The 144,179-nt window shown below is 37.7% G+C and overlaps 1 protein-coding gene across 1 annotated transcript; it reads right to left on the bottom strand.

The window, feature by feature from the left end:
* Nucleotides 1-77,691: 77,691 nt before the first annotated feature.
* On the bottom strand, nucleotides 77,692-137,384 carry BICC1 (BicC family RNA binding protein 1). The gene is made up of 15 exons (XM_053692237.1): nucleotides 137,196-137,384; nucleotides 124,160-124,411; nucleotides 117,510-117,641; nucleotides 116,305-116,488; nucleotides 114,707-114,868; nucleotides 105,202-105,398; nucleotides 95,854-95,992; nucleotides 94,578-94,734; nucleotides 94,329-94,494; nucleotides 91,159-91,198; nucleotides 90,469-90,623; nucleotides 85,518-85,671; nucleotides 83,914-84,074; nucleotides 82,075-82,174; nucleotides 77,692-80,064 (listed from the first exon to the last, which is right to left on the bottom strand). The coding sequence occupies exons 1-15, from the start codon at nucleotides 137,367-137,369 to the stop codon at nucleotides 79,934-79,936; spliced, it is 2,304 nt and encodes a 767-aa protein (XP_053548212.1). The 5' UTR covers nucleotides 137,370-137,384; the 3' UTR covers nucleotides 77,692-79,933.
* Nucleotides 137,385-144,179: the final 6,795 nt, after the last annotated feature.

Below are 144,179 nucleotides of genomic sequence, written 5' to 3'. Positions count from 1 at the left end.
CCAGAAATGAAGTTAATTCCTTACCTAGGGAACAACTTTTGCAGGATAAGAGGGTCCCAAAAAGGGAATCACGAAGTAACAAATTAACTTTTGTGACTGACTATTCAGCCCAGTATGATGAAATCTGTGAAGTGGTCCGGAAACATTTCAGATTGTTGGTAGCAGATGATGCCCTTGCGGAGACAGTTAAGGAGGGTTGTAGATTTTCCTATAGTGAGACTAAACAGCCAGTCCCCCTAAGAGCATCATCGTCATCATGGCTCAGACATAAAGGTACATAAAAATGCGGCTATTCACAGTGTAAGGCATGTGAGCAGGTTCAAGTGGGAACCTCATTTTCTTCAGTGGTGACAGGGGAAACCTTTGAGATTTCCTCTTGTTTGAACTGTAGATCAACATACTGTATTTATTTGCTCTGGTGCTCAACCTGTAAATTACAGTATATAGGTTTGACCACCAGAGATGTCCGCTCAAGGATACGAGAACTCCTATCCACTATTCGGATTGGTAAGAGTACTACACCCTTGGTATCTCATTTTGTACAACAACATCATAAGGACAGCAGATCCCTAAAGTGGACAATCATTGAAAAGGTGTTACTTCAAAAAAGAGGAGGGGACCGTTTCAAGGCCTTAGCAAGACAGGAAATGTACTGAATCTTCAGGCTCCAGACTAAAAAACCTCTGGGCCTGAACTCTGAGTACGAATTCATTAATTATTGGACTTAGTTGACAATGACATATAGTTGAGCTTATTTTCTCGATTTTAAATTCAACCTGCGAGATTAATACATTTGAGAGTAAGGGGCCTCTATAAGTCAATTCAATTTAATGTATATATATATATATATATATATATATATATATATATATATATAAGCTTCTCTACCCATAACTTGCAGTTGGATAGCTGTTTTTTTTTTTTTAACATTAGTCCCTCAGTTTCCTCAATGTTTGATACGCCCACTTCATCTCAATGTCTATCTATTTACTAGATCTTTTCCCTAAACTATTCACCCTCTGCATATTGATTGATTAATATATGTGCATTAGATGAAAAAGCATACTTTAAAGGATAACCGTATTTTTATTAATAACATAGTTAGATTTTCAGTATTAATACAAGAACCTGATGGAATAGCAATATTCGTAAGTGCGTTTTAATATGATAGATTTTGAATATCTTTAATAAAAGATGAAGTTGTATATAAAAGAATTACATTGGGAGATTCAATCAATGTGGAATATTTCTAGCTTTGTTTATGCTATTTGACAACTTGTAAAAATGTTTTTTCATGTACAGCAGCTGGTGGATGGGCTTTGAATGATAACATTGTTATGATGCTAATATTTATTTAATTAATTTAGGTCTTTTTTTAATATAACATATTGGAGTTTTAATGTATATTAGATTTAATTTAGAGTTAAGTTTGATATAATACAGATGATAAGAAATTATGTACAAATATGATTTGCATTTAGGCACAATATGTCTCTCTATGCTTAGGCAAAACCTCTGTTTCTTTAAATTTCAATCAGTAGCTCTACCAATGAGGGTGGAGCATCGGGTATAAATGGTTGCACATTGTTGGAGTTTTTTATGGACTATGAATACGGCTCTCCTAGCCGAAACGCGTTAGTCTGTGTACAGGGGGGGGTTTATCCCTTCTCTCTATGTTTAATTTTAACTAAGTTAATAAAGTTTATTTTTTTTAAAATAAGGTGTTCAGCTGAATTTTTTCTTTTTCTTTTTAGTGTAGTAGACAACCCAAAGTATTGATCTAGGCCCATTTTGGTATATTTCATGCCACCATTTCACCGCCAAATGCGATCAAATTAAAAAAAAAAAAAAACACGTTACATTTTTCACAATTTTAGGTTTCTCACTGAAATTATTTACTAACAGCTTGTGCAATTATGGCACAAATGGTTGCAAATGCTTCTCTGGGATCCCCTTTGTTCAGAAATAGCAGACATATATGACTTTGGCATTGCTTTCTGGTAATTAGAAGGCCGCTAAATGCTGCTGCGCATGACACATGTATTATGGCTAGCAGTGAAGGGGTTAATTAGGTAGTTTGTAGGGAGCTTGCAGGGTTAATTTTAGCTTTAGTGTAGAGATCAGCCTCCCACCTGACACATCAGACCCCCTGATCCCTCCCAAACAGCTCCCTTCCCTCCCCCACGCCACAATTGTCCCCACCATCTTAAGTACTGGCAGAAAGTCTGCCAGTACTAAAATAAAAGTTTTTTTTTTTTTTTAGCATATTTACATATGCTGCAGTGTAGGATCCACCCTTAGACCCAACCTCCCTGATACCCCCAAAACAGCTCTCTAACCCTCCCCATCTGCCTTATTTTGACAAAAAAAAGGGCTTTTTTTGTTTTTTTCTGTAGTGTAGCTTTCCCCCCCCCCACAGACAAACCCCCACCACCTCACTGATCGTTTTTTTTTTTTTTTTTTAACTTAGATTGCCTTTTTTTAAACATTTTCTATAACAGCTTTTTCTGTAGTGTAGCGGTTCCCACCCGCTCCCTCCCCATGCATGCGCCCGCCCCCACCCTCTTGTGCATGCGCACGCGTCCGTGCGTGCCCCCCGGTCATCCCTGCCCACGATCCCGCCCCCCTCCAAATGACCAGGGCCATCGATGGCCGCCACCCGTCTCCCAAGTCTGCTCCACCCACCAACGAGGAAAGCCACCACTCTCCGGTGCAGAGAGGGCCAGAGGGTGGCTCTCTCTGCATCGGATGGCTACCAAAGGTTATTGCAGGATGCCTCCATATCGAGGCATCACTGCAATAACCGGAAATCAGCTGGAAGCGAGCAGGATCACTTCCAGCTGCTTTCCACACCGAGGACGTGCAGGGTACGTCCTCAGGCGTTAACTGCCTTTTTTTTTAGGACGTACCCTGCACGTCCTTGGTCGTTAAGGGGTTAAGGCTAACGCAAGACTCGTAATCTAGCAGAGAGTTTTTAAAATAGTCAATGAGTAATAATAGCTGTCTGATCTTTGCGGCCGAACTGTGATTAAAAAGGAACTCAGCCTCATCTTTATGTATAATCTCTGCTAGCCCTTCCTGGAGTCTTTTAGCCAAGATGGAAGTAAATAGCTTGTAATCGGTATTTAGGAGGGCAATTGGCCTGTAAGATTCTTTTTTGCAAGGATCCTTCCCTGACTTAAGTATAAGGATTATCTTAGATGCTGCAAAGTTAAGAGGGATCTGAGAATCCTCGATATAGTAGAGGTTAAATATTTTTGTTAAATCAGGTTTTTATATATTTCATTTGGAAGAGCATCCGGACTTGGGGCTTTATCCGAATTTAGTGACTGAATGGCTTGCTTTACTTCCAGTTCAGAAATAGGGGAGTTTAATTTAAGATTAAATTCAGAACTGCTACTTGGGAAAGTGATACCCTCCCAAAATTTTTCACACGCTCCTATTCCCGAGGAAGTGGAAGAGTAAATTAATTTGTAATACTGGTAAAAGGATTCAGAAATGTCTTTAGGTGAAGTGAGTTGATTCCCTTTATCCTGTATAAATTAGATTACCGAAGATTGTTTATAGTTTTTCACTTGTTTTGATAGTAACTTGCCCGATTTATTGCCGTATTTATATAATCTTGCTTGATATCTTAGTTCTGCTTGTGATGTTTGGGATGTTAGAAGAGTATCGCGTTCACTCTTTGCCCCAATGTATCTTTTCCAATTATCATTTGAGGGGGAGCTTAAATATCTTTTATAAGCATTTATTACGGCTGCTGATACTTCCCTTTCTTTCAGTCTAGATTCCCTCTTAAATCTGGCCACATAAGCAATGATTTCTCCTCTTAAAACTGCATTTGCAGTTTCCCAAACTGTCGAAAAACTGGCAACTGAACAAATATTGAGTTGAAAATATTCATCCAATTTAGTTTTTAGCCAATTTCTAAAATTGAGATTTTTATTCAAATATTTTGGATAACAAAAGTGTGGCGCTTGATCATAGGCATTTACGCAGGGGATATCTAACATTATTGGAGCATGATCCGAGATACAAATTTCAGATATTGAAGCTTTTGCCCCGATCTTATAGAGACTATTACTTGTCAGCATGAGGTCAATCCTTGAAAATGATTTGAAGACTTTGGAATAGCAGGTTTAGTTTCTAACATCCGGATTCTGTGCTCTCCATATGTCTCTGACTGCAAGATTATGTGAAATGGAGTTAAACAATTTCGCTTCCAGATTATCTTTTTTTGTTTTCCCTTGAAGAGCGCCTGGCCTTAACCTATCCAAAGGATAGCGAGGAGACATATTAAAATCACCCGCTAAAATCAAATGCCCCTCTGCCACCTGTAGAATTTAGGCTTGGAGAGAGTCCCAATAATTTGAGTCAATTATGTTAGGTGCATAGAGATTACAAATGGTATATATTGAATTTGCAATCCTCAGTTTAAGAATTAAATATCTGCTCTCTGGGTCTGCTATTGTTAGTAAGGTGATATAGGTTAGCTTTTTCCCCAAAAGAATTGCTACTCCTATTTTCCTATTTATAGATGGAGTGAAAAAAACCTTGGTTACCCAGGAGGATTTTAGTTTCATAGATTCTTCAGTATTTAAGTGTGTTTCTTGTAAAAAAGCAATAGACGTATTAAGTTTCTGAAGGTGTGTTAAAATTGTTTTACGTTTTATGGGTGAGGCAATGCCCCTACATTCCATGAAGTGGGTCTAATGTATTTATTCATTAACCTTTATTCGGATCTAGAGGGGAGGCGAGAGGAAGAAGGGGGAACCACAGAAAAAAATAATAAAAAAATACAATAATTCAACCTTTATCATCTTGCCACAGATTGGGGAGAGTTCCCTTCGCCTCGAGGAAGTTTCGATGGAGAAATCTTAAAAGATCAAGATTTTGGTATCATTATAAAGTATGGGTTGATTTTTGCGATAATATTGCAAAAACAACACTTTATCCTGATAATTCAAGAATCTCACGATAATCGGTCTAGGTTTAGCGAGGTTTCTCGAGTTGTCCAGCGGTCTCCCCAATCTGTGGACTCTCTCAATGACAAAAGGTGACTGAGATGGAGGAATATTTAATAAATGTGGCAAGATATGGGTCATAAGTTTAATAAGATCTTGCTGACTGGATTCTGGGAATCCAATAACTCTAAGGTTATTCCTTCTTGACCTGTTTTCAAGATCATCTAGTTTAGTCTGAATTTGAATTAACTCATTCTGATTACCCTCGATTTTTGGTATATAGGAATTTGTCACATCTTCTAAGTCTGAAATTCTCTGTTCGGCTTCCTGAAGCCTTTTATAGAAGTGTCTAACTTCTGTTGTTAGCGTTAAGATGTCTTGCTTTTTAATAAATCAAATTTGGGGGTTATAGCTTCTAGAATACTAGAAACTAAAGATTGTGATTCCTGGACATTCATAAGGTTTTGGGTATTTGTTGAGATAGTTTCGGGATGAACTTCTACCAGGGTCTCAGTAGAATTCTTGTTCCTGCGATCCCTGTGATTAGTTTCCATGCCTGGATTAGATTTGGACGTGAAGGACGGTGAGGTGATGAATTTGTCCATAAAGGTAGTGCAAATACAAAATTTGTGATAGAGCAGGTAGCTCCAAGTGCGCAAAATTTCAAAAGTGGAGTAAAGGGAAGTGCAGGACATGAAAAAGAAGGGGGAGAGAAAAAAAAAGAGAGTATATCTATTCACACAGTGAAATAATGGTGATTGAGTGTTTTATTGTGAAAAGAAAGACCAGAATATGGCAATTAATAAACACAGGTTATAAGTACCGAATAGAACCCAGAGCACTGACCTTATATTTTTTGCCAACAATTTTCAACGTTTCTGAGTTGTTGAGATTCCTCTAACTTATTAAAGAATTTTTCAATGAGAGAATTCCAACCATAGACTATATTTTAAAACACTGCTTAAAAGCAGAAATATAGGAGTAAATAATTTATTATGTTTCAGATTAAGCTTATATGTTATGTGGTAGTATGTTAGTTTAAGCAGAGATTATAGACCTTATCGACCTCTGTTCCACAGAGTAAAGTTGCTTAACACAAAAACCTACAGGAAAAGGAAAAATAAACTTCTACCTAAAACATATTGTATGTGGCGGACTAATCAAAACATTATCAGAAACCTACTATAAACATAATCAGTCGTAAGTGTTGATTTGAAGGACTTTAGAAGCTGTTTTCCCTCAAAGATTCTATAGTTATGTTGAGATTTTGTTACATTTTCTTAATGCAATGGAATCCTCCAGGGAGATTCTGATATTTGATACTCATCAAAAACCACTCCCTTAGTTACTTTGTAGTACTATTTTCAGTTTGTTTTTTGTACTACCTTAAGTACTCATGTGCAACAGATGCTGAATCAGATTATATTTACCAATGCAGATAAATGTACTGCCAACATTGAGAGACTCACAATTATAAACCCTGTAGCTGAGTAATATGCGTATACGTTTTTCCAGAAAGAAACCTCAGAGGTACCTTCTGGGTTAAGAGATACAAGTGCTTCCCATGATGTTATATAGCTAAGGTTACATCTATATAAAAAAAGACAGATATTTTTAAGAGCAGAGGCAGTAATTCAAAAAAGAATAAGAACATTAGGCTAATCATATTAAGAAGTTTAAGTAAGCTTGTGTTAATAAGTCAGTTAGATTTCTTCTAATTGCCAGAATTATCGGTATGCTCCGGTGGGGGGGTTAAGCTTAAATTAATAATTCTTCCTGATTTACGGCAACATAGTGCAGAGTTGAGTCTAATCCTGTAGTAAGTCCAATATAGAAAAGATAGTAATTGGTCCCGGTACAAGCAGGTTTAAACAGTTTCTTACGGGATGACTCTTCGGCAAAATATTAGTTTCAACTTCCACAGTATAACCTCCAGATTCTTTTTCAGTTATATGGGTTTATCTGTGTTAGGTTACAATGAGCAGAGCCAGACTCGCTAACCGCCCCATGGTTCTAAAGGGAGATTGTTTCCAAACTTTGATGGAACTAAATCATTTAAGATAAAACATAGTTGCAATTGCACCCCCACATATGTTGTTTACCTTCTAAAGAGTAAGTGCAATCTTATTTAGCATACAAAGAGAGAATCACTCTGAAATACCTGGCAATTCTCCTCTGAACAAGGAACATGACAACCCCAGACAATTGTTTTGGTCTCCTATGGGCCTCGTCAGGGAGGTGCAGCCACATTCTTCTAAGCACACTGGGCAAGGAGTCCACGCCTGGTTTCCCCATCACCCATAGGGAGACTTCCCCAGGGTCATATTAATTTGTATACAAAGAGAGAAGCGCTCTACCAGGAACAAACAACAGCTCATCAGCTAGTTCTATGGAGATTTACCACCCAGGAGCAGCCTCTTTTTCGTATGCATTCTTATTTAGATTGGTCGTACTAAAAGGAAGGCTAGAACTAAATTCTACAAATATATTTATAACATTAGCCTAGGTTTAAAGAGGCATAGTGTGTTGTATCATTGTCAGAACATCCATGGTTGTGATCCGAGAGATCTAATGATTCAATTTATTGATTAGATCCCTCCTAATGATAGTAACAGACTATTAACATTACGCCAAAGGGAGACACTTTGGATTTACTCAAGTAATAGTTTACAGCCTAGGGGATTGAATTTAGATATAGATATAAATGCGATTTTTGGATCCCTTATATTAGATTGTATTCTTTATTTAATTTATTTTAGATTTTAAGAGTTCAGGTTTTAGTAGTCTGCCCTGAGCTCAATTTGTATATTTTGGTTATGAGTTTGTAGTTGTTATGTTATATGAAACAGGGATTGTTCTTCTTTTTAAGGAAAACAAATTTTAAGATTTTTTTGTTTTTTTATTTTGTTTTATCATTAATAGTCACAATACTATAGTATATAATGTTCACATCACCTATGATATTTATTTATTTTATTTATTTATAAAATATTTTACCAGGAAAATTTTTCTCGTTTTCAAGTATGTCCTGGGACCACAAAACATTGCATTGATACAATAAAATACAAAAACAATAATAATACACAATATATGCAAACATTTAACATAGAACTGGTAGGAAATATTTAATCAACCATTACATGTACATTCTGTTTTGAGATATGTAGAGATGGATCTCTTAAAGGATATTAGGCTTGGGGAAGTTTTTAAAGTGTGAGGGAGGTCGTTCCATAATTGTGGTGCTCTGTAGGAAAAGGAGGATCGAGCTGCTTTCTTTTTGTGTTGAGGCAAGCTAAATAATGTGCTGTTATTGGATCGGAGGTTATAGGAGGTGGGAATAGCAGGGCAGAGCATTCTGCTCAGGTAGGGTGGGAGCTTCCCAGAAAGGCTCTTAAACACAAGGCAGGAAAGATGGAGGGTGTGTCTGGATTCCAGCGACAGCCAGTTTAGTTCTTTTAGCATGTCACAATGGTGGGTCCTGTAGTTATATTGTAGCACAAAGCGGCAGAACGAGTTATACAACGTATTAAGTTTATTAAGATGAGTTTGCGGTGCAGGTGCATATACTATGTCCCCATAATCCATGATAGGCATCAACATTTGCTGTACAATCTTCTCCTTTACTGTAAGGCTGAGGCAGGATTTGTTTCTGTACAGGGCACCTAGTTTTGGATAAAGTTTAGATGCAAGTTTTTCTATGTGGAGGCCAAAAGATAGATTGGGGTCTAACAACATACCTAAGTATTTAAAAGAGTGGGCTGCGGTCAGCGTGCAATTGGATTTTGTTTTGATGCTAAGATGGGAATTTTGTAATTTGTGTAATTTAGGTCCCGTTCCAAAGATCATTGTGACAGTTTTGTCAGTGTTTAGGAAGAGTTTGTTTTTTGAGATCCACTTTTCTACCTCTGTGAACTGGTCTTGGAGCACTGCTTCAAGCTGCGACAGATTGGAATTGTTTGCATAGATTACTGTGTCATCTGAGTACATTTGTACAGTTGAGGATTTGCAGACATTAGGCAGATCATTTATAAATAATGTGAATAGTAGGGGGCCGAGAATGGAACCTTAGGGTACACCACACGTGACTGGGAGAGGGAGGGAGTTGCTGTCAGAAATGGAGACATATTGTGATCGATCCGATACATATGATCGAAACCAGGTTAACGGACAATCAGCAATACCAGAGTTTTTTAGTTTGAGCAGTAGTATGTTGTGGTCTACTGTGTCAAAGGCCTTTGCAAAATCAAGGAAAATAGCTACAGTTAGGTCTCCTTGTTCCATTCCAGTTTGGATGTCGTTGCAAACTTTTAGGAGGGCAGTTGTAGTGGAGTGATTCGGGCGAAAACCTGATTGATCAGGGGTCAGATAGTTATATTGTTGGTAATATTCACATAATTGCGTATGGACGCATTTTTCTAAGATTTTTGACAATACTGGGAGCAAAGATATAGGGCGATAATTAGAAACCAAGGTCAACTCCCCACTTTTATGGATAGGCACTACTCTTGCAGTTTTCCAAAGTTTGGGTATGTATCCAGACACCAAGGATTCGTTAATTAGGGTTGTGACCGGTTTAGCAATTGCCGGCGCACTGAGCTTCAACAGCATTGCTGGGATTTGAACAGGTCCAGACTGGTTTTTCATTTTTAGATTATTAAGGTGTTTCTTAACGCCATTGATGGGTACAGGTCTAAAAGTGAACTTCTCTATATTGGGTCTTTGCTGATTTAGTGGGGCCTGATCCACATTTGTAGTTTCAGGATGCGTGTCATTTATTAGTTTGTCAATCAGGGTGGTGGAGCATACGACAAAATAACTATTAAAGGCATTTGCTACTTCTAAGGGGAGTTGCAGGGTATGGTTGTCCACAGTGACAGTGGGGGATTGGGAGTGTATTGGAGGATTTTTTATTTATGAGATTCCAAAACTTTCTAGGGTTTAATATGTTATTGTTCAGATTTTCACCAAAATATTGGGCCTTGGCCAATTTTGTTTGTTTAGAGCATATATTTCGCCATTTTCTATATACACAGTGATCGTTCATAGAGCCTGTATGTTTGAATTTTGACCACAATGAATCCCGAAACTGGTACATTTGAATGAGGTCAGCTGTGATCCAATTCAGGTTTGCTCCATTTACTCTCATCTTACGCAGCGGGGCATGTAAATTCCAAACTTGTAGGAGTTCAGACTGAAAGAATTGAACTGCAGAGTCTAAATCAGGGATTAAGTTTAATCTGTGCCAGGGTAGGTTCTGGATGTCAATTAGAAAAGATTGAAGATTACATTTTTTGAAGGATCTGGTGATTTTAACCTTGGGAGAGGATTTAGTTGCCTTTATTTTGCGCATGCAGTACAATAAGCAGTGTTCACTGAAATTGTTAGGGAGAACACCTGCCTCCTGGATTTGGTCAGGAGACGTGGAGAGAATCCAGTCGAGCATGGTGTGATTATGGCTTTTGATGTTTATGCGAGTTGGGGAGGAGATTAATTGCATTAGCTGCAAAGATTTAAACAGTGAGCGACAACTATTATTTTTTGGATTCAGCCAATCAATATTAAAATCTCCAAAAACCAAAATTTAACTTTTTGGGTTTTGAGCTATAGTTTCACTAAGGAGATGTGCTATGTCAGAAATGGAATGCACAGGGGAGCTAGGTCGGTGGTAGATTCCTGCAACAATGATTGATTTACCGCACGGGATCTCAATTTTTCCAGAAAGGAAATCAATGGTGGCAGAAGAGCTATATTTTTGTAAGGGGGTGTAGTTTATGGAAATGTCAGCATAAATTACAATGCCGCCTCCTCTCTTTGCTCTATCATTTCTATGGCATGAATACCCATGAATTGCAATGGCAGAGTCAGGTATTTTTGCGGTTAGCCACGATTCAGAGATCACAATGATTTTGGGCTTGTAATGTGAACACCAAGCTTGCAGTGCATCGGTTTTTGGTAGTAAGCTGCGAATATTACAGTGCACAAAGGCGAGGCCTTTTTTAGCTGGAAGGCTAGGAATGGAATTTGTTGCTGGACCAGGGTTAGACTCTACATCATTTGCAAGGGCAAATAACATAAGGAAAAGGAATTTGGAAATCATTTTTGTTTGGCCATATTGTGAATGTGATACTTTATAATTTTGTGAGGTGGGGGTAGGAGGGTTATTTTTAATAACCCTCCACCAGCACTCAGCAGATAAGTTACAGCAACAGAGCAGGCCATGGTGTATGATAATGTGTTTTCCAGTTTGAGGTGTGTGTTTATGGTGGTAATGATAAATGATGAAAAAACCTGGGTGCTAAGGTTTTCTTAAAGGGTTTTTTATTTTTAAAAATATTTTTTTTTACTTTTTTTATTTATTTAAGATCCCCAAGACTTACACCGTTGGAAAGGTTAGGCGATTACCTTTCCAACGGTGGGTCTTGGGGGTCTGTAGCCACTTATATGCCTGAGATACAGGCTTCTAAGCAGCATGCCCCCTGATCCTATATTTAACATTGTTAATGTTAAATAAAGTTGCGCGGTGACGTCATCACGTTTATTGCGCGTGACGTCACCACGCAAAACGGAAGCCCCGGCGATGCCTTTCATTATGCAGCACCGATCGCCGGGGTAGGAGCGGGTGGGAGCCCCCAGATCTCCCTCATGTTGGGAGAGTGCTAGTGACGGGTCTGAGCCGTCATTAGCACCAGAGTGGGAAACTCTGTGACGGCTCAGAGCCGTTATTAGCACTCAAGGGGTTAAGCAAACACAGGGAAAGTTGAAAATTACAGAGATAAGACAGAGGTATTCATGCAGGGGAATAAACCATTAAACAAAGTACAAAAAAGATATATGGGCCTTAACTGGTTAAACTAACTTTTAACATAATGGTCAGACATAATGGTGACAAAATATGCATTTAAAATTATCAAAACAAAGCAAAAAAACAAAACAAAAACAATATATATAGCAATACTCACATCAGAAAATAACAGGGTAGGTAAAATAAAGTTCACCAGAGGGATATTAAATAGATTACCTTAGGGCATTTGATTCATTTGACATATTTCATTTATTTTATTATATTTCATGATTTTATTGTTTGACATTCTAATATGACGATATGTCTTTGTATTTGCATTTATATACATGATGATCTATTGGACTTGTAGCAACCCAATAGGAACAATCGCTTTAAAAATGGGGCATTCAGCGATCAAGATCCAGGCAAAACGTGTAGATCGCATTGGTCCGCGACCGGTTCCTGTGTAGATGACCTTCGGGTCTTCCTGACTCTCCTTTGCAGCAACACGTTGCAGGTGTTTGCAGTCCAATACGACCATATTCGGATGCAGAAGAGGAATGAGGGACATGTCCATGAAAAGGGACCAATAGAGTGGATTCATATTATACTGTTTTATATTGTATGAGCAAATAATCTAGTGTTAATAAATTCCTCTGGAATCGGAGATGCGCTGTCTTTTTTCTCTATCTCTATAATTAACAACTGTCTGTTACTAGTATAAGGTAACACAAGTCAGACATTAACAGCATCTTTCAAATTGTATTGATTACACAATCAGCTATCCCAATGTGTTTTTAACTTAGCTGAATGCTCATTTATGTGTGCAAATATAAAAATTAACACAGTGAATGTTAGCTTTATGTAACTTTAAACATTTACATGCTTTTTAATGAAAACAAATGTAAATGCAAATGTAAATGTTTTGCTAAAATTTGGTATTCAAGAAACAAATACCGAATAGTGCAGCCAATGAATATTCGGAGGAGACAAATTTCACTGAATATTCTATACAAAAATTTAAGATGAACTGAAAATGTCTTGGCTGCACAAGTCTTCTTAGCCAAACATCTTGACATATGCAATATCACTTTTAAAACCTTTTTATAGATTTATTTCAATAAATTTATATTTCTTTCATACAGGTGGTGAGAGTCTACAATCCACTACTTCTGGGAAGTACCTTTCTTGACCACTAGGAGGAGGCAAATATTCCCAAACCCCAAGAGCTCAAAAAAATCACTCTACCTTACCAGAAACTAGTCTTGCCTTTGGAGTCTATTTATTAATGTGCGAGCGGACATGATGTAGCATATCATGTCCGCCGCACATCGATAAATGCCGACAGAGTACGCTGTTGGCATTTATCATTTCACCAGCAGTGGGGTGGGCTGCTTTGTTTTAAAATGTCCAGGCCTATTTTAGTCCCAGTCTGGCCCTGTTGTAAAACAAGCAATGTTTAGCATACTCTCGATATCCATTGAATGGGAGCACTAAACATTCTCTGATTATTCATTTTTACCATAGACTTGTAATACCAGATTGCTCAATAATCCTAGCACAGTCCAGAGTTATTGATAACACACCCTATGCTATCATAAGAGCTCCACTTGTAATCTAAGCCTTAATGTTTTAAAGTGCTCCAGAATCTACTATTTAACCACAGGGAGATTTCATATGATAAACCAGAGTAAACACAGGGGGGTCTATTTATAATAAAAAAAAAATCAATTTGGCTCAAAATTATCAATTTGGCTCAACCAATAAGAAAGCCGGATTACCCTTTAAACAAGCCTAGTACTGCGATAGCTTCATCTTGAAAAAGCCCTGCAAAGGGAGAAACGCGTTGATGTGTATTGCTTGCAGTATTGACTATTCTTAACTTGTCTATGAACTTTTGCTTGTGACACAAGATTGCAGTGGTGTGTTGACAGCTCAATAGAGGTGTATTGGAAGCCTAGGAGCCAATAGAGTGAAACAAACACCTGGCATTTTGAATTGCATATAACTGTGGAATAGATTGCAGATAAGTTGTGCAGTAATCTGTCTGATCGATACAGACCATCTTTTTGGAACCTCACAGATTTTGCTGACACTTCAGGTATCCTGCATGCTGTGTGCACTTAAGAGCAGATACAATTTTGACATCGGAATCGGCAAGAAAGATTATTCAGCTGAGAGCACTGACCGGACCAATAGGATTCAAGTTACGAGACAGCTCCCACATACTGTGACGTCAAGCACTCACGCTAGTGTGTCTGAACGGAGGTGCTACTGCGGTTAGCTGCTAAGACTTGGATCACTATCCGGACAAGTAAGGTAGTAGACACTGGTTTACTTTGAACTTTTTCAGGAGCTCTCTCTTCATTGGTTTCTGGAACTTTATTTTTTATATATTTTATGTGGTGGCAACTTTTATAACGGAGACGTCCGTTTTTAAATGTTTTTACCTCTCTGGTTTTATGTTATGTATAGATATTTTTTGATTGTTGAAATAAATTTGGCATAGCCATTTATCATATTTTTGCTTTAATTGATTCCCAATATTGGGCTTTGGCATTATGTCTCTTTACTGACACAGGTGTAGCGCTCTTAATTTTCTCATCTATGGGGTCTATTTATATATGTGTGGACAGACATGATCCGCTATAGCAAACCATGTCCGCTGCACATCGATAAATGCCGACAGCATACACTGTCTGCATTTATCATTGCACCAGCAGTTCTTGTGAACTGTTGGTGCAATACCGCCCCCTGCAGATTCACGGCCGCTAGCAGGGGGTGTCAATCAGCCTGATCATACATGATCGTGCGGATTGCTATACGCCGCCTCTGAGGCGGCTTATAGCAATCCGCACGATTGCCCGCTAGCAGTGGTTGTCAACCAGCCCGATCGTACATGATTGTGCGGATTGCTATACGCCGCCTCAGAGGCGGCGTATGAGTTTAGAGGCATGCGGTCTTAAGACCACTGCTTCCTAACTCCTGTTTCCAACAAGGGGAACAGGGGCCATTCGGCCCTTGTTAAATAGACCCCAGGGTTTAGGACCTGTCCTTACATAGTCAGCTGCTTAGGATATTGGCAAGTATAGAGACCAGGAACCCAGGTAGCTGAGTGACTGAGATGAACCATCGTGTGTCTATAGCACTTATTGGTGCTCTCTATATAGTGACGTTTTTTGACAGACTGATGTCTGCGCTATGAGGCCCCATCTTGTTTAGTTTTTGTCATGTAAAATTTAAGATCAGAGGGGAGTCATCCTGGATTTAGGAGGAGCAGGTGTAGTTCAGGATTTCCAAGAAACCTTTGCACTTGTGTGTATTGATTTTAAATTGTTTATATTTATATATATTTATTATTTCTCTTTTTAACGCCATACGATTTTATGATTTTAAGAATTCAAGTTTTTATTAGAGGGTTATTATTCTATAGAAGCAGAGAGATAGAGAAACAGAAAGGTAGGCCAGTGGAGACATTTTCCACACACACACACGCAAACACATATGCACCAACCATTGAGGTGGTACATTTTGGAAACTGGTGATAAAAACATTAATCTCCATTAAAGTCTATGGAGAATTTATCATCAGTTTACAAATGTTACCATCTCAATGGAAACTATGCCATAGTATACATTTGTTACAAAAATAATATCTAGTTAATCTTTAATATAGTATCACAATTAATAGTTGTTAAAACTTTAGCTAAAAGGTTTAAAAACAGATGATCCAGGGTTTACCCATTTCCTTCAAAATCTATTGCAAATCTTTAATGAAGAATAAATTAAACTCATGGGAATGGATACACATCTAAAATACAGTAATTATTATAAAGTACCATTGTAAATGATTATATGAACTCAACAGTGCATGTTGGTTCACCTGTGTTAAAACATGGTGCCTATAATATGGATGTTCAGAGAAGTACACTGACAAGACCCAAAAAAATGACCCAAAAAATAGAGTGACCATATTGACGCTATAAAACAGGACACTTATGAAAAATACATATGTCAGGGTTGTTTAAAGAAATGTTTTGAATAATGTTCCATATGTATTTTTCATATGTGTCCTGTTTTAAAGCGGCAATATGGCCACTCTACCCAAACAAAATGATGGGATCAGGGTCTAATTGTCAAAAAAACACTTATAATAAGTCTGAAACCATAATAAAGTAAAACATAAATAATAATGTAATTTAAATCAGAAAATGAATAATCATATTCATTTACTGGCAAAAGATACTATGGCAGTCAGGGCACCTTTTGTGATGTCACCTCACCTTTACATCACTCATTATAAAGTGTTGCTCTGTATGTTATTACAATGCCAGCAGCCATTATGACATAATAAAGGCTTGTATAGAATGCCAGCGATTGGTAGCCTCTGTGCCATTTCAACTGCAAGACGTGTATCGGCTGCAGCTGGAGAACTTGGAGGAGCCAAAGAGTTGATTTAGGATGAGTGAAAGAAGAAGGCAACGGCGTCAAAATAACCGTTTTGACCCATATGCTGCTAACAATGATCGTGAAAGAAATGACAGAGGTAGGTTACATCTTCTTGTGAGGTTACACACAATTTAAGAAAACAATTGCTCACAGAGAAAGCCCATACTTCTGTCATTAGCACTTGTTTCACAGTTTTGTGATATCATAATACATTTTATTTTAAAAATAAATGAACAAATATGAATTTATTAACTGATAGGTTTTTTTCTTAAAATCTGAGCGCCATAACATGAAGCCCCATTTAGAGGCATATTAAACAGTATTGTAGAGATAGTAGACTAAAATGCTTTATTATGTGTAGGTAAAAAACTTTGTATTATACTTAAATTATTCATTTTGTCCCCCTTTCCTGTAATTTAGCTCTAAAAATTGTTGGTTTTCTACATTTTCTTAAAAAGACTGTGCAAACAACATATGATTATTAAAGTAATTATCTAACTGAGATTCTACACAGTCTTGTTTGCACAGTATTTTTATTTCCTATTTTATATCTGTCTGTAACTGTCCTCAGCAGTTTAAGTTTAAATATGGTAATGCCCATGACTTTATAAAAACTAAAGTACCTAATAGAAATTAAAAAAAATTCTACAAATGGGGTAAATAGTAATATGAGTGTGAGAAGAGAAAACATTATGGAAAAGGGAGACAGAAAAAGTCTTGTAAGCCCTTGTAATGGCTTATTACTGTAAATTGTCATGTGAATTTGAAGAAATATATTCTATCCTAAAAATAGTCTATTATAAATTATTTTTGCTATTCATATAGCAGTGTAATTTATTAATTCATTATGGTGGTATTTTATTTTTTTTAGCAACATCTAGACAGAGGCGAAGGAACAGACATCGTAGAAACAGACCTCATAGACATCCCAGGAACAATCAGCCTGATGTTCCAGATAGGAGGGCAGTAGAGAGCCAACCACCAAGGCCTGAGGAACCCCACCATCATAACGATGATAACAATCCACCAGAGGCATGCTCCATCTGCCTTCTTGAATATGAAGACCAGGACTCTCTGACTACTCTACCGTGCCAGCATGCTTTCCACTCTGCGTGCATTAGTAGGTGGCGGCAAGAGAGCACCAGATGCCCCCTATGTAGAGCAGAAATGAATAACAATGATTCAGATACTGACAATCTACAAATAGTTGTTCCATTGGATGCAGCTTTTAGTATACGAATCCAGGTTCCATGGGGATACAGTGTACTAATAGAATTGCCAGGTCCCATTTATTTGTGGGTGTAGAGAACTGTACCATCACAGTCCTATTTTTCCATCTTCATATGAGACTTTACCATCTAATGTCCTATGTGTAAAGAAAAGAAGGAGAGGAGCGCAAACTCAAATGCAGAGTATAAATTATTTTAATACATCTACGCGCAAGACAAGTGGCAACTTACAGGAAAAAAATAAAAACAGCAATTGATACAATATATGTGGCATACACATATGACTTATCCCCACGGCATCTACTGCACAGGCAACTCCGGTTGGATAAGTATCCTTCTGATGTCCGGAACCATTCAGTAACGTGATCCTCAGAGAGAGTTCCCAACGTGTATGTGTCCGTGATCTCAGTACAGCAGCCGATGGGAGTCTCTATAGCACCAGTGTCTGATCTTACTACCAGTGTAAAGTGTTCAGACAAAATCCTCGGCGCACAAACCAAACCATTCCTTCCTGCAGTCCGGGAACGTTTGGCGGCTTCACAGGATCCAGTAGCTAGCTAGGTGGGCGGTCCTCTATGCGTTTCGTCCCATCACAGCGGGACTTTGTCAAGAGTAATTCACTCAAGAATCACCCGGCTCTTTAAAGGGAGTTTCAAATATACGCTCCCATATGTTAGACCAATAGGAATGTGTCTAGGACAAATACCGGAAGTTATGAAAAGAGCGAGGCAACATCCGATTCCTCTAGGACATAGAAGGGGTTAAACTTGCCAGAATATAACACCAATATGCCTTAGACTCCACCAGATCAAATTCACCTAATGTCCTATGTGCCACGCTTTACCATCAAAAATCCTATTTAACATCTTTATATGAGACTATACCATTAATTAAAGAGGACAATCTCTTCTTTGAAAATGTGGCGTCAACAACAAATACAATATACAGTCACCAATTTTGAATGACATTTTTTTTAATCTATAATTAAAATTAAATACATAAAAGAACAATTGATAATTTGTTTTGTGTTTTGCTTTCTCATTCTTCTTTCCTGGGGGCTAATTATATTATAATTTATAATATTGTCAAATTGAACACCCAATTGTTAATATTATAAGTATATACATTTAATTCCAGTATTAAATTAATGTTAAACTCTAACGGCTAGATTTAGAGTTTGGCGTCAGCCGTCAAAAGCAGCATCAAGGGGTCCTAACGCTGCTTTTTACCGCCCACTGGTATTTAGAGTCAGCCAGGAAAGGGTCTACCGCTCACTTTCTTTCCGTGACTCCAGGCTACCACAGATCCCCTTACGTCAATTGCGTATCCTATCTTTTCAATGGGATTTGCCTAACACTGGTATTTGGAGTCTTGGAACAAGTGAGCGGTAGACCCTCTACCGACAAGACTCCTACCGACAAAAAAAGTCAGTAGTTAAGAGCTTTATGGGCTAACGCGGGAATATAAATCTCTTAACTACTGTGCTACAAAGTACACTAACACCCATAAACTACCTATGTACCCCTAAACCGAGGCCCCCCCACATCACAAACACTATAATAAAAATGTTTAACCCCTAATCTGCCGACCGGACACCGCCGCCACCTACATTATCCCTATGAACCCCTAACCTACTGCCCCTAACATCGCCGACACCTATATTATATTTATTAACCCCTAATCTGCCCCCCCCAACGTTGCTGGTACCTAACTACAATTATTAACCCCTAATCTGCCGACCGGACCTCGCCGCCACTATAATAAATGTATTAACCCCTAAACCGCCGCACTCCCGCCTCGCAAACACTAGACTAAATTATATTAACCCCTAATCTGCCCTCCCTAACATCGCGGCCACCTTCCTACAATTATTAACCCCTAATCTCCCGCCCGCAACGTCGCCGCTACTATAATAAATGTATTAACCCCAAAACCTAAGTTTAACCCTAACACCCCCCTAACAAATATAATTTAATTAAACTAAATAATATTCCTATAATTAAATAAATTAATCCTATTTAAAACTAAATACTTAACTAGAAAATAAACCCTAATATAGCTACAATATAAATAATAATTACATTGTATATATTTTAGGATTTATATTTATTTTACAGGCAACTTTGTATTTATTTTAACTAGGTACAATAGCTATTAAATAGTTAATAACTATTTAATAGCTAACTAGTTAAAATCATTTCAAAATTACACTACACTATCATTAAATTAATTAAATAAATTACCTACAATTAGCTAAACTAAAATTCAATTAAATAAACTAATCTATAACACAAAAAAACAAACACTAAATTTAAAAAAAAAAAAAATTACAAGAACTTTAATCTAATTACACCTAATCTAAGCCCCCTAATAAAATAAAAAGCCCCCCAAAATAATAAAATTCCCTATCCTATTCTAAATTACAAAAGTAATCAGCTCTTTTACCAGCCCTTAAAAGGGCTTTTTGCGGGGCATTGCCCCAAAGTAATCAGCTCTTTTACCTGTAAAAGAAAATATAATACCCCCCAACATTACAACCCACCACCCACATACCCCTATTCTAACCCACCCAAACCCCCCTTAAAAAAATTCTATCACTAACCCCCTGAAGATCTCCCTACCTTGAGTCATCTTCACTCAGCCGAGCCGAAGTCTTCATCCAATCCGGGCGATGTGGACCTCCATCCAGGCGAAGTCTTTAGCCAAGCGGCAAAGAAGAGGTCCTCCATCCGGGCGATGTCTTCTTCCAAGCGGCATCTTCTATCTTCTGTCTTCCAGATCCATCTTCATCCCGCCGATGTGGAACATCCTCCTTCCCCGACGGACTAACGACGAATGAAGGTTCCTTTAAATGACGTCATCCAAGATGGCGTCCCTCGAATTCTGATTGGCTGATTGAATCAGCTAATCCGATTTTTCCTACCTTAATTCCGAGTGGCTGATAGAATCCTAACAGCCAATTGGAATTTGAGGGACGACTCAAGGTAGGGAGATCTTCAGGGGGTTAGTGATAGGATTTTTTTTAAGGGGGGTTTGGGTGGGTTAGAATAGGGGTATGTGGGTGGTAGGTTGTAATGTTGTGGGGGGTATTGTATTTTCTTTTACAGGTAAAAGAGCTAATTACTTTGGGGCAATGCCCCACAAAAAGCCCTTTTAAGGGCTGGTAAAAGAGCTGATTACTTTTGTAATTTAGAATAGGGTAGGGAATTTTATTATTTTGGGGGCCTTTTTAATTTATTAGGGGGTTTAGATTACATGTAATTAGATTAAAATTCTTGTAATATTTTTTTATTTTTTGTAATTTAGTGGGGGGGTTTTGTATTATAGATTAGTTTGTTTAATTGTATTTTAGTTTAGCTAATTGTAGGTAATTTATTTAATTAATTTAATGATAGTGTAGTGTTAGGTTTAATTGCAACTTAGGTTAGGATTTATTTTACATGTAATTTTGAAATTATTTTAACTAGGTAGCTATTAAATAGTTATTAACTATTTAATAGCTAATGTACCTTTTTAAAATAAATACAAAGTTGCCTGTAAAATAAATATAAATCCTAAAATAGATACAATGTAATTATTATTTATATTGTAGCTATATTAGGGTTTATTTTCTAGGTAAGTTTTTAATTTTAAATAGGATTAATTTATTTAATTATAGGAATATTATTTAGTTTAATTTAAATTATATTTATGTTAGGGGGGTGTTAGTGTTAGGGTTAGACTTAGGTTTAGGGGTTAATACATTTATTATAGTAGCGGCAACATTGCGGGCGGGAGATTAGGGGTTAATAATTGTAAGTAGGTGGCGGCGATATTAGGGAGGGCAGATTAGGGGTTAATACAATTTAATTTAGTGTTTGCGAGGCGGGAGTGCGGCGGTTTAGGGGTTAATACATTTATTATAGTGGCGGCAATGTCCAGGCGGCAGATTAGGGGTTAATACTTGTAGCTAGGTTGTGGCGACGTTGGGGAGGCAGATTAGGGATTAATAAATATAATGTAGGTGTCGGCGATGTTAGGAGCAGCAGATTAGGGGTTCATAGGGATAATGTAGGTGGCGGCGGTGTCTGGAGCAGCAGATTAGGGGTTAATAGTATAATGCAGGTTAATAAGTGTAAGGTTAGGGGTGTTTAGACTCGGGGTTCATGTTAGGGTGTTAGGTGCAGACTTAGAAAGTGTTTCCCCATAGGAAACAATGGGGCTGCGTTAGGAGCTTAACGCTGCTTTTTTGCAGGTGTTTTTTTTTTTCAGCCCAAACTGCCCCATTGTTTCCTATGGGGAAATCGTGCACAAGCATGTTTTGCCAGCTTACCGCTACCGTAAGCAACGCTGGTATTGAGGGTTGAAGTGGCGTTAAATTATGCTCAACGCTCACTTTTCTGAGCCTAACGCAGCCATTCAGACAACTCTAAATACCAGCGTTGTTTAAAGGGAGCGGTAAGAAAAAAAGCAGTGTTAGCTACGCGGATCTTTACCAACAAAACTCTAAAACTAGGCGTAAACATTTTTTTTTTTTTATTATTTATTTTTTATTGAGGTACTAAGGGTAGGCATACAAGCATCAAAAACAGACAAAAACATAATAGTACAGTATGTTACAACATTACCTGTCATATTAATATATAATGCCTATATAGAGGCTACCCTTCCCTAACAGATTTGAAAGGCCACTTATGGACCTTAGATGAAAAGTCAGATCTAAAAAACCAAGGGAAGGTGCATTATAATGAAGGGACCACTCATGGATCCCACTATGAATACCTCAGGTTTTACATAACTAGAAAAAACTTATTTTGTAGCATCAAGGGAATATTTTCAGGGAATAGCAGAAGATAAAATATTTAAACAAATAGGTAATTTTAGAATGTTTGATACAAGCTAAATAAAATAGTACTATCATACGCTGTAATATGGATTTTCTGCACTGACCAGCTTAGAGAGAGGGACAATCTCGGGATATTTTATGAGCTATTACATAACTAGAAGGTCTGTTATGACAAAAACAGTATCCTTAAAATTACTTATATGGACTGCTTCAGCTTAGACTAAGTAGCATTCCAAATGCTTTGGTTGTATGACTATACACATAGTGCACTGCCCCGGCCGCAGGCCATGCACCACTGCACAAAAAGTTTATAGAAACAGTAAGCCTAGCACTTAGATAGCATATGCCCTGAGGATAGTTCAGGCTAGGAAAATAAATGTACAGCACAGTACCTACTTTTGTAATCTTTCATGTAAAGCTGACCTATGTTAACTGCCATGGAAAAATGCAACTCGCTAAATGATGTTAAGAGACTCACTTTTCCTACTAATCCTATATGGGACTATGAAGAGCAAGTACAATTATGGAATGATGTAGGAATGTGCTGCTAATTTGGAATATGTAAGGAGGTCACAATATCAGTAAATACAAGTTATAAGGAGAATATGACTAATTAAGCATTCGAAAGTAAGGTAACCCAAGTTCATAGTACCCCTGGGAAATTCAAACAGTGCCACATACACATTATAAACATTAAAAAACATTAAGGGTAATAGCGAGGGAGCTAACAAACTAAAAAACTGTGAATACAAAGGTGATATGCAACGTAGGTCTGTTTAACCATATCAAGGGCCTAGCGCAATTGACTCCAGTGGGAGCCCCTCTGACGTAGTTGTTTTTGCTAATTGATCACCATACACATTAAAGGTTAATAGCAGAAAAGCTCTCAAACAAAGCTGTAAATACAAATACAATATTTAACGTGGGTCCACTTGAACACAACAGGGGATCAGTTTAACCAACTCCAGTACGTGACCCTTCCTTATAGTCTCCTTTACTGGATAATCGGCAGATAAGCCAAAGTCTAAGTCTCAAATAGGTGGTGGTAAAATGATAGCGTCCCTGCTTCTGGTTAATATCCCAAATAAACAGTCGCACTTCAAAGCGACAAGGGGTTTTCCAAGCATGTATAGTCACTGCGGAACTTTGTAATTGTGTCCATGAACTGCCGTAATCTCGAAATGACTGTTCCACAGGGACTCTCCTACTTGTGTGTTCCTCGGTAGGTAGGAAGACTGGTTGAGTCGCTGCTGTGTCTCCTTTGCTACACTCTGCGTCGGATGTGTAGCCGACTGTAAGCTGTGTGATTTCAACCTCTGCGGAGGTCCCATCTTTAGTCATAGGTCCTGCGGTGCTAAGTGGATTGTCCATTGCGATCAGGGTAGGTCTGCAGTGCTGGGGCCCCAGAGCACTATCACCCAAGTGCATCACCGAAACAGGCCTGGCTGGAATGGGTTGTTGAGGTATTGTGAGACCTCCGAGGCCGAATGAGACAGTCAGCTCTCCTTCTAAGGCCGCATGATGTTCCGAGAGAAGATTGCGCAGTGTCTGCAAAACTGCATTGGCGCTTGTCATGTCCATATTGATCTGTTGTGTAGATCGCTAGGTCAGTGCACTAGTTAGAATAATATGAGAGCACTCAAAGTGCTAACTAACGACAGGAGCTGGAAAGCAACCTGCCGGGGGGTTATTTCACACGGTCGATGGTATAGACTTCAATGTAGCTCTGGGCTCTGAAGCCAGCAGCGATCCTGGCCAAAATGGTCTCGCTGATTAGGCTTTCATTAGTAGATTTTAAGTATGCTAAACTTAATACTGGATGCTTCATATAGAGGACATTATCTAGTAAAAAGCACAGGAAAGCTGAAGCAGCTTGCAGAAGTGCGACCAGTCATGGCCGCCACCCGGAAGTTCCCCCCGGCGTAAACATTTTTAACATATATATGACAAAAATACTAAAGAAATATTTTTTACACAATTTAAGGTGCTGTATTTAATGCTCTTGTATTACAAGTTGAAAGTAAAAAGTTTTCTCTCTGAGCTAATTCGATGTAGACAAAAAACAAACTTAGAATATTGTGATTGCGTTAACGTACTCTTGCACAAATCTGATATATATTCTCAAGTGCTCTAACCTGATATTAAAATATGAATATTTCACATTCCAATGCTCTTCACATAGCAGAATATTTTTTAGTTATTCATAAATACACATTTCTACATATATCACCTGTTTTTGGTAAAATATATATCTATACCTATTAATATATATAGATAATTATATATAGGTATACAAGAATATCTATTTATAAATACATAGAATATATTCTGCTATGTACAGAAAATTGGAATGTAAAATATTTACAGTAAATACACAGCATAACAATGTATTAAATATGAATATTGCATAAATATGATTTTTCATGTTTTCATCTAATTGACTGCAAAGGGCTCCAATGCACTTATATATATATATGTCTATAAATGTATAGATGTGTATTTATGTGTTTATACATGTATAGTTATCTTTAAATACATATATGCACATATAAATACAAAAATACATATGTACAAACATATAAACATATGTGCGATAAAGTGTGACCGCACCACCCTTTCTAGTTAGTATGCTCAGGCACGGGATAAAGTCCGGTCACAGACTATATAATAATAATACAACATCAAAAAATCCCAGCCACTGAGTCTTAGAATCAAGAAGTTTTTATTCTTCAACAAAGGATATGATCGAATTGATCTTTCACAAAATGTAATCATAAGGTACCATCAGGTGTAGGTTCACTCAGATCCACACATACCCCATCCACCAAACACATCCGTATCCAACCCTTACCAGAAAAGAAAAAAACAAACGTCAAAATAAACATCAGAAGAATAAATGAAAAAAAACATAATTTATGTAAGAACTTACCTGATAAATTCATTTCTTTCATATTAGCAAGAGTCCATGAGCTAGTGACGTATGGGATATACATTCCTACCAGGAGGGGCAAAGTTTCCCAAACCTTAAAATGCCTATAAATACACCCCTCACCACACCCACAATTCAGTTTAACGAATAGCCAAGAAGTGGGGTGATAAGAAAAAAGTGCGAAAGCATATAAAATAAGGAATTGGAATAATTGTGCTTTATACAAAAAAATCATAACCACCACAAAAAAGGGCGGGCCTCATGGACTCTTGCTAATATGAAAGAAATGAATTTATCAGGTAAGTTCTTACATAAATTATGTTTTCTTTCATGTAATTAGCAAGAGTCCATGAGCTAGTGACGTATGGGATAATGACTACCCAAGATGTGGATCTTTCCACACAAGAGTCACTAGAGAGGGAGGGATAAAATAAAGACAGCCAATTCCTGCTGAAAATAATCCACACCCAAAATAAAGTTTAATGAAAAACATAAGCAGAAGATTCAAACTGAAACCGCTGCCTGAAGTACTTTTCTACCAAAAACTGCTTCAGAAGAAGAAAATACAACAAAATGGTAGAATTTGGTAAAAATATGCAAAGAGGACCAAGTTGCCGCTTTGCAAATCTGAACAACCGAAGCTTCATTCCTAAACGCCCAGGAAGTAGAAACTGACCTAGTAGAATGAGCTGTAATCCTATGAGGCGGAGTCTTACCCGACTCAACATAGGCAAGATGAATTAAAGATTTCAACCAAGATGCCAAAGAAATGGCAGAAGTTTTCTGGCCTTTCTAAAAACCGGAAAAGATAACAAATAAACTAGAAGTCTTTCGGAAAGACTTAGAAGCTTCAACATAATATCTCAAAGCTCTAATAACATCCAAAGAATGCAACGATTTCTCCTTAGAATTCTTAGGATTAAGACATAATGAAGGAACCACAATGTCTCTACTAATGTTGTTGGAATTCACAACTTTAGGTAAAAATTCAAAAGAAGTCCGCAACACCGCCTTATCCTGATGAAAAATCAGAAAAGGAGACTCACAAAAAAGAGCAGATAATTCAGAAAACTCTTCTGGCAGAAGAGATGGCCAAAAGGAACAAAACTTTCCAAGAAAGTAATTTAATATCCAATGAATGCATAGGTTCAAATGGAGGAGCTTGAAGAGCCCCCAGAACCAAATTCAAACTCCAAGGAAGAGAAATTGACTTAATGACAGGCTTTATACGAACCAAAGCTTGTACAAAACAATGAATATCAGGAAGAATAGCAATCTTTCTGTGAAAAAGAACAGAAGGAGCAGAGATTTGTCCTTTCAAGGAACTTGCGGACAAACCTTTATCTAAACCATCCTGAAGAAACTGTAATATTCTCGGAATTCTAAAAGAATGCCAAGAAAAATGATGAGAAAGACACCAAGAAATATAAGTCTTCCAGACTCTATAATATATCTCTCTGGATACAGATTGTAACATAGTATTAATCACAGAGTCAGAGAAACCTCTTTGACCAAGAATCAAGCGTTCAATCTCCATACCTTTAAATTTAAGGATTTCAGATCCTGATGGAAAAAAGGACCTTGAGACAAAAGGTCTGGTCTTAACGGAAGAGTCCACGGTTGGCAAGAGGCCATCCGGACAAGATCCGCATACCAAAACCTGTGAGGCCATGCCGGAGCTACCAGCAGAACAAACGAGCATTCCTTCAGAATCTTGGAGATTACTCTTGGAAGAAGAACTAGAGGCGGAAAGATATAGGCAGGATGATACTTCCAAGGAAGTGATAATGCATCCACTGCCTCCGCCTGAGGATCCCGGGATCTGGACAGATACCTGGGAAGTTTCTTGTTTAGATGAGAAGCCATCAGATCTATTTCTGGAAGTTCCCACATTTGAACAATCTGAAGAAATACCTCTGGGTGAAGAGACCATTCGCCCGGATGCAACGTTTGGCGACTGAGATAATCCGCTTTCCAATTGACCATACCTGGGATATGAACCGCAGAGATTAGACAGGAGCTGGATTCCGCCCAAACCAAAATTCGAGATACTTCTTTCATAGCCAGAGGACTGTGAGTCCCTCCTTGATGATTGATGTATGCCACAGTTGTGACATTGTCTATCTGAAAACAAATGAACAACTCTCTCTTCAGAAGAGGCCAAGACTGAAGAGCTCTGAAAATTGCACGGAGTTCCAAAATATTGATCGGAAATCTCACCTCCTGAGATTCCCAAACCCCTTGTGCCGTCAGATACCCCCACACAGCTCCCCAACCTGAAAGACTTGCATCTGTTGAGATTATAGTCCAGGTCGGAAGAACAAAGAAGCCCCCTGAACTAAACGATGGTGATCTGTCCACCATGTCAGAGAGTGTTGTAAAATCGGTTTAAAGATATTAATTAAGATATCTTTGAGTAATCCCTGCACCATTGGTTCAGCATACAGAACTGAAGAGGTCGCATGTGAAAACGAGCAAAGGAGATCGCATCTGATGCGGCAGTCCTAAGACCCAACATTTCCATGCATAAGGCTACCAAAGGGAATGATTGTGACTGAAGGTTTTGACAAGCTGATATCAATGTTAAACTTCTCTTGTCTGACAAGGACAGAGTCATAGACACTGAATTTATCTAGAAACCTAAAAAGGTTACCCTTGTCTGAGGAATCAATGAACTGATTGGTAAATTGATCCTCCAACCATGAACTTGAAGAAACAACACAAGTCGATTCGTATGAGATTCTTCGAAAAAGAGAAGACTGAGCAAGTACCAAGATATCGTCAAAATAAGGAAATACCAAAACCCTATTCTCTGATTACAGAAAGAAGGGCACCGAGAACCTTTGAAAAAAATTCTTGGAACTGAGGCTAGGCCAAACGGTAGAGCCACAAAACTGGTAATGCTTGTCTAAAAAGAGAATCTCAGACACTAAAAGTGATCTGGATGAATCGGAATATGCAGATACACATCCTGTAAAACTATTGTAGACATATAATGCTCTTGCTAAACAAAAGGCAGGATAGTCCTACAGTAACCATCTTGAATGTTGGTATCCTAACATAACGATTCAATAATGATAGATCCGGAACTGGTCTGAAGGAATTGACCTTCTTTGGTACAATGAAGAGATAAAATAAAACCCCAGCCCCTGTTCCAGAACTGGAACTGGCACAAATACTCCAGCCAACTCTAGATCTGAAACACATTTCAGAAATGCTGAGCCTTTGCTGTGTTAACTGGGACACGGGAAAGAAAAGAATCTCTTAGCAGGAGGCCTTAACTTGAAGCCAATTTTATACCTTTCTGAAAACAATGTTTCTGAAACCAGAGATTAAGAACGGAATTGATCCAAATTTCTTTGAAGAGAACATAATCTGCCCCATACCAGCTGAGCTGGAATAAGGGCCGCACCTTCATAGGTACTTAGGAGCTGGCTATAGGTTTCTATAAGGCTTGGATATATTCCAAACTGGAAATAGTTTCCAAACTGATAGCGCTCCTGAGGATGAAGGATCAGGCTTTTGTTCCTTGTGAGGAAAGGAACGAAAATGATTATTTACCCTGGAAAGAAAGCAAAGTTGACTTAGAAGACATGTCAGCATTCCAAGTTTAATCCATAAAGCTTTTCTAGCTAAAATAGCTAGAGACATATACCTGACATCAACTCTAATGATATCAAAAGATGGTATCACCAATAAAATTATTAGCATGTTATAGAATAATAATAATGCTATAAAATTATGATCTGTTACTTGTTGCGCTAAAGCTTCTAACCAAAAAGTTGAAGCTGCAGCAACATCCGCTAAAAATATAGCAGGTCTAAGAAGATTACCTGAACATAAGTAAGCTTTTCTTAGAAAGGATTCAATTTTCCTATCTAAAGGATCCTTAAATGAAGTACTATCTGCCGTAGGAATAGTAGTACATTAGCAGGAGTAGAGACAGCCCCATAACCTTAGGGATTTTTGTCCCAAAAAACTCTAATCTGTCAGATGGCACAGGATATAATTTGCTTAAACGTCTAGAAGGAGTAAAATAAATTACCCAAATTATTCCATTCCCTGGAAATTACTTCAGAAATAGCATCAGGGAGATAAAACACTTCTGGAATAACTACAGGAGATTTAAAAAACCTTATTTAAACGTTTACATTTAGTATCAAGAGGACCAGAATCCTCTATTTCTAATGCAAATAACACTTCTTTAAGTAAAGAACGAATAAATTCCATCTTGAACAAATACAAAGATTTATCAGCATCAACCTCTGAGACAGAAACCTCTGAACCAGAAGAACTATTATCAGTATCAGAATGATGATGTTCATTTAAAAATTCATCTGAAAAAAGAGAAGTTTTAAAAGACTTTTATGTATACTAGAAGGAGAAATAACAGACATACCCTTCTTAATGGATTTAAAAAAATAAAATCTCTTATGTTATCAGGAACACTCTGAAAATTAGATGTTGACGGAACAGCAACAGGTAATGTAACAGTACTAAAGGAAATTTTATCTGCATTAATAAGTTTGACATGACATGCAATACAAATAACAGCTGGAGAAACAGATACCAAAAAGTTTATAGCAGATACACTTAGCTTGGTAGCTCCAGCACTGTGCAGTGATTTTCCTGAAGTATCTTCTGACTCAGTTGCAACGTGGAACATCTTGCAATATGTAAAAGAAAAAAACAACATATAAAGCAAAATTGATCAAATTCCTTAAATGACAGTTTCAGGAATGGGAAAAAATGCCAAAGAACAAGCTTCTAGCAACCAGAAGCAATAAAAAATGAGACTTAAATAATGTGGAGACAAAAGTGACGCCCATATTTTTTCGCGCTAAATAAGACGCCCACATTATTTGGCGCCTAAATGCTTTTTGGCGCCAAAAATGACGCCACATCCGGAACGCCGACATTTTTGGCGCAAAATAACGTCAAAAAATGACGCAACTTCCGGCGACATGTATGACGCCGGAAACGGAAATAGAATTTTTGCGCCAAAAAAGTCCGCGCCAAGAATGACGCAATAAAATGAAGCATTTTCAGCCCCCGCGAGCCTAACAGCCCACAGGGAAAAAGTCAAATTTTAAGGTAAAGAATGTTAAATTAAAATGCATTATCCCAAATATGAAACTGACTGTCTGAAAAATAAGGAAAGTTGAACATTCTGAGTCAAGGCAAATAAATGTTTGAATACATATATTTAGAACTTTATAAACAAAGTGCCCAATCATAGCTAGGAGTGTCACAGAAAATAAGATTTACTTACCCCAGGACACTCATCTACATATAGCAGATAGCCAAACCAGTACTGAAACGAGAATCAGCAGAGGTAATGGTATATATAAGAGTATATCGTCGATCTGAAAAGGGAGGTAAGAGATGAATCTCTACGACCGATAACAGAGAACCTATGAAATAGACCCCTTAGAAGGAGATCACTGCATTCAAATAGGCAATACTCTCCTCACATCCCTCTGACATTTACTGCACGCTGAGAGGAAAACCGGGCTCCAACCTGCTGCGGAGCGCATATCAACGTAGAATCTAGCACAAACTTACTTCACCACCTCCATCGGAGGCAAAGTTTGTAAAACTGAATTGTGGGTGTGGTGAGGGGTGTATTTATAGGCATTTTAAGGTTTGGGAAACTTTGCCCCTCCTGGTAGGATTGTATATCCCATACGTCACTAGCTCATGGACTCTTGCTAATTACATGAAAGAAATGTATTATTACTCCCAGGGCGTCCCCAGGGAGTGAATTTAGACACCACCCACTAAGGACCTAATAGGATTGAGAACCATGAAGAGTGTCCACTGGATCCGTAACTCTGTAATATTATATGGACAAAAAGTGTCTCGTACTGTTGTGGAAACTCCTCAGACAAGAATGTCTCGTATGTTATAAAACTTCCAACTGTAACAATGTGTATCTGTTTGAAACCATCAGCAATTATCTTCTTGCTACTATGTGAAGGTGGTTACAGGAAACATAACTTGTTACAGTATTTGTAATCCATCACAGTGAATGCTGGTGACGACTATCGTGAAAAATCTTGTAATTATAAGAGTATTATGGTTCAAATGTCCCTTAAACCTGGTGTGCTACTGGCCATAAACTGTGTCGCGGGGAGCTGCAAACGTACTGTCGGCCCAAACATATAAACATATGTATATATACAAACATATACATCTTTAGACATGTATATGTATGTATCTCAACGTTAAAGCCCTTTGTCTACCTTTTTTTTCTAACACCTGGGAGCCCTTATAACTCTTTTGTGGAATTGTTTAAATATTTTTTATTAGATGCTTATTATGATGTTATTATGGTTTTATTATTTATTAGATGGTATTAGATGTTATTATGGTTTTATTATTTATTAGATGGTATTAGATGTTATTATGAGTGTAACTGTACTTTTTTGTTTTGTGAAACAGTTAACCAGAGCTCTGAGGATGTGGTAATCATTCTAGCGTAAATCACGATGGCACTCAGGCATTTTGCATTTACTTTCAACTTGTAATACGAGCGCTACAACTTATGCGCTCAAATACCCGCAATAAACCTCTTTTCTCTTGCGTGTAACTGTTAGTGCCCCACTCGTAATCTGTCCGTAAATAGTTAAAGGGATACGAAGCAGTGCTCCATTACTAGAAAAACATATGTTAAATCAAAGTAAACTTAAAAAGATTGTTTTAAAAAACAGAATGCAACTTGCTTGCATTTTTACTAAGGGCCAGAATAAAAATAAAGCTGTATTTAACTCGCTAACTCGCTAGAAATACGTTTTTTGAGCAAGTCGGGTAGTGCAAGTTGAAAGTAAACTGTTTTCACATGAGCGATAATCCGACATGAAAATATAAATATTTCACATTACATTGTTCTTCATATAGCATAATGTTTTATTTATTTATATATATATATATATATATATATATAAAGTTTTTTTTGTTTTATTTATATATAGGTATTAACTATAAATATATAGTATGTATATGTATATGAATATCTATTTATAAATAAATAGAACATGTTCTGCTATGTGCAGAACATTAGAATGTGAAATACAATTTAACTTTATTAACCCCTTAACGACGCTGGGTACGAGGACGTTGCTGCAGTCCTGGACTTCTCTCTGCTGCAATCTCGATAAAAATAGCGAGATTGCACTTTTTCTGCATGCCCCATGAGTAGATTAGCAGAGTTACCGATGTTGCCCTCTCTTCATCGGACAGCGGTGGTGCCGATCGTTGGTGGGTGGGAGCCATAGCAGGGAGGCGGGTGGGCGGCCCATCGCCAGTGCGCTTTTCAGATCTGTTAGCAAGTGTCTGTGAGCGTGCAAGGTGGCGGGGTTCGGGAGCATGCACGCATAGTCATCACTGATTGTTCACTGTTCAGCCAAAGGAGGGAGAGGAATTTTTTTTAAAGGTATCCGGGAGAGGGGGGGAAGCTACACTACAGAAAATAGGGGGTTTATATTTTTTTAGGAAAAAAAGGGCAAATTTGTTAGCAAACTGGGTACTGGCAGACGACTGCCAGTACCTAAGATGGCAGCCAATAGGTTGAGGGGGGAGCCTTAGAAGGCTGTTCGGGGGGGACCAGGGAGGTTGGGGGATAATGGGGGATCCTACACTTCGTATTAAATTAATTTATAAAAAAAACCTACTATTTTTATACTGGCATACTTTCTGCCACTACTTAAGATGGTGGTGACAATTGTGAGGTGGGGGAGGGAAGAGAGCTGTTTGAGAGGGGTCAAGGAAGGATCAGGGGGTGGGATGTGTCAGGTGGGAGGCTGATCTCTACACTAAAGCTAAAATTAACCCTACATGCTACCTAATTAACCCCTTCACTGTTGGGCATAATACAAGTATAGTGCGCAGCAGCAATTAGCGGCCTTCTAATTACCAAAAATCAATGCCAACGCCATGTATGTCTGCTATTTCTGAACAAAGGGGATCATAGGGAAGCATTTACAACTATTTGTGCCATAATTGCACAAGCTTTTAATAGAACACACAAGTGGCACACAAGATAGGTATCAATACCTTTTAATTCAGTGAGCAACGTTTCGGGGCTCCTGCCCCTTTATCAAGCACAAGCTGTTTGTAAATAATTCCAGTGAGAAACCTGAAGGTTGTGAAAAAGTCAACAATTTTTTTTATTTGATTGCATTTGGCGGTAAAATGGTGGCATGAAATATACCAAAATGGGCCTAGATCAATACTTTGGGTTGTCTACTAAACTACACTAAAGCTAAAATTAACCCTACAGGCTACCTAATTAACCCCTTTACTGCTGGGCATAATACAAGTGTGGTGCGCAGCGCCATTTAGCGGTCTTCTAATTACCAAAAAGTAAAGCCAAAGCCATAAATGTCTGCTATTTCTGAACAAAGGGGATACCAGAGAAGAATTTACAACCATTTTGCCATAATAGCACAAACTGTTTGTAAATAATTTCAGTGAGAAACCTAAAGTTTGTGAAAAAAGTTAGTTAAAAAGTTAACAATTTTTTTTATTTGATCGCATTTGGCGGTATAATGGTGGCATGAAATATACCAAAATGGCCCTAGATCAATACTTTGGGTTGTCTACTAAAAACAATATATACATGTCAAGGGATATTTTGGTTTTCCTGACAGATATCAGTGTTACAATGTAACTATCACTAATTTAAAATTTAAAAAAATGGTTTGGAAATAGCAAAGTGCTACTTGTACTTATATTATAGCCCTATAACTTGCAAAAAAAGCAAAGAAAATGTAAACATTGGGTAGTTCTAAACTCAGGACAAAATTTAGAAACTATTTAGCATGGTTGTTTTTTGGTGGTTGTAGATATGTAACAGATTTTGGGGGTCAAATTTAGAAAAAGTGTGTTTTTTAAAAAAAAATCATCATATTTTATAATTTTTTTAATCGTAAATTATAAGATATGACGAAAATAATGTAATCTTTAGAAAGTTCATTTAATGGCGAGAAAAACTGTATATAATATGTGTGGTTACTGTAAATGAGTAAGAGGAAAATTACACAATAACACAAACACCGCAGAAATGTAAAAATAGCCCTGGTCCTTAAAGGACCAGTCAACACAGTTGATTTGCATAATCAACAAATACAAGATAACAAGACAATGCCATAGCACTGAACTTCAAATGAACTGAAGATTTTTTTCCTGACAATTTTAAAAGTTATGTCTATTTCCACTCCCCCTGTACCTTGTGACAGCCCTCAGCCAATCACAAATGCATACACATACCATGTGACAGCCATCAGCCAATCACAAATGCATATACGCTTATTCTTGCACATGCTCAGTAGGAGCTGGTGACTCAAAAAAATTAAATATAAAAGACTGTGCACTTTTTTTAATGGAAGTAAATTGGAAAGTTGTTTAAAATTGCATGCTCTATCTGAATAATGAAAGTTTAATTTTGACTTGATTGTCCCTTTAAGGGTAAGAATTTGAAAAATGGTCTGGGGTCCTTAAGGGATTAAATATGAATATTGCTAAATATGCTTTTTCATCTTTTCATCTACTTAACTGCAAAAGGCTCCAATGCACTTAAATATATGTCTATATATGTGTACATACACATATAAATACACCGGTACACACACACATATATCTATACATAAATATACATATTTAGACGTATATATATATATATATATATATATATATATATATATATATATATATATATATATATATATTTTGCCTGTCTTTTTCCCCTATACCTGAGACCTCATATCTTTGAGCCTTTATAACTTTTTTGTGCAATATTTTTGTTAAGCATTTTTTATGTTTTGTGACACTTTTTTGTTTTGCAAGTTACCCAGAACTTAGAGGACGTGCTATCCTGGCACGCGTTAACTTCAATTGCGCTCAAGCGATCACGTTTACTTTCAATTTGCAATAGGAACAATAAACTTGATGCAAAAACACCCCCAATAAACCCCTTTTTGCTTACGTGTAACTGTGAGCGATCCACTCGTAATCTGGCCCTAAATGAGCACTTTGAAATTCTTCATGTAGCCACTGCCTACAGAAATTGTAGAACTTAGGTTCCATTGTCACATGATTTTTGCAGCTAAAGCCTCTACTGAACATGGGAAATGAGCTGATTGCAGCCAGATTAGATGTCTCCTAGCAAAACTGCAAACTGCTACGTTCCCTTCCTGTAGTCCTCTTATGGGGCTGTGTTAGGAAGTAATTGAAACTGCACAAATTAAGTTAAAAAAAAAAAAGAGCTGGTTATAAAAGCTCTGCATCTTAACACTGGGCATCTTGGAGTTTAAAGGGCCATAAAAGTTTAAAAAAATCACAATTTCTTAGCGGGGTTAAATCTATTATGACCCTTTAACCTCTTAACGATCACAACATACCCTGTACATCGCTGGTTGCAATAGGATTTTCTGCTATAAGAAACACTCCATCCCTCATGTAGGCTTCCTAAAATACTGAGGTCTCGCCGCTATTGAGAAAACAATCCCCATAGAAAGACCAGCGATGTACAGGGTACTTTGCTGGTTGTTAAGGGGTTAAATATTCTTCCACAATCCACACTCACAGATCAATGATATTGTTGTCTTCTTGACAAGGCTTATTGTGCACTTCATTTTAAGGAGTTGTATATTTTTGCAATAGTTGCATTGCTGTATATTATTTCTGAGGGCGTCTTTATATTTGGTTTATAACTTTTGAACTAACCCATAGAGCAAGGTAAAGCTAGCAAACAGCCAGTATCATTATTGATCTGTGAAAACACATTGCTTTGTACTTGTTTCAGTAGATAATTATCACAGTATAAGAGTTTAACACTACTATTATACATTGCTTCATATCTCTCAAATCACTCGCAGGGATAGGCAAGGTGTCAGTACACGGACACTGTTGTCCGTGACTAGCCCTTGCAGTGTCCGCCACAACCTTAGTATATATTTTCTTTCTGATTAAATAACAGGAATAAAAAAAATATGTAGTGTGAATAACGTTAGTGGCTTGTCAAGAGACTGCTAGCGATATTGGGTGATAAGTTATGGAATAAATAAAGCCTGAGTGAAATACTGGATGTGTATCTGCATCTGTATAATAACACCCAGCTCTATATAATGACACAGTAGTGACACTGGCACATGGGTATAGCCAGAGGAGGGCTGGTTATAGGATCAGTGGTATCTGCATCAGTATAATAACACCCAGCACTATACAATGACACAGTAGTGACACTAGCACATGGGTATAGCCAGACAAGGGCTGGTTATAGGGTCAGTGGTATCTGCATCAGTATAATAACACCAAGCACTATATAATGACACAGTAGTGACACTAGCACATGGGTATAGCCAGAGGAGGGCTGGTTATAGGATCAGTGGTATCTGCATCAGTATAATAACACCAAGCACTATATAATGACACAGTAGTGACACTGGCACATGGGTATAGCCAGAGGAGGGCTGGTTATAGGATCAGTGGTATCTGCATCAGTATAATAACACCAAGCACTATATAATGACACAGTAGTGACACTGGCACATGGGTATAGCCAGAGGAGGGCTGGTTATAGGGTCAGTGGTCAGTGGCGACTCTAGGAACAATATATAGGGGGCACATAAGATACCACAGTCAAAACTGGGGGGGCACTAATCATTTTCACCACTAAATCATACCACTGAAAAAAACTAAATAAGGGGATAGTAGCTGTAGTGAGAGGATAGAGGCTGTAGTGGGGTATATGGTCTGTAGTGAGGGGATAGGAGCTGTACTGGGGTATAGGGGCTGTTGTGATGGGATACAGTCTGTAGTGAGGGCATAGGAGCTGTATTAGGGGATAGGAGCTGTATTGGGGGATAGGAGCTGGGGTATAGGGTTTGTAGTGGGAGGATAGGGGATGTAGTGGGTGGATAGGGGTTTTAGTTGGGGATAGGGGTTGTAGTTGGGGGATAGGGGTTGTAGTTGGGGGATAGGGGCTGTAGTGGGGGGATAGGGGCTGTAATGAGGGGATAGGGGCTGTATTGGGGTACTAAAAAAACTAAACGAAAATGTATTCCCCTCTCCCTGAGTCTTACCTTATACCAGGGAGGGGGGAATCCTGAACCCTAGTGGTGGTGGTCCCGTGGGATTTGGAGCTTATCTGTCCACAATAAAGGGATCATCTATCTTTTTAATCAATAACATTTCTGGAGTAGACTGTCCCTTTAAAAATAAAGAATTTTAGTTCTGACAGAGCATGCATTAATGTACTACGAGTAATTAACTTTACATTGTTCTATTTGTATCCAGGAGCAGCAATGCACTACTGGAAGCTAACTGGTGATTGGAGGTCACACACACACATATGCCTCTTGTCATTGGCTCACCATATGTTTTTAGTTAAGTTCCAATAGTGTTTTGCTGCTCTGGAGATGACTATCAGTTTGACCCTTTTGCAGAGTTAAACAAATAGGTGTATACAAGCACCAGTGTAATAATTAAATGCTCTAACATACAGCATGCTCTTTTTGCACGTTCATTGTCCCTTTAATATAAGCATATAGTTTTTTGTTAAAGGGACATGAAACTGAAAAATGTTCCTTCGTGATTCAGATAGAGCATACAATTGTCATCACATTTACTTCATTCTCTTTGTATACTTTGTTTAAGGATGGGGCAATGCACTACTGGGAGGTAGCTGAATACATTAAGTGAGCCAATGACAAGAGACATATGTGCAGCCACCAATCAGCTGCTGCCTTCCAGTAGTGTATTGCTGCTCCTGCTCCTACCCACGTTTGCTGTTCAACAAAGGATTCCAAGAGAATTTAGCAAGTCATAATAATAATAGAAGTAAACTGGAAAGTTGCTTAACAATTATGTGTAAATCATGAAAGAAAAATTCTGGGTTTCATGTTCCTTTAATATGAAGTCATAAAGATAAATCAATATATCATATTTGCAGGAATTGCCGACTGTACTGAAAATTAACAGTTGTTTTTCTTATTTTTACCTTTATAGCTCTTGGAAATTATATATATATAGTTGTCATCTACTCTAGTGACCAATAGGGAGCACTGGCTTTTTATCCGTATAACAACATAGCTTCTACAATATTATCACCTCTGCTATATTTTATCCACTACCTATTTTCTAATATTACTGAATAAATAACATAGATTTGCTTGGTGGAAGTTGATCTTCGAGGGCCACAGTGAAACATGGTGATGGCAGCATCATGCTTTAAGGCTGTTTTTCTTCAGCTGGAACTGGGACCAGTCAATATTGGCACAAAACCTTCAGGCTTCTGCTAGAAAGCTGAACATGAAGAGGAACTTCATATTTGAGCATGACAACGACCCAAAGCATACATCCAAATCAACAAATGAATGGTTTCACCAGAAGAAGATTCAAGTTTTGGGATGGCCCAGCCAGAGCCCAGACCTGAATCCAATCGAAAATCTGTGCGGTGATCTTAAGAAGGTTGTGCACAGGAGATGCCCTCGCAATTTGACAGTTTGGCCTTTTTTTTAATTAACTCCCAACCCCTCATTTACACAAAAACAAAATACACAAAAAAGAAAAAAATTAACAAAAACAACATTTATGCTTACCTGATAAATTTCTTTCTTTTGCGATGTACTGAGTCCACGGATTCATCCTTACTTGTGGGATATTCTCCTTCCTAACAGGAAGTGGCAAAGAGAGCACCACAGCAGAGCTGCCTATATAGCTCACCCCTTAACTCCACCCCCCAGTCATTGGACACTGAAGTTTATAAACAAAAATACCATCTGTCTTGAATAGACAGGGCGGGCCGTGGACTCTGTACATCGCAAAAGAAAGAAATTTATCAGGTAAGCATTAATTTTGTTTTCTTTTGCATAATGTACCGAGTCCACGGATTCATCCTTACTTGTGGGATACCAATACCAAAGCTTTAGGACACGGATGAAGGGAGGGACAAGACAGAAACCTAAACAGAAGGTACCACTGCTTGCAAAACCTTTCTCCCAAAAATAGCCTCAGAAGAAGCAAAAGTATCAAATTTGTAAAATTTTGAAAAGGTATGAAGCGAAGACCAAGTCGCAGCCTTACAAATCTGTTCAACAGAAGCATCATTTTTAAAAGCCCATGTGGAAGCTACCGCTCTAGTAGAATGAGCTGTAATCCTTTCAGGAGGATGCTTTTCAGCCAAAAGGAAAGAAAAGTTGCAGTAGCCTTTTGACCCTTACGCTTTCCAGAATAGACAACAAACAAAGAAGAATTTTGACGAAAATCTTTGGTTGCCTGCAAGTAAAGTTTCAAAGCATGAACCACGTCCAAGTTGTGCAACAGACGTTCCTTCTTACAAGAAGGATTAAGACACAGAGAAGGAACAACAATTTCCTGATTGATATTCCTGTTAGTAACAACCTTAGGTAGGAACCCAGGCTTGGTACGTAAAACCACCTTATCAGCATGGAACACAAGATAAGGCAAGTCACATTGTAAAGCAGAAAGTTCAGAAACTCTTCAAGCTGAAGAGATAGCAACTAGGAACAAAACTTTCCAAGTTAAAAGCTTAATATCTATGGAATGCATGGGTTCAAACGGAACCCCCTTCAGAACTCTAAGAACTAAATTAAGACTCCATGGCGGAGCAACAGATTTAAACACAGGCTTAATTCTAGCTAAAGCCTAACAAAAAGCCTGAACGTCTGGAACATCTGCCAGACGTTTGTGCAACAAAATAGACAGAGCAGATATCTGTCCTTTTAAAGAACTAGCTGACAATTCTTTCTCCAATCCCTCTTGGAGAAAAGACAAAATCCTAGGAATCCTGATTTTACTCCAGGAGAAACCTTTGGATTCGCACCAAAAAAGATATTTACGCCATATCTTATGATAGATTTTCCTGGTAACAGGCTTACGAGCCTGAATCAAGGTATTTATGACTGACTCAGAAAAACCCCGCTTTGATAGAATCAAGTGTTCAATCTCCAAGCAGTCAGTTGCAGAGAAATTAGATTTGGATGCTTGAATGGACCTTGAATCAGAAGGTCCTGTCTCTGCGGCAGAGACCATGGTGGAAGAGATGACATGTCCACCAGGTCTGCATACCAAGTCCTGCGTGGCCACGCAGTCACTATCAAAATCACCAATGCTCTCTCCTGTTTGATTCTGGCAATCAGACGTGGAAGGAGAGGAAACGGTGGAAACACATAAGCCAGGTTGAACGACCAGGGTACTGCTAGAGCATCTATCAGTACTGCCTGAGGATCCCTTGACCTGGAGCCGTAACGAGGAAGTTTGGCGTTCTGACGAGACACCATCAGATCCAATTCTGGTGTGCCCAATCGCTGAACCAGTTGAGCAAACACCTTCGGATGGAGTTCCCACTCCCCCGGATGAAAAGTCTGACGACTTAGAAAGTCTGCCTCCCAGTTCTCTACACCTGGGATATAGATCGCTGACAGATGGCAAGAGTTAGCCTCTGCCCATTGGATTATCCTTGAGACCTCTATCATCGCTTAGGAACTCCTTGTTCCGCCCTGATGATTGATATAAGCCACAGTTGTGATGTTGTCCGACTGAAACCTGATGAATCTGACTGAAGCCAGCTGAGGCCATGCCTGGAGAGCATTGAAAATTGCTCTTAATTCCAGAATATTTATTGGTAGGAGAGCCTCCTCCCGAGTCCACAACCCCTGAGCCTTTAGGGAATTCCAGACTGCATCCCAGCCCAGAAGGCTGGCGTCTATCGTCACTATAACCCATTCTGGTCTATGGAAACACATTCCCTGGGACAGATGATCCTGTGACAACCACCAAAGAAGAGAGTCTCTGGTCTCTTGATCCAGATTTATCTGAGGAGATAAATCCACATAATCCCCATTCCACTGATTGAGCATGCATAGTTGCAGTGGTCTGAGATGCAAGCGAACAAATGGAACTATGTCCATTGCCGCTACCATCAGACTAATTACCTCCATACACTGAGCCACTGACGGCCGAGGAATGGAATGAAGAGCTCGGCAGGTGGACAAAATCTTTGATTTCCTGACCTCCGTCAGAAACATTTTCATGTCCACAGAGTCTATCAGAGTCCCTAGAATTAAAACTCTTGTAAGGGGGGAAAGAGAACTCTTTTTTACATTCACCTTCCACCCGTGAGATCTTAGAAAAGCCAACACTAAATCCGTGTGAGACCTGGCTAATTGGAAGGTTGACGCTTGAATCAGAATGTCATCCAGATAAGGTGCCACTGCTATGCCCCGTGGCCTTAGAACCACCAGAAGGGACCCTAGCACCTTCGTGAAGATATGTAGTGCCATGGCCAACCCGAAAGGAAGAGCCACAAACTGATAATGCTTGTCCAGAAAGGCGAACCTGAGGAACTGGTGATGATCTTTGTGGATAGGAATGTGTAGATACGCATCCTGTAAATACACAGTGGTCATATATTGACCCTCCTGGATCAATGGTAAGATATTCCGAATGGTCTCCATCTTGAAGGATGGGACTCTTAAGAACTGGTTTAAGATCTTGAGATCCAGAATTGGTCTGAATGTTCCCTCCTTTTTGGGAACAATAAACAGATTGGAGTAGAACCCCTGTCCTTGTTCTGCTTTTTGAACAGGGCAGATCACTCCCATGGTAAAAAAGTCTTCTACACAGCGCAAGAACGCCTCTCTTTTTGTCGGGTTTACAGACAATTGAGAAAGATGGAACCTCCCCCTTGGAGGGGAGTCCTTGAAATCTAGAAGGTATCCCTGGGTTACAATTTCTACTGCCCAGGAATCTTGAACGTCTCTTGCCCAGGCCTGAGCAAAGAGAGAGAGTCTGCCCCCTACTAGATCCGGTCCCGGATCGGGGGCTACCCCTTCATGCTGTCTTAGAGGCAGCTGCAGGCTTTTTGACCTGTTTACCCTTGTTCCAAGCCTGATTAGGTCTCCAGGTTGGCTTGGATTGAGCAAAGTTTCCCTCTTGCTTTGCAGCAGAGGAAGAGGAAGTGGGACCACTCCTGAAGTTTCGAAAGGAACGAAAATTATTTTGTTTGGTCCTTGTCTTATTTGACTTATCCTGAGGGAGGGAATGACCCTTCCCGCAAGTAATGTCAGAAATGATCTCTTTCAGTGCAGGCCCGAATAAGGTGTTACCTTTGAAAGGGATGGACAAAAGCTTAGATTTAGATGACACATCAGCTGACCAGGACTTAAGCCATAATGCTCTACGTGCTAAAATGGCAAAACCTGAATTCTTTGCCGCTAACTTAGCAAGATGAAAAGCGGCGTCTGTAATAAAAGAATTAGCCAACTTAAGAGCCTTAATTCTGTCCAAAATATCATCTAGTGGGGTCTTCATCTGAAGAGCCTCTTCCAGAGCCTCAAACCAAAAGGCAGCTGCAGTGGTTACAGGAACAATGCATGCTATAGGTTGAAGAAGAAAACCTTGATGAACAAAAATTTTCTTTAGGAGATCCTCTAATTTTTTATCCATAGGATCAATGAAAGCACAACTGTCTTCAATAGGTATAGTTGTACGCTTAGCCAGAGTAGAAATAGCTCCCTCCACCTTAGGGACCATCTGCCATGAGTCCTTTATGGTGTCAGAAATAGGGAACATTTTCTTAAAAACAGGAGGGGGAGCGAACGGAATACCTGGTCTATCCCATTCCTTAGTAACAATGTCCGAAATCCTCTTAGGGACCGGAAAAACATCAGTGTAAACAGGAACCTCTAAATATCCATTTTACACAATTTCTCTGGAACAACAATAGGGTCACAATCATCCAGAGTAGCTAAAACCTCCCTGAACAATAAGCGGAGGTGCTCTAGCTTAAATTTAAATGCCGTCATATCTGAATCTGTCTGAGGGAACTTCTTTCCTGAATCAGAAATCTCTCCCTCAGACAGCAAATCCCTCATCCCTACCTCAGAACATTGTGAGGGAATATCGGATACGGATACTAAAGCGTCAGAAGGCTCAGCATTTGTTCTTAACCCAGAGCTACTGCGCTTCCCTTGCAACCCAGGCAGTTTAGAAAAAAACCTCTGTGAGGGTAGTATTCATAACTGAAGCCATATCTTTCAAGGTGAAAGAATTAGAAGCACTAGAAGTACTTGGCGTCGCTTGTGCAGGCGTTACCGGTTGTGACACCTGGAGAGAACTAGATGGCAAAACCTGACTTCCTTCTGTCTGAGAATCATTTAATGCCAAATTTTTATAAGTCAAAATATGCTGTTTGCAATTTATAGACATATCAGTACAAGTGGGACACATTCTAATAGGGGGTTCCACAATGGCTTCTAAACAAATTGAACAATGAGTTTCCTCAGTGTCAGACATGTTTAACAGACTAGTAATAAAGCAAGCAAGCTTGGAAAACACTTTATTTAAATAAAAAAACACACTTTGCAAAAACTGTACTGTGCCTTTAAGAGAAAAAAAGGCATACACAAACTGCAAAACAGGGTAAAAATGCTTCAAATTTTCCAAAATGTTTACAGTGTACCCACTAAGCCTTAGAAAAATTGCACCACAAGTAAAGAAACAATAACCCCACAAATGACAAAACCGGATTGAAATTTGCCTCAAGCAAACGTTCCCATAAAAAAAAACGTTTCTCCCAGAACACACAAACGTTTGTCCCCTTCTTAACAAACAAACTAAGTGCCCCCCAAAAAATTAGCCCTTCATGCAAGCTAGTAAAACCTCATTCATACTAGGATTATTGCTTACCCTTCCCCTAATGGGGATACTGTCAGCCTTTCTGAGTTAACACAGTCTCTGCAGAAAATATGACTGAACATACCTCATTGCTGCATAGCAAGAAACCGTTCCTCACTCTGAAGTTTTCCTGTACTCCTCAGCTACTGTGGGAACAGCAGTGGACCTTAGTTACAAATGCTAAGATCATAATCCTCCAAGCAGAAATCTTCATCTATGTCCTGCCTGAGATTACAACACCGGTACCATTTAAAAATTGCAAACTCTTGATTGTCGTTAAAAATAAACTAACAGCTTAACACCTCTTTCCCTTTACCCTTCCTGCTTAGAGCCGGCAAAGAGAATGACTGGGGGGTGGAGTTAAGGGGGGAGCTATATAGGCAGCTCTGCTGTGGTGCTCTCTTTGCCACTTCCTGTTAGGAAGGAGAATATCCCACAATTAAGGATGAATCCGTGGACTCGGTACATCATGCAAAAGAAATTACAAAAAAAGAAAATAATCTGTTTTTAAGGGGGTAAAAATTAGTTTGTGAAGTTTCAGGCAGAGATTTAATAAAACTGGACCACTTCTGGGGGACGGAGCCTGGCTGCTGACATGAGAGCAGCGTAAACCCGGAGCTCTGAGCTGATAGCCCTAATATATTAGATTTATCCCACATTAAGGGTACATATTTATGCCAACAATGGATGCTATAAATTAGGCAAATTCAGCTGTATATGCTGCCTGCTTCATGTGTATGCGCGGCAAGTCAGAACAGGGATAAAGCAGCATCGGCAGCCTTACACTCATCCTCTTTCAGAGGACACAGCTGCAATAGACTGTACACCAAGAATATCCCAGGACATGTGGGACCAAGCGACATTGTGAGTGCAAGACTTGCAGAACCTAACAGTAGTGATCTCCACATAATCATTTTATAGCTAATACTTTGGGACCCATGCAAGTACCGGGAGTTACCGGATCTACATCCGCCGCCATCTTGGATCCATATGCGGCTGGCCCACGAGGCTACAACGGGCAGCAATGACGGCGATCTACACAAAATGATCAAGTAAGTGTGAGATCTATATGAGAGGCCTTCATATACCTCTACAGCTCACTCCAATATTTCAATAGCCGTGAGACTTACCACACCTACATGGGACACTGTTCATAACTCTGGCTGGCCCGCAAACAGACAAATGAAGCAGAGGGCTTTTAATATATGTGTTGGCCACAACTGAGAAAAGCATCATGACGATGCACCTTATAACTCCCAGTCCGGCAGCATATAAAAGTTAGGTTAAGACAGCTGCATAATTTCCTCTCTGCCTGGACACAGAAGCATAAAGTTCTGAACAGAGACCTCAATTTACTAATAACCTTCTTGTGCTGCGGATAAAGAGAAAGATGTGCTACTTTTTTGCATATTAACTCTGCTCCCCAAACACCTTATACAATAAAGGAGGTCTCCTACCGAAACTATCACCATTACTATACTGTGCAAAGTGTAGTAAGACTGTGAACACAGAGGACAGTTTATATCACTACTGTTTAATCTGAACCTACTATCATGGCTTCTAGACGACAACTAAAGCAGGACAAACCCTTGAAATCATCCTCAGGGAGATCTGCCACTATATCTTCATACATGCAGGTTCCAGAGGCATCTGAAACTCGCAATAAAAGGTCATCTTTGGATAGCCAGACTGACAGTCATCTAAATTTACAAGATGAAGAGACACCACTCACTACATCTATCCTACATGATTTGCCATCCAAACAGGACATTGCTGTCATTATTCGAACCTGCATTAGGGAGGAACTTGCAGGCATGAGGCAAGATATACAGACTCTAGGGTTCCAAGTAGAATCCTTAGAATCTAACCAGGATGAAATAAAAGAAGACGTACAGACCCTAACAGATCAAGTCTCCTCCCAGCAAGATACAATCATATTGTTGCAAGAAAAACTTGAGGATTTAGAAAATCGGAGTAGACGCAAGAACATAACAATCAGAGGGGTTCCTGAAGATATACTTCCTCGAGATTTTCCAGTTAACTTGCAATCTCTATTCCAACAGATCAAAGAATCCTCCTGTACCACAGATATTCAATGGGTGCGAGCCCACAGATCTCTTCGCCCTAACCTCCTGAATCTGCACCCCCAAGAGACATAATTATTCGATTTAAGAGCTTTTTGGAAAAAGAAATGCTACTGAACCAGTCAAGAAAACTACAACCAGTCAGATTCAGAGGAACTGTCTTACAATTTTACCAGGACCTAGCTTCTCAGATGCTACAACGCAGAAAAAATTTTTGTCCCCTAACTACATAACTCCGCAACAAGAAAATCCCTTATCGTTGGGGTTTTCCCACTCAAGTCTGGGTACTTAGAAACAACACTCGCTTGACATGCAGGTCCCCGGAGGCTACCATCCCCTTCTGCAAATCATTGGGGATAGACCCCCCGCCAGAAGCTGCGACACAGGACCAAAGTCCCACACCACAACCTGGAAATAAGAAGGTCTCGTCCACAATCTGGAACATTGTCAGCCACAAACAGACAAGGAAATCTACTATGTCACAGTCATCAAATGTTGTCTCCAAGACTCTTGTACAATCCACACAATGTGTGAACGCTAAAACATATAGAAACTCTACGCAATGATCCTGTCAGAAATCCACTTTTTCAAACAGATTAGGACTTGATAAGTATGCATAGCTGTTAGAGTATATTTTTGTCTTTTTGTATGATTGTGGCCAATGAGAAATAGTTTTTGTATAACCTAAGTTTATTTCGTTGCTAAAACAATAATTTTTGTCAAAATGTTACTTCACACTTAAACTGACATAATTAGATATATAGTAAATTTTAGTAAGGACTTTAGAAGGCCTAAATACAGGGTCTAATCGGGTTACTCATACACAATATTGACTGTTAACTTTATCAGTTATATTAGCTATTTACAGTTGCCGAGCCGATTACTATGCCGTAGATAACATATGGGAAAGATCATCTCATCTGATATAAGCAATCACCTAGGGCTAACTGCATTTTCCCCCCATGTTTTTTTGCTCTCAATAATGACCTATATTAGGAGAAGAGCTTATCGTTTGTTTTTTTAGATTAAATTGGTTTTATAGGGGGGGCGGAGCCAACTTCCATCATGGCTGGTCGCACTTAGTAGGAGCTCTCTGCTCAGTTTAGTTAAGGGGCACAGTTATTACTAGTTATTTTAATCTAAAAGCTATTTTTTCCTGCTAATATCACTCGGGTTTAATCTGAGGATCTGCACGCTAGTGCGATAACATCTCACAGCACCGGAGGACCGCAGCCGAAACAGAGGAGCTGTGCTTCATAGAGATCCCGCTGTCGCCAAGACCTTTGACTCTGGGACTAAGCCTGCCCTCTCCCTAACACTGCATTGGAGCACATTTGCACATCCAGGCACCCGGATCACCTATGACAGTTGTGGGGGCAGAGACGGGAGCCGTCTCTCAACTTTTACACAAGTGAGCCGGGGTGACAACGGGACTAGCAACACCGCCTCCCACCAAATAGAAGCCGATCTCATCAGAGGCGCCAGCTCCGGAGGGTCGGGGATCCGCTCCGGAGCCCTCACTACCGCATCGCCTTGGAGCCCAGCGGCAAGCGCTGCACAGTCAGACAGTTGGTGAGTGATAACAACCAGACCTTTTTACAGTGACTCACCCGCTTTGCTCTTTCACATCCAATCCAGCTCTGGAAGCCACATAGAAAGGCTGCACGAACACTATCATAACGCACTGGGCCACTGATCAGGGCCCAAATAAAGAGAAGTTCACCCTCCAAATTGGCGCGGGGACGCCATCTTTATTTACCCTACGCCATAGAGAAGCACCAAGACTCCCTGATTCTTAGCTCCCACAGCCACTGAATACCCCTGACGAGTACACAAATTGGACTTTTCTAAAGTCTCTAGCTAAAGTTTAGCCAGCTGTTGTTGTTAAGGGAGCGATCTCAGAAAGGCCTGCAGCTATACTCCCAAATCCACCAAGAACTGAATTTGTTAATCTGATGACTGCCTGATAGAGAAGCTGAGATACAAACATAGAATCAGACCCAGCTCACTAATTTGCAGGTCCTATGTTATTAAACCTGCCTGATTAAAACAAGCTATAACGCTACTGCAGCAAAAGACTGGAGCTGTAAGTGGGATCTAAGAACTTGCTTGCTAGCAGCCAGAGTTAACTGGGGAAGCCTGTTTTATACTTCTGGTCATTTTAGCATGAGGATCTTGCAACTGACCACGCCAACCTTTTGGCTTATTCTCAATCATTGGCAGAGCAAATGTCTGATCTAGAGTCTAAACTAGCAGACAACGAAGATAGATCTCGTCGCAACAACCTCAGGATCCGAGGTATCCCCGAAGATGTCCCTACATCAGACCTCCAACAATATTTGACTACTCTGTTTCAGGTCATCCTGGACTCTCCCACAGATCGAGATCTCTTGATGGACAGAGCACATAGGTCCACACGTCCTCGTAATTCAGTACCTGACACTCCTAGAGACGTCATTGTACGTCTAACATTACTACACAGCTAAAGAGAGAATCATGAGAGCCTCCTTTACCAACAGACCCCTCAAGGATCCATACAACAAATTACAGATTTTTCCAGATTTGTCTCCATACACCATGAACAAGAGGAGGTCTTTCCATCAGTTCACCCTAGCCCTCAGACAAAACAAGGTTAAGTACAGATGGGGATTTCCTGTCAAGCTACACGTGCAGCATCAAGATTCCTCCCATACAGTCTCTTCTCTTGAACAGGGAATGAAGCTCCTCAACACTTGGGGACTCACTGGTCCTACTGGTTTGCCTCCCAGGAAAAAAGGAAAAACGGGTGATCTGAACCCATCGGCATCAGAATGGCGCACCAGGGTACCCACGCCACCTCCCTAGGTTTTAGGTCTCTTCTGAGATTATTTTCGGAGGTGTCTTCTACTTTAAGCGCCTTTTGTGTGGCTCTTTGAGAGAGCATTTTCTCAAGAAACCCTCCTAACTTACTTCTCAAGGGATATTCCAGATGGGGGAGTGCACATGCGGGTACACATCTTACTCTTCTTTCACTCCCTCACCCTTGATCTGCTTGGCAAGACCCTTGCTTTGGAAACTCGATGGACAGGTAAGCCCTGAGCCCACATACGGGTACATACCTTACTCTATTTTTGGCTCATGGCTTCCTATTTCCTATTTGCTTACATTAGCTTGACAGAGGTTTCCTGTGACAAATATATAGTCCACAAGTTTGTTTATATGCTGTTAATTATCAGAAATGTTATTTACCTCTTATTGTTTTCCTCTATTAAGTTTCCATATGTAGCCCCTGCTCTAAGCCAAAGAATATTCTAAGTTCAATATATACAGGCCGGATACAGGCACTTTCCCTGTTATACTAGGTACCTTATCATGCCCTCTTTATTTTTAATCATAACTTTCTCCCACAAAAGGCCTAGTCCTTCCTCCCCCTACTGATTTATGCTCTTTGTTGCCCTCTTTCATCAGTACATTCTAATCCCTGACTATTAAGCCTAATTAAAGTGTACATGTGTTTACACACGGTTAACCATAAAGTCTTCAACAGTCACATTTGCTGATGTACATCTTACCTCACTGCTTGTAGTGCATTATGTGACCCTAGAATAATAACAAATTCTCCTTGTATTGTTTATACTCTACAATACCGTAATTCAGGAGCACTTTATGTGCCTAGTTTAATACTGTCTATGCAGTCCGTTAACATTTTCAGCTAGACTTTAAATATGATTGTACAGCTGTTTCTGATATGTCTAATTTGTTAAAAAAAAAATTGACAGGCTCCTCCTCTGATGAGCCTGAGGATATTGTAAACACCCATACCTAGAAGAAGGCACACTCTTAGTTTACGTTAGTCCCAACCTAGTACATATAATCCCACCTCTCAGTTGATATAGATGCTGCCGGGCTGTGCTAACTGGGAAGGCACGGCTCGACATAACTTGTCTGTTTAACAGAGGAAGATACCAACCCATACTTAATTATATTATAAGCTCCACTGCATTGATTAGAAGGCTCCGCCCCTCCATTCTCCCCTTTTCTATCTGAGCGGCTTTTTGCCCGCTGATATCCCCTCCCCCCCTACATATGTCGGCCCAAGAGTGGCCAACACACATACTAACTCTCCACAGACTGAAGCTCTGGCTCAGACATACTATGAAACGTGTTCCATTATTCTGTGGAGACCACTAGCCAATAATATAATATAAAATGAAGTTCTATTTTCTTTCACCTGCACTTTTGTTCAATAACATGTTACAATATGACTATATGTAACTCTCTTATTATATGTCAACACTGTTTAATCACCAAATTTAGATTACATACAATGTAAGACTCTTTGTGATGTAATATTGTTCTAAAAGGTGAATCTTGTTTGTTAATACTTATTTCAACTTCAATAAAAAAATTATTTGGAAAAAAATTGGTTTTATAGAATGTTTTATTCTTATTTGTTATGTTTTCAAAATGATGCAATTTCAGAATGTTTATCCCTGTTTTTAACTAAACAGAACACACTTGAGTATTGTACCAGCATATCTAAGCTTTCAGATATACCCTAAACTCTCATTTAATGTTCATGCCACGACGACATACTGATACCGCACCGCACTTGACCCTCCTGACTCAAAACGTTAAGGGATTTAACTCACCACAAAAAAGATCAAAAGCTTTATCTGACATAGGTAGACGTAATACTGATATACTTTTCCTTCAAGAAACGCATTTTAAGAGGGGTAATGAACCCAGATATTTTGGGAAAACCTTTAGTACACATTTTCATAGTTCACGCCTGAGTAAAAAAAATGGAGTGAGTATCCTAATAAATAATTCCACCCCATTTGTACTAGACCGAAAAGTAATGGACAAGGAGGGACGGTTTCTAGGATTGACTGGCCTTTTATATGGGAGACCGATCACGCTTGTTAACATATACGCCCCGAATACAAACCAATTACCCTTCTTCCGAAACATGTTTTAAAAATTACTAGACTTAGCTAAAGGCCCAATATTCCTGGCTGGGGACTTCAATGTCCCTTTACAACCTAAAATGGATAGCTCCAACCCTAATATTCACATATCCCATAGACTCACCAAAACTTTATGGAATGGCATTAGAGATATGAACTTATAGGATACGTGGAGATGTATACATTATAGCAAAAAAGACTATACTTTATTTTCTCACCCTAATAAATCTTATAGCCGACTTGACTACATATTCACAAACCAAAAAGGATTATCCCATGTTACTAGATGCGATATCTCCCCTACTTTTTGGTCAGACCACTCATCTGTCCAATTACAATTTTCATGGCCTAATATCCCCTCCTCCCCACATCAATGGAAACTTGATGATGCCCTGTTAGAACACCCAGAATCCATAACTAAACTTACACAAATCATTGAAGAGTATTTCAGTCTCAATTCGTCCTCAGTTAATAATAAATACACATTATGGGAGGCCCATAAATGCGTGCTCCGTGGTGAGCTAATTAAACTTAAAGCATACCGCACATTAACTAACCGTAAAAGATACCAAGAACTAACTGCAGAATATACTCGCCTAGACTATGCACTAAAAAGGTCCCCTTCCGATATCAATATATTGACAGGCCTACAAACGGTCCGTACTCACTTAGATAACTTCATAGACATTGAATATCAATCATTGCGCAGGAAAACTAATAGTATGTTTTACTTTGAAAACAACAGAGCAGGCAAACTCTTAGCTAGGGCTTTAAAAAAGAAAAGGTTTAAATCATATATATATTAACTCAATGGTCCACAAAAGAGACCCCTACAAACTACTCCAGAAATATTACAATCTTTCCACAAGTATTACACCTCATTATATAACCTTAAAAAAGATAACCCAACACAGGATTACCTCTCTAACATGTCAGATTATATAAAAAACTGCACACTACCGAAATTGACTGAAGACCAAAAAACACAAATTAATCAACCAATATCCACGCGGGAATTTTTATATGCCATTAAAAATTTGAAAATAGGAAAAAGCCCTGGTCCAGATGGCTTCACAGCCAGATATTATCGGACATTTTTAGCTACCCTAACCCCACATCTTACTGCAATGTTTAATGAAGTAACAAAAGATAACCCATTTCCATCATCAATGTTGGAAGTGCAGGTTGCAATATTACCTAAACCTGGTAAGACCCCGAATACCCCGGCTAATTTCCGCCCGATTTCTCTTTTAAACATTGATGTTAAACTCTTCGCAAAGATTATAGCTTCCTGGATAAATTTGGTTCTACCCACTATAATACATACCAATCAAGCTGGTTTTACACCCATGAGAGAGGCTAGAGACAACACCACTAAAATTCTAGACCTCATGGAATTTGCTATGCATCAAGGAGACCCCTCCGTGTTCATATCTATGGACGCGGAGAAGGCCTTTGATAGGCTAGATTGGCTCTTCCTACAACATACAATGAAAGCATTTAATTTCCTGAAGGAAATTATAGGGAAAATCTTTACCCTTTATAATAATCCACAAACCAAAATAAAACTAATTGATTCTACATCGGTTCCATTTATGATTACTAACAGAACAAGGCAGGGTTGTCCTCTCGCGCCCCTACTATTTGTCATGGCAATGGAGGTCTTAGCCTCGCAAATTAGGAATAATATTGATATTCATGGGATCAACATTGGCTCAACCGCCTATAAAATTACACTTTATGCAGATGACATATTCTTAACACTTACAAAACCCGAACAATCAATCCCTTCACTGATGCACACACTGCAAACATACGGAAGGTACTCAAACTTTAAAATAAACATCACAAAATCCGAATTACTGAGCATTCACCAGACAACACACGCATTACAAAATATCCAGCAACAATTCAGTTTTCGAATACAACCCAAAGCTATCAGGTATCTAGGTGTTCATATCTCACCCCATTTGGAGAATATAATTTCCTTGAATTACATAACCCTTAAAGCTACAGTTCAGGCTATTCTCAGCTCTTGGAACCTAAAACCCCTCTCATGGCTAGGGAAAGTCAATGCGGTTAAAATGATCATTCTTCCAAAAATATTATATTTTTTACAAACCCTCCCGGTCCCCCTGCCAGACCACTTGATATATTCCCTACAAAAATGTATAAACAGCTTTATATGGTCACACAAACGACCCCGCATTGCCACCAATACCCTTTACCATCCTAAAGAATTAGGCGGAATAGGAACCCCGAATCTCTTAAACTATAGACATGCTGCTTTCTTTTCCAGGGTAGTAGACTGGTGCAAGCAAGCACCTAATAAGGAATGGGTTCTGGAGCAATCCTTATCCGATACCCATAATCTAGGTAGTAACTGCTGGATCCCAGCAGTGCACCGTAAACGCCTGACAACACCTAGGACAGTAAAAGAAACCTTCAAACAATGGGACAAATTAATTAAAAAGTATTCATCACTCTCCACCACATACTCACCCCTGACACCGATTGGGAAAGATTCCCCGTCCTCCACTTTGATCAATCTCACACCCCACTCTCAGTCTACCACCTCCATATGAAACTCAAACCCGCACTTCCTTCTATATAAAGGTATGGAAATTCAATCTCAGCAAACTATCTGTGAGGTATTAGGTGAGAAATTTCAAAATTGGTATACCTATGCACAACTTACTCACTACTTATCAACACACCCATTCAAACTTCAATTGAGACGATCACTCACAAACTTTGAAACAATATGCTTTTATCCTCATCCCCATAAGAGAATTTTATCTCTAACATACAAACTATTATCTAATTTATCTTATCCCTCACTTCCCACATATGTAGCTAAATGGGAATCAGAACTAGATGCCAGGCTTGACAAATCTGATTGGCAGATAATTTTTAAACAGATGACCAGGGCCTCCTCATCTATATCGGTGCTGGAGATGAACATCAAACTGCTAAGTAGGTGGTATTACACACCTACTAGACTACACTAATTATTCCCTAGCACAACAGCAATGTGCTGGAGAGGCTGCTTAGAAATTGGTGATTTTCAACATATATGGTGGACCTGCCCAGTAGCCCAATCTTTTTGGATCTCCCTTAAATCCGAGATGGAAAAAGTAATAAACATGACTCTTACTATAACACCATGGATATTCCTTTTTTATAAATTCCCGAAAATCACATGTAAATTGAAACAAACATTATCATGATTAACACGGCAAAAAAATTAATTCCATTAAACTGGAAAAAGACCAATCTTCCCTCCCTCAATATATGGAGAAGCAAAGTTACCCACTCTCTCCAATTGGAGAAATATCACTATGCACACACCAAACAAAAAGAAGAATATCACAATATACTTTTTTATGGGAGGAATATCTGGTTTGGATGGCTCTTCATGATACATTTTATACTTTGCAGTCCAGCATGACCTCTTATAATATTTTTTCTCCCCCCCCCTTCAATGTGGTCAACATACTACACACAAGGAGATAGTAATTAAGGAGGGAGTACGTTAAGCGGTCAATAATATATAGTTTAGTACACTAATAATCTGTTTTTTTTTATATACTAGTATATGTCTGGTACATGTGATCAAAACCACCAATATTTGCCAAACTTGAGTGAAATTGATTGTATACAGGCATCTTTGCTGTAATGTTGAATGTTCAATTGAACAAAATTGTTTTTTTCCTTTTGCCTGGAAGTGTATACCTTGTAACTCTTTCAATAAACAATGAATGAAAAATTTCTGAATTTCATGTTCATTATGTAAAGGAGTAGCCATGCTGTTCTAAAACTAATTGCTTCATTATAAAATCCTTCCAGTCACTAAGTTTAGGTTTTGGTTTGCGTTTCCAATATCCATAGAACAAAATTCTAGCTGTTAATATGGATAAATTTATACATTTCCGATCCTTACCTTACCCCTTTTTGGTTAGAAAAATGTTGTGCTCTATGTCAAAATGTAGGGAGTATTTTACTATTTTACTGACCCAGAATTCTAACCTTAACCAGAATTGTCTTATTAGGGGGCATTCCCAGATAAAAGTCAGCAGTGTAGAAACAGCATTTTGGGCACTTATTAAATTGGCTATTTTTCCAAGCTGCTCCTTTTTTTAGGGGTGTAATATATCATATATTAACTTCAGGTGTAATTCCCTCCAGGTTGGCGATAATGTGTTTTTTTCCACCCTTTTAATAGATCCCTTTATAACCTCAATATTAACCTCCTCCATTAAATCGTGTTCCCACAATCTAGATAATGTTTCTAGATTATTTTGGCCTTCTGGGGCGAAAATAAGCCTATAACCACCATGGGGAGATGGAATAAATACCCTGACTAACCATCTTAATCCAAGAGTTTATTTTTCCCCACGCCCATTCAAATCCATACTTTCTAATAAGTTCATTAAAGGGACAGTCAAGTCCAAATTTTTTTTTTCATGATTTAAATAGGGCATGCAATTTTAAACAACTTCCCAATTTACTTTTATCACCAATTTTGCTTTGTTCTCTTGGTATTCTTAGTTGAAAGCTAAACCTAGGAGGTTCATATGCTAATTTCTTAGACCTTGAAGACTGCCTCTAATCTGAATACATTTTGACCACTAGAGGGCATTAGTTCATATGTTTCATATAGATAACATTGAGCTCATGCACGTAAAGTGACCTAGGAGTGAGCACTGATTGGCTAAACTGCATGTCTGTCAAAAGAACTGAAATAAGGGGGCAGTCAGCAGAAGCTTAGATACAAGATAATTACAGAGGTAAAACGTATATTATTATAACTGTGTTGGTTATGCAAAACTGGGGAAAGTGTAATAAAGGGATTATCTTTCTTTTTAAACAACAAAAATTCTGGTGTTGACTGTCCCTTTAATGTAATGTCTAGTCTGCAAATATGCAAAGAAGTATTTATTGAAAAGAGTGTATTCTAGTTTTAATGTTTCAAAAGTTTTAATTGCTTTTTCCTCTAAGCTCAAAAACAGAAAATTGCTCTTTAAACCCTTATTAGGCCAATTTGTAAATATGGCGGAGTTAATCCCTTTTGGAAAATCCGTGTTTCCTACTAACGTAAGGTATTTTGACCATCCAAATGTAATTCCTTGCTTCGTACAAAGCTTTTGCCAGGCCCAGATGGGATAATAAATGGTGTTTAAAGTTTTAATTTTAACCGGGAGCATGTTACATGGATTATGTAAAATATTCTGAGTCAGGTATGGTCCAAAGATATTTTTCTACTTTAGGCACTGTATAATATGCATTTTCTGCCAGCCATTCTACAGCTATTTTCCCTAGACATATCAAATTAGAATATTCAATATGTGGAATTGCTAATCCGCATGTTTCTCTAGGGAGACAAAACCTCCTTATAGCTATTTTTGATTTCTTGAAATTCCAAATAAACTGTGAAGAGTCAGACTGCAAAGCGTTTATGTCCTTTTTTAAAAGTGGAACAGGAATGTTCTGCATAAGGTACATTAATTTGGGTAAGAATCATCTTTACGTTTGCTCTGCCTGAAATTGAAATGGGTAATTTACCCAAGTTTTTAAATCCTCTTTTATTCTTTTTAAGAACGGAGGGAAATTTAGACTATACCATTTGTCTTCTGAGGTGGAGATCCGAATACTTAAAGGGACAGTCAACACCAGATTTTTTGTTGTTTAAAAAGAAAGAATTCATTTATTACCCATTCCCCAGTTTTGCATAACCAACACTTATAGAAATACACTTTTTACCTCTGTTGTTACCTTGTATCTAAGCCTCTGCAAACGGCCCCCTTATTTTAGTTCTTTTGACAGACTTGCATTTTAGCCAATCAGTGCTCACTCCAGGATAACTTCACGTGCATGAGCTCAATGTTATCTATACGAAACACATGAACTAATGCCAGCTAGTCGTCAAAATGCATTCATATTAGAGGCAGTCTTCAAGGTCTAAGAAATTAGCATATGAACCTCCTAGGTTTAGCTTTCAACTAAGAATACCAAGAGAACAAAGCAAAATTGGTAATAAAAGTAAATTGGAAACTTGTTTAAAATTACATTCCCTATTTAAATCATGAAAGGTTTTTTTGGACTTGACTGTCCCTTTAACCCTTTGAGTGCTAAGCACTTTCCCACCTGGGTGCTAAGGTGATTTAAGGTTGTTTTTTTTTAAACTTTTTTTCAGATCCCCAAGATTTATATCATTGGAAAGGTTAGGCAATTACCTTTCCAACAGTGGATCTTTGGGGTCTGTAGCTGCCTGAGATACACACTTCTAAGCAGCATGCCCCCTTTCCTTATACTTTGTATTGTAAATTTTTAAAAAAGTTGTGCGGTGACATGTCATTGCACGTGACGTCACCGCCCAAAACGTGAAGCCCCGGCGATGCCTGTCACTATGCAGGCCGATCGCCGGGGTATGAGGGGGTGGGAGCCCCCAGATCTCCCTCAAGGTGGGAGAGTGCTAGCAATGGCTCTGAGCCGTCGTTAGCACCAGAGTGGGAAACTTTGCGACGGCTCAGAGCCGTCGTTAGCACTCAAGGGGTTAAGTATTTAAACACTTCAGTGGGTTCATTAAATAATTTGTATATGAATCCTTCTTTTGACTAATCCAGAACATCTCCGATTTGTTTGGATTGATTTTATAACCAGAAAATTTACCCAATATCTTTTATGATGTTAAGCATTATAGGAATATTCTTCCTAGTGTCACTGACAAAATAGCAGTAGGTAATCTGCATACAAAGAGACTAAGTTCATGTGCACCTACCGTAATACCTTGAACCTCCTCCCTCAATATACTGGCCAGTGATTCTATTGCAATATCAAACAGCAGTGGAGACAACGGGCGCCCTTGTCACATGCCTCTTTCCAGAATAAGATTCCTGGAGAGTTGACCATTTATTAAAAAGGCAGTTTTGGGGTTATTATATATATTTTTAACAAGTTCAAACATTCTATTATGGAAGCTAAATTGAGAAAGGGATGTAAACAGATTATCCCATTTCACTGAATCAAATGCTTTTTCTGCATCACACGAAATTATAATTGCATCAGTGTTTCCATTATATACTGAGGTTTTATTATTATTATGCCTTTTAAAATAGTCTAGTACTAAGAATTTTTTTCTGATATTAGTAGCTGAGTTCCTACCTCTTAAAAAGCCAGTTTTATCTGGATGTATAACCATTTTTAAAGAAGTCTGGATTCTTTCAGTGATAATGCCCGTTAGAATCTTATAGTCCGTATTTAGGAGAGATATGGGTCTATAAGAGTCCAAATTTTCAGGGTCCTTATAAAGTGTGGGTATTAATGTTGTCCAGGATGAAGTAAAATTAGGTGATATTTTCCCCCCTCTACAAAATATGAATTAAATACTGCTTTCAACATTGGGGTAACCTGTTCGCTATTTAATTTATAATATTCATTCGGGATCAAATCTGGGCCTGGTGATTTATTGTTCATAAACTTTTTTTTTTTTTTTATAATCTTTATTTACAGCCAACAATGTGTACAGAATACAAAGAAAAAAAATATTTTTAGAATTGTACATGGCACAACAAAACAAAAATAAAAAGGTAGATAGCATATATAAGTAATCCATATACATGTTTAGTTAATCTAAGGCACATGTATTTCCCACTTTGACTACTCCTTGTTGGGATTTTGTGTTTTATAAAAAAGAAGGAAAAAGAAAAAAGAAAAAAAAGAGGAGGAAAAAAAAGAAAAAAAGAAAAAGGGGATACTCCAGTGCTCTCCGCCTCCCTCCTCATCTACCAAATGCCAAGAAGAACTATCTCTGAGTTCTTAAATGGGAAGATCAGATAATCAATTTCTCTCTCAGGGAATGTTTTAATAAGTGCTGCCCATTTATCAAAAAAATTCCTTATGTCAGTTTCGTTATCTATATTAGTATCTCTTTGTTCCAGTACGCATTGTTTCTTCAAGTAATTCCTGATTTCAGGGATAGTTGGCAATGATCGCAATTTCCATTTCTTGCAGATCAGATATCTGGTGGCTAGGATGGATAAAATTACTAATTTTTCATTAGACTGATGTCCACCTTCAGGTTAGTATAATTTGAAACAATGAGAAAGCTAATGACTCAGTTTTCAGTTTGTTTTTAAGCCAAAAATTCTAGCTTGTTCCAAAAATTTCTTATCCTAGGACACTGCCAAAACATGTGAATCAAATCCACAGCAGGGTAAGAACACTTAGGGCATTTGTTAAATTCCTGATTTCGGACTCTGAGACCTATCTCTGGGGTAAAGTATGCCCTATGCAAAAGTTTTAAATGTGCATCGCGCCAGGTAGTAGAAAGTTTAGTCCTTGCTACTTTAGTCACTGATAATTGAAGGGTTTTTAGCTCGATATTATGTGGCATTAGGGCGTTCCAGGTCGAAGCCACCCTCTCCATATTGGGGGTGCCTTTATTAATGCCAAGAATATAATAGCAAGGGGCAATGGACATGGAGCCATTCTTGGTTAATGCTAACCAGTTTTCCAACTTACCAAGTGTCCAGCACCAGCCAACCTCTTTGGTTAGTACAAGAACAAAGTGCCTTATCTGCAGGTAGGCAAAGAAGTCTTAATTGGAAAGATTAAATTCGTTTTTCAGCTCCTCAAAAGACTTAACACATTTTCTGTCTTGATCAATTAAAAGTATTACCCTATCTAAGCCATTATTGTGCCATCTGCTAAAGACCAACAAATTTAAGCCTGCTTGAAAGTTGGGGTTTCCTACCAAAGGGAGATATTTCGAGGCTGTGCTATTTATTGAGAGAGATTTAGTTAGTTTCCACCACGCTTTAAGAGGATTCGATATGTTTTTTTTTATTTTTTTATTTTTTTTTTATTTAAATTTTTATTGAAATATCAATCGAGGGTACAGAAAAAAAAACAAGGAAAGTCAATTGTTATCACATTGGTTACATAATAGGGGGAAAAAGTAGGTGGGGAGCAACACAAAAAAAGTGCCTAGAGTACACAGACGACGAAAATCTCTTTAAAAAAAAAAAAAAAAATTGTTATACTTTCCAATTAGGTGGAAGTAAGCCAAGTTCCAAATGCTGGGTAAACCAGCTAGATTCCCTAAGTGGGGCAATTTAAGAAAAAAATCTTTGAACTGACATCACTAGAGTCTCTTAAATTAAATTGTTCCATAGTAATCTGATTGTGCATTTTATTTAGAAACTCCTTGAATTTAGGTTCCCGGGAAGACTTCCAGTTCCTGAGAATGACATTGCGTCCCACTAAGATTATTGTGTCCATGAGCCTCGTATTCGAGTAAGGTTCCTCATGGTTTAAAAGGAAAAAATATATCTCAGCTCGAGAATGAGATTACAAGCATCCGCTTTATTCACCCAAAAACATACTTTACTCCAGAACTGCGCTGTTTTAGGGCAACACCAGAAACAGTGTATTTCATCTGCATCCCTAGCATTACATTTGGGACAATTAACTTCCTTTTTATACCATTTTGTCATTTTGGCTGGTGTAATATATAGTAGATTTGTTAACTTAAAGTGAGATTCCCTCCAATCTATAAAAACTTGAGTTTGATCAACTAGTTTAAAGCTTTGGAGAATATGCCCTCTAGTAAAATTTAGGGATTTGTCCCATTTCCTCTCTAGATCGTCAATATGTATCAGCCCATGGTGCTTAATAAGCATATTGTAGGGAATTGAGATGGAGACTTTCCCAGCATGGTATTGTCTAATCACATCATCTAAGTCTCCCAATGAGGGTCTGGAACTATCCTCTGCACGTAAAGTCGCGATCCAGTGTTGTGCCTGGAGATAAGCATAAAAGGAAGTTTTTGCTATATTAAAATTAGTTCTTAATTCTGCAAATGTCTTGATCGTTAAGGATTCATTTACGCAGATATCCTTAACATTTTGAAGGCCATTCCTGGCCCATGTAGAAAAGATTTTATATGTAAGCCCCGGAGGGAAAGCCGGATTTCCTACTGAAGGAAGAAATTTGGATCTACGAAAATTAATATGCATCTCAGAGCAGAGTTTCTGCCATGCCAGAATTATATACTTAAAAGTGTATAAATGTGTCACATTTACTAGCAAACTCGCAACTGGAATATGGATCAGTGCTTTAAGTGAGAATGGGGCTACCAATTGTGTTTCTAATTAAAAAAAAGAAACGTTCTTTTTCTGTTATCCAATCTAGCATGAATTTAGTAAGTGCAACATAATTGTAAAACTGAAGATTAGGCAACGCCAAGCCACCATGTGCTTTTAAAAAAGATAATTTAACCAATGATATCCTGGCTTTCTTCCCATGCCATATAAATCTATTAAATAACATTTGTAAGAATTTTAAATCCTTTTTCATAATCAAAAGAGGCAGATTCTGTAATAAATACAGTAATTTTGGAAATAGAATTGCTTTGATTAGCATTACGCGAGCAGAGAGGGAAATGGGGAGATTATGCCAAGCTAATAATTTCTGTTCAAACATATCTATGCATTTCCGAAAGTTTAAATCATACCATAATAGAGGATTGTTACTTAAAATCATACCTAGATACTTAATTTCTTGTACATCTTTAAAAGGATGTGAAATATTATTCTTAGGTTTGTAGATCCAGAGCAATTCTGATTTCCCCCAGTTAATTTTATAGCCTGAAATTGAGCTAAATATTTCAATAATCTTTAACAATTGGGGTATAGCTTGTTTAGTATTTCTTAGATAGAGTAAAATATCATCTGCAAATAATGATGTCACAAAATTATTTTCCCCTATCTTGATTCCTTTTAATTCTTTTCTTAATAGTATTGCCAATGGCTCTAGAGATAGATTAAACAATAGAGGGGAGAGGGGACAGCCCTGGCGTGTACCTCGTTGGAGAGTAAAACTCTCAGATACCTCTCAATTAATAATAATAGCAGATGCTGGAGTCTGGTATAGTGAAAATATAAAATGATAAAAATTCCCTGTAAGACCAAATCCTTTGAGCGCACTAAACAAGTGATCCCAGACTATGCAGTCGAACGCCTCCTCGGCGTCGACCGGAAGCAGGGCTGAATCTGTGTTATGATATAACTTTTTTTTAATTGATCTATTCCAAAAATGATCAATAACCAGCATTGCTTTTCGAAGGTTCTTCACTGAATTTCTTCCAACACCAGAAACAGTGTATTTCATCTGCATCCCTAGCATTACATTTGGGACAATTAACTTCCTTTTTATACCATTTTGCCATTTTGGCTGGTGTAATATATAGTAGATTTGTTAACTTAAAGTGAGATTCCCTCCAATCTATAAAAACTTGAGTTTGATCAACTAGTTTAAAGCTTTGGAGAATATGCCCTCTAGTAAAATTTAGGGATTTGTCCCATTTCCTCTCTAGATCGTCAATATGTATCAGCCCATGGTGCTTAATAAGCATATTGTAGGGAATTGAGATGGAGACTTTCCCAGCATGGTATTGTCTAATCACATCATCTAAGTCTCCCAATGAGGGTCTGGAACTATCCTCTGCACGTAAAGTCGCGATCCAGTGTTGTGCCTGGAGATAAGCATAAAAGGAAGTTTTTGCTATATTAAAATTAGTTCTTAATTCTGCAAATGTCTTGATCGTTAAGGATTCATTTACGCAGATATCCTTAACATTTTGAAGGCCATTCCTGGCCCATGTAGAAAAGATTTTATATGTAAGCCCCGGAGGGAAAGCCGGATTTCCTACTGAAGGAAGAAATTTGGATCTACGAAAATTAATATGCATCTCAGAGCAGAGTTTCTGCCATGCCAGAATTATATACTTAAAAGTGTATAAATGTGTCACATTTACTAGCAAACTCGCAACTGGAATATGGATCAGTGCTTTAAGTGAGAATGGGGCTACCAATTGTGTTTCTAATTAAAAAAAAGAAACGTTCTTTTTCTGTTATCCAATCTAGCATGAATTTAGTAAGTGCAACATAATTGTAAAACTGAAGATTAGGCAACGCCAAGCCACCATGTGCTTTTAAAAAAGATAATTTAACCAATGATATCCTGGCTTTCTTCCCATGCCATATAAATCTATTAAATAACATTTGTAAGAATTTTAAATCCTTTTTCATAATCAAAAGAGGCAGATTCTGTAATAAATACAGTAATTTTGGAAATAGAATTGCTTTGATTAGCATTACGCGAGCAGAGAGGGAAATGGGGAGATTATGCCAAGCTAATAATTTCTGTTCAAACATATCTATGCATTTCCGAAAGTTTAAATCATACCATAATAGAGGATTGTTACTTAAAATCATACCTAGATACTTAATTTCTTGTACATCTTTAAAAGGATGTGAAATATTATTCTTAGGTTTGTAGATCCAGAGCAATTCTGATTTCCCCCAGTTAATTTTATAGCCTGAAATTGAGCTAAATATTTCAATAATCTTTAACAATTGGGGTATAGCTTGTTTAGTATTTCTTAGATAGAGTAAAATATCATCTGCAAATAATGATGTCACAAAATTATTTTCCCCTATCTTGATTCCTTTTAATTCTTTTCTTAATAGTATTGCCAATGGCTCTAGAGATAGATTAAACAATAGAGGGGAGAGGGGACAGCCCTGGCGTGTACCTCGTTGGAGAGTAAAACTCTCAGATACCTCTCAATTAATAATAATAGCAGATGCTGGAGTCTGGTATAGTGAAAATATAAAATGATAAAAATTCCCTGTAAGACCAAATCCTTTGAGCGCACTAAACAAGTGATCCCAGACTATGCAGTCGAACGCCTCCTCGGCGTCGACCGGAAGCAGGGCTGAATCTGTGTTATGATATAACTTTTTTTTAATTGATCTATTCCAAAAATGATCAATAACCAGCATTGCTTTTCGAAGGTTCTTCACTGAATTTCTTCCAACCATGAAGCCTGCTTGACCCGGGTGTATTAATGGCTCCAGGATATGCTTAAGTCTATTTGAAATAATGGCCGTTAAAAGCTTATAATCTTGATTTAGTAAAGATATAGGCCTATAGGAAGACAGTATTTCTGGGATTTTATCCTTTTTTTAAGATCAACGCCACATTCGGCGCTGAAAAGAACCTCGACCGCATTTGATTTTTAATATAATACTCATTGAAAAGGACCGCTAGTGTGGGAAGAATTTGGTCATGTAGAAGTTTATAAAACTCAGAGGGTAGAGCATCCGGGCCTGGTGTCTTATTCGATTTAGCCTGTTTAATCGCATCTGAAATCTCACGTAATGAGATAGGCTCATTCAACCGGCTCAAATCCTGAGAATCTATTTTAGGTAACTCTATACTTTTCCAGAATTCTTTTTTATTCTCTAGATTGACTACTCCTGCCGAGTAGACCTCTTGAAAGTATTTGACAAGCTCACTTCTTATCTCAGAGATATTAGTGATTCTTCTGTCCCCAATCTTAATTGTGGCTATGAAATTCTTCTGCGACCACCCTTTAGATAATTTTGCTAGATATTTTGCGGAATTACCATAATGACCTTTAAATCTAGCTTTTTGGTTTTGGATTTCTAGGGCTAGACCTTGTTTCAAGAACAGGTCTCTCTCTACTCGAGCGGCATTGTAATTGGCCCAGAAAGTCTGATTTGGATGATTTAAATATTTCTTATAAGCATTTTTAACCTGATTCGCTAGTTGTTCTTCTCCATTTTTTTTTCCATTTGCATAGATAAGCTTTGATCTCACCCCTCAAGACTGCTTTCGCTGTTTCCCACAGAATTTCTGGTTTATCGCCATATGCAGCATTAATCTGGTAGTATTCTTTCCAACTGGCTTGTAGCCAATTCTTAAATTTGGAATTATTAACTAAATATTGAGGGAAGGAAAAACTCGAATTATATATGCCTGGCGAGCACATTGCGTTAATTTCCAAGGTGATAATTGCATGGACGGATATAACAATCTCGCCTATATCTGATTTAATCTCTAAACCGAACATATTATTAGATATTAAGAAATAATCTATTCGTGAGAAAGATTTAAATGTCTTAGACTTGCAGGTATACTCTTTACTATCAGGGTGTTGCAAACTCCATACATCTTTAAGTGCAAGCTTGTAACCCAAATTCTGTAAAACCTTCGCTTCCCTGTTATATCTAGATCTTTGCATGGGGTTCGACCTATCTAAGCTAGGGGTGAATGTCATGTTGAGATCTCCAGCCAAGATAATATTCTTCCCTATAAAAGGGAGTAACTTCAGACTCAGCTTCTCCCAGAATCCTCTATCCAAGGAGTTTGGACCGTATACATTGCACAAAATAAAGTGTCACTTATTGATCAGAATTTCTAAAATCTGAAATCTTCCTTCTGTGTCTAATACCTAGGATATAATCTGATAAGAAAGTTGTTTATTAAACAGTATGGCAACTCCTCTTTTCCTTTTCTCATACATTGTTGCCGATACCTCTCCCACCCATTTAGTTTTCAGTTTAAGCAATTTGTGAGGTTTCAGGTGGGTCTCTTGAACGAATGCAATATCGGGCTTATGTTTCCCCAATTCCTTAATAATAAGTTTCCTCTTAATTGGGGACGATATACCCCCGACATTCCACGAAATTAATTTAAGTTTATCCACCATTTAAAACAAGAAAGTAGAAAAAACCATCTACCTGGACTTTAACTTCAATAGCACAAGTTAGCGCCCAAATGCCAGAAACTCTTCTCCGATGGATTTAAGTAAGCCTCAGCAGGGCCATCCCCAAATTATTAGTGCTGAAAAGTAACGCTTTGCAGAACATACAGCCCGCAGAGCCTCTAAACAGAGTTAAATCTTCAAATGCGGGCTAGCGTGTTATTTCTTAATTTAGAACCACCCAGGGCAAGCTTCATAAATTTCCGAGAGTTTTTAGCTTGTTTTGTAGTCACCAGTCTATAGGCAGCACATGTTTTTAAGCAGGCAGTATGGCATTTTGCAAAATTAGTTCCTTTGGGTACTTTCGTACTGTTCAATTGTATAAGTTTAGACTACTCACCAAATCCACATGTGTAAGTAGCACTCTTACCACTAGCAGTCCCTTGCTGTTGCAAGCGTAGTCCTCTGCCTCTGTATCAGGTGCTCCCGAGCTCAGATATATAGCAATCTGGAACCAGGCCAGATAGCTTGATGCATAAAATCCAATGCCCAAGGAGGGAGGTCGCCAGTTCGCGTTGCCTTTAGACAGCCACACTCCTGTGTTCAGAAAAGTGAAGTACCTTTTAGCATGTCGTAGTAGCCTCATGTACCCGCACCGCGTCCTTAGCCAGTGACGTGACCTACTTCCGGTCCGCCTTACTCTGCTGAGGTCGGTTGTATCTCCAGTGCCGAAGATATATGGCTCTGCTGTGAGCCCAGCAGCAAACGAAGACTTCCCTGCCTGTGGTTGGACCGCGTCGGCCCGTACTGCCACCAGCAAGTGCAGCCAAGGGATCCAGGCGTCTTGGGGAGATTTTCCGGCCCTTTCAGGTTCAGAGCCCACAGTCAGCGTGCGTGTGCTTGCTGACTCCTCCCATCCGGAAGTCAGCTCATCGGATTCGATATGGTTTTAAGTTCTTTAATGCCTGTTGGCAGATCTTTTGGCGAGGCGTGTATCAGGGCTATTGGAAGAAACGGTTCACATATACTTAATTCAAGCTCGTTATTTAAAACGTAATTTTTGGAGAAAATCCAGTCCACTACTATGCGGGCTAAAAAACAGAAATTATAAGATCTCAAATTTGGTAGTGCTAAGCCTCCAAATTCTCTTGGCACTTTTTCTAGTAGGATTACTGGAACGTTCTGGAGGACATAAAGCAGCTTTGGGAGGAGGACCGTCTTAAATAGTGCTGACCGACCAGATATTGATAGTGGTAAATTATGCCAAGTTTTGAGTTTTTCTTTAATGTGAGTAAGCATAGGAGTTATATTTATTTTGTACAAGTCTCCCAAGTCAATCGGGATGTGAATTCCTAGATATTTAAAAGATTCTGTAACCACTTTGAAAGGGAGATCTGGGATATGGCTAGTGTTTTTCCTAAGCCAAAGTAACTCAGATTTTGATGCATTTACTTTGTAATCAGAGAAGGAGCCAAAATGGTTAGTTATTCGTAGCAGTTTTGGTATGTTTAGCTCAGTGTTAGACAAGTAAATAAGTAGATCATCTGCATAGAGTCCAATTTTTATTTCATGTTTTTGGATTTTTATGCCATCCAAATATTTTCTTATCATAATTGCCAATGGTTCAATGGCTACGTCAAAGAAAAGCGGGAGAGAGGACAACCCTTGCGCGTGCCCCTGTTCAATGCAATTGAAGGAGAGACAATATTATTTATTATCAGACTTGTATATGATTGTTTATATACGTTTTCTATAAATTTGGGAAGATTACCCTTGATCCCAAATTTTGTTAGAGAAGTTGTTATATGTTTATGAGTTACTGAGTCAAATGCTTTTTCTGCGTCGATTGACAGGATAGCCAGATCCGGGAGATCCTCTCTCCCCACTACTCCTATGGGCGGTTTCTGGATACATTCCATTGTAAAGAGTAATTCCCTAATTTTTGCCGCAGAATTGCGTTTTTTAAGGAAACCAGCTTGGTCCAAATGGATTATTTTTGCTAAAATAGTCTGAAGCCTGGTTGCTAAGATTGAGGACATAATTTTGTAGTCCGAGTTTAATAAAGGCAATTGGTCTATATGACTCTATATGACTCTTTGCGGGTGGGATCTTTCCCATCTTTTAAGGTAGTAAATGAAGAGGAAAAAGAGGGCGAAACCGATTTATCGTTAATGAAGATATCATTATATAAATTGCCCAGATAGGGGACTATCTCTGTTAATAAGATTTTATAGAACTCGTTGGGTAGACCATCTGGGCCAGCTGCTTTATTAAGAGAGAGTTTAAGAATCATTTTCTCTATCTCTTCCCTTGTGATGGGAGAGTTAAGACTGACAATTGCTTCAGGTGTTACAGTTGGGTATGTAATTTTGCTCCAAAATTCGGTAGCTTTCTCTGTATCATACTCTTTACACATGTACAGTTCCTGAAAGTATTGTAAAAATAAGTCCGAGATTTCCTCGGGCTTCAATAGCTGTTTCCCGTTATGCTGGATTTTTTCTATAGTGGGTTTTTTATTCTCATTTTTAATCAGTTTAGCTAGCATTTTTCCTGATTTGTTGAAATCTAAGCTCTTTATGTGTTTCTTGAGTTATAAAAAAAGTGTCTCTAGCGCTTTTGGCACGAACATATCTTGCCCAATTTAGGGGGGTTCTTTGAAGTAAGAAAAGGTTATAAAAATTGATCAGTGAATTGCGTATTTCCTTCTCTCTTGCCTTCATCCTCTTATTTTTGAATAGCATTATATGCAGTGATTTCCCCTCTGAGTACTGCTTTGGCAGTCTCCCAAAAGATATCCGGGTGCCCTATATAATCGCTGTTAAAATAAACATAGTCGTTAAACTTATTCCTAAGCCATTCTTTAAATTTTAAGTAGGAGATAAGATGATAAGGAAAAAAGAATCGCAATGACTTAGGTTTCGATTGACCAAGATAGAGCTCAAGAAAGATAGGCCCGTGGTCGGATAAAAGCATCGGCATTATTCCTGCTTTTACCTTTGTGATGCATAGGCGTTCGTCGGTCAAGAATAAGTCGATCCTGGAGAGCGTTTTATGAGCTTTGGAGAGACAGGTAAAATCCTGAGTATCCGGATTCGGAACTCTCCAAATGTCTCGTATTGCAAGATTCTGCTTAATTTTATTAAACATTTTAGTATCAAGGCTATCTTTTTTCTGTTTTAAGAGCTTAGTATTACTTCTAAGCCTGTCTAGAGGGCATTGTGGGGCCATGTTAAAATCTCCTCCTAAGATCAGGTAACCTTCACTAACTAGTAAGAGTTTGGATTGCATCAGGTCCCAGAACTCAGGGTCAGTTGTATTTGGGCCATATATATTACAAAGTGTGTAGGTCACTTGGCCCGTTTTCATTTTCACCAGGACAAATTAAAGCCCCCCCCCCCCCCCGAGTCGATCTCAGAGTGCAAAATCTCCACATGGGCCCTTTTCGCTATAAGTAATGCCACTCCCCTTTTTTCCCCAATACTAGGGTCTGCAAAAACTTCCCTAACCCATGATGTCTTCAATTTTAAGGATTCCTCTAGATTTAGATGGGTTTCCTGTATTAAACCAATATCTGCTTGAACTTTCCGTAGGTGTGTAAGAATTACCTTCCGTTTAATGGGAGTTGAGATTCCCCCTACGAGAGAAGAAAAAAAAAAAAAGGGAAAAAAAAAAGGGGAAGCCCCAGTCCCCAATCCCATGGGCTGCCCTTGCCATAGGATCTATCTTCTGACTATTTAAAAAAGTGGTTAAGTCATATGATTATGTATCCAATGTCTTAAAGAAATTTTCCGCCGTTGGAGCTTCCTCAAATATATGTGTTGTCTCCTTCATTACCACTCTGAGTTTAGAATGGTAAATTAAGGTAGCTCTGTACCCATGTTGAATAAACTTGGAACAGATCGGGGCCAGCTCTCTTCTCATAGAGGCTGTATCAGCCGAAAAATCTTGAAAAATTAAGATCCTGTTATTTTCTACAAGAATTGGCTGGTTTTTACGAAAATGTTGCAGTAACATATTCTTATCCTGATAGTTAAGAAGCCTTGCGATAACAGGTCTAGGCCTGCTGCCATTTCTATTGTCTAAATGAGGGGCACCTATTCTATGGGCTCTTTCCACTAAGATCGGGTGGTAAGTAGGTGGAATCTTTAGAGCTTTGGTGAGTGTGTCTGATATGAAAAGACTGAGGTTTACAAATTGTTGGTCCTCTGGGAGGCCTATTATTCTTATATTGTTTCGTCTAGAGCGATTTTCCAAATCCTCCAGCCTGTCAAATATTTTTTGCAGATTTTTGTATGAGGTCTCAAGTTTGGCGCTGTGTAATGTTGCTAAGTCTTCCAGGTCAGACACCCTCTGCTCTACTTCCTGCAATCTATTCGAAAATTGTCTGACCTCTTGGGTTAGGGAAGTAATATCTTGCTTGATTTCTGATTTAAGTGCATCAAATTTAGGTGCAAGTGCATCTGAGATACTAGTCACCAAGGTCTGTATATCGGTAGTTTCAGGTGTTATTGAGGTACTAGCGGGGATTAACTGGGTCTCAGTAACGAGATTGTGTGTGTTCTTAGTTTTCCTATCCCTATGCCTAGCTGCCATACTTGGAGAAGGTGTCTTAGAAGAGTTAGAGAGAAATTTATCCATGTGCCGCGTGATTAGTTATAATAGTGAAAAGGGAAACGTTAAGTAAAGCGTTTCCAGAAAAAAAGTGGAGATAATGTAGTGTTAAGTGCTAAGTGAGAGAAATAAAAAAAAAAGGGAGGGGGGTAAGTGAGTATAAGTTTTAAGGTGATGAAGTATTATTTGAGTAAAAGTGGGGTTGTGGTGGTGAAGGGGAAGTGATAAACATGTGTAATGGGGCACAGGCAACCAAGAGATGTAAACACTCTAATTTAGGCAAATAGTGGGTTGCAGCAAAAGGTGCTAATACTCAGGTAATCCTATAAGGTTTTTTCCTTTTTCTTTTCATCTGTCTCCCTTCCCTTCCCTTCCCTCCCCTCTCCCCTGAAGAAGGGCTAAGAGATAATCAGTGATAAATGTTCTATTCTCATTGTGAGCATTCAATTAAAAGTATTGAGTTCAAAAATAAAAAAACAAGTGAAAAAAAGAAAAAAAAGAGGGAAGGGAGAGGGGGGTAATGATTGTTCAGTTTATAATAGAGATTCTGGTGTATGCAATGTACAGTTACCAGTTCTTTCCAGTTGTTAATATTAACAGTTGAGGTTCATAAATATCAAGTTACCTGCCTCTATGTATAAACAGGAGAAACAAGCAATTTGATTTAACAAGTGTCCCTTAACAACATAAATAGAGAAGAAAAAAAAAAGAGAGAAAAAACCACAACAGGAAGCAAATTCTAGGCCAGGTCTCTACTACATAAAAAATGCAACATTTCTATTAACAAGAGAAAGATGGTGTAAAAACCACCTATGTAACAACAATTGCCATAGTCTACTATCAACGTTATTTTAGGATAGTAGTAGGGTCTATAACAAATTGGCCTCTCTTCCTTTATTAACAATTTGCTTACTACCCTTCCCAATCTATGTGGTATGGGTATTGATAAGAGGGAGAATGCTTTAAACATCTCTTACAAGATTTTAATTCTTTATAGGAACAAATTTCTAGCTTTTCCTATGAAGTTAAAACATAGGATAACAATTCATGCTTAGATGGCAGTTTTAGTATTTAATTGAATTAATTCAAGGGGTCCCTGCCTCTACATATAAGCATGGAGAATGAGCCCTATAGTTTAACAGACATTGGTGGGGAGAAAATAAGGTTCTAAACCAGGGCTCAGGGTGCAAATATCGGTAGAGGGAGAAGCTTAGATAAGCACTTCCCAAAGATTAGTTAATAAGCCCAGTTAGACCAATTTCCCCAGTTTAGTTTGCCTAGACTAAGTTAGTACATACATGACCAAGTTATGAGGGTCAACAACCCGCTTAGAAAAACACACATAGATTAGACATGTTTAAATGTTTTGGACCAAGTCCAGATAGAAGTATAAGACAAGTTCAGTGTCTTGACAAGCTGCCTGGTAGAGTAATGTCTTTAAATTGAGCCTTATCCGGCTTCACCTATGTGGACCTCGGTACAAGGTGACCGTTTAGCCCCTTTTGTTCATAAACTTTTTAATGTACTTTTTTAATTTCCGCCTCCGATATTGGTGCTATAAGTTCCTCCATTGGGCCAGCCTCAACTTTGGGCAAGTTTAACTTAGCCCAGAAATTTTGATTATTAATCTAAATTATGAGAGCTATAAATCTTTTGATAATGTTCCTCAAAATTTTTTATGTTTTCTTCTGTTTCTTTATATGTTTTATCCTCATCTTTAATAGGGCCGATTAATCTCAGTCTATAGGGCTTATTAACCAAGTTTGCCAAAACTTTTCCAGTTTTCTTACCATATTTAAAAACTTTGCAATAGCCCTAATCTCTTGGCTTGTGGAACAATTTACTAGCCAAACATCTCAAGCATTTTTAGCCATCTTAAATCAGAGGGACAATCCAAATATCTATTAAATGCATACATATACTTTGCTATTATATTTTGTTCCTGTGAGTGTAGCACCTTTCTTATTTTTGGATTTATTGGAATAGGAGTATATTGAAGAACCGCCAAGTAAAGGACAAGTCCCTGCAACCTCCATGGCAAAGCTGGTGACTAAATACCCACCAGTGAAATATATGTGTCAAGGTGAGTATTATCTTAGAAATTTGAACCTCTGTTTTCTAGGAATCACAACTTGTACCAATTTAACTTGTGGTAATGTTACACAGGGTTTTACACAGGAGGCCCAAAAGAGTGTAAACACTGTGTATTGATTTGGCCCTTATTAGTTTGTACTCATAATTCTCAGGAGCACAAAAAGCAGTTTCAGGGCGTAACAGTGAAATATATATATAAACCCTGTGTAACATTACCACAAGTTAAATTGGTACAAGTTGTGATTCCTAGAAAACAGAGGTTCAAATTTCTAAGATAATACTCACCTTGACATAATAACCAAGCCATGAGTCTAGGAGGGGGAGGTGCCTTTATAGCACTAAAGATAATTAAGGATGAAACCAGTTAAAGGTACAGAACTTGCAAGGAACCCTGACAATATGTCACTTCCAATACTCCAAATACATCCCACTAACAAACACTGTACTCTGAGGGGAAACAGGCCTCAACTCAATCTGTGAACCCCTCTCTCTGAAGTATCAAATGCACATCTTCATTCGGTCCACCTCGAGCAGAGTCACAGTCAAAACTGAGGTACTGGTGAGTTGCAAGGGGTTTTATAGAGTTCTTGGGGTCTTGAAATCTTTGGCTCCTCTTAGGGGTAGGGTAGAATAATTTTCAGGAGTAATGGATCGTGGACTCTCATCACCTGTATAAAAGAAACCCTCTTTGGTAGTAGTAATAATAATAATAATAATAATAATAATACACTGCATAAAAATCTAGCCTTGCATAATAATTAATAAAAATATCTTACACTTACAGTAATAAGGCATCTGAAAAATGTCTGTTGCACTCAGAAACAAAGGAGCAGTTGAGGAATTTCAAATAAGAAGGTGGTAAACACCATAGTCTATAAATGTAACTGTTGTGCTAATTTAGTGAACTAAAGACATAAAATACACAGAGACCACCTTCACATTGCCCAACAGTTAAATCCTATTTTACTGTGTATATAACAAAGGGTACAAGGCAGCATTAAGATGCAACTCCTAGGTGAATTTGTTGAGTACTAGTAAATAGCAGCTATTACCACATAATAAAGTTTCCACAATTACTAGACTAATATAAAAAAGTCTAAATAATAAAGGTGGAATTAGTCTTTTAAATGTGTATGCCCCCTGGCTACAATGTACCTCAAAATTGGTGTACATACTAATAGCCTGTGGGCTATGTGAGTGCATGAAATGGCTTCACTAACCTAAGATGCACCTATTCTACTGTGCATACTGGTTACAGAAAAGACTGATTCTGGTAGAGAGCCCATCCAGTGCTGTGCACATCACAGCAGATGATCTATGTGTGGAGAATATTGGCGACCCAACAGGAGGAGGCTAAGGGACTGATCCCCCTCAACACCTGTGGCAAGCTTGTGACTAATGCCTTCAATGGGAGTCATTCTATCACTGCCCCATGCTCCAATTTCCCCTCTCTCAGTAGCAGCTCACTGAGGGGAAAATGGGCCTTAAATATAATTGCAAAAATAAGACTAGAATAGCAGAGTGGTATTGTCTCGCCACTCCGGTTCCGGACACCACTCCCCTCACTTGTCATGGCCCTTGCCATGGATGCGGTGGCTGCCTCTGGTGCTCGGCAAGAACGTAATCCTCGCATGCCAGCTCTCTCTGATGCCGATCCCAATTACAGCTAAGTGCTCCCTCTGGTGCAAATCTATGCCTATGTAAGTACCTCTGTTGCCTGTAATTATTGCCCAAGCATAGGTGTTACTGTGTGTGCTCCTGGGTGCTTATTTTCTAAACTTATACTAATTGCCTTATTGTTGCTTAACTCTGCTTGTCTCAAGACTACTGATTAACCACTAAACTGCTGATTGTCTTATTGTTGTTGAACTTTGCTTGCCTCAAGACTACTCTACTAAATACCCCTTAACTGCCAATTGCCTTATTGTTAACTCTGCCTGTCCCAGACCTCACTATTGTTTAACCCCTGTACTGCTGGTATTCTGAATTGCCTTGTTGCCGAACTCTGCTTGCCTGACTACTCTCCAGTTATCCTCTATAGGTCCTGTTAAGGATTGAACAAACAAAGGATATTCAGCGCTCCCTAGTCAACAAAGTATCAAAGTCTCTTTTAGGCGATAGATTACAGACACAAAATGATAGTTCAATAATGAAAGAACAATGTCACAGTACCGTGTCTGTAAGTTCTCCAGAAAGCAAGTCAATGTCGAGGAAGCCGTATAAACGGAGATTTCACTGCCGCATATGCGTGATCTCTCTGGAGTAAGGTAGTCTTTCTTCAACACAGTGTAGTAAGGTAGAATGAGCTCCGGTGTATGTGATGGTTGAAGAACCTTTTGGAGGAATCCTTAGTGACGTGTCAGTCTTGGAGTATGGAAATAACCAATGTCGGGAGCAGCTGCTGGTTAAAGGAAACTCACCTGTTAAGAATTGCCCTCTCTACTGTGAGTACTGCTTACCTCATTTACTTACCTGTTCTCTTGTTCTGGGATATTTCCTTATCCTTTCACTTGATGCCGGGATAAGTAGACTACTGGCCAAGTTTGGCCTTATAGGAAATATCCCACGAGCATTACAGGTAGGAAGGATTAAGTGCTCTTAGAGCTTTTGGGAAAATTTGTCTTGTCTTAGTGGCCAGGAGTTAAATCCCAGGAGTAATGGCTCGTGGACTCTCACTACCTTAAGAAAGAAAAATAGATAACCAAGACAGTAGCAACCAACAGCTTAATAAAACTAGCTTCAATGCAGTAACGTTAGCCACCATGTTAGGAAGGGATTGGATTACCTATAATTCTTTGCAAATTACAAAGCTTCCTGTAGCCCCTTAGCCCCCTTCTGAAAATTTTACTCAAGGGTTCTACACTGGGAAAAGGCCAAATGAAGTGAGGCTGCTGTGTGGTTCCCAGAGAGTAAGTCTGCATATGTCAGTGTCTTTATTACAGTCCCCATTTTCCTCAAAAGTGCCAAAGCCCTGTTAAAGTGCATAAAATAGTGTGTACAATCCTTAAGCAATGAGAACAAAGGTGGTAAATAAACAACTTACCTGGAGCACCTACTTGTCTCTACTATGCATAACAGCTGCGGCAGTCTACATTCAATAGAAATTGTTCAACCCGGGAACTGCAGACACAGTCTAGGGAAGAAACCCAGAAGATCAGGTGATTGTTGGATAAACCCACATTACAAATTGATATCTCCCATTGGGAGAAGATTTCTCACTTTCCGTCTTAACTCCTGTAGGATCCTCAGTCCATAAGGCACTTTTGAGAGGGAAAACTGGTCTTAGATATGTTTTGTCTCCAGAATTTCAAAGTGACATTTTAAAATTGCTCCAATGTTCACATTATTCATAGGGAGTTCTCCAATCATTCTAGTAATACTGTATTACTGGGACATGGGGTGAAGCAAAGTTCTGGAATGTAGGGGTATTTCTAATTCTTCTGATAAAACATCACACATGATGATTTGTGAATTTTCATTAATATATTAATGAAATCTATTTTATCCTATTTCACCACCTCTGGCAAAGTATTTAGTACATATTTTACTTAACATGCTACAAGGATCATTTGCCATTTAATAATGTATATCCTGCTAGGATCCAATTCTTTTTTCTACTGTCAGGACAATTGTCCAGTAGAATTCACCATTTTGATATTGCATATTAATCACATATATCTGTGCTATATAATATAGGGGTACAATTGATCATGTGTATTTACTTATATATTCAGGTACACATATATATTATTTTTCAGTATTAATATGTAGCTATTAGCTAGTGCTACTTGTCAGTATATAATTGCTTACTGTGAAGTTTTTGCACTTTATCAAAATTATCCATGTTTTGTTACTATGATATTCAAGGCTCCCAACATACCTGCATGATTCCTATCATTATATTACTGGTTTAAATATTCACAAATATCCCCATGTTTGTTATACATGGTTCCAGTAAGTCTCTTTTTCTATAAACCTTATTGGGGTTCAACCTTGGTTAATGGTCAAATAGAGATACTGACTTGTTTTTCAGAATACATTTACAAAATACATATTTGTCTGTTATAGCTTAGTGACGAGTGCCATCTTCCGAGGGAAAAATATTCTAACTGCTAAAGCTTAGCTTATTAACAAAAATGTTAATTAATCTGTAATTGGTGTTAGCCAATCAATTATGTGAACCTAACCTTATCAGTTGGGGTGGAGTTAAGCACTTTCCATAAAATACACACCCACCCACAAAAGGGGGACAGGGGAACACAAGCAAACGGCACAAGGGGCCACACTGAGCATGCATGAAGACCACACCCTATCCAGAGGAGATGGGAGGCTAAGCTGACCAGATAAACAAGTCAGGATAATGGCGAAAGAGGGTCCAGGGGTAACCTAAGAGGGTCTATTTATACTGAACCCCAGTGAAGGATCCCACAATGTTGATAAGTATGAAACAGCTTTATTAATATGATTTATGCTCTTTACATTTATATTGGAAATTTTATTATTGAATCAGGTGAGTTAATCAATTCTGGTTTGCCCTTTATAGTCACAAATATTTTGTTTGGTAATTCCTGTTAACCTGGTCTTATCTGTTGACAATAACACTGGGTCAATCAGGAATCTGGCAATATCATTTTCTTATGGTTTACCAGGATTATTAGTTTACCTTATTCTTGCCAGCTATGCTGAGAATTTAAACAACAAAAGTTTCTGATTCTCTATTATACACGCAAGTTACTGCAAATAAAATAATTTTGTGAATGTTTTCATTAGTTTTAACCTGATAATCATTAAATCGTTGTAATGATGTATGCTTATTGATTTGCTTTATTCAAATACTGCTTATTATTTCTAATAATTCTTTTAAAAAACTAAGTTTGCTTATTGATCTGGTCTCAGTTTAATTAATAGACAAATCAGAACAAAAAGGATGCAGGTTTTAAATATATTATCCTTTGCAAATGATATAATCCAGAGTGTTATTAAATTGTACACATTGCCCTTGCAAAGTTGGTAACCGCTATTATATAAATATTGAGTTACATTATCAGAATGATATAGAGGTTTATAATACTTATTGTGTCTAAACACATAATACACTTTGCGGGAACACTACTGAAATAATAATAAAAATAATAATAAGGATAATATATATAAAACCTGAATCATAACCCATACTGAATGGGTCACAAGAACCTATAAAGGAAAATGGAGCTAGTATTAGGTTATTCTTTAATATTGCAATGGCACTAGGTTATGTCAAATAATGGATTGAATTGTTGTGTAAATGGATAAAAGAGAATCCAGGAAATCTCTGCTTCCTATAAATATGTTGTGAATAAAGGTACCATGCAGTTCTGTTAAACACACATACATTTACTTGTTTCATAATTGATCCATCCATTCATTCTTGATTCCATTTCCCCCAAAACGTACTCATCTAGTGCCAGTGGACCCATATAAGGCAAAACAGAAAATAATGAAATGAATACAAAAAAGCTGAAAATATGGGTTATATAAATTTATTTTCTTGAACATAACAAATGATTAGTTAAAAAAATCCATTTCAATCCACATTTAATTAAAAAAATAATAAAAAAAGTTGTCAACCCCCCACTGAAATATAATCTGTATCTGTTCTACATTTACAGATATATTGTCACTTTCAAGGCACATCAAAGAAGTAACAAATAATGGGATCCAACAACAAACTTTTGCATAATGCAGCACTGATTGACAATACTGTAATCTGTATCATCATGTTCCATTAACAAAATAATAAAAAAAACAAAAACAGTGAGAAGGATTCTCCAGTATACATGTGATTGTGTGTGCTTGTGGTTTCACGTGTGTAAATAAAACCCTTTCAAACTGCAGTACCTTTGGGGTGATCAGTTTTAAAAAGAAAAAAATCCCCAAGCTACACTTAGTCCTTTAAAACTATAACCAAAAAATAAAATAAAATCTTAAAACAAATTTTACTACATTAAAGGAAAACACTAAAAAATTTTTTTTTAAAAAAAGCATATAAATGCAGCAATACCCATGTGTTTTATTAAAATGTGGGGATTGGTCTAACAAGAGGACCACGTAGTATAAATGTTTACTAATTTTTAATACCACAAATTTATATATTAAAAGTGGTTTACCAAACAAAGTGAGCAAAGTTAAAACCACCAAAAAATAGTGCCCAATCAGAAATCAATATAGATATTTACTTGCTGCGTTGCTTATGCCCACAAAATTATTAGCAGCAGCAAAAGAAATTAACAGAAAAAAACAACATTCCCTTTGTGTGTGCAAATGTTTTCTGTAGAAATTTTATCATAAAAGCAATACATGCCTTGTGTTACTCTATTTGCACCAGTCTGTGCTATTAACCCATGGAGTACTACTTATTTTGAGCGTATCTTACGGACACAGCTCACTGCAGGTGTATCCCATATTGTGCAAGAATAAAAAACAAAAAAAGTTTTCCCCAGCTAAAGTGAACTCTATGACTATACATGCCGACAACTTTAGCTAGAACATAACAGTACTCAATGAAATATGCAATTTGCTTGTGTGTCCTTGAAGATCAAAAACAAATACAAAAAAATTACAAACTTAACATAATTCAGACAATTGATGCCTTGCATTTTCACAGTCTATAATGGCAAAGTTAATTACTGAAATACATACAGTTGATATATTTTATACTGAATAAACTATATAAAATATAAGTTTAATTTTGGTTATGGGTAAAGTAAACATCTTCTTCCAACATGATCAGGTATGTAGACAACAGAAATAATTTGCTATACATATCCGCGCAAGGACGTTTGCTGAAATTATTGTCACCAGCTCTTACTCCATTAACCCTTTCTGGCCAGCAACGGCTGTACCATGGCTACACAATGCATTTGAGCCCTCTGGCACACAAAGGGTTAAAGATACACTTACATATCATAAGTGGGGAATAAGAAATGTAATGAAAATATGTATAAATAAATTATATGCAAATAAATCATACGAAAAACCTGTTTCCCTGTCCTGCTTCTAGATATCATGAGTGCAACAGCTTCTACTACAAAGTCCATACTGTTTTTTTTTTCCTTTTAATCTGTTACAGTGAATGTGTATCATTGTAAGCGTTCATAGAATATTAAATAGACGGGAAAATAAGCTCATCTACTAGTTTAAAAAATAAAATAAAAAAGGTTCCCAGGTCCCAGCGTAATGTGTGCATAGTAATATTTTACAATACATTGATGATATTTTAACTGATGGAAAAGCACAAGGCTATGTTTGATTAGTGTCAATAAATTGTGTTTTCATGGAAATAAGAGAACGTTACATTTCCACAGGAGACAAAATCAGAGCATGTAAAGTGCAGAAGTATCTTGATTATTTTGAATACTAGAAAATTCCTCCACAATAAAACAATTAATTCAAGCCCTCTAGTTGAGAGACTCATTCTTCATTCTATAAAGGTAAAATTTCAGTGCATACATTGTAGTTATACATAAAATACTAAAACATAAAATCATTATTTTTTTGCTATTGCAATGCGGTCCAGTCTACATGGGCGTACACAACATATTCCACATTTGGTGTTCCGAATGACAACACAAGCGTTTTTTAAGCACAAGTACTTGTGTGGACTTTGGTCCTTGGTACCTTGAGTTTTAAAGTGCTGATGGTAAGAATATGCAAAGTAATGCCTGTCCACAGGTCTGCGGTTATGGTTAAGTTTTTTTTGCTGGGTGCTACCAGCGACCGCTGACACTGGCAATGTCTGTGTGATACTGACGTGGGAGTCTACCACTTGCCCCTCCTTCCAGAAATGAAGAACGTATATTGGTTGGTTCAAAAAGCTTCCTTCTGTTTTTATTCAGCTCTAAAGAAAAAGTACATAAAATAAATAAAATAGTCTAACAATTATATTTGTAGTTTATGAAAAAAACAAAACATAACCTATAGATTTTAAGCTCTTTGGATACCCCTTCTCCTCCTGAATGAATTATGTTTTGGGTATCTGCATTTTTTTTATGAATCAGTTGTGTACCACATAAACAAAATCCTCTGAGATTGTTACTTTACAGCTAAACATTCCTAATTGGTCTCAGCAGGAGAACAGGCTTTTTAACCTATAATAACTTTGTAACAACAGGGTGGAGCCCATTATTAAAATGAAACTAAAACTTTACACTTATTTCTTAATTATTTAGACAACTAATACAATTAAAAATAAATCTTCTAATTAACACTTAGGTTTTTTTTTTGCTTTGAATACATCATGTCTAGCATTTTTTTCTAAAGTTCAGTGTTCCTTTTATGTTGCCCAGCAGTATTTGGTTGTGCTTTACAAATAAACAGCAATAATATTAAAACTGATAACAGGAATAATAAGGGAGAAAACACAAAAGTATTCAAGTCAAATTATTTCCTGGTTTAGCAAAATTTGACAGTATTTTTTCCACAATGACCTCAATTTGTTTTGCTTAGTTTATTTTAGGTATCGGTTTTATTTTTAATTAACAAATACGTTTAACACTACTTAAGGGGCATTAAATCCAATGACGTTGTTCATTTTCAATTCATTTACAACCATAACAAATGGAACTGAAATTTTAAACTTAAAAAAAAAAAAAAAAGTATTTTTCCCACAGTGCACTCTTTATTTTTTTAGATTCCTAATGCATTTCCCACTTTCTCCATTTCTTTGCTACCCCAATTCACTAATTTTATACCTGGTACTATTTAAAAAAAAAAAATGTGTTCAATATATTTTTTGTTGACCATATTTCAAATGGTAATAGTTCACCAAAAAAACAAAATTTTTGCTTTTAACTTTTTTCCCCCCCAAAGTGTTTTAAACAAATGTAGGGTAATTTATGCAGGATTATGTGCTATTTATAAAAATGGGCATCTTATAGATGATGCACCTATTCGAAAGAAAAATGAAATGGATAGAAAGTTCATGCATGAATTCATTTCAATTTGAAATAGGAGTATTTTTCCAATATATGTCCATTAGCAAAAATATTATTACTGCTTTCTGCAGCATACGCACTTATCTTGCGAAGACCTATGCACCAGTATTCAAACACCCTGACCTTCTCAGAGAGTTTCAGTGGTTTGTATTACGCTGAATATATCATTTGGGTCATACAAACCACTGCTAGTTTGAATACTAATGCACAGACCTTTACAGGATATGTGTGTATGCTGCAGAAAACCAGTTATCACTTTTACTAGAATCATTTTTGCTTATTTAAGTACATTGGGAAAATGCTAATAATTCAAATTGAAATTTACCCCTGTATTTTAATTTTTGACCTTTCTATACTATATTAATCAATAAAAAAAAGTAAAAATAAAAAAATTGACAATGATTTAGTATTAAACGTATTGGCTTTCTTTTCTACGGTATTCCATTCAATTAAAAGGGTGAATAAATGAAATAGGGAAGCTTTTTCATTACTTATGCAAAATCCTTGAAAATAAGAAAATGATAGTCGGGCTTTTCACAGTGGCCAATGGTAACAAAAATAACAAAATAACAAAAATAACAAGTAAGCCCAACAATCAAGGTACAACTTGAGAGAAAAGTGCGTTTGCAATCGGTAGTAACATCCCTTCATTTTAAAACTGCATGAAAACCGGTGCAAAGCACATTAAACATTGTAGTGATCATTGTCTGATCATACCAAATAACAGCCAATTTAACATTTCTAAGCAGTATAAATTAAATAACTAATAATCAAGTTTACTATTAAGGAGTTTACAGAATTCATTTGATTTTTAATTAATACAATTAAAATAATAATAATAATAATAACTAGCTTTTTATGTGAACTTATGATTTTCACAATCCAACAAGCTCATTTGAGACAACTGACACTACCTGAAATCGCCAGCAACATTTTTCTTCGAGCACCAAATGTTGAAATGCCAAGTTCCTTTAAATCTTGGTCTGTCAGGGTGAGGAACGTCTGGAGATCAATCTAGGATAGATATATAAATAGGAAGTAATTACTAGTAAAAGCAGGCAAAACATTTTAGTTAAAACAGGAAAACTGTACACAAGAAAAAAAGGTCGGTAGACCAGGGGATGCATTAAAATGACATATCGTAGCTAGTTAGAAATAGTCTTATATAGAGTTACATGTTTACTAACAACAACAACAAATATTTAATTAACAAGAAACACAGATTTCATCAAAGCCCTGAGCCGTGTGAGGTTGAACTATAGTGCAAGAATTTTTGTAGAAATTAGCAGGTTAAATGGATAGCGTCACTAAATTTCTGATAATCTGCTGTAAGAAATGAATAAATGAAAAAAGAATATCAGAGGATTGTTTACTTTGAATGGCCATTTAAAACAGCAGAATTGCATAATCAACAAGTGCATATTAAAATGGTAATGCAATAAGCACCTACTTTTTCTGATGCACTTCAAAATTTACTTAAACCCCTTAATGACCAGCGACGTACCCTGTACAATGCTGATCATTAAAGGGACAGTCTACCATAGAATTGTTATTGTTTTAAAAGATAGATAATCCCTTTATTACCCATTCCCTAGTTTTGCATAACCAACACAGTTATATTAATATACTTTTTACCTCTGTGATTACCTTATATCTAAGAACCTTCTTCCAGCCCCCTGATCACATGACTGTGACCGTTTATTATCTATTGTCTTGCAGTTAGCATTGTGTTGGGCTAAATCTTTAATAACTCTGTGTGCCTGTACACAGTGTTATCTATATGGCCCACGTGTACTTTTAGTCTCTTTGTGTTGAAAAGGAATTTAAAAAGCCTGTGATAAGAGGCATCCCTCAAGGGTTTTGAAATTAGCATACGAGTCTGCCTAGGTTTAGTTTCAACTAAGAATACTAAGAGAAAAAAGCAAATTTGATGATAAAAGTAAATTGAAAAGTTGCTTAAAATTACATGTCCTATCTGAATAATGAAAGTTTAATTTTGACTAGACTGTCCCTTTAAGCCCTATAGGACCAGCGATGTACCCTGTACGACACTGCAGTCCTGGGCTCGTCTCTGCCACGATCTCGCTAAAAGTAGTGAGATTGCGCTATTTCTGCATGCTCCACAAGTGCAGAGTTACCGATGCAGAGAGGGCTGCGGTGCTGCCAATCGTTGGTGGCGTGGGAGGGTTAGGGAAGAGGCCTGCTACACTATAGGAAAAATGTCCGGTGAGCAACAGGGAAGGGGGGAGGGGGAAGGAGGGAGATGAATCTCCTATAATGGAGGGGTATCGATCAGGGAGGGGGTAGGGTAATGAGGGGGGACAGCTAAACTACAGAAAAATCAAAAACAAATACATAAAATATATATAGTTGTGATAGGTTAATGAGGAAAAAAGGCTCTATTTCTGTTGAAATGTAGCGATGGCAAAAATGCTCTGGTATTTTAGGAAAGTCTTAGTCAGAAATGCCCGGTCCGTAAGGGGTTAATTTGCAGGCCTTCAAATATCATGTGACGGCCATCAGCCAATCACAGACTCATATACATATACACTGTGAACTCTTGCACATGCTCAGTAGGAGCTGGTTCCTCAGTGTGTATAAAAAGACTGTGCACCATTTGATAATGGAAGAGAATTGGAAAGTCTCAAAACTGCCTGCTCTATCTGAATCATTACATTTTGACTTTAGTTTATCACTAACTGCTTGATATATTACAAAGATGCACTAAATGTACAATCTGTAAATAAACTGACCTCTTGCTGTTGAAAGATGTCTGTATATTTTCCTAATCCAAGTTTGCTGAATAGTTCTGGAAGATCTGTTCCCTTGAAAGAACTATTTAGATTACAACCGTTGCTTCCAGTTAGCGAAGAAATGCAGTCCATATAATTACTGCTGCTAAGATAATGTTCAGCTGTAAAGTAATCATGAAAAATATGGTTACTGTGATGCATAATCAATGTATATATTGTATATAAACTTTAAAGTATAATGTACCTTCCCCTCTCTTAACTATAATGTATAAGGGACAGTATACACCAATTTTAATTTAATTTCATGTAGTAGACACTACTATAAAGAATAATATGCACAGATACCGATATAAAAATCCAGTATAAAACCTTTTAAAAACTTACATAGAATCTCCTACTTTAGCACTGTTGATGAGGTTAAGCAGGGACACCCACTGAAAGGGTCAGAGAGCAGACCCTCCCCACTTCCCCTACATATGAAAAGACCCACTATACAAACAGAAGCAATCTGAAGTCTGTATACATCAGTATACATTTAAAACTGTGGGGCTTGGTTAAGAGTCTGAAAATCAGCAAAATCTTATTTAAAAATAAGCAAAACTATAATTTTTTACAAAAACACCCCCAGATAAGATATATAAATGGATCTACAAAATATTTATGCAAATACAAATCTAGTGTACAACATCCCTTTAAGAACCATCTGATTGTGTAAATAAGTCACACAATATGGGACTATATTGATATAGATATATACTCAGATAGTGTAAAGGTCTAAAACACGTCTCAACACAAGAACCAGGCTATTTCTCAAAGCCCTGGTCATAGAAAAAGAGGTGTGGCTTCCCTGATTCACTGGAGGCCACCCCCACAGCCCAATGAACCAATGAGGAAGGCTGTAACATTAACACTATATCAGTGGCTAAAAAAATAAGTTGATCTTTCATCCTTTAAAATGCTACATAGATCTATTGTGTAGTGAAATTAGTCAGATGTAGTAAAATATCAGAAGGAATGAAGAAACTTACATTTAAAGGGACAGTCAACACCAGAATGTTTTTGTTTAAAAAGATAGATAATCCCTCCATTGCCCATTGTCCAGTTTTGCATAACCAACAGTTATATTAATATACTTTTTACCTCTGTGTTTAACTTGTATCTAAGCCTCTGCAATCTGCCCCCTTATTTCAGTTCTTTTGACAGACTTGCATTTTAGCCAATCAGTGTTTACTTCTTAGTAACTTAGTGGTGAAAAACTGTCAAGATTCATTCACATAAGAGGCAGCCTTCAAGGTCTAAGAAATTAGCATATGAACCTCCTAGATTTAGCTTTCAACAAATACCACCAAAAGGACAAAGCAAAATTGGGGATAAAAGAAATTGGAAAGTTGTTTGAAATTACATGCCCTATTTGAATCATGAAAGTTTGTTTTGGACTAGACTGTCCCTTTAAATATGTAAAGAACAAATAAAAAATATTTTGTATTTATTCCAACACACAGAATAACAAGATTCCTTTTGGTTTTCAACACATTTTGGTAAAATGTTACTATGTGTAAATGAGTAGATCAGTTTAATATTTCTCTGTGTGTGTTGATGCTTACTGGATTTATTTTGTTTTCGTTTGGGACTCCCAATTGATGAGGAGTAATCATTGTGGGGTGAATCCATTCCATTCCGGTCTCTCCAGTTATCAGAATCACTGCCGCTTCCCAGTTGCTCTCGGCTGTTTGACCTTGATAGAGACATGGATGGTGTCTAAAATTGGAAAACAAAACAAGAAAATAAAAGCATGTATATTTCACTCAGTACAATTACAAAGAGATAAGTTGCACATTTTATTCCGAAAGCCTAAATTATGTTAAAAATATATATTTTATTCTGGCTTGTATTACTTACAAATGTCCCCCTTTCCTTCAAAAGGGACAGAAAACCTCAAACTTTTGTTTCAAGATTCGTATAGAACATACAATTTTAAACAACTTTCCAATTTACTTATATTATCAAATTTACTTTGTTGTTTTTTTATCCTTTGTTAAAAAAACAGGACAGTAAGTTCAGAAGTGTGCACATGTCTGCAGTACAATTTTGCAACAAGGTTATACATTAGCAAGAGCACTAGATGGCAGTACTATTTCCTGTCATGTAGTGCTCCAGAAATGTGCATACTACGTATCTGGGTATCTTTTCAAAAAAGAATAACATAAGAACAAAGCAAATTTGATAATAGAAGTAACTTTGAAACGGTTTTAAAATGGTAGTCTCTATCTGAATCATAAAAAAAATGCTTGGGTTTTGTGTCCCTTTAAACCAGTAGCAACTGTGCTTAAAATGGACAGTAAATTAACATTAAACTTCTAATATACTCCTATAATTTAATTTGCTTTATTCTCTTGGTATGCTATGGTTGAAAAGCATACTTAGGTAGGCTTCGGCGCAGCAATGCATTAGTGAGAGCTAGATGCCGATTGGTGGATGCACATATTTGCCTCTTGTGAATGGCTAAATAGAAATGTTCAGCTAGCTCCCAGTAGTATATTGCTTTTGCTTTAACAAAGGATACCAAGATAATTAAGCAAATTTGATAATAGAAGTGCTAATCTGAATCATGAAAGAAAACTTGCGGTTTATGTCCCTTCAAATTGTATGTGTACATGTGTCAGTTCAGGAAGAAAATGGGAGTGTAGGTATTTTGCAAGTTAAAATATCAGATATATGTTCTTAATGGTGGTTAGAAAAGAATAAGAGGCACAGAGAAAACCACTGGTTACCAGGTCAGGTTCAATTAAAATATTTAGAATTGTATTAAACAAAACTTTGTGTAATTTTCAAATTTTGAAATACAACGCAAACTTTCTTGTCAAACTTGAAAACTGGCTATTGACATTTTTAAAGGGAGATTATACACTAAATACATTTTATAAGTATAGCAATGGGGTTATTCCCTACTTCCCGCTAGTCAAGCATGCAGCCATGCTGAATTTTAGCTTTCAATATATTCCAGTGCTGAAGTGTTTGCACATGTGCAACAATTCTCCAGATACCTGCAGTTTAACCTATGTTCCAAAATGGCGGCACCCTGGATTAGAGGGAGGTGTATGAAATGTATTCAGTGCTTTATATCCCTTTAACATGGTTGTCCAATGTAAAATCTCTACTGTATCAACTGTACCCAGGTCACATGAACAACTTAATAGAGTCCACATTGGATACTTTTCAGTTTGAATGAGATTGTGGTGACTATAAAAATGTATGTCCGTTAAGCAAATCTTCACTTTGTTTAAAATAGAACATTGACCCATATATGCATTTTGCAAGGGCTGATTAATCAAAATGACAATTTGAAACAGTTAATTTTTTGTAAATTACATCTGTATTTCCTCACAATGTCAGTCATTAAAAACACAAATATGAGAAAACTTAGCAAGCAATTAAAAAAACAGTTTGTCCCTTAATGTGTTTCCAATTACTTTTTTTACCAGCTGCAGAGTATAAAATGTATGAGATTTGCTTTTAAAGGCTTATTTGTGTATATGAATGAGCCGATTTTGTGTTTTGAAGCCACAATCTAATAAAATGGGTTGAGCTTGTAGATATAATCAGATCTCATTACTTTATCACATTGTGTACATAAACCTGCTTCTTTATCTTCTATCTGTCCATAAACCAATCACCAATACTTGTAGAGAACAATGGAAAATTAACATTTTATTACCTTATCTCTTCTATAACCCACTGGGAGTGTAATTTCTTCTACTGGCCGTGTTAACAAAGCTTGGCCTTGAGGCCAAAAACTTTCAGGATGGGTGGGGATACCACAGGCTAAATACACTATTTCAGATGCCAATATAAGGGTAATGGAAATACTTGTAAATAATTTAATACACTCCAGCAGGTAAAGTGGATAATTGGGAATAAATTAAAGGGGAGAACATTTTTGAGTAAACTGTCCCTTTAATGCTTTTTTTTCATTTTTATATTCTTTTATTGGTAATCCAGTTCAGGGTACAAAAAAAAAAAAAAGAGCAGGTGTTAACTCACTGTTTACAAAATAAGGGATATAGTACAGGTCAAGCTTACATGGGGAAAAACAAACAAGAAAAACAACAAGAAAGCACAAAGCATAAAACAGTGTTTAAGGCTGTATTGCGTGCTTATAAGTGCTGCATGATCAGCCCTCCCCTTAGGTAATTGCCCAAATACAAAGAGACTATATAAACCAAAATACCCTTATTACCTACTCTAGAGAATAGGGTCCTTAGAGCCTATATTATAAGCTACGGCTCATCTTAAATTACCCCTGACTGGAGACCTAGGTTTTATTTTTTCCGAAACAAACAATTATGATCAACAAAATTCAACGCATGTGCACAAACAAAACAAAAAAAAAAACAACCGCATATCACGGAAAACACATGTACAGAGACAAAGACAAAGCAAAAATTAAGAAAAAAAAAAAAAAAGGGAAAAGCAGAGGCTACATCGGTTTCTAGGGGAACAGATAGGACATGTTCAGAGTTTACCATATCCCTAGTAAAATAAGTTCGCTGTCTTTAAAGGGATAAATTATATACTCAATCTCGCTAGGAGTAAGTGCTTTCATAAATTGTGACCACTTGGAGAAAAAACTCTTTATGTCTTTATCATTTTGTAAATTAGTATCGAGTTGTTCAATGATACATTGCTTTTTTAAGCAATTTTTAACTTCAGTTAAGCTCGGAGTGGCTTTTAATTTCCATTTCTTTAAGATTAGATATCTAACCGCTAAGATAGCCATACTTATGATTTTACTAGTGCCGTGTGGTGTAGCTAGGTTATCGGCAAAGAAAACTATCCTCCTGGGAGAGAATGTGAAGGAAGGAGCCCTGACTGTGTTGTTAAGCCAAAATTGCACTTTCAACCAAAAGTTATGAATTTTTGGACAGTCCCATATCATGTGCATTAGGCCGGCAGCTGGAAATGAACATTTTGGGCATTTGTTAAACCCAAAATTCATGCATTTAGAACCTTTTTCTGGGGTAAAATAGGTAATGTGGAGAAGCCTTACGTGTGACTCCCTCCAAGTGGCTGAGAGAGTGGCTCGGGAGACCTCCTGAATTGAAAAGGTAAAGAAAGCTGGATCTAAAGAGTCCTGTCCAAACATTGAGGACCATTTAGAGTGAAGTTTCTCCAGGGTGCCAGAGCCCTTAGAAGCAGTCAGAGTTTGATAAATGAAAGAGATTGATGTGATCCCATTTTTAAATAATATCAACCAGTTCTCTAGCTCTCCAAGCGACCAGTCCCACCCGTAATCAACGATCTGCTTGAGAGCAAAGTGTCTCACTTGCAGATAAGCAAAAAAGTTTTTATTAGGAATGTGAAATTCCTGTTTGAGGGAGTCGAAAGACCTAATACATCTCCTCTCAAAGTCTAAGAGTTGTTCAAGTTTTAACAAACCTAGCGATGCCCAACTGGAAAATAAAGCGGACTGTAGCCCTGCTGGGAACTGGGGGTTATTCATTATTGGAACATGACTTGAAACTTCAGCATTCACATGAAGACTGAGGCATATCTTCCTCCACATAAGGATTGGGTTAAATATAGAACTCATCCTCTTTATTTTAGTGGGTATTGTTTTACTATTACAGTGGATCAGTGCTGCCAATGAGTATGGATATACCATATTACTCTCTAGTTCGCCATTTGTAATATAGTTACTATTGGTAAGCCAATCTGCTACTATTCGTGCCAAAAAAACTTGGTTGTAAAAACGAAGGTCGGGGAGGGAATGTCCTCCCTGATCTCTAGACATAGATAGTCTAGTTAGCGAGATTCTTGATTTTCTCTTCTGCCAGATAAATGCTCGTAAAACAGAATTAAATGAAGTGACATCCTTTGTTCTAAGAAGCAAAGGAATGTTCTGAAGAACATAAAGAATTCTGGGGAGAAGAGACATTTTGTACAAAGCTATAATGGTAATGGAAATACTTGTAAATAATTTAATACACTCCAGCAGGTAAAGTGGATAATTGGGAATAAATTAAAGGGGAGAACATTTTTGAGTAAACTGTCCCTTTAATGCTTTTTAAATAACTTTCATAAACCATAAGACAATTTGAAAAGTACTGTTAAAAATAAGTAAAATGAAAATTCTAGAGCTGCTTATTCCCGATTGAAAAAAGAAATAGAAAATATCTTCTATGTATTGGTATAAAGCAGGGTTGTCCAATCTATGCCCTAATTTGCAGAACATACCTCTCAAAACTTCCATTCCCTACTCTGCATTGCCCTAATTGCAACACACAAAACGCTTCTCTTAGCTGTAGTCCCTTAATTTCTGTTATCTCTGTGTGAGCCAAATGTATACATTTGTAGATGCATAACAAGGTTTTGTGGCAATTAGCTAAATATCAGTTATCTGAAGTTTATATTGAAGCCATAGAAAAAATAATAACTACATTTGAAAAAATAATTCCAAAGCCGATACACTGTACTAATTTTAAAGGGTTCGTATCTCTGGTATACTTGTCATTACAGTCAATTTTTGTATTTTTTTTTCTATTTTTCATTCAATACCTCATATGTGGTTGACATTGTAGGCTTGTATGACACATGATTAGCTCGCCTTAATTCTTTTATCGTTTCCGCTGGCATTGACTTTGAGAAACCCAACCCGCTCCAAGTATTTGTGGGGGTCCTTACTTCTGTGACAACTGGCTTTTTTAACATAGCTGAAGAGAGCGGAAAAGAGTTATGTTGCTAGATTGATAAAGAACATTTTAAAATGCTGATTTGTTTAAAAAAACAAAAAACAAAAACTGTAGCACATTCTTTAAAAATGCTCCTAAAGGGACAGTGAACCCAAATTTTTTTCTTTCATGGTTCAGATAGAGCATGCAATTTTAAGCCACTTTCTAATTTACTCGTATTATCAATTTTCCTTCATTCTCTTGCTATCTTTATTTAAAAAGCAGGAATGTGATGCATAGGAGCTGGCCCATTTTTGGTTGAGAACCTGGGTTATGCTTGCTTATTGGTGGGTAAATGTCAGCCACCAATAAGCAAGCACTATCCATAGTGATGAACCTAAAATGGGCTGGCTGCTAAGCTTTACATTCCTGCAAAATTGATAATAGGAGTAAATTAGAAAGTTGCTTAAAATTGCATGCTCTATCTGAATCACGAAAGAAAAAAAATTGGGTTCAGTGTCCCTTTAACGTAATTAAATATTAACTTTAACATATTAATAAATTTCATACAACTTACCCTTTGTTGCCAAAAGCTTTTTTTGTTCATAGTCATATGCCTGCAAGAAAAGGAACCAAAGGCATTTAGCTGAATATTTAGTGTACACTTCAAAAATGCATTTTCATTTAAAAAAAACCTTACATGAAAAAAATGTTAAACGAAAAATGTGTATTCTGATTGTGAAACTAACAGGAAGTCTTTGAAAAAAAGCTCATCCTAAGAAAAACTACGAAAGTGATATGAATCATAAGGATACAAACAAAAAAATGGAAATTAAAAAAAAAGTAATATCCCAAGACTAACAAGATTACTTTAGAAACCACCCTGGACTTTGTTGATGGTCATCAAACTACTTTAGAAGTCATTTGCACATCATCAGGCTTGTAAAGTCAATAGCTAAGGTAAAATTTTCTGGGTGATGACTTCAGAATTATAAGTAGATTACCGTACTGATTACTTCACAAGCATGAACAGCCAGTGAATGATTCTAGAGTCATCTCATTTAAATATTTCAGATTGACTATTCTGGAGTCATCGATTACTTCAGAATCACTCCAAGAAGATCAGTTTTTACTAGGGATTATAGCACAATTTCCTAATTTAGAAAACACATTTTTAAAAAAAAAAAAAAAATGACCGGCACTTTAAGAAAATTTCCCAAATGTTACTATAGTTACACTCCAGAGCTGACCTTCCTCTGAATCAGTATTTCACCACCTGCAGTGACTTTTTTGATTCGATAATAGTTAATATTGTACTAAAATTGTGCTTGATAAGATATGTTAAAGGAGGGTGTTTTATGCTATAGGGTTCTGCTTCTGGGAACACAACGTACTTCAAAGTTCATTAAAATGAGATTAAGGATTTGATGCATCAACATTTTCTCAAAGGCAGCTTTACCAAAGAACAAATTAAAACAGTTTGGAAATGTATCTTTATCTCAGCATTGATTTCGAAAGGAAAAAAGTCATATGAGATACAGTTTTATCATTCAAATCCATACTAACAGTCTGCTATTTTTAGTATTTTGTAGTTGTGTTTTTTTTGTGTTGGTTTTCAGTATTCCAGGATATCAATATGGTAATTTTTTATTTAAATACGTTTTTTTTTTGTTTTTTTTTACCTAATCCATGACATAAAAGTTTTACAATATATTTGCATGTCTTTTTGTCATTTTTATTTCCTATACTACATATCGAGGCCTATACTACATATTGAGGCCCGTGTTTCTGGCGAGTCTTCAGACTCGCCAGAAACAGCAGTTATGAACAGAGCAGATGGACAGGGATACCTGCTGGCAGCCGATTGGCCGCGAGTCTGCAGGGGGCGGCGTTGCACCAGCAGCTTTTGTGAGCTGCTGGTGCAATGCTGAATACGGAGAGCGTATTGATCTCCGCATTCAGCGAGGTCTTGCGGACCTGATCCACACTGTCGGATCAGGTCCGCAAGACCTTTGATAATTCGGCCTCAAAGAATATGGTATTTGCGACTAAAATTTTTAGCAGGTGTTCTTTGATAGCATTTATTAAGACATAACAAAACTGCAAAGGAACCTGGTAGCTGAGACACACTAAGATTGACACTTTAGTCAGAAAAAGTACAATATTTGAATTAGGAGAAGCTTAAAAGGGACATGAAACAACCTTTTTCTTTCATGATTCAGATAGAACATACAGTTTTAAACAACTTTCCAATTTACTTCTATATCCAAATATGTTTTATTCTCTTGGCATCCTTTGTTGAAGGAACAGCAATGCACTACTGGGAACTAGCTGAGCACAGGTGAGCCAATAACAAAAGTCATATGTGTGCAGCCACCAATGAGCAGCTAGCTCCCAGTAAAGCTTTGTTGCTCCTGAGCCTACCTAGGTATAATTTTCAACAAAGGATATAAAAAGAACAAATCAAATTAGATAATAAAAGTAAATTGGAAAGTTGTTTACAATTGCTTACTCTATCTTAATCATGAAAGTTTAATTTTTAATTTACTGTCCCATTAAAAATAATTTTTGCAATATATCCAGTCCTTGCTGGACTTCTTCCAGTCTCTCAAAGAAGAAAGTCTGAGAAACTTATCAGATTTTGAAAGTTTTTTTGGCCTTCCAGTCCTTTATTTGTCCTTGACCTCTCCTGATTCTTCAAAATTTCTTTATAACAGCTTGAATAGCACATCTTAAGTATCCAGTATGTTTGCTAATTTCCCTTTGAGAGTGGCCTTGCTAATGCAAAAGTATGATTTTATGTCTGTCAAATTCTGTGATCTTTGGCATCTTGAATGGAATGGTGTGAATGAAAAAGTTGGTCTTATTAGCAAGCTTCCCATTAATTAAACTCATGGTGTAATAGACCTTTTTCACAGCAGTCATTTTGACATGAAATAGTAGGACAAATACAGGTGTTAGCAATATTATTAATAAGGGTTCCATTCCACTTAGGTTTATGAGAACCAGGTTCCTGCTATTGCTCAAGTGTAAGGGAGGTCACACTAAATACTTGCCACATTAGGCTATAGAATCCTTTTTTTTCTGTTTTTTAATACTGCATACAAATATCCTGTATTTTCTTGTTGTATTCCAATAAAGAGACTGAGAAATAATTGTATATGGTCATACCATTGCTAAAACAACACATCTAATGGCGGCCTAAAGCTTTTGCACAGTACACATACACATATATACACACACAAAATAAAGGATTTAAAACTGTCCTTTTATCATCAAAATCTGCTTTGCAGCCTCCTTAGTATTGTTCATCTTAGGGATGTGGTCAATTAGGGATATATACTTTATGTAAATGACGTGCTACACTAATCAAGAAATCACTGTGTAGAATGTTGAAGATCAGGGGGTCAAAATCCTCTTGGCTCCACAGTATTCACAATTAAATTACAGGAAAAGCAAGAAAAAAAAAAAAAAGTTTATTAACTGCAAATTAAAATTTTATGGAGATTACTTTTCAACTATATAAACAGAAGAAAAAGGGCAGGTAGGTGAAGGGTTGAGCGGTAATTTTAGGAAATTTTCAGAGAAAGTGAAACCTGTATAAAAAAATATTATAAAAAGAAACACAAAGATAATGATTATAAAATGATCCATCAAAAAAGTAGATGGGAAAATTGCACACAATTGGGCCAAGCAGTTTTGACCTGCAGTCTTTAGAGCTTTCATAAACGTCAAAAGAAAACTTACCTGCATATTTGCATAAGATGACTGAGAATTAAGTCGTACTCGCTCAGAATTGTGATGTGCTGCTGCGGCCCTTTCTGCTGCCCTTTCACTTCCAGGAGCTTTTTTATCGGTCACTGGACTTTCAGAAGTGCTCATCTCCGAATCAGAGAGTAATCTTTCTGTATTACTGAAATAAATTAAATTATAGTAAGTATTCGGTATTCAGTATGTGCGCACTAGCAATATACTTCTATTTAGACCAGAACATACTGTAAGTGAGAATTCTTGGTGCCTTGTAGCAACTCAACAGTTTGCCTCTTGGCGCACGGTGCTTTGGTAGAATTTAGCATTTGCTTTAATTCGTTGGTGTTTGCAGAATGGGAGGGGCTTCTCGGCATGCCGACTTCAACAAAAGCGTCATTACAGCCTAGAAATATTTATAAAGATATAGATTATTGGCTTTTTGAATACATATGTATTAAAGAGAGACATATTACTTAATTTGTTCACTTATGTATATGAAAGAGCAGCGGTGAAACATTAAAAATATTGTTTGCATGAAAAAAGGTTAAAGACCTGTTACTCAAATGCTGAATCATTTGAAAGTGATGCAGCATATTTGTAAAAAAGCTGAATAGAAAATATCACATGAACATCTCTATTTAAAAAACACCAAGATATTTTACCTCAATTTCCTCAGTAGCCACATTGCATTGTAAAGAGACTTTAAAGGGATAGTCTACTCCAAAATTGATTGTTTAAAATGATAGATAATCCCTTTATTACCCATTCCCCAGTTTTGTATAACCTACACGGTTATATTAATATACTTTTTACCTCCGATTACCTTGTATCTAAAGCCTCAGCAGACTGCCCCCTTATCTCAGGGCAGTTTACGAATTGCATTTTAGCCAATTAGTGCTGTCTCATTTGTAACTCCACAGTAGTGAGCACAGTGTTATCTATATGGTACACATTAACTAGCTCTGTCTTGCTGTGAAAAGCTTATACAATGGACTGAGATAAAAGTGGTCTGCAGGGGTTCAAAAAGAGGCAGAGATTTAGATGTTATAAAGTATATTAATATAACAATATTTGGTTATAAAAAGCTGGGGAATCGGTAGTAAAGGCGTTATCTTTCTTTTTTAAACAATAACATTTTTTGAGTAGAATAATAGTTCCGGGATTTACAAGGGAGCACGCATCTGGCATGTGCAGGCACGGTCACTTTATTTTCCTTCTCAATTATGGAAGTTTAATATAAAATCTAGCAAGATTATGGTGAAATCTCAGCAACGTATGAACATAGCACTGAAAGAAATTAAGAGGCAAAATATGTTCCTTTTTCTTTTTTTTACATAGAGATGTTCATGTGATATTTTCTAGTCAGGTGATTTAGTATATGGGTAATATCGCTTTAAGTAAAAGGTTTTAAAATGTTACGTGCAACTATCAAGAAGTGCACAATTGTGCAAACCTGAGTTAAAAAAAACCCACCATAATACATTTTGAGAATTATGGTATCAAGCACATATTTTAAAGTCACCTTCAGAATCAGTCTTGGCATTCACGGGTTCTGAGGATTTATGGCTGTTTGACTGTCGTGACGAATCAGGAAGGTTTGAGTTTAACACTTTGTCCCCTAGAGATGATGCAGATATTGGACCATATTTCATGTTTGAAGTCTGAAAAAACAAACAAAAAAACCAACAAAAAAAAGGTTATTTTTCCTACATCCAAAACTTCCAACAGTTTTATAGACAAATTAATAAGCTTAATACTTTAAAACATTATTAGTGTTATAAGTGGTAATATAGTTTTGCTGGTTAATATCAAATAGTAATAATATTTAAGTCTTAATTCTTCAAAACAGGACAAATATTTCATAATATTTTAGAATGCATGCAAAAATGCAGTTTAGTTCAAACAGTTATATAGACAAATAAATAAGCTGAATACTTTAAAACATGATTAGTGTTATAAGTGACAATATAGCTCTGCTGGTTAATATTTCAGTGGTAATTTATTATTATTATTATTATTATTCTTTATTTATAAAGCATCAACAGATTCCGCAGCACTGCCCATGGGTACAAAGAAAAGGGTACAAAGATATAAGTACAACAGAGAAACGATACAATAAAAGACAACATTTTACAGACAAATACAGGGGGAATTTAAGGGCCCTGTTGCTGTGGGAATTTACAATCTAGATGGGTAGGAGGATGGGAAACAGGAGGTGAGGACTGAAAAACATAATTTATGCTTACCTGATAAATTCCTTTCTCCTGTAGTGTAGTCAGTCCACGGGTCATCCATTACTTATGGGATATTAACTCCTCCCCAACAGGAAGTGCAAGAGGATCACCCAAGCAGAGCTGCTATATAGCTCCTCCCCTCTACATCACACCCAGTCATTCGACCGAAAACCAAACGAGAAAGGAGAAACTATAGGGTGCAGTGGTGACTGGAGTATAATTTAAAATTTAGACCTGCCATAAAAAACAGGGCGGGCCGTGGACTGACTACACTACAGGAGAAAGGAATTTATCAGGTAAGCATAAATTATGTTTTCTCCTGTTAAGTGTAGTCAGTCCACGGGTCATCCATTACTTATGGGATACCAATACCAAAGCTAAAGTACACGGATGACGGGAGGGACAGGCAGGATCTTTATACGGAAGGAACCACTGCCTGAAGAACCTTTCTCCCAAAAACAGCCTCCGAAGAAGCAAAAGTGTCAAATTTGTAAAATTTGGAAAAAGTATGAAGAGAAGACCAAGTTGCAGCCTTGCAAATCTGTTCAACAGAGGCCTCATTCTTAAAGGCCCAAGTGGAAGCCACAGCTCTAGTAGAATGAGCTGTAATCCTTTCAGGAGGTTGCTGTCCAGCAGTCTCATAGGCTAAACGTATTATGCTACGAAGCCAAAAAGAGAGAGAGGTAGCAGATGCTTTTTGACCTCTCCTCTGTCCAGAATAAACGACAAACAGGGAAGAAGTTTGGCGAAAATCTTTAGTTGCCTGTAAATAAAATTTGAGGGCACGGACTACGTCTAGATTGTGCAGAAGTCGTTCCTTCTTTGAAGAAGGGTTAGGGCACAATGATGGAACAACAATCTCTTGATTGATATTCTTGTTAGTGACTACCTTAGGTAAGAACCCAGGTTTTTCATTCAGTACCTTATCTGAATGAAAAATCAGATAAGGAGAATCACAATGTAAGGCTGATAACTCAGAGACTCTACGAGCCGAGGAAATAGCCATTAAAAACAGAACTTTCCAAGATAACAGCTTGATATCAATGGAATGAAGGGGTTCAAACGGAACACCCTGTAAAACGTTAAGAACTAAGTTTAAGCTCCACGGTGGAGCTACAGTCTTAAACACAGGCTTAATCCTAGCCAAAGCCTGACAAAAAGCCTGAACGTCTGGAACTTCAGACAGACGTTTGTGTAAAAGGATGGACAGAGCTGAGATCCGTCCCTTTAAAGAACTTGCAGATAAACCCTTTTCTAAACCTTCTTGTAGAAAAGACAATATCCTAGGAATCCTAACCTTACTCCATGAGTAACTCTTGGATTCGCACCAGTGTAAGTATTTACGCCATATCTTATGGTAAATTTTCCTGGTAACAGGTTTCCTAGCCTGTATTAAGGTATCAATTACTGACTCCGAAAATCCACGCTTTGATAAAATCAAGCGTTCAATTTCCATGCAGTCAGCTTCAGAGAAATTAGATTTTGATGTTTGAAAGGACCCTGAATTAGAAGGTCCTGTCTCAGAGGCAGAGACCAAGGTGGACAGGATGACATGTCCACTAGATCTGCATACCAGGTCCTGCGTGGCCACGCAGGCGCTATTAGAATCACCGATGCTTTCTCCTGTTTGATCCTGGCAATCAAACGAGGAAGCATCGGGAAGGGTGGAAACACATAAGCCATCCTGAAGGTCCAAGGTGCTGTCAAAGCATCTATCAGGACCGCTCCCGGGTCCCTGGACCTGGACCCGTAACAAGGAAGCTTGGCGTTCTGGCGAGACGCCATGAGATCCATATCTGGTTTGCCCCAACGTCGAAGTATTTGGGCAAAGACCTCCGGATGAAGTTCCTACTCCCCCGGATGAAAAGTCTGGCGACTTAGGAAATCCGCCTCCCAGTTCTCCACGCCTGGGATGTGGATCGCTGACAGGTGGCAAGAGTGAGACTCTGCCCAGCGAATTATCTTTGATACTTCCATCATCGCTAGGGAACTCCTTGTCCCTCCCTGATGGTTGATGTAAGCCACAGTCGTGATGTTGTCCGACTGAAACCTGATGAACCTCAGAGTTGCTAACTGAGGCCAAGCCAGAAGGGCATTGAGAACTGCTCTCAATTCCAGAATGTTTATTGGAAGGAGACTCTCCTCTTGAGTCCATGATCCCTGAGCCCTCAGGGAATTCCAGACAGCGCCCCAACCTAGTAGGCTGGCGTCTGTTGTTACAATTGTCCAGTCTGGCCTGCTGAAGGGCATCCCCCTGGACAGATGTGGCCGAGAAAGCCACCATAGAAGAGAATCTCTGGTCTCTTGATCCAGATTCAGCATAGGGGACAAATCTGAGTAATCCCCATTCCACTGACTTAGCATGCACAATTGCAGCGGTCTGAGATGCAGGCGTGCAAAAGGAACTATGTCCATTGCCGCTACCATTAAGCCGATTACCTCCATGCATTGAGCCACTGACGGGTGTTGAATGGAATGAAGGACACGGCAAGCATTTAGAAGTTTTGTTAACCTGTCCTCTGTCAGGTAAATTTTCATTTCTACAGAATCTATAAGAGTCCCCAAGAAGGGAACTCTTGTGAGTGGTAAGAGAGAACTCTTCTCCTCGTTCACTTTCCACCCATGCGACCTTAGAAATGCCAGTACTAACTCTGTATGAGACTTGGCAGTTTGGAAGCTTGACGCTTGTATCAGAATGTCGTCTAGGTACGGAGCTACGGAAATTCCTCGCAGTCTTAGTACCGCCAGAAGAGAGCCCAGATCCTTTGTAAAGATTCTTGGAGCCGTAGCCAACCCGAAGGGAAGAGCTACAAACTGGTAATGCCTGTCTAGGAAGGCAAACCTTAGATACCGGTAATGTTCTTTGTGAATCGGTATGTGAAGGTAGGCATCCTTTAAATCCACTGTGGTCATGTACTGACCTCTTTGGATCATGGGTAAGATTGTCCGAATAGTTTCCATTTTGAACGATGGAACTCTTAGGAATTTGTTTAGGATCTTTAAATCCAATATTGGTCTGAAGGTTCCCTCTTTTTTGGGAACCACAAACAGATTTGAGTAAAACCCTTGTCCGTGTTCCGACCGCGGAACTGGGTGGATCACTCCCATTAGTAAAAGGTCTTGTACACAGCGTAGAAACGCCTCTTTCTTTATCTGGTTTGTTGACAACCTTGAAAGGTGAAATCTCCCTTGTGGAGGAGAAGCTTTGAAGTCCAGAAGATATCCCTGAGATATGATCTCCAACGCCCAGGGATCCTGGACATCTCTTGCCCAAGCCTGGGCGAAGAGAGAGAGTCTGCCCCCCACTAGATCAGTTTCCGGATCGGGGGCCCTCACTTCATGCTGTCTTAGGGGCAGCAGCAGGTTTTCTGGCCTGCTTGCCCTTGTTCCAGGTCTGGTTAGGTTTCCAGCCTTGTCTGTAGCGAGCAACAGCTCCTTCCTGTTTTGGAGCAGAGGAAGTTGATGCTGCTCCTGCCTTGAAGTTACGAAAGGCACGAAAATTAGACTGTCTAGCCCTTGGTTTGGCTCTGTCTTGAGGCAGGGCATGGCCTTTACCTCCCGTAATATCAGCGATAATTTCTTTCAAAACGGGCCCGAATAATGTCTGCCCTTTGAAAGGTATGTTAAGTAATTTAGATTTAGAAGTTACATCAGCTGACCAGGATTTTAGCCACAGCGATCTGCGCACCTGAATTGGCGAATCCGGAATTCTTAGCCGTAAGTTTAGTTAAATGTACTACGGCATCAGAAATAAATGAATTAGCTAGCTTAAGGGTTTTAAGCTTGTGTGTAATCTCATCTAATGGAGCTGAGTCAAGGGTCTCTTCCAGAGACTCAAACCAAAATGCTGCCGCAGCCGTGACAGGCGCAATGCATGCAAGGGGTTGCAATATAAAACCTTGTTGAACAAACATTTTCTTAAGGTAACCCTCTAACTTTTTATCCATTGGATCTGAAAAGGCACAGCTATCCTCCACCGGGATAGTGGTACGCTTAGCTAAAGAAGAAACTGCTCCCTCCACCTTAGGGACCGTTTGCCATAAGTCCCGTGTGGTGGCGTCTATTGGAAACATTTTTCTGAATATAGGAGGGGGTGAGAAAGGCACACCGGGTCTATCCCACTCCTTAGTAACAATTTCAGTAAGTCTCTTAGGTATAGGAAAAACGTCAGTACTAGTCGGTACCGCAAAATATTTATCCAACCTACACATTTTCTCTGGGATTGCAACTGTGTTACAATCATTCAGAGCCGCTAACACCTCCCCTAGTAATACACGGAGGTTTTCCAGCTTAAACTTAAAATTTGAAATGTCTGAATCCAGTTTATTTGGATCAGATCCGTCACCCGCAGAATGAAGCTCTCCGTCCTCATGTTCTGCAAATTGTGACGCAGTATCAGACATGGCCCTAGCATTATCAGCGCACTCTGTTCTCACCCCAGAGTGATCTCGTTTACCCCTAAGTTCTGGCAATTTAGACAAAACTTCAGTCATAACATTAGCCATGTCTTGTAAAGTGATTTGTAATGGCCGCCCTGATGTACTTGGCGTTACAATATCACGCACCTCCTGAGCGGGAGATGCAGGTACTGACACGTGAGGCAAGTTAGTCGGCATAAATTCCCCCTCGTTGTCTGGTGAATGTTGTTTAACATGTACAGATTGGCTTTTATTTAAAGTAGCATCAATGCAATTAGTACATAAATTTCTATTGGGCTCCACCTTGGCTTTTGAACATATTGCAGAAAGAGATTCCTCTGTGTCAGACATGTTTAAACAAACTAGCAATTAGACTAGCAAGCTTGGAAATACTTTTCAACTGAATTTACAAGCAATATGCAAAACGTTACTGTGCCTTTAAGAAGCACACAAAAACTGTCACAGTTGAATAACAATGAACCGGATTAGTTATAGAAACCAAATTTTCACAGTAAATGCATAAATTTAGCAAAGGATTGCACTCATTAGCAATGGATGATTAACCCTTAATATCAGAAAAAACGGATAACAATTGAAAATATAAGCGTTTTTATCACAGTCAAAGCACAGTCTCACAGGTCTGCTGTGAGTGATTACCTCCCTCAAAACTAGTTTTGAAGACCCCTGAGCTCTGTAGAGACGTCCTGGATCATGCAGGGAGAAGAAGGCAGACTGTGACTGAATTTCTAATGCGTAGTAAAAGCGCCAAAATAGGCCCCTCCCACTCACAATACAACAGTGAGGGAAGCTCAGTAAACTGTTTTAATTCAAAACAAACGACAGCCATGTGGAAAATAACGCCCAAAACAATTTTTCACCAAGTACCTCAGATAATTAAACGATTTAACATGCCAGCAAACGTTTAAAATCTAATTTATGAAATGTCATTAAAAGCCTGCTGCTAGTCGCTCACACTGCAAGTTAGGCTAAAAGTTATATGCATACAGTATTTTCCCAGTGAAGTGCCATTCCCCAGAAATACTTAAGTGTAAACATACATACATATCAGCCTGATACCAGTTGCTACTACTGCATTTAAGGCTGTACTTACATTATATCGGTATTAGCAGTATTTTCTCAGTCAATTCCATTCCTTAGAAAATAATATACTGCAACATACCTCTTTGCAGGTGAACCTGCCCGCTGTCCCCTGTTCTGAAGTTACCTCACTCCTCAGAATGGCCGAGAACAGCAAATGGATCTTAGTTACGTCCGCTAAGATCATACACAAAACTCAGGTAGATTCTTCTTCAAATGCTGCCTGAGAAGAAAACAACACACTCCGGTGCCGTTTAAAATAACAAACTTTTGATTGAAGATATAAAAACTAAGTTTAATCACCACAGTCCTCTCACACATCCTATCTATTAGTTGGGTGCAAGAGAATGACTGGGTGTGACGTAGAGGGGAGGAGCTATATAGCAGCTCTGCTTGGGTGATCCTCTTGCACTTCCTGTTGGGGAGGAGTTAATATCCCATAAGTAATGGATGACCCGTGGACTGACTACACTTAACAGGAGAAATGTGAGATGATATTAGTGAGGAGATAGATGAGGGCAACTGTTTAAAGGTCTTTAGGGAACGTTTAAAGGAGGAGAGGTTAGGGGAAAGGCTGACAGCTCGAGGAAGTGCGTTCCAGAGGGTTGGTGCCGCACGAGAGAAGTCCTGTAGTCTAGCATGAGAGGAGGTGATGGTAGAGAATGCAAGGAGCAGGTCAGGATTTGTACGTCAGGGTGAGAATTGTGAATTTAAGTCTGCTGTGAATGGGGAGCCACTGAAGGGACTCACAGAGAGGTGCAGCAGAAATAGAGCGTTGAGAGAGGTGGATTAGCCTGGCAGATGCATTTAGGATGGATTGAAGGGGAGAGAGAGGGGAGAGGTGAGGCCAGTTAGTAGGTTATTACAGTAGTCAAGTTGGCAAATTACCAGTGAGAGGATTAGCTTTTTAGTAGTTTCAGCGTTCAGAAACGGACAAATTTTGGAGATATTGCATAGGTGGTTGTGACAAGATAAAGAGAGCAATTGGATGTGGGGAATGAAGGACAGATTTGAGTCAAGTGGGACTCCAAGGCAGTGGACTTGGGGTGATGGGGAGATAGTGGTGCTGCCAACAGTGATAGAAAAATTAGACACTGGAGTAGAGTTAGAGGGGGGGGGGGGATTAGAAGTAGTTCGGTCTTGGACTTGTTTATTTTTAGGTAGTGAGAGGACATCCAGGAGGAAATGCCAGATAAGCAGTCGCTGATGTGAGAATTGACAGATGGAGAGAATGTAGGGGTGGATAGGTAGATCTGAGTATCATCAGCATAGAGGTGATAGTTGAAGCCATAGCTGTTGATAAGTGTACCCAGTGAAGAAGTGTAAATAGAGAAGAGTAGAGGACCCAGGACAGAGCCTTGAGGTACTCCAACAGACAGAGGCAATAGAGAAGAGTTGTCGCCAGCAGAAGAGACGTAGAAGGATCTGTAAGAGAGATAAGAGTGAATCAAGGAGAGGGCAGTGTCACTGAGCCCAAGAGAGCTGAGAGTCCATAGGAGAAGGGGATGGTCAACAGTGTCAAAGGCAGCAGAGAGGTCAAGTAAGATGAGTATAGAGTAGTAGCTTTTGTTTTTAGCAGAAAGGAGATTATTAGAAACCTTGGTGAGTGCAGTCTCAGTTGAGTGTTTGGGACAGAAGCCAGATTAGATTGCAGGGGTCAAGCAATGAGTTGGAGGACAGGAAGTGGGTTAGGTGATCAAAGACTAGTTTTTCAAGGATTTTTAAGCTAGCGGGAGCAGTGATATGGGGTAGCTGTTTGCAGGAGAGTTAGGGTCAAGGGAGGATTTTTTGAGGATGGGGGTGACCTTTGCATGTTTGAAGTAAAGCAGGGAATGAGCCAGTAGAAAGGGATAGGTTGAATATGTGAGTAAGAGCTGGAGTGAGGGTGGGAGACAGATAAGGTATTAGATGTGAAGGAATATGGTCAAGTAGGCAAGTAGTGAGGTGTGAGGAAGACAATAGGGAACCCACTTCACTCTCAGTGGTTGGGAGGAGGGTGCAGAGAGTGGCAGAGGGGGTGACTAGGAGCAAGGTTGGGAGATTGCAGGCTTGTGTTGGGAATCGGGATGTTTCTTTGGATGGTAAGTTTTTTTATTGAAAAAGTAGTTAGCCAAGTCTTGAGCACTGAATGCAGGTGAGGGGGGTAGTGCAGGTGGGTAGAGGAGAGAGTTGAAAATGGAGAAGAATATTTTAGGGTTTGAGGAGTGAGTGATAATGACATTTACGTTATAATTCTTCAAAAAAGGACAAGTATTTCATAATATTTTGGAATGCAATTTAGTTTAAAATGATTTACTTGTCTTATAGTGCTATGTTTTATTACCTTTAGTTTAGATCCCACAATGATTATTTTCCTTTATTTAAAATGATGTAATTGTATTTTTCTGTAAATGACCCATAAAGTTTGCTTATTTAAAAACAAAAAAAAAACACAACCAAATGGTCTCTCTATCTACTCAAAATCATTATACGGAACATATATGTTGAGTAGGTCCACTACTAAGATTGGATCAAAGTCTTATACAGCTTTTTTGAGATTTGAAAATGATTGTGTAAGTTGTATTTATATATATATATATATATATATATATATATATATATATATATATTTATATTTATATATATATTTATATTTATATATATTTATTTACTACAACATAGAGGTTTTTTTGTTGACATTGTGGTACTGTGATGCTAAGTCCTGAGCATGAAACTAAATAACAATAAGAAAAGTCGTTTTTTTCAGACTATTGAACAAGCAACAATTTAGTATCAATATTCTATCCATATAAATATGGCACAGGAAGTGAACAGATTACAGTAACTTTATTCATTTGTAAAAGGGAGGTGAAACCCATTTTTTTTCTTTTATTATTCAGCTAGAACATACCACTTGAAAAAACAGCAAAGCACTAATGGGAGCTGAACACATCTGATGAACCAATCACAATATACATGTGCAGCCACCAATCAGCAGCTAGCTCTCAGTAGTGCATTGCTGCTATTAAGCCTACCTGGGTATATTTTCAAACAAAAAAGATAACAAAAGAACAAAAATATCAATATGTAGAAGTTTATATTGCTACAGATATATAATCTAAAGAACAGCATTGTACACACCTTTACATGTCCGTTTAAATTGGATGAGACTTTCTTGGATTCAGAGTGTATTCCATTCATATGAACATCCACTGGAGTCAATCCAGGAGGAGGAGATGGAGTGTTTTGCCCAAAGTTAGGCACTCCAGATAGCAGAAAACTGGTTAGCGTTGCTTGGGCAGCAGCTGGCATCATCAGGTGTGGTATAGCTGAAAATCCTATAGTCAAATTAGATTAGAAATGGAATAAAAAATAAATATTTATTAACACAGATTTATGTCCCAAGAAATGCATTGTAAGATGCTGCTTTTTTTGCATTCTTATTTTTGAAAAATGAGAAAAAACGACAATTTAAACAATAGTTTATCTTCGCAATTTCAAGGGGATATTAAAGGGACAATAAAGTCAAAGCTCAGTTTGAGAGCTAGCTGCTGATTGGTGGGCTGTCTATTGTCATTGGCTCACCAAATGTGTTCAGCCAGCTCCCAGTAGTGCAGTGCTACTTCCTCAACAAAGGATACTAAAAGAACCAAGCAAATGTCATGTCCCTTGAAAGCCATTTCTTTTGTGTAAAAATAGAAAGGAAAAAAAAAGCAGGGCAGGTTTCTATCATCAACAAAACTACTTTTTGTTTGCATGCTTAGAGGTTATCATACTAGCTTCAATTTCAATTTTATCAAAAAACAACAAAACTATTTCATATGTTTTTAATGTAATGTGTAAAGGACCACTAAACACAGTATAATTGCATAATCATTACATGTACAATAAAGAGACAATGCAAATGCATTTAGTTTGAATTTCAAATAAGAAGTAGATTTTTTTTTCTGACAAATCTCAAAGTTAGTTACAATTTCCTTCCTAATGTATCATGTGACAGCCAGCAGCCAATCACAAAATGCATATACGTATATTTTGTAAATCTTGCACATGCTCAGTAGGAGTTGGTGTCTCTGAAAGTATGCATATAACATATTGTGCACATTTAGATAATGTAAATGATTCAGAAAGTTGTTTAAAATTGTGTGCTCTATCTGAATCATTCATGTTTAATTTTGACTTGACTGTCCCTTTAATTCTTTAAAAATTAAGGATTTGGTAGGTTTTACTTGGTTAAACATTTAAAATGGATTTGCATGGATATGTGTCACTTAATTGGAGAACTGGTTTAAAAAACTATTAACCCCCATTTTTTTTCAGGTAGAGCATACACTAACAATTTTACAATTTACTTTTATTATCATCTTGCTTCATTTTCTTGGTATCCTCGGCGCTACGGAATTTGGCGGCGCTTTACAAATAAATGATAATATCCTTTGTTGTAAGTAACAGCAATGCACTCCTAAAGGCTTCCTGAACACATCAGATGAGCAGATGACAAGATGCATATATGTGCAGCTAGCTCCCAGTAGTGCATTGTTACTCCTGTGCACTACCTAAATATGCTTATAAGTTTAATTTTGTTTTTTTCTGTTACTTTAACACATTGTCTTACTGTAGTCCATACATACTTTTGTGCTTGGAGAAAAACAAAAAGTTTCTGGCAATTAAGTGTGCTTTCTCCTTCCAGAAACACAAAGAAACGCTAAATTCTAGGTTTGATTACAAAAGCAAGCAATTATTGTTTCTGTAACCACAGGAGGACTAAAAAATGAAAAGTATGTTACTGAAGGATATAAAAGAGATTAAACTTAAAAAAATAGAATCTTGCTCTTGGTTAACTGTGGAGCAAATGTATGTATTAAGTGAGAATGAATGGGAGGGGGGGGGACTGTTGATTTTCAACCTTGCACTGCCAATTCTGTCATATGTAAGGTTTTATATTGCAAGTTTGAAACCTCTAAGCTTGATATTACAAATAAACTGTCTGCATGGGGATTACGTGGCCAATTATTTACCCAGTGGTGAAATCAATATTTTCCAGCTCAAAAATCTGATGCTTGGTTTATGATTTGGTGTTACACAGCTGATAACCTTCTGATTCAAATTTAAGTATGTTTAAAGGGACATGAAACTCAATTTTTTCTTTAATAAAATGTATACAATACAATAATACAGAATGTTAAACAACCTTTCAATTTTCTTACATTTTGAAATTGGTTTCATTCTCTTGGTATCCTTTATTGAAGGAACATCAATGGACTACTGTGAGTACAGTTGAACCAATGAAGAGCGGCCCTTCTGATTCAAATTTAAGTATGTTTAAAGGGACATGAAACTCAATTTTTTTCTTTAATAATGCAGATACAGTACACAATTTTAAACAACCTTCCAATTTTCTTACATTTTAAAATTGGTTTCATTCTCTTGGAATCCTTTGTTGAAGGAGCAGCAATGGACTACTGTAAGCACAGGTGAACCTATGAGGAGCGGCATATGCACAGCCACCAATCAGCAGCTAGCTCACAGTATAGCAGTGCTGGTCCTGGGCCTACCTAGGTATGCTTTTCAAGAAAGGATATCAAGAGAATAAAGCAAATAGATAAAATAAGTAAATTGGAAAGTTAATTAAAATTGTGTACATGAAAGTTTTGTTTTGACTTTACTTTCCCTTTTAAGAAGATAGGTCTATTTTTGATAATCATCAGATGACCCTTTTTTATGTCAACGAGATCAGAATCGGCTATTTTAATTGTTTATCAACAACACGTTTTTCCATTATTAGGTCTGATCCCAGCAGAGCCTTAACAAATGGCTGCACATCTGGAAGCTCAGCGACCCTCTTGTGCAGTAACACAGACAGGGCCGAAGACTGTCCCATCAGGGGACTTGCAGAAAGGCCCTTCTCCAGTTCATCCTGGAGAACAGAATACGTAGGTCCTCCACACCTTATAATAGATGCAACGAGATACCAGCTTACGAGCTTGATCAGAATAAAAATAACACTCTCAAAAACCCCTCTCTTGGCTAGGACTAAGCGTTCAATATCCACGCAGTCAGCCTCAGAGAATCTAGACAATGATGAACAAAGAAACCTTGGTCAGCAGATCCCTGTGACAAGGTAACTTCCATGGAGGAGATGACGACATCCCCACTATATCCGCAAACCATATTCTTTGTGGCCAAGACAGAGCAATCAGTATCACTGACGCCTTCTTGACTCGAGACACTACACTAAGAAGTAGTGGTAACGGCCAGAAAGGATAAAGTAGGTTGAACCTCCAAGGCACCGCTAATGCATCTGTTAGCGCCGCCTGAGGATCCCTGTACCTTGACCCATATCTGGGTAGCTTGGTATTGAGACGTCATAAGATCTTCCTCTAGCAAATCTCTGCAAACACTTGGAATGGAGAGACCATTCCCCCAGATGAAAGGATTGTCTGCTGAGAAAATCCGCTTCCCAGTTGTCCACACCCGGAATGTGGATCGCTAACAGCAAACAAATGTTGGTCTCCTCCAAAACAGAATCCGAGATACTTCCCTCATAACTAGGGAGCATCTTGTTCCCCCTGATGGTTGATGTAAGCCACCGAGGATATATTGTCTGATTGGAAACTGAATAACTGGGACGAACCCAGCAGAGGCCGAGCCTTCAGAGCATTGTATATTGCCCGAAGATCCAAAATGAGGTCAGAAGGGAGCTTTACCTCCTGAGACCATAGGCCCTGTGCCTTCCTGGCACCCCAAACAGATCCCCATTCTGACAGACTCGCAACCGTAGTCACAATCACCAAAGATGGTCTTGAGACGGACGTCCCTCAGGACAAGTGATCCGGATAGAACCACCAAGAGAGTGATTCTCTATCGGTTGTCCAGAGAATTCTGTTGAGACAGATCCGAATGATTGTCCCACTCCTTCAGCATGCGCAGTTGCAACAGTCTGAGGTGAAACCTGGCAAGGGAAATTATGTCCATGCTGGACACCATGAGACCAAGCACCTCCATACACCGAGCCACAGATGGACTTAAGAAGATTAAAGAGGTCTATGGAGACTATTATAGTACCCATGAATTCGACCCTGGTACTTGACACAAGAGAACTCTCTCTAGATTATCTTCCATCCATGGGAACGAAGACGACAGAGGAGAGATCCCGAATGGTCCACTCTTCGAAAAATTTCTTGAAGCCGTAGCTAGACCAAATGGAAGGGCAATAAACTGGAAGTTCTGGTCCAGGAATGCAACCTTAGGAACTGGAAGTGGTCCTAGAGGATTGGTACATGAAGGAAGCATCCTTCAGATCTATTGTGGTCATGAACTGCCCCGCTCAAACGAGGGGAAGAATGGCCCTTATTGTCTCCATCTTGAATGAGGGGATATATAAAAACTTGCTTAAGGACTTTAGGTCCAGAATCAGACGGAAAGTTCCCTCCTTTTTAGGGACCACGAAAAAGGTTTGAATAGTATCCCAAACCTCTCACTACGATAGGCACTGGGACAATAACTCCTAAGAGGACAAATCCCGTACATGCCCCAGAAAGGCTTCCCTCCTTACTGTGTCAGGAAGACAGGAAGGAATCTGCACTTGGGTTGCTGATACTTAATACCTATCTAGAAACCTTGAGCTATGACCTCCAGGACCCATGGATCCTGCACCAAGTGAATGAAAAGAGCGACATACTGCCCCTTACACGATCCAGAAGAGGACAGAGGACCGCCCACTCATGCCGACTCGGCGGGCTTCTTGCTCTGCTTGGATTTATCCAGGACTGAGCCGGTTTCCAAGAGCTCTTGGTTTGCTCTGGCTTAGCGGAGGACAGCTGACATGGGCTTTATCAGAACGAAAAAGAATGACAATCGTCCCTTATACTAGTTCATATACTCTTGCGGTAGGAGGACAACCTTGCCCTCTGTGAGCGTGGAGATAATTGAGTCCAGGCCTGGACCAAACAAAATCATTCCCTTCAAGGGGAGGAAGAAGTCTAGAGTTAGAAGTCAAATCCGCAGACCATGACTTCCGCCAGAGCCCAACGGGCCTGAACAGAAAAAGCTGAAGCCATAGCATTCAAGCGAATAATCTGTCACAGATAAAATAATTAGCAACCCTCAAGGCTGTAAATCTTTCCTGAGGAACGTCGAGGGGACTCACCACCTTGATCAAATCCTATAGGGAGTCACACCAGAAGGTAGTTTCTCCAGCAACCATGGCAACAGCCGCCGCCGGTTGAACCAAATATCCTGAATGTTGAAACATCTTTCTTAACAGAGTTTCCATCTCTTATCCATGGGTTCTTCAAAAGAAGAACTACCCTCAAGTGGGATAGTAGTACGTTTTAGCAAAGGTGAAGATAACGCCATCCCATATAGGGATGGAACCTCACAACTCCATTGAGAGACCAGGACCGGGAACAATTTGTTAAAGGGAGAAGAGGGGAAAAATGGAATCTAATCCTGCCCCTTAATTCTTAATAATGTTTGCTATCTAACAGGGGCAGGGTAGGGAAGGCACCACTCTGTCCTCAAACTCTATTCAATTTAGGAATTAAAGGTTCATCAGGCAATATGACCTCTGGAACCTCTGAATTTGCCAAAAACTTCCTTTAGAAGAAAGCGCAAATTCCTAAAACTAAAGTCTGGTTCCTCCACAGCTGGAGGTTTAGAGGCAGCAGACTCTGACCCGGAAAGTTAATATTCTGAAGTCTCAAATAACTTCATCCTCGGATAACCCTATCCGTAAAATCCAAAACATTATTTGATGTACTCTGGGAAGGAGTGCAATATGTAACCTTTCGCTTGCGCTTAGCAGGGCGAGGTAAAGCATTAAAGGCTGCAGACACCGCCGTCTGAACTGCACAGTAATGTCTGGTGAAAAAAAGGCCCCCTCCAGATGGAGGATCAGCAATGATACGGGAAAACTGCATGTGTATAGAGATAACAATGTAGGGTACACACCACACTGGACGACAACTCCTCAGAGGTGGACAGCTCTGTGGTATCAAACATGTTTGATATTATAACATTATCAAGGCATATGGAACATAATTGAGAGGGGAACTAGGGTCTCCTCACCATATAAACCGGAATCACTCTTTAGGAATAGAGGGAGTGCCCTTTAAAGTAACAGAATCCTCCATCGCTAGTGCAATAACCGGAGAACTAGAAAACTAAAACATCTTATTTTATTAAAAAAAAAATGGCACTCTTATACCCCAATGGCTGGGGAATTCACCACCTCCTATGACCCAGACAGTACAGAGATTTATGACTCCTCTCTGACAGACACCCGGTCAGGAAAGAGGGAATGAATCACATAGTGCACAATGCAGGACTGTCCCTGCTATGAGAGAAAGCGCGCCAATCTTGTAAGCTGCATGGCTCTCAAAGTGAAAGTGAAACCTGTATATTCCATAACAGCCTATGAGCCCATAACATCTCACACATAAAGCAGAATAAAATCAAATAAACATATAAGATTATTCCCCACTGTTCAATAATCCCCCTAAGGAGATATTAACCCTTGATTCTATACAGATAAAAGGAGTCACACTGTGACCTTGTTTTCTTGCGTTATCATACATGTGTAAAATATGAAACTATCTTATTAGAATCCACGCCGTGGAACAGGAACACAGCCCTTCAAGTGTGACAGATAGTAGCATCGCTTCTGACATAGACTTGAGTAAAGAAAGCAGGCAGCGAAACTCGTCAATGCTGATTGCCTATGGAGCCGTTTATTATGAGTCGGGATGGTTTTGCAGAAAGACTCTCCCTGCATCTCCGGACTCTAACTTTCATCCATGCTCTCACTGAGAGGCTGACAGGACTACTTAAAACTCCAGTCCCATCTCAAAGAGTACTACCCTCCATAAGAGACTACTCCGAAATCTTCTAACACTTCTCTGCCAACCTCCTGAGATGAAAGGCAAAGAATGACTGGGGTTATGAGGAAATGGGGCGGTATTTAAGCCTTTGGCTGGGTGTCTTTGCCTCCCTCCTGGTGGCCAGGTTCAGTATTTCTCAAAAGTAAGGAATGCAGCTGTGGACTCTTCCCATATAAAGATGGAAATGGCCCTATACATAACATGTGCCTGTTCTGTTTGAGTGATTGAATCTACATTCTTGATACTTAAAGGGACAGTCTACTCCAAAATTTTGATTTTTTTAAAAAGAGATAGATAATCCCTTTATTAACCATTCCCCAGTTTTGCAAAACCAACACAGTTATATTAATATACTTTTTACCTCCTTTATCTCTGGGGTGTTTACGACTTGCATTTTAGCCAATCAGTGCTGTCTCATTTGTAACTCCACAGGAGTAAGCGCAGTGTTATCTATACGGTACACATTAACTAGCTCTGTCTTGCTGTGAAAAGCTTATACAATGGACTGAGATAAAGTCGGCCTGAGGGTTTTAAATGTTATAAAGTATATTAATATAACAATATTGGTTGTGCAAGGCTGGGGAATGGGTTATAAAGGAGTTATCTACCATTTGAAATAATAACTTTTTTGGAGTAGACTGTCCCTTTAACACCACATTTACAGGAATTTTTTTTTTTGAGTACTTTTTTTACTCAATGGCTAAATTGAGTTGATAATGCTCTAGAAAGTGTTTTTTTCACTTTTTCCAAGTACCCCAAAATGCTTTTTAACAGCCGTTTAGTTTTGTGCATACAAAAACACACTGACATTACCACAATAGATGACATTAGGTAGGTCACAGATGCAAACAGCATGTAAAATCAATTTATGCTAATAAAAATTAGCCAAATCCATAACCCAACAAATACTATAATAATGAGCTTGTTCAAATCCTTTAAAAAGACAGACTAGTAGTAAAAGTGATCAAACAACAACAACACAGGCCCCTTCAATCTGTGATAAAAATCACTAAAGTCTCAAAATGCACATTTTGTTTGTCTTAAAGGGACACTCAAGTCAAAATGAAAGTTTCATGATTCAGATAGAGATTGCAATTACAAACAACTTTGCATTTTACTTCCATTAACAAAATGTGCACAGTCTTTTTATATTTACACTTTGAGTCAACAGCTCCTACTGAGCATGTGCAATAATTCACAGAATACTACGTCTATGCATTTGTGATAGGATGATGGCTGTCACATGGTACAGGAGGAATGGAAATAGACGTAAATGAAGTTTATCAGAAATAAATCTCCTACTTATTTGAAGTTCAGACTAAGTGATATTGCATTGTCTTTTTATCATGTATTTGTTGATTATGCAAATCCACTGTATTTACTGGTCTTTTAAAATTACCAATAATTGACAAATACACAATAAAAGAGACAATGCAATAGCACTTACTGTCAATTTGAAATTCTGGCAAATTTTATTTTTCCCTCCCCCTGTATCATGTGACAGCCATCAGCCAATCACGAAATGCATTTACGTATTTCCTGTTCACTTTTGCACATGATCAGTAGTAGCTAGAGCTTTAGAAAGTATTCATATAAAAAGAATGTGCATGTTTTGGTAATAGAAGAATATTTAAAGGAACATTAAACCCAAAATATTTATTTAATTATTCAGGTAGAGAATACAATTTCAAACAACATTCCAATTTACTTCTATTTTCAAATTTGCTTCATTCTTTAGATATCCTTTGTTGGAAAAATAGCAATGCACATGGGTGAGCCAATCACACAATGTATCTATGTGCAGCCACCAATCAGCAACTACTAAGCCTATTTAGATATGCTTTTCAACAAAGAATAGTAAGAGTATAAAGCACATTAGATAATAGAAGTAAATTTGAAAGTTGTTTAAAAATGCATGCTCTTTCTAAATCATGAAAGAAGATATTTGGGTTTCATGTCCCTTTAAGTTTTTTTAAATTGAATCATGAAACTTTATTTTTGACTTCAGTGGCTGTTTAATCATGCACATTTGTTTTTACGATTACGCTGAAATTCACTATATAAATAATGATTTTGTATTGTTTTCGGGAGGTAACAAGCCTGAGCTTCAGGGGTATTAAAGGGATAGTCTAGTCAAAATTAAACTTTCATGATTCAGAGTAAGCAATTTTTAAGCAACTTTCTAATCTACTCCTACCATTTTTTCTTCACTCTCTTGGTATCTTTCTTTGAAAAAGCAAGAATGTAAGCTTAGAAGATGGCCCATTTTTGGTTCAGCTTCTGGGTGGCGCTTGTTGATTGGTGGCTACATTTGGACACCAATCAGCAAGTGCTACCCAGGTGCTGAACCAAAAATGGGCTGGCTCCTAAGCTAATATTCTTGCTTTTTCAAATGAAGATACCAAGAGAACAAAGAAAAAATAATAATAACAGGAGTAAATTAGAAAGTTGCTTAAAATTGCATGCTCTATCTGAATCATAAGTTTAATTTTGACTATACTATCCCTTTAATAGCAGAAACAATTTGGAACTGTGATTACTACAAAAACATGCACACAGTACCTGACAATGTTCAGAAATTGGTACTTTCCAAAAACAAGCACAAAAATGTGACCAACCCCATAATTTGATTTAATAAGACTCTAGTTAAAACATTACAAGCTCTGTTTAATCATTTTTGCTTTAGTGAGCCTAGATAATTGTGTGTGTACCCCTTGCCAAATAATACAACTGCAATATGAGTACAAACAGAAAATCCCATTCACCTGTAGCATTTGTGGCGTTTGCTAGTGAAGTTGCCCACAAAGTCTGGTTGGGTGTAGCAGAACTCGGGCTGTGTAGAGGGCTAACAGCATTATTGAGGGCATTCAGCAAGGAATTTTGAGCTGCAGACGAATTAACTGATAGTGCATTTGGACCCAAGAGACCTGCAATGAGAAGTCATCATTAATGCAATGCTATAGAATAGGTAAATGAATAACACATTCATTTAAGAAAATAGATTTAAAGGGGCATTAAAGTGACAGTCTACTTGAAAATTGTTTTTTTTATTGTTTAGAAAGATAGATAATCCCTTTATTATCCATTCCCAGTTCTGCACAACTAACAGTTATATTAATACACGTTTTATATCTATGATTACCTTGTATATAAGCCTCTGCAGACTGCCACCTTATCTCAGTGCTTTTCACAGACTATATATAAGTCCGTAGTGATTGGCTTAAAAACAACTCCATGGGATCGAGCACAATATTTTCTATAACACACACATGAACTAACACTGTCTAACTGTGAAAAACTTTCAAAATGCACTGAGATAAAAGATGGCCTTTAACAGCTTAAAAAATTAGCATGAGCCTACCTAGGTTTACCTTTCAACAAAGAATACCAAGAGAACAAGGCACATTTGATTATAAAAATAAATTGGAAAGTTTTTTAAAATTGAATGCCCTAACTGAATCATGAAAGTTTAATTCTGACTTGACTGTCCCTTTAAAGAATTTCTTTTTATAAATATGCATAGTTTATATCATCAATCAAGTGCACATGAAAAATGTTTTAAGAAAATATGAGCTTTTTAAAGGGACAGTCAAGTCCAAAAAAAACTTTCAAGATTTAAATAGGGCTTGCAATTTTAAACAACTTCCCAATTTATTTTCATCACCAATTTTGCTTTGTTCTCTTGGTATTCTTAGTTGAAAGCTAAACCTAGGAGGTTTATATGCTAATTTATTAGACCTTGAAGATTGCCTCTAATCTGAATACATTTTGACCATTAGAGGGCATTAGTTCACATGTTTCATATAGATAACATTGAGCTCATGCACGTAAAGTGACCTAGGACTGAGCACTGATTGGCTAAACTGCATGTCTGTCAAAAGAACTGAAATAAGGGGGCAGTCAGCAGAGGCTTAGATACACGATAATTACAGAGGTAAACGTGTATTATAATAACTGTGTTGGATATGCAAAACTGGGGAATGAGTAATAAAGGTATTATCTTTCTTTTTAAACAACAAAAATTCTGGTGTTGACTGTCCCTTTAACAAAATGTCTAAAAAAAAAACAAAACACTCCTCTCTTGTGGCCAGTAATGGACAGATATAAAGTACTCTTAAAATGTTACATAGTCATTGTTCAGAAACTCGCTCCTGTCTCGTGTGTGTGGGGGTGCAATTCAGAGGTAAATGATATAAAGAGCAGGCATAAATAATAACAAAATTACATTACATTTATTCCATAAATTATTTTTTCTACTTTTTTTTTTTTTTTTTAGTTTTACTATAATTTATTTCCTATAACTACCAATAAGTTAGGGAGATTATAGAAAAAAGTTGTTACTGAGTTTTCTTTTTAGTATTACCCAGACCAGTGAGTCCCAATCCAGCAGATGCTAAAATATCCAGTCCATGGCACGGCATTGCAATTGGGCAGGATAGCATAGATTGACTTGCAATGGTAACACCACTACTGTCAAGTCCAAGAAGGCATTTTCTGGCTTCGTACATATTTAACGCATTTCGTTCCACACTTTTTACAATAACAGACTGTAAATATAAAAGTTTAGCATGATTAAAATTAATAAACTAAAACATATGTATTACAAACAATTATATATAATATAAACTTTGCACCAAAGTATTGACAGTTTACATTTATAATTTACCTTTTTTTTTATCATATTTGAAGGGCCTAATACAATAAACCAATTGAACCAAAATATTCTTGCTCCAAGAATGATCTATAACAAATACATATTTCTTCTAAGAATAAATAGAGACTATCAAGTTTCAGAAATATTTTAAAGAAATATTGTGCACATTTCAACATATTGATTTAACCTTACAAAAATACTAACAGTTTAGGGATGGGCAAATGTTTTGCATTATTCAAAAAAATGAAACAAATTTTAACAATTGTTTGTTTCGATTTTTGAATGTTTGCACAACAGTCTAACAGTTGTTTAATGTAACATTATTTCTAGTGCTTTCTATAAATGTAATATTCAAATGATGTAATATTTGAAACAAAACATTCAAATTAATATATATATATCTATTATGTATCAATTTACTAAATTCCTGACAGCATGAACTATTGAATTTCTGAATAGAATAGAATTTGTTAAATCGAATGTTACATTTGAATATCCACATTCGAACATTTCCATCTAATTATGAACAATGAAAACCAGAAACATTTGATTACCGAATTTTAATGGATTTTCATTCTTATCAACATTCGATTGTCCAAAACAAATGTCCATAGGACTAATTCGTTCTACCAAATTAATTACACATTTGCCCATCACTAACATTGTTATAGCATTTATAGTATTTTTTTTTCCCCATATAAATTTACCAAAGCATATTCTGTTTTATTCAGCCTCAGAAAGTATTTATTAAAAATAACAAAGACATGTCTTATTTCATTTATATTTTTACACAAAAAAATAATCAAAATTGTATTCTGCCACTAAAACACAACTGTTTATAAAAATGTGGGTGTGAACACATTTTTTCACAAAGTTGACCCACAAACAAATAAAGTAAAAAGGGGTACACTCACTTTACTTGGCTGTTTTGGCTTTGGTTTAATGCTGATGAAGACGTCCAGTTGTTCCATGAGTTGAGTGATGTACTGTGGCTCTACATCAATCTCTTCTTTCATGTCAAACATCAAAACAAGTGGAAGACAACCCTGCAAATAAATAAATAAATCACAATTAATAACAAATCGGAACCTCTTCATATCCAGATTTTAAATGATATGGAAAAGCTTCATCATAATGAGTCTACAGATACCATCATCTGTGTTTTTAAGTTAAAGGGTCAATTTTATGAACAAATGCATACTAAAATATAATATTTTTTTATATTAATATTTTTTCTAATAAATTTTAAAGTTGCCATTTATTTCCCTGCCCCTGTATCTTATAACCAATCACAGACTTATATGTACACACACACACATATATATATATATATATATATATATATATATATATATATATATATATATATATATATATATATATATATATATATATATACTTCCTGTGAGTGCTCTTCTCTCTGTATGTATTTAGTCTTCCTATGGGAAAAAGGGGCAACCAGACGTGGACTCCTTGCTCAGTGTGCTTAAAGGAATATGGCTACACCTCACTGACAAGGCCCAATGAAGGCCGAAATGATCATCTGGGGTTGCTGTATTCCTTGCTCAGAGGAATTGCCTAATATTTCGGCGCTGGACTGACCGTAATAGGCGGGATCAGACTGTTATACTACAGGAAAGTAGTTCTCTGTGAAAAGCATTACTGGGCTAAAAAGCTGCACCCAGGAGGTAAATTGCCATAGAACAGGCTAACAATGGTATTGATCCAGTTGTTCGTTCCTGTAAGTGCACTTCTCTCTGTATGTATTTAGTCTCCCTATGGGAAAAAGGGGCAACCAGACGTGGACTCCTTGCTCAGTGTGCTTAAAGGAATATGGCTACACCTCACTGACGAGGCCCAATAAAGGCTGAAACGATCATCTGGGGTTGCTGTGTTCCTTGTTCAGAGAGGAATTGCCTGGTATTTCGGCGCTGGACTGACCGTAATAGGCGGGATCAGACTGTTATACTACAGGAAAGTTCTTCTCTGTGAAAAGCATTACTGGGCTAAAAAGCTGCACCCAGGTGGTAAATCACCATAGAACAGGCTAACAATGGTATTGATACAGTTCATTCCTGTGAGTGCACTTCTCTCTGTATGTATTTAGTTATACAAAAAAGGAAAGTCCGGACCGCTGCTCAAAACAGTAACGCACTTTATTAGAAACAAATAGAAAGGTAAAACAGCAACGCTATTCATGCATAATATGTGTATACATGCTAGCAGAGAATGTAGCTAGATGTTAAGTGGGCTGTTAGGAGCTCTGGAAAGGGGCCTGTCTGTATGTATTTAGATCATACACATATACATACATATATTCACATATACATACTTACAGGGCTCAAAATGTCAAGTTCTAAGCTATTAGCCAGGACAAAATTTTACTCGCCACTTCTTATCCCACCTACTACTTCACCCCATCTTTGCATATGTTTAGCCATTGTGAAACATATTGTAATTTTGTTTTTATTTTATACCATAACAAATTAAATAATGCTACATACAGAAATAAATTAACGAAAAAAGGTTGCATAGCAGTTAGAAATCATCAACTGGGAATTCTGGGAAAGACAACAGCTGGAGAGAAAAAGGAAGTTGTTGAACTGAAAGAATGCAGAGTTTTTTTTTTTCTTTTCTCTTTTTTAATAATTAACTCTCCCTTCTCGCTTCTTAACTATCTTTCTCGACTCCCTTCTCTCTTTTTACCCTTTCCCTTCTCTCTCATGCCATATATACTCTTTAGACTTTCTTTCCCCTCTCTCATATCTTTTCACTTAATTTTTTTCTCTGCAATCTCTCTCTCTCTGCCCCATTTACTCTCTCAGAAGTAACAGTCTACTCACTAATGGGGTCCCTACAGCCCTAGAGGAATAACATAGCTCTGACTCTGATAAATAACTCAATGGGAGTGAGCACAATGTTAGCTATATGACTAGTGCTATCTAACTGGGATAAGAGGCGGCCTTCAAGGGCTTATAAATTAGCATGTAAGCCTACCTAGGTTTAGCTTTAAGCAAAGCGCACAAAGCAAAATTGATGATAAAAGTAAATTGGAAAGTTGTTTAAAATTGCATGCCCTATCTGAATCATGAAAGATGAATTTTGACATGACTGTCCCTTTAAATATTTGTATTATGTATCTTTAAGTAAGGAATGTAAAATGCAGATTATTGCTGCTAGATTGTGTTTTACTGTATAGTGCAGTTACAGAGATGGACAATATATACATTAAATTTTTAAAATTGCATCCATATTTATTGAACATTTTAAAGTATTTTATGCTACTAAAACCAAAAGGTATGGTTTTTAACTTGAAGGAAGGAATGCTGGTGAATTTCCAAAAAATATATAGCTTCAAATTCAAGAACGCTTCTATAACAAGACAAACTGCGCACGTAAGGTTCAGGTATTACGTTGGTGCCGAAAAGAGTCAGCAGGAAAAGTGACATTTTATAAAGGCCAGTCGAAGGCTCAATAAATATTAACAGCTTTCATAAAGATGCTCATTTTTTCTGAATCACAATTTATCATATTTTGCACAGAACTATATATAATCTACTCCTGTTTATATTACTCAAAACAAGTACATTCTTCTATTATGCAATCAGCTTAACAATCTTGGAAGAAGTGTAGTACTACAAAGTCAGCTGCAATATGTTCTATTTAAAGAAAAATGCCTCTAAAAACATTCATTGCTGGAATATAAACCAAAAACATATGGCCTCTATGACAAATGCCAAAGTGCGTTTGTATGTTAAACAGATTTAGAAGAAGTTAAAGGGACATAAAACAAGTTGGGATAGAGAAAAATATATAATATGTACTTTAAAGGGACAGTCTACACAAAAATTGTTATTGTTTAAAAAAATCGATAATGCCTTTACTACACATTCCCCCCAGCTTTGCACAACCAGCATTGTTAGATTAATATACTTTAACATTTAAACCTCTAAATTTCTGCCTGTTTCAAAGGCTCTATTTATAGCCTCTTAATCGCATTTTTTTGTATTTGCTTTTCACAACAGGATACTGCTAGTTCATGTGGGCCATATAGATAACAATGACTTTACGACCGGGAAGTTATTTAAGAGTTAGCACAACACAGTACTAAATGCAAGTCAATAGATAACAAAACACAAGGTCATGTGATCAGGGGGCTGTCAGAAGATGCTTAGATACAAGGTAACCACAGAGGTAAAAAGCATTGGTTGTGAAAACTTGGGAAATAGGTAATAAAGGGATTATCTTTCCAAACAATACAAATTCCATTGTAGACTGTCCCTTTAAGAACTTTACCTGCAAATTTAAACTGCAGTGCCTCGCCATTAACGCTTTCTTTTAAGTTTCCAAATTGTAGAGCTCTAACTCCCCCACACATTTCCTTCTATGGCTGTATCTATATCTACTGTTGCTTTGGAAGAATGTAGAAGTGCACACTGATTACCTGCTGAAGCATACCTAGAAGCTGTGAACTCAGTTGAAATACAATACCTGTGTCTAAACACTGATAAGGGGGTGGAACAGACTACTCCAGACAGCATAGCTATGTAATTCATTTTGCTTATTATTGAAAACTATTTTAAAATACTTGCCAGCAATTTTTAAACATTTTTTTTATGTCAACTATTTTTACTAATTTAGCCCTCTTAAGATATACACAGATCTCAACCTGTTTTATGACACTAAGTACAATTTTAGTGCTATATTCAGTTGTTTTTTTAAAAAGAGAGTTTTTTTCTTTCTTTCAAAAAGAGGCTATTTAAAGGGACATGATATCAAATCTTGTGCTGCAGCATGTCTGTAAATAGTGGACTATATGATATCACAAACATCTCCATGTAGAAAAGGAAGATATTCTACCTAAACATTACCTCAGTAGGCAATCTTCTGGCTATAGCACCCACCAATCAGATGTTGCGCAGGCTGCCCCATAGACACACAAGCATACCTCTCAACATTTGTGGCTAGGTATTAGGGATATGGATGGTTGAAAGGGGCCCACTGCCATTTTGTGGGAGGGGAAGTGGCCAGGACAGAGGTTGGGATAATGGGCTTGTCTGGGCAGTCAGTGGGCATATCTAAGTAGTCTATGGTTAAAAAATTCTGCAAATAAGGACATATTGCTGTCTCAGAGGGAAAGCGGAAAAGGTCAGAATTAGGGACTGTCCCTCTCAAATACAGTTAGAAGGTCTGTACAAGAGTGCATGCTCTCGCTACTCTAAGATTCAGACTCAGTACAGAATCTTAGACTGCATTGTAAAACAAGAGCAAACACTCGTGTGTGTCTATGGAGTTGGGCGACGTGCACAGTAATGCGGTTATTAATGGGGCTCCTAAACCAAATAAGACACCACTTTTAGTATAAAATACTACAAACGCATTGCAATTCATTTTTAGGTTTAATGTAAAATTATGGTAATAAAGTGCATTGATACTTTTTATAGCATACATTGAAAACAGTCATTTGTTGTAATACCAAAATAATGCATTTGGATAATGTTTTGGCCCCCACCTGTGGGGGAAAAAAATAAATCAATTTCTACAAGCGCTATTACCAATTGTAACTAGCTTTAAGTTCTAGTTTCCAAAAATTTACAAACTCCAATACCATCAACTAACTTGTCAAGCAGGTTTATCCATCCTGACTGTATACGTTTGCAAATGATTCAGTTTTGCAAGTGCACTCAAATATGAAATTATTTCCCTAATTCATCTTAATCCATTAATTCCATCTGACTTCCTTGCCATGAGACTATATTTGGTGAATATATATATATGGAAATTATTACTAGCCCCAAATAAGTTAGAAACTGCAGTGGATTTGGCTTTTTACACTGAGTGCAGTATCTTTTTGCTGCATTATTATATGAATTAATCATATATAAAAATAAGCACTATATTTACAAAGTGATGAAGTATCATAATCATGATGAATATGTGAATCTTAAACAATGACTCCTTGTCATTATCAGTGTTCTACCGGGAGCAATTTAATAGGCACATCCCACTGCTTATTTCACTGACAACCTCGCTATAATTCAAGCCAATATTAACCAAAAATTAGCTAATATAATAGTTTGTCAATGTTTGTTGTACAAATTATCATTAAATCAATTTATGTTTAATTATGAAATGTATTTGTGCTTTGAACAGTTTAAAGGGACAGTAAAGTCAAAATTAAAATTTCATGATTCAGATAGAAGCAAATTGGAAAGTTGCTCTGTTAACAAATGTGCTTTGTTCTCTTGGTATTCTTTGTTGAAGACTAAATCTTAGTAGGCTCAAAGGAGCTCAGGAGTGTACACAGTTCTTTAACCCCTTCACCCAATCCGACATATATATATGTTGTGCTGTAATTTGGCTATCGTACTGCAAGACGTATATACACGTCGTCGCTTCAGGATGCTCCAGCACTCTCGGCTGTTAGGTTACAAGCAAGATCTGGAGCTCCTGAAGCTTCAGGCATCATATGGAGCCGGAGCGCGATCAGTGCTCCAGCTCCATATGAGGTCAGATGCCTGATCGTTACCGACAGTGACACTGTGTATGTCACCGCCTGTAACAATCTTCTGCTGGAGCCGGCAGGAAGTGTGGGCAGAAGTCGGGTGGGAGGCCCAGCAGGGGAGATGGGAGGGGCCCTACGCTATGGAACAGAAAAAAACAAAGGGACAGGGAGGGATGGGGCAGCTAAGCTACAGAAAAGGGAATCTGGGGGGCCCCTAACTAAAGATAGTGTGTGGGGGCATACACTGCCTTATATTTATAAGAATGCGCCTAACAGTCAGAGAGGGGAGGTTTAGAGAGCTGTATGGGGGGGGGAAATCATACACTGGAGAAATATATAAAAAAAAAAAGCCTTATTTTTTTCATACTGGCAGACTGTCTGCCAGTACCTGAGATGGGGGTTACCAGCAAGGGGTGGGGAGGGTAGAGAGCAGTTTGGGAGGGATCAGGGGGTGGGGAGTGTCAGGGAGGAATCTCTACACTAAAGCTAACATTAACTTTTTAATATACTTAAAGGGACACTGAACCCAATTTTTTTCTTTTGTGATTCAGATAGAACATGTAATTTTAAGCAACTTTCTAATTTACTCCTATTGTCAAATTGGCTTCATTCTCTTGGTATCTTTATTTGAAATGCAAGAATGTAAGTTTAAATGCCGGCCCATTTTTGGTGAACAACCTGGGTTGTCCTTGCAGATTGGTGGATAAATTCATCCACCAATTAAAAAGTGCTGTCCAGAGTTCTGAACCAAGAAAAAAAGCTTAGAAGCCTTCTTTTTCAAATAAAGATACAAAGAGAACGAAGAAAAATTGATAATAGGAGTAAATTAGAAAGTTGCTTAAAATTGCATGCTCTATCTGAATCACAAAAGAAAAAATTCAGGTTCTGTGTCCCTTTAATTAACCCCTTCACTGCCTGGATTAATAGAAGTGTGGTGTGCAGCTGCAATTAGCAAATTTCATTTTGAATTTACTGTCAGTTAAGTAACAAAAAAAGTTATATTTCAAAGTATTAATCTGCCCCACCCTGGCAAACACTGACTACACATAAAATACATACCATGAGATACTGTCTGGCAAGACAGACGGACTCTATGGTGCCTTGGAGGTAGACCGTGGATTTCTTTGAGGGATTATTAGGATCTGGAAAATGAATCTGAGCACCGGTTCTTTGCATAATGTGTTTGATGTTGCAGCCGTTACGTCCCATCATGAAGAGATGATGCTGAGCAGCAATATCTAGCTGTGTGCTGACTGGAATAGCAGTCGCCAAGCTACCAGCAAGATGCTCTAGAAGTAGCGCTGTGCCCTCCTGCAAAGTAACAACAACACTAGAAAATCACTAGAGAATCACTTGTGTAAAAAGAGCCTTTATAAAAAAAAAAATCAATCCTTACACAGACACTAAACCCAAAAAATGTCTTTCATGATTCAGATAGAGAATACAATTTTAAACATTCCAATTTACTTCTATTATCTAATTTGCTTCATTCTCTTGATATCCTTTGCTGATGGCTCAGTAGCTGCTGAATGGTGGCTGCACAAAGATGCCACGTGTGATGGGCTCATCCATGTGCATTGATTTTTCTTCAACAAAGGATATCTATAGAATGAGGCAAATTAGATAATAGAAGTAAATTGGAATGTTGTTTAAAACTGCATTCTCTATCTGAATCATGAAATAATTTTTTGGGGTTTAATGTCCCTTTAAAGGGATAGTCTACCCCAGAGTTGTAATTGGTTAAAAAGATAGATGATCCCTTTATTACCCATTCCCCAGTTTTGCATAACCAATCAGGTTATAATAATATACTTTTTAACACTAATTACCTTGTATCTAAGCCTCTGCAGACTGCACCCTTATCTCAATGCTTTTTACAAACTTGCATTTTAGTCAATTAGTGCAGACTCATGAATAACTCCACAAGATTGAGCACAATGTTATCTATATGGCACACATGAACTAGCACTGTCTGGCTGTGAAATTCTATAAAAATGCACTGAGATAAGAGGTGGTCTGTAGTGGCTTAGAAACAGGCAGCAATTTAGAAGTTTAAAGGTTATGAGGTATATTAATATAACAATGTTGGTTGTGCAAAGCTGGGGAATGGGTAGTAAAGGCGTTATCTATGTAACATTTTGGAGTCCCTTTAAGAAATGAGGGGTCACATTTTTTTTTAATTGCAGGGCCAGTAAATGATTACAGATTTTATTAAATAGACATGAAACCCATGTTTTTCTTTCGTGATTCAGATAGAGTATACAATTCCAAACATCTTTTAAATGTACATCTGTTATCAAGTTTGCTTCTTTCTCTTAGTATCTTTTGTTGAAGGAGCAGCAATGCACTACTGGGAGCTAGCTGAACACAGGCGAACCAACAACAAGAAGCATATATGTGCAGCCACCAATTCAGTTGCTAGCTCCAAGTAGTGTGTTGCTTCTCCTTAGCTTACCTAGGCATGCTTTTCAACAAAAGAATACCAAGAGAATGAAGTAAATGAGATAATAGAAGTAAATTGGAAAGTTGTTTAAAATCCCATGCTCTATCTGAATCATGAAAGTTTAATTTTGGTAAAGACCTGTTCAAAATTACTTCAAATAAGCATAAGTTTAGAATGTGGGAAAAAAACTGGAACTATCATAATTTAAAGGGACACTAAACCCAAATTTTTTTCTTTCATGATTCTGATAGAGTAGGCAATTTTAAGTAACTTTCTAATTTACTCAAATTATCATAGAATTTTTGCTCTCTTGCTATATTTATTTAAAAAGCAGGAATGTGATGCATAGGATACCGGCCCATTTTTGGTTGAGAACCTGGGTTATGCTTGCTTATTGGTGGGTAAATGTCAGCCTCCATTAAGCAAGCACTATCCATGGTGCTGAAACTAAAATGGGCTTGCTGCTAAGATTTACATTCCTGCTTTTAAAATAAAGATAGCAAGAGAACGAATAAAAATTGATAATAGGAGTAAATTAGAAAATGTATTATAATTTCATGTTCTATCTGAATCATGAAAGAAAAAATTTGGGTTCAGTGTCCCTTTAAAGTAAAGTAAATCCTAGTGTTTTACAAACGCTAGAATTGACTTTTGAAACAAATAATGGGGACTTTCATTCATGAAGTATAAGATAGCTCCTTTTATGTGTTTTAACCGATCGCAGTTTTTAGCTGCTACAGTAGCCCACGGCTAAAAAAATATTTTGCTTAGAGGTGACGTTTTCACCTCTAAGCCAATAGCCGTGCAGTAAATCCGGCTTGGGACCGTGGGAGCCGGATTTACCGCACGGCTATTGGCTAAGAGGTGAAAACGTCACCTCTTGGCAAAAAAATGTTTTGCCGTGGGCTGCTGCAGCAGATCGGTTAAAACAAATAAAGGATCTTTCTACATGAAATATCTTATACTTCATGAATGAAAGTCCCCTTTAGTTGTTTCAAAAGTCAATCCTAGCGTTTGTAAAACGCTAGGATTTACTTTCACTTTAAGATTACAAAAAAAGAAAACAAAACAACCACAACAACTGTTTGCCCCATCATGGCTGAAAATCACTTTCATATTAATCGCTTTTTTAAGTAGTGAAATGCACACATACCCCTGGTACATAAAGTATAATATATGCATAAGCTAAAATTGTTGTAAAGACAGAACAGATAAGAAACCAGAAATTGAGTTAAATATAAAGGGCCATGCATTTCTATAATCTATTTTAAAACATTATTGGATCTTTGAAATTACAGCAAATAGTAAAAAAACAAAAGCTATTTTTTCTCTATTTGTTCCTTGGCCTTATATATTATATAATTTTATAGTATAATTTTTCTGCGACTTCTGCTGGAAGATTATGCTCTCCTATCCATAACTTTTTAACCATTTCTACTTATACATCTTTTGTATGAGATTTTCAAATCTAGGAGCTGAACCTTTGTTATAAATTTAAAGGAATATTAATCCAAAAAAATAATAATTTTTGTGCTTCAGATTGAGCAAACAAATTTAAAAAAAAAAGTTTATAAATTTACTTTTTACTATTCTCAAATCTGCGTAAATCCCATGTTATTCTTTGTTGAATAAATGCCTAGGTAGGTTCTGAAGCACTACATGGCTGTCATTTAGTGCTCTTGTATATAAATAACATTCTCGCAAAACTGCTGCCATATAATGCTCCCTGCTTTTCAACAAAGGACTCAGAGAAACAAAGAAAATTTGAAAATAGAAGTAAATTAGAATGTTGCTTAAAATTGCTTGCTCTTTCTGAACAATGAAAGAAAAGTTTTGGGTTTAAAGTCCCTTTAAAGGAACATGAAACCCACATTTTTTCTTTCACGATTCAGATAGAGAATACAATTTTAAACAACTTCCTAATTTACTTCTATTATCTAATTTGTTTCATTCTCTTGGTATCATTTATTGAAGTAGCAGCAATGCACTATAGTCTAACTGAACTCATGGTTGAGCCAATCAGAATCGATATATATGCAGCTACCAATCAACAGCTAGGACCTAGGTTCTCTGCTGCTCCTGAGCTTTCCTAGATAAATCTGTCAGCAAAGGATAACAAGAGAAGGAAGCAAATTAAATAATAGAAGTAAATTGCAAAGTTGTTTAAAATTGTAACCTCTGTCTAAATCATGAAATTTTTTTGGGGTTTCATGTACCTTTAAGTTTTAAATTTGACATACAGTATATTATGAAGCATGCAATTTCTTTAAATTGTATTTGTGTTATTTTGTCCATTAAACTTTTGTAAATCTTACTACAGTGCAGAACGCTGGTCTGAACCAACGAACATTCTATATCTTTATTCAGTAAACAACAACTGTACTTTGCATTTATTGGATTAAACTATTTTAGAACGTTTGTCTTACTGGGATGGAATTCACACTGAAACTCAAAACAGAATGTATTTTATGACCTCCTAGTGCTTACGTGATGAAAGCAAATTTCAGATGGAAAGTTTAACCACAGAATTTAATTTTATGTATTGCATATGAGCTTTGTAGAGCTGGTATTTTGATGTAATGTATACACGGTGCATAATCCAAAAAATAAAAAAATTATGTTTCACTCTCTTTTAAATGTATTAGTCACTAGTTGAATTTGAAGCTGGTTCCAATGTTAAATATTAAACATAGTGAGGCTGAACGGCTTTCATAAAAGACAATTTTTTATAATTATAATAATAATATAATTATTTATAAATTAGACATTTAGAAATACAGTATTATCTAAACCAAAGTATTTTTTTTTATGTTAAAGGGCCATAATAGTGGAAAAACATAATTTATGTAAGAACTTACCTGATAAATTCATTTCTTTCATATTAGCAAGAGTCCATGAGCTAGTGACGTATGGGATATACATTCCTACCAGGAGGGGCAAAGTTTCCCAAACCTTAAAATGCCTATAAATACACCCCTCACCACACCCACAATTCAGTTTAACGAATAGCCAAGAAGTGGGGTGATAAGAAAAAAGTGCGAAAGCATATAAAATAAGGAATTGGAATAATTGTGCTTTATACAAAAAAATCAAAACCACCACAAAAAAGGGCGGGCCTCATGGACTCTTGCTAATATGAAAGAAATGAATTTATCAGGTAAGTTCTTACATAAATTATGTTTTCTTTCATGTAATTAGCAAGAGTCCATGAGCTAGTGACGTATGGGATAATGATTACCCAAGATGTGGATCTTTCCACACAAGAGTCACTAGAGAGGGAGGGATAAAATAAAGACAGCCATTTCCTGCTGAAAATAATCCACACCCAGATTAAAAGTTTAATGAAAAAACATAAGCAGAAGATTCAAACTGAAACCACTGCCTGAAGTACGTTTCTACCAAAAACTGCTTCAGAAGAAGAAAACACATCAAAATGGTAGAATTTAGTAAAAGTATGCAAAGAGGACCAAGTTGCTGTTTTGCAAATCTGATCAACCGAAGCTTCATTCTTAAACGCCCAGGAAGTAGAAACTAACCTAGTAGAATGAGCTTTAATCCTTTGAGGCGGAGTGTTACCTGACTCAACATAGGCATGATGAAATAAAGATTTCAACCAAGATGCCAAAGAAATGGCAGAAGCTTTCTGGTCTTTTCTAGAACCGGAAAAGATGACAAATAGACTAGAAGTCTTTCGGAAAGACTTAGTAGCTTCAACATAATATTACAAAGCTCTAAAAGCATCCAAAGAATACAATGACTTCTCCTTAGAATTCATAGGATTAGGACATAATGAAGGAACCACAATTTCTCTATTAATGTTGTTAGAATTCACAACCTTAGGTAAAAAAATTCAAAAGAAGTTTGCAGCACCGCCTTATCCTGATGCAAAATCAGAAAAGGAGACTCACAAAAAAGAGTAGATAATTCAGAGACTCTTCTGGCAGAAGAGATGGCCAAAAGAAACAAAACTTTCCAAGAAAGTAATATAACGACCAAAGAATGCATGGGTTCAAAAGGAGGAGCTTGAAGAGCCCCCAGAACCAAATCCAAACTCCAAGGAGGAGAAATTGACTTAATGACAAGTTTTATACAAACCAAAAGTTGTACAAAACAATGAATATCAGGAAGATTAGCAATCCTTCTGTGAAAAAGAACAGAAAGAGCAGAGATTTGTCTTTCAAGAAACTTGCGGACAAACCTTTATCTAAACCATTCTGAAGAAATATAAGTCTTCCAGACTCTATAATATATCTCTCTAGATACAGATTTACGAGTCTGTCACATAGTATCAATCACAGAGTCAGAGAAACCTCTTTGACCAAGAATCAAGCATTCAAACTCCACACCTTAAAATTAAGGTTTTGAGATCCTGATGGAAAAAAGAACCTTGAGACAGAAAGACTGGTCTTAACGGAAGAGTCCACAGCTGGCAAGAGGCCATCCGGACAAGATCCACATACCAAAACCTGTGAGGCCATGCTGGAGCTACCAGCAGGACAAACGAGCATTCCTTTAGAATATTGGAGAATACCCTTGGAAGAAGAACTAGAGGCGGAAAGATATAGGCAGGATGACACTTGTAAGGAAGAGATAATGCATCCACTGCCTCCGCCCGAGGATCCCGGGATCCGGACAGATACCAGGGAAGTTTCTTGTTTAGATGAGAAGCCATCAGATCTATTTCTGGGAGTTCCCATATTTGAACAATCTGAGGAAATACCTCTGGGTGAAGACCATTCGCCCAGGTGCAACGTTTGGCGACTGAGATAATCCGCTTTCCAATTGTCCATACCTGGGATATGAACCGCAGAGATTAGACAGGAGCTGGATTCCGCCCAAACCAAAATTCGAGATACTTCTTTCATAGCCAGAGGACTGTGAGTCCCTCCTTGATGATTGATGTATGCCACAGTTGTGACATTGTCTATCTGAAAACAAATGAACAACTCTGTCTTCAGAAGAGGCCAAGACTGAAGAGCTCTGAAAATTGCACGGAGTTCCAAAATATTGATCGGAAATCTCACCTCCTGAGATTCCCAAACCCCTTGTGCCGTCAGATACCCCCACACAGCTCCCCAACCTGTAAGACTTGCATCTGTTGAGATTATAGTCCAGGTCGGAAGAACAAAGAAGCCCCCTGAACTAAACGATGGTGATCTGTTCACCATGTCAGAGAGTGTCGTATAATCGGTTTAAAGATATTAATTGAGATATCTTTGAGTAATCCCTGCACCATTGGTTCAGCATACAGAGCTGAAGAGGTCGCATGTGAAAACGAGCAAAGGAGATCGCATCTGATGCGGCAGTCCTAAGACCTAAAATTTCCATGCATAAGGCTACCAAAGGGAATGATTGTGACTGAAGGTTTTGACAAGCTGATATCAATGTTAAACTTCTCTTGTCATAGACACTGAATCTATTCTAGAAACCTAAAAAGGTTACCCTTGTCTGAGGAATCAATGAACTGATTGGTAAATTGATCCTCCAACCATGAACTTGAAGAAACAACACAAGTCGATTCGTATGAGATTCTTCGAAAATGAGAAGACTGAGCAAGTACCCAGATATCGTCCAATAAGGAAATACCAAAACCCTGTTCTCTGATTACAGAAAGAAGGGCACCGAGAACCTTTGAAAAAAATTCTTGGAACTGAGGCTAGGCCAAACGGTAGAGCCACAAAACTGGTAATGCTTGTCTAAAAAGAGAATCTCAGACACTAAAAGTGATCTGGATGAATCGGAATATGCAGATACACATCCTGTAAATCTATTGTAGACATATAATGCCCTTGCTAAACAAAAGGCAGGACAGTCCTACAGTAACCATCTTGAATGTTGGTATCCTTACATAACGATTCAATATTGATAGATCCGGAACTGGTCTGAAGGAATTGACCTTCTTTGGTACAATGAAGAGATAAAATAAAACCCCAGCCCCTGTTCCAGAACTGGAACTGGCATAATTACTCCAGCCAACTCTAGATCTGAAACACATTTCAGAAATGCTGAGCCTTTGCTGTGTTAACTGGGACACGGGAAAAAAAAAAATAATCTCTTAGCAGGAGGCCTTAACTGAAGCCAATTCTGTACCTTTCTGAAACAATGTTCTGAAACCAGAAATTGAGAACGGAATTGATCAAAATTTCTTTGAAGAAAACGTAATCTGCCCCGTACCAGCTGAGCTGGAATAAGGTCCGCACCTTCATGGGTACTTAGGAGCTGGCTATAGGTTTTCTATAAGGCTTGGATATATTCCAAACTGGAAATAGTTTCCAAACTGATACCGCTCCTTAGGATGAAGGATCAGGCTTTTGTTCCTTATTGTGAGGAAAGGAACGAAAATGATTATTAGACCTAAATTTACCTTAGATTTTTTAATCCTTTGGTAAAAAAGTTCCCTTCCTTCCAGAAACAGTTGAGATAATAATTTATTACCCTGGAAAGAAAGGGAAAGCAAAGTTGACTTAGAAGACATATCAGCATTCCAAGTTTAATCCATAAAGCTTTTCTAGCTAGAATAGCTAGAGACATATACCTGACATCAACTCTAATGATATCAAAAGATGGTATCACCAATAAAATTATTAGCATGTTATAGAATAATAATAATGCTATAAAATTATGATCTGTTACTTGTTGCGCTAAAGCTTCTAACCAAAAAGTTGAAGCTGCAGCAACATCCGCTAAAAATATAGCAGGTCTAAGAAGATTACCTGAACATAAGTAAGCTTTTCTTAGAAAGGATTCAATTTTCCTATCTAAAGGATCCTTAAATGAATTACTATCTGCCGTAGGAATAGTAGCACATTTAGCAGGAGTAGAGACAGCCCCATAACCTTAGGGATTTTGTCCCAAAAAAACTCTAATCTGTCAGATGGCACAGGATATAATTGCTTAGAAGGAGTAAAAGAATTACCCAAATTATTCCATTCCCTGGAAATTACTTCAGAAATAGCATCAGGGAGATTAAACACTTCTGGAATAACTACAGGAGATTTAAAAACCTTATTTAAACGTTTAGATTTAGTATCAAGAGGACCAGAATCCTCTATTTCTAATGCAATTAATACTTCTTTAAATAAAGAACGAATAAATTCCATCTTGAACAAATAAAAAGATTTATCAGCATCAACCTCTGAGACAGAAACCTCTGAACCAGAAGAACCATTATCAGTATCAGAATGATGATGTTCATTTAAAAATTCATCTGAAAAAAGAGAAGTTTTAAAAGACTTTTATGTAAACTAGAAGGAGAAATAACAGACATAGCCTTCTTAATGGATTTAAAAAATAAAATCTCTTATGTTTATCAGGAACACTCTGAAAATTAGATGTTGACGGAACAGCAACAGGTAATGTAACAGTACTAAAGGAAATTTTATCTGCATTAATAAGTTTGTCATGACATGCAATACAAACAACAGCTGGAGAAACAGATACCAAAAATTATAGCAGATACACTTAGCTTGGTAGCTCCAGCACTAGACAGCGATTTTCCTGTAGTATCTTCTGACTCAGATGCAACGCGAGACATCTTGCAATATGAAAGAGAAAAAAACAACATATAAAGCAAAATTGATCAAATTCCTTAAATGACAGTTTCAGGAATGGGAAAAAATGCCAAAGAACAAGCTTCTAGCAACCAGAAGCAATGAAAAAATAAGACTTAAATAATGTGGAGACAAAAGCGACGCCCTTATTTTTTAGCGCCAAATAAGACGCCCACATTATTTGGCGCCTAAATGCTTTTGGCGCCATAAGTGACGCCACATCCGGAACGCCGACATTCTTGGCGCAAAACAACGTCAAAAAATGACGCAACTTCCGGCAACAAGCATGACGCCGGAAATGGAAAAGAATATTAGCGCCAAAAAAGTCCGCGCCAAGAATGACGCAATAAAATGAAGCATTTTCAGCCCCCGCGAGCCTAACAGCCCACAGGAAAAAAAGAGTCAAATTTTTGAAGGTAAGAAAAAATGATTAATTCAAATGCATTATCCCAAATATGAAACTGACTGTCTGAAAAATAAGGAAAGTTGAACATTCTGAGTCAAGGCAAATAAATGTTTGAATACATATATTTAGAACTTTATAAACAAAGTGCCCAACCATAGCTTAGAGTGTCACAGAAAATAAGATTTACTTACCCCAGGACACTCATCTACATGTTTGTAGAAAGCCAAACCAGTACTGAAACGAAAATCAGCAGAGGTAATGGTATATATAAGAGTATATCGTCGATCTGAAAAGGGAGGTAAGAGATGAATCTCTACGACCGATAACAGAGAACCTATGAAATAGACCCCGTAGAAGGAGATCACTGCATTCAAATAGGCAATACTCTCCTCACATCCCTCTGACATTCACTGCACGCTGAGAGGAAAACCGGGCTCCAACTTGCTGCGGAGCGCATATCAACGTAGAATCTAGCACAAACTTACTTCACCACCTCCATCGGAGGCAAAGTTTGTAAAACTGAATTGTGGGTGTGGTGAGGGGTGTATTTATAGGCATTTTAAGGTTTGGGAAACTTTGCCCCTCCTGGTAGGAATGTATATCCCATACGTCACTAGCTCATGGACTCTTGCTAATTACATGAAAGAAATGATATGCTCTAATTCTTAAGAACATGTCAGATGAACTCTAGTGACCATGTAATGCTATGTGATTAACCCCAGTGAAGAGGTTAAACACATTGTTAAAGGGACACTGAAACCCAAATTTTTTTCTTTTGTGATTCAGATAGAGCATGCAATTTTAAGCAACTTTCTAATTTACTCCTATTATCAATTTTTCTTCATTCACCTGCTATCTTTATTTGAAAAAGAAGGCATCTAAGCTTCTTTGTTGGTTGAGACTCTGGACAGCACTTTTTTTTTATTGGTGGATGAATTTATTCACCAATCAGCAAAAATAACCCAGGTTATTCACCAAAAATGGGCCGGCATCTAAACTTACATGCTTGCATTTCAAATAAAGATACCGGAGAATGAAGACAATTTGATAATAGGAGTAAATTAAAAAGTTGCTTAAAATTGCATGCTCTATCTGAATCACAGAAGAAAAAATTTGGGTTCAGTGTCCCTTTTTAAAGCACAGCTCAGGAGCTACAGAGCACTGCTGGTGCCAAGCGTACACCACTAGTCACCCAATAAGCAGCAGTAGTAGCACAGTTGTGTTTTGTGATTACCGCTGCTGACAGGGTCAGCAACTGTGTCCTCTCAGGACTAGCCGCTCGCTGGGATCCCAAGCAGTTCTTCAATTACGCGTTTAAAAGGCACATGAAACAATTTTTTCTTTCATGATTCAGATAGAGAATACAATGCAGTTTACTTCTATTTTCTGATTTGCTTCATTCTCTTGGTATCATATGTTGAAGAAGCAGCAGTGCATTAATGGGAGCAAGTTAACGCATTGGGTGAGCCAATAACATGAACCATATATGTGCAGCCACCAATCAACAGTTCCTGAGCCTACCTAGGTATCCTTTGCAAAAATGGAAACCAAGAGTAAAAAATCAAATTAGATAATAGACGTAACGTGAAACGTTATTTAAAGTCACATGTTCTATCTGAATCATAAAAGAAAAAAAATTAGGTTCCGTATTCATATAACTCCTTTGTGAGGGTTAAACGCACAGCATTGCGGGGTCATTAGTGTTAAAATGACCAGTTCTAATGAATTAGAGCATTTCATTTTTCCACTATGGCCCTTTTTAAGGTTCACTAAACCTTTCACATATTTCTTTAAAGAGCAAGTGGTTGTAATTCAGAAATTGGACAGATAAAAATGACCAAGACTAACCGTGCAGGACTCAAAGAAAAAAAAAATGACACTTCTGCATTTGTACCACTAGAGGGACAAGTGTTTCAGATTTGAAAGAGAGAAAGCTCTTTTGAATGAGGGGTCACTTGTTCTATGCAGGTGATCACTATAGGAATAGTATTCAGGGTCAGCACTAGGCAGCATGAATATGTTCTATGGTGGCAGAGAAGGGCTATTATGAAGCCCTCATCTTCCTGCCTTAACTAATTAGAGATATATGGTGTCTCTCATTTAGAAGATAGATTTTCTCTCTTTAAAACAAGGGATTATATGACCCCCTGGGTTGTACAAGTAAAGCAGTAGTAAGGAGTCACCTTCCCATCCAAAATGCAAATAACTAGCTGCATCACTTGACACCAGGGAGGTTCTTGATAGGACCAAAGGAGGCTCTTAGAGAGCCCCCAACCCCCAAAAAAACAAAAGAAAAAAGTATACAGGTGGGCATGATGAGATCATATTGTGGAAATAGAGGGTGTTTCTCTTTTTAACTGCTGTTTACATTAAGAGGTTACAAAATGTATTGAAGAAAGCAGAGACTATGTACATCAATCCTTGTATGACAAAGGGGTTCTTTCAAAGCTGGGGGCTCATGTTACTGTAGATAGCATATTGCAGCTACAGACATAATAATATCCTATTAAGTGACTTTACAGCATTCTGCGTTCTTAATGAATTATTTCATCTGTTCTCTAGCTCGGATATCATGAAAATCTGTCCAGTTGGTGTGCCCTGATGACTGTAGTTAGAAGAAAAAAAATGTTCTAATGCATGCCGAATATCATATTTGTAGGAAAATTTATCAACCATAGCAATCTGCATAATTAACACCCTGTGCTGAAGCAGTTTTTAACCTTTTAAACTTCTTCCTAACTGAAACCTACGGGAATCCAAATTCCAATGTTAATTTCTCTTTTCTTAATGTATTTTTTTTAACTCAAATATGTCATCCAATACAGTGAACAGCTACAGCAAAGGATAGATACCAGTAACACATACGCCACCTTTGGAATGTCTTATAATAGCAAAACCTTCAGATTTTGTTAAAGGGATGCGCTAAAGTCAAATTTTTTCTTTAATGATATAGATAGAGCGTGCAATTTTAAGCAACTTTCTATTATACTCCTATTATCAATTTTTCTTCATTCTCTTGCCATCTTTATTTAAAAAGCAGGAATGTGAAGGTTAGGAGCCGGCCCATTTTTGGTTCAGAACCAGGGTTACACTTGCTTATTGGTTGGCTGAATGTAGTCACCAATATCCAAGCGCTATCCAGGGTTCTGAACCTAAAATGGGTAAGCTCCTAAGCTTTGAATTACTGCTTTTTAAATAAAGATATCAAGAGAATGCAGAAAATTTGATAATTTTAAATTACAAAGTTGCTTAAAATTGCATGCTCTATTTGAATTGTGAAAGTAAAAATTTGGGTTTAGTGTCCCTTTAATAAAATTTCTTTTGTATTTCTTTATTTTGGTAATGTGTTAAATTCTAATAATATATTATACATAAATAAAAAATAGACTTGCATCCCTTTAAGTCCACAAAAGCACCAGGAGCAATTCCAAAATGGCTAATGATTGTTACAGGAAAAGACGTTTAAAAGTGCTGATTTACTTATTTTAAATAAACACCGTTTTGAATTGAATTTTAAGGAAATTTAACTCATGCAAATCCATTCCACAAATTCTTCTTTCAGAATCAGCGATTTCACAGCTGGAAAAACATAACTCTGAACATTATGATTTGTCCCTGGTGACAGTAATATGGTACATATTACAAACAGATAAATCCTATGTTTGCAGTTTAACTTTAATTGTTCCAGATAATTACCTTCACAGCACTTGTATTATTCTGGGAACCTCTCACAATAACAGTAGCACCGTAAACTCTTGAGCGCTGTTTGAAGGATACTGTAATATTGTAAGTCTGGGATATGTGCTGAATTGTGGGAGAGTTTGGGTCTGGAATTGGCTGCAGAATTCCAGCTATAGGCAGTTCAAACATTAACACCAAAGGTAGCAGCTCCTGAAAGAAAAATTAAAAAAAAGTTAACATTCACATTTTTTTCCTGCATATGTTGAAGTGTAACATGATAATGAAACAGGACAAGAAATCCTTTCACAAACCACTCAAACTGATCAGATAGACCCACTTGGGATTTAAAATGCATGGCAGGAAGTCAGCTGACGGAAAAATCTTAAATGATCTTGACATGGCTATGAACCTATGAGTTTCAACATATGCCCCAATATTTAAACAAATATGTCTGGTAAAGAAAGGTATTGCAGATGTTAAAAGGAATTACAAGTCTATAGATGATGTTTTTCAGAAACCAAATTTATAGTGTTGTTAATGCAGTGAATGTAGATTTTTAAATAAAGTGTCTCAGATTGACAGAAACATGCTTGGAACTTTGCTGACACAATTATAATGCATATATGATAGTTACATGGTGTATAGTAATACAGCAGGGGCACATAGAATGTAACAGAAGTCTTGTTGTTATGCCAACACATGAGATGCTAATAGTTTGCACCTACAAATGAGGTTAAAAAAGAAGTGCCATACGATTCTGGGGGTCTATACTTACAAAAACAATCTAATGATATCATGCAATTACAGACAAAAGGTAAACCACTTGTTTAACAACAGCTTTTTCATCTTATAGTTTTTTCATGTAATTTGAACACTAGCGATGCTGTAATGCTATATGTTTATTCCCCCCACCGAGGCGTTAATCAATAGTTAAGTGCTGCTTGGTACCCACACAGCACTGCTGGTATTGAATGGAAACTACCGCTGATCAGATCAGCAGCGATAGCTACACAAGCTGGGTCGTGCAACTAGCCCTGCTAATTGGATTGGTGGAAGGTACCGCTCAGTACCAGCAGAGCACTGCAGGTCTGGAATTAACCCTTTGCAGGAGTTAAACGCATAGCATTACAACACCACTACAATGGCTCTTTAATGTTTTTGCAAACAATTATGTATGTCTAGAAACATAGAACGTATGACACTATATTTTGCTATAACTATAATCAGCATATGTTTTTCTGGATATCATAGTAAAAGGAACATTACTGCACTCCAAAATGTTCTATCATTTATATACCAGAGCATCATTTAAACCAAACTGTGTGTCGTGACACAGTGTGTCGGCAGCAGTGTGTAGGTGTGTCTCAGCTTCAGAACAATATTTTTTTAATTTAAATTTTTTAAATGCTTTTTTTTGGTTTCCGACTTTCCGCCTGCCAGCTATGCTTATCACGTGTTTGACACGTGATTGATACCTAATGGGTCACAGATTATCTTAACCTATTGGTGCAGCTCAGCGGGAACTGAAACTATTCCCATTGGCGGCACATTGGCTCCTGACAGCACGTGTAGTCTCCTCAAATCGGCTTGTGACTGCATGTGTAGCCCCATGGGCAGTAGTCAGTCGGATTTGCAGAGCTCTGAGGGTGGCAGCTTAAATGCTGAGCTGAAGTCAGAAGTCAAACTGTTATTTTTTTTGCAGCTAGCTCCCAGTAGTGCATTGCTGCTCCTGATATATGGATAGGAAATGGAAGCTTAAAAATGCTTAATAATGAAATGCGAGTGTCTTTATCTAATATTCCACCAAATATTCAGAAACTGTGTTCATCCCATCGACCTCATACAACCCATTAAAATAGTAAGTAGCTATTTGTGCAAGAATTAAAAAAAACTTTAATATCACCAACATACTGTTACTTGTAAATACATTTCATTATTATATAATTTATGTATGTATCCGTATCTCTTAAAACAAGTTAGTTTAACCTCCTGTTGGCTAGTACAACTGAATTACTGTGTCGCGAAATGATGTAGGTCTAAAAAAGTGTGTCACCAACATGAAAAGTTTGGAAAGCTCTGATTTAAACATATATAGGCTAGATAACAAGTGAAGCTCAAATTAGCCCGTTCAAAGAATAATGCACAATCTGGTATTAAAAGTGGATGGTTAAACATTTTATCCAAAGCATCTTAACACAGTTGAACCTTTTTTTAAGTGCGCACTATACTTTTCATGCAAAGCGCAGGGAGCTCTATTAGCGCACTCATTGTGCTTGTATTGAACATAGTGATTGATAGACTGACAAATAGGATAGATGGATACAGAAAGACAGACTAGACAGCATAATAACCAAGATAGAAGTGTTAGGCAGACTGATGGATAAATAGGACATAGATACATGATAGATAGGGTATACAAGCTAAATTTGTACAAAAATCATGCATTTTTAAATTATACTCAATCCAGAGATTTTAATGCTGGTTTTGTCATAACTGTGAAAGTCTTGCCAGTTTTCTAGCAAACTCTCTCTTGCCCAAACCTAAAAAGGTACAATTCTTCTCAGGAGACCAACAAGGAGGACTACAGACTTTGAGGACCACAAAGTCTAGCTATAGTTATTCTGGGCATCTACAAATCTTTAACACTAACCATATTATCATTCCATCTCGCAATCTAAAAAAGTCATAATCCAGGATCTAAAGAAATACCCCTTTAAATTGAGGACGATAGTGGAGTTTATTGGGGTCAACAAACTACAGCAGGGATTATTTATACCTTATGGGGGGGGAATAAAAAATCTTGCAAGCCTAAATCTTGTAGGACCATTAGTGATAAATGGTAACTTATAGCTCTTGCCCAAAAGAGCATCCCTTTCTGCATACAACTATAATTTTCTGCTGACAATATCCCTTTAAAGGGACACTGTACCCAAAAATTTAATTTCGTGATTCAGATTGAGCATGAAATTTTAAGCAAATTTCGAATTTACTCCTATTATCAAATTTTCTTCATTCTCTTGGTATCTTTATTTGAAATGCAAGAATGTAAGTTTAGATGCCGGCCCATTTTTGGTGAACAACCTGGGTTGTCCTTGCTGATTGGTGGATAAATTCATTCAATAAAAAAGTGCTGTCCAGAGTACTGAAACAAAAAAAACATAATTTATGTAAGAACTTACCTGATAAATTCATTTCTTTCATATTAGCAAGAGTCCATGAGCTAGTGACGTATGGGATATACATTCCTACCAGGAGGGGCAAAGTTTCCCAAACCTCAAAATGCCTATAAATACACCCCTCACCACACCCACAAATCAGTTTAACGAATAGCCAAGAAGTGGGGTGATAAGAAAAAAGTGCGAAAGCATATAAAATAAGGAATTGGAATAATTGTGCTTTATACAAAAAAATCATAACCACCACAAAAAGGGTGGGCCTCATGGACTCTTGCTAATATGAAAGAAATGAATTTATCAGGTAAGTTCTTACATAAATTATGTTTTCTTTCATGTAATTAGCAAGAGTCCATGAGCTAGTGACGTATGGGATAATGACTACCCAAGATGTGGATCTTTCCACGCAAGAGTCACTAGAGAGGGAGGGATAAAATAAAGACAGCCAATTCCTGCTGAAAATAATCCACACCCAAAATAAAGTTTAAAGAAAAACATAAGCAGAAGATTCAAACTGAAACCGCTGCCTGAAGTACTTTTCTACCAAAAACTGCTTCAGAAGAAGAAAACACATCAAAATGGAAGAATTTAGTAAAAGTATGCAAAGAGGACCAAGTTGCTGCTTTGCAAATCTGATCAACCGAAGCTTCATTCCTAAACGCCCAGGAAGTAGAAACTGACCTAGTAGAATGAGCTGTAATCTTTTGAGGGGGAGTTTTACCCGACTCAACATAGGCATGATGAATTAAAGATTTCAACCAAGATGCCAAAGAAATGGCAGAAGCTTTCTGGCCTTTTCTAGAACCGGAAAAGATAACAAATAGACTAGAAGTCTTTCGAAAAGACTTAGTAGCTTCAACATAATATTTCAAAGCTCTAACAACATCCAAAGAATGCAACGATTTCTCCTTAGAATTCTTAGGATTAGGACATAATGAAGGAACCACAATTTCTCTACTAATGTTGTTGGAATTCACAACCTTAGGTAAAAATTCAAAAGAAGTTCGCAACACCGCCTTATCCTGATGAAAAATCAGAAAAGGAGACTCACAAGAAAGAGCAGATAATTCAGAGACTCTTCTGGCAGAAGAGATGGCCAAAAGGAACAAAACTTTCCAAGAAAGTAATTTAATGTCCAATGAATGCATGGGTTCAAAAGGAGGAGCTTGAAGAGCCCCCAGAACCAAATTCAAACTCCAAGGAGGAGAAATTGACTTAATGACAGGTTTTATACGAACCAAAGCTTGTACAAAACAATGAATATCAGGAAGATTAGCAATCTTTCTGTGAAAAAGAACAGAAAGAGCAGAGATTTGTCCTTTCAAGGAACTTGCGGACAAACCTTTATCTAAACCATCCTGAAGAAACTGTAAAATTCTCGGAATTCTAAAAGAATGCCAAGAAAAATGATGAGAAAGACACCAAGAAATATAAGTCTTCCAGACTCTATAATATATCTCTCTAGATACAGATTTACGAGCCTGTAACATAGTATTAATCACAGAGTCAGAGAAACCTCTTTGACCAAGAATCAAGCGTTAAATCTCCATACCTTTAAATTTAAGGATTTGAGATCCTGATGGAAAAAAGGACCTTGCGACAGAAGGTCTGGTCTTAACGGAAGAGTCCACGGTTGGCAAGAGGCCATCCGGACAAGATCCGCATACCAAAACCTGTGAGGCCATGCCGGAGCTACCAGCAGAACAAACGAGCATTCCTTCAGAATCTTGGAGATTACTCTTGGAAGAAGAACTAGAGGCGGAAAGATATAGGCAGGATGATACTTCCAAGAAGTGATAATGCATCCACTGCCTCGGCCTGAGGATCCCGGGATCTGGACAGATACCTGGGAAGTTTCTTGTTTAGATGAGACGCCATCAGATCTATTTCTGGAAGTTCCCACATTTGAACAATCTGAAGAAATACCTCTGGGTGAAGAGACCATTCGCCCAGATGCAACGTTTGGCGACTGAGATAATCCGCTTCCCAATTGTCTATACCTGGGATATGAACCGCAGAGATTAGACAGGAGCTGGATTCCGCCCAAACCAGAATTCGAGATACTTCTTTCATAGCCAGAGGACTGTGAGTCCCTCCTTGATGATTGATGTATGCCACAGTTGTGACATTGTCTGTCTGAAAACAAATGAACGATTCTCTCTTCAGAAGAGGCCAAGACTGAAGAGCTCTGAAAATTGCACGGAGTTCCAAAATATTGATCGGTAATCTCACCTCCTGAGATTCCCAAACTCCTTGTGCCGTCAGAGATCCCCACACAGCTCCCCAACCTGTAAGACTTGCATCTGTTGAAATTACAGTCCAGGTCGGAAGAACAAAAGAAGCCCCCTGAATTAAACGATGGTGATCTGTCCACCACGTCAGAGAGTGTCGTATAATCGGTTTTAAAGATATTAATTGAGATATCTTTGTGTAATCCCTGCACCATTGATTCAGCATACAGAGCTGAAGAGGTCGCATGTGAAAACGAGCAAAGGGGATCGCGTCCGATGCAGCAGTCATAAGACCTAGAATTTCCATGCATAAGGCTACCGAAGGGAATGATTGTGACTGAAGGTTTCGACAAGCTGAAATCAATTTTAGACGTCTCTTGTCTGTCAAAGACAGAGTCATGGACACTGAATCTATCTGGAAACCCAGAAAGGTTACCCTTGTCTGAGGAATCAATGAACTTTTTAGTGAATTGATCCTCCAACCATGATCTTGAAGAAACAACACAAGTCGATTCGTATGAGATTCTGCTAAATGTAAAGACTGAGCAAGTACCAAGATATCGTCCAAATAAGGAAATACCACAATACCCTGTTCTCTGATTACAGACAGAAGGGCACCGAGAACCTTTGTAAAAATTCTTGGGGCTGTAGCTAGGCCAAACGGCAGAGCCACAAACTGGTAATGCTTGTCCAGGAAAGAGAATCTCAGGAACTGATAGTGATCTGGATGAATCGGAATATGTAGATATGCATCCTGTAAATCTATAGTGGACATATAATGCCCTTGCTGAACAAAAGGCAAGATAGTCCTTACAGTTACCATTTTGAATGTTGGTATCCTTACATACCGATTCAATATTTTTAGATCCAGAACTGGTCTGAAGGAATTCTCCTTCTTTGGTACAATGAAGAGATTCGAATAAAACCCCAGCCCCTGTTCCAGAACTGGAACTGGCATAATTACTCCAGCCAACTCTAGATCTGAAACACATTTCAGAAATGCTTGAGCTTTCACTGGATTTACTGGGACACGGGAAAGAAAAAATCTCTTTGCAGGAGGTCTTATCTTGAAACCAATTCTGTACCCTTCTGAAACAATGTTCTGAATCCAAAGATTGTGAACAGAATTGATCCAAATTTCTTTGAAAAAACGTAACCTGCCCCCTACCAGCTGAGCTGGAATGAGGGCCGCACCTTCATGTGGACTTAGAAGCTGGCTTTGCTTTTCTAGAAGGCTTGGATTTATTCCAGACTGGAGATGGTTTCCAAACTGAAACTGCTCCTGAGGAAGAAGGATCAGGCTTTTGTTCTTTGTTGAAACGAAAGGAACGAAAACGATTATTAGCCCTGTTTTTACCCTTAGATTTTTTATCCTGTGGTAAAAAAGTTCCTTTCCCACCAGTAACAGTTGAGATAATAGAATCCAACTGAGAACCAAATAATTTGTTACCCTGGAAAGAAATGGAAAGTAGAGTCGATTTAGAAGACATATCAGCATTCCAAGTTTTAAGCCATAAAGCTCTTCTAGCTAAAATAGCTAGAGACATAAACCTGACATCAACTCTGATAATATCAAAAATGGCATCACAGATAAA

Source organism: Bombina bombina, chromosome 9 (genome assembly GCF_027579735.1).
Source record: "Bombina bombina isolate aBomBom1 chromosome 9, aBomBom1.pri, whole genome shotgun sequence".
In the NCBI taxonomy this organism is placed as follows: Eukaryota; Metazoa; Chordata; class Amphibia; order Anura; family Bombinatoridae; genus Bombina; species Bombina bombina.
This window is presented reverse-complemented; position numbering and strand designations above follow the sequence as displayed.

Coding starts and splice junctions, on each gene's coding strand:
- BICC1 (XM_053692237.1), bottom strand. CDS start 137,369: ATGTTTGAACTGCCTATAGCTGGAATTCTGCAGCCAATTCCAGACCCA. Junction 84,075..85,517: donor ACGAAAACAAAATAAATCCA/GTAAGCATCAAC, acceptor ATTACTTTACAG/CTGAACATTATCTTAGCAGC. Junction 82,175..83,913: donor ACATCTTTCAACAGCAAGAG/GTCAGTTTATTT, acceptor TATCTATCCTAG/ATTGATCTCCAGACGTTCCT.